Consider the following 137,648-nt stretch of genomic DNA (forward strand, 5'->3'; position numbering starts at 1 on the left):
AGGAGGCTTTTTCTCTTTCACAGCACAAACATGGTGGGGATTAGTTTGGCACATAAGAAAGTGACATCACTAGCATTTGCTTACCGACTTGCCTTGCCAATTGCCACCTAAGCAGGCACTTAACAATTTCTCTCTCTATCCAAATATCGAGGGCTCATATACTTAAGGGGTTTTTATGATTCAACCCACCCCTAGGAAATCCTAGCTCCACCTAGGGGTGGATTGAATCCTGCCTGTCGATTGATGCCAAATTCATGAGTAGGATGTGGTTTATAGGGGGGGGGGGTATTAATAGACTAGGAGGGGGCTGCAAAAAAATATTTTTTAAGGGGAATGCAGTCCAAAAATCCCTTAATAATATGCAAACTATAGGGTAGGTTGTACATTTTAATACATACGTGAGACTACCAAGGGGAATTTAAAATTATATTTGGTTTGATGGAAAAAGTAGTGAAAAGAAAAGTTAGGAAATCCAAAAACAGCTTTAAGCATAGGGATTTTTGGACCGCACTCCCCCTTGAAAATCTTTTTTGCAGCCCCCTCTTAGTCTACTCCCGTGAATTTGGTATCAATCCACGGGCTGGATTCAGTCCACCCCTAGGTGGAGCTAGGATTTCCTAGGGGTGGATTGAATCATAAAAAACCCTATTTATTAAAAAATATCCTAATTTACTAAGACCTGTATAGTTTGCGATTGCTTTACTTATCACTAATTTTCTTATATGAGATTGGGAAATGCCATTTTTTATCATAATGCCCATTTTACTGAAATTAAGTGTATTCATTAATTTGGTGTCAAAAAGTGTAAAAAATATCCTAAGACCTGTATAGTTTGCAATTGCTTTACTTATCACTAATTTTTTTATATGAGATTGGAAAATGACATTTTTTATCATAATGCCCAGTTTACTGAAATTAGGTGTATTCATTAATTTGGTGTCAAAAAGTGTAAAAAATATCCTAAGACCTGTATAGTTTGCAATTGCTTATCACTACTTTTCTTATATGAGATTGGGAAATGATATTTTTTTATCATAATGCCCATTTTACCAAAATTAGGTTTATTCATTAATTTAGTGTCAAAAAGTGTGATGTGTTACAGACTATTTGGCCCCCACTATGATACACTTGAAATGGTAAGTTTTGAAACATATCACAACCCTTGTAATATTTAAGGTGTTTGGTTCCATGGCATTTATTCAATAAATGCTTCCACATATGTGTCACTTCAGCAGTTCCCCTCTCTTGCTCTTTCATATGTATCGAGAATGACAAAAGTGGACTTCAGTTTTTGTGCACACCTACCGTTTGGGGAAGTTAATTTTTAAAGCTTCCACAAATGGTTAAGTGCTTTTTCACTGTTACGTTGATGTGGAGCCTAATGGCACTTAGTTATCATAAACAGTTGTAATTATTACTTTTGTTGGTTTTACAAGCAAATAAAGTACAAATGTTGAATGAAAAAATGTAAATGAAACCAAACACATACATTATGTGTTGTGCTCCAAAAAATTTATTCACAGGTTACTTCAAAAAACTGTTCATGGGCTGGGTTCGGGCCTGACTTTCCATTATGTTAGGGCCTATTTAAATTTTGACAAAAGCTAAGTCCAATCCTAGCCCATGAACAGATCTCGTTCTAAAATTTTATGCTTTGAAAAATAAGAGACGATATGTTGATTTTTCCCTTGGGTTTTATTTCTAAAAGGTTTGTAGGAAAACTATTAAAGGTATTTTTGGAATAAAAAATTTAAGCCCGTATCCTTTCACATTTCCTACTCATTTTAATATATACCGTGACCATTCCCAAACAAAAATATATGCAATTGATGAAAATCTAATTAAATAAATGAAGGGATGAGAGATCCATTGTATGGACGCCCAAAATTTGCGGAGTAAAGGGGTGAATATAAAATTTTTCTCTCCCTTTCAACTGGGAATCACATTCCCTATTTAGAAAATCATATTTTCAAGGATCAATCTTGAACCATAAACTGAACCGGATTTGAACCAAAAGTAGTAGGAGAAGATTATATACGGAGAAAAAATATCTCCCAACGAAGGTGTTCACACCTAAGGAAGGATCCAAAGACTGCTCCCACTGAAGATGGCGCAGTGCAGGATGGAGCAGAATCAACAGTATTCTTCTTCAAGAATTTTGTCTTTCGCAAGAAACAACAGGATGGCACGTGAGTACAACTTCCTATCAATTCTTTCTCAAAGAACTGATGTCAAGATCGAATCTTGACTTCTCTCACAACTGGAGATCGAACAGGATGTCTGGCGGCTACAGGAAGGAGGCGGCAAGAAAGATCTTTTGCAGGGATTGCAGAAATTTTTCTTCTCTGATTTCAGCTCTCAAGAGAATGTGATTATCTTATCTCTAAAGGCTGCCACCCCCTCCTTCTTTTGTAAACCCAAAGGATCAGTTGCTTATCCAAATCGTATTTGGATCAGACCTCTCTTTAGGTGATAAGGATAAACCCTTATCTTATCTGTAGATTAGATCAGCTTTCTCCTAATCTCATTAGGAGGTTTCTAGATCTGAATCATATTCAGATCTGGACTCTCTGAGTGGATAGGGTTAAGACCCTATCCTATCTGCTGATCCATCTCAAAATTCGCCCATATTTAACTTATTAAATAAGTTCAGTTCGAAATGGGTTTTAGGCCCATTAAGCTTATGTCGTCACTTACCCTCCCTAACTGTTGCCCAGTTGGGCTTCCTTGTATGGCGTGGGACCCAAGCATTGATCTACACATCAGCCACATGGGTTCGGCCCAGCCTTTGTTACAAGGCCTGGCCGAATACACTATTATGGACAGTGCACCCCCTGAAACCCATCAAATGGGCTCTATGGGCCCAACACTTACCCTAAGTTGTCCCTGGGCCAAGCCACTATGTAACACCCAGGGACTGTGGGCAGATGCAAGATTAGCCCATCAGGTATTATCCTCAATGGTCTTACACTTAACCTCTCGGCCCATAATGATCATACACTGCCCGACAAGAAAGGATCTCTCTCTCGGCTGCAAGGAACAGTGTTGCACTCTCTACTTATATGGATCACGGGAATTAAAAACTTTTTGCAAACCTTTTAGAAACCATAATATATATACTTTTATATCTCATATAAAATATACTTTGCAAAACAAATCTCAACGATTGAAGTCGGCTGCCGGTAGTCTTGGTTTCCATCAGTGAGAGTGCATCCCCAATCATTACCTTTGTCCGACAAAGGGGCTGATCCTGTCACTATGATCACCCACTCAGATGAATTCTCAGACTGTCCCAACATACCCAGGTTTTGACCCCCGCTAAGGATCTCACTGATTGATACATCAAAGACAGCCCAATCCGACACATAGTGTAGTATCGTAATCGAGTCTAGGGGTCGGGTGTAACTTTCCAGTTTTGCCCATCGATCTCCAAGGTCCAGGGCAATACTGGAAATCTGGTCCAGTTCAAAGATTCAATTAATCCTACACTGTATGTGCCTAGGGTCTCACCCTGACAGCTGAGACAGGCCACCCCAATTGACTTGGTGGCACAACAGTGTCAGTCTTATCAAGATGGGTCTCCCCAGACCGATCCACTGGCTATGAACATTCTAAATTAACACGAGTCTCATTAAGTGTTCAGTTTAAGGGTATTACATAAAAACATAAAAGGGAACATGAATCAAATATGCACTCTTATTCATTTACAATAAACTAATAAAGTACATTATTCTGATCGAAGGTAAGGGCATACAAAACTATCCAACAATAAAATGGCTGAAATCTTACGGGGGTGTTTAATAGACTAGGAGGGGGCTGCAAAAAAGATTTCTAAAGGGGAATGCAGTCCAGATATCCCTAATAAATATTGGTGAAACTACAGGGGTATCTATGTAAATGACCCAATGATATTTTCTTCTCTTTTCTTACTTCCATTTTCTGCTCTATTCGATTTTTGGAAAGAAGGAAAGACGAAAGAGTAAAAGAAAAGGAAGGGAAAAGTGGAAAAGGGGCACTTTCTCACGATTCTTCTCATAGAAAAGGAAAGACATGATAGTATATGGCGATGAATGAACAAAGAAAAAGAGAGAATTTTGAAATTATCGTGAGAAGAAGTAGACCGGAAAACAACAAACAAGGGAATGTGACCCCACTGGCTTTTTAGCTTTGGAATCAAACGGGGAAGATCAATAAAAAAAATATAGGCAATAGGCAAAGGCAGGCGTTGCGCACTTTTTATCGTTCACTTGTTTTATTAGTTTTGGAAGCTGAGATGGATTTCAGAACGCCCGGGCGAACTGTCGGAATATTTTTTCGTGTTCTTATTGCTTCGCTGCCTGTGCCCCGTAAGGCGCCCCCACTCCTCCCTGTTTCCATCCAACTTCGGCCTTCTTAGCCTCCAATTCTGTCTTTTTTCTGCTCTACCTGAGAATTACAAGTACGTTTCGATTTTTTTTTATCTGGTTTGTTTTGACTCTGTGGAATCATTGGATATAGAGCTTTTTTTGTTTGATATGATTCGGCTTCTTCTTTAAGAATTCGATTTACCGATTTTGATTTTGTTATGTTGGGTTCTTCATGTTTTTCAATCCTTATCAGTTCGAGTTCGAATTGGGTTCCTTTTCTTTTTGATGGAGTCTGCGACTATGTGCTGGTGTCTCTGTTATTCTACTTGTTTTTTTTTTCTTTGTATTTTTTGGTTCAAAAATTTATTTTTAATCGATGGGGGTAAAAGGGAAAGGATAGTGTTGTTTACGTTTCTTTATTATCTTTGGAAGCTCGAAAAAATGCGAAATTGTTAGATGGGTAATGTTCAGGGTTGACTGATATTGCCCCGCTCCCCCTTGTGTTGTGGAATTTTGTGTTTTATATGAATATGCATGCTGATTATATGCTGAGCTTTGTCGTTATTATCTTTTTTGGTTTCTAGTTTTATTGTTCTATGCGTGCTTGATAATTATTTATCAAGCTATGATTTGGTGACTTTGAATTCTTAAATTCGGTTCTTCTACATTTCTGGAAGATGAAATGAGATCATTGATCTCAAGAAAGAATTTTTACTTATTTCAAGATAGAGGCAAAATAGTTGGTAGAATATTCGAGGTTTGGATGATTATAGGAAGGGGATGCAAATCCCAAATTTGTCCTTGGGATACTGTTTCTTTGTTTCAACGGTGGCTATACTAAATAGGCAACTGATTTCTAATTTGAGAGTTAAAACCCGGTTCATGGATTTTTTCGAAAATAAAATACAGAGGTTTTATTTCCACGTGAATTGTAATCTTGTTGATTACATGTGAACACGAATTGGTGTTGGAATTTGAATCTGTTTTAATGCTTGAAACATGGGTTTCTGCTGGCTTCTCTGGAAGAACAAGAGAATTGAATAGTGTTTATTTCTCCTACTTCCTCCCCCCCACCCCCACAAGAAAAAAAAAGAATAATGTTTATTTTGAAAGGGTTACACCTTCTTGACGTGTTCAGTAGGTGCAGCCTTGAGCAAACCTTCTGTGTTTTTGTTCTTTATTTCTGTATATCTCATGATCCTTAGATTACATTTGTTTCACTGTAAAATAGGCAGCAATGTTTTCACCCTGTAAAATTTCAGTTGCATGTCTGTCTCTTTCATGGCCAAAGCTTTGTCTTCCACCTCTTTTACATGGAAAGAAGCACAGCCATAAAACACCATAAAAGAGAATGTGGAAGATTTCTATAACTGGCCATGACTAGGGATCTATGGTTACTGCTTAATCCATTTGTTCTTTTATATCCAAAACTCTTTTTGTCTGAGTATCTCCAATCTTTTGACCTTCTATTCAATATTATAAGGACATTTAAATGGTTTTGTAGAAGTCCAAATGATATTGAGAGTCCACTATGGTTAACTATTATCATTGTAACTTGTGAATTTTGAAAATGAGATGCATCACCTAGGTTAGGGGCCATTTGCTTGGTGTAGTGGTAAAAACATGCCAAAGGTTAAATCTGGATGCAGTCCACCCTTCCCAAGACCCTAGATAGCTGGGTAATGGCCTTTTACAGGCAACACCTAAGGTTAAGGCCTCCAAGTATACATACGTTTTGTAGGTCTTATTCTATTCCCAGTTTCCATAGCCTCCCCAATCATGGAACTCTGTTGGATTGGTAGTGGCAGAATTGCATTTTATACTAATTAACAGCCTTCCAAAGATTCTTTTAGCAGGGGAACATATGCCATTGCAGCCTTCCAAAGGTTCTATTTCATAAATCAAAGTTTTACTTAAGCCTTTTAGCAGGGGAACATATGCCATTGCAGCTAATTATATCTAAGATTCTTCATGAGTTGCAATTAGATTTAAGATCCTAGTATTTTTGATGTGCACACCGGTCACCAAGGAGACTGAGACGTGTCAGAATTGTCAGATAGATATACATTTTTAAAGCATTGTGGATGTCTATGAAATCAAGCATCAATGTATTGTCTTCTTGCTGACACCCTGACACCCTGCGCCTGGTACCCCCCCCCCCCCCCCAAAGAAAAAGGAAAAAGAAAAAATAATAAAAAACAAATCCAGCTCTGCCAAACACTTGTTTGGGCTTGGCACTGGCAGTGCAAAACAAGGCCATTTCTGGTGGAATTATCATTTTGTATATAAAATATCTATAACTAGTTCATGATTCACGTATGAAGCTTCTCCTTTATGTTGCTCTAAATTCATTTATAAAGTTGAATGTTTCTTGCGTTGAGATTTGAGAATATCATTAACTCATAGGTGCTGTCAATGTTATCATTTGTATAGGGTTGTTTGTTATGCCATTCAAACTTGAGAGTATATTTCAGTTTATTCAATATCTTCTCCAAGGCAAATATCTTACATTCTAGGGTGATTCTTGCTTATTGATATTCTGCATTCATGCATTCTTTTAACAGATGCCAAAACTGATGAGAGCTCTGTAGTACTACATTTTGGATTCTGCAATGAAGCCGCTAATAGGGGCTTAATTTGGTGAGTATTATTAAAACAGAGTTGTTGAGCCATAGCAAACCAATATTAGGTGGATGAATCTCAGATATTGTGTGTATTTCTTGATATGCGGAAAATAATGGAGGAATACACTACTTTATCCTTTCAGAGATTGGGTGCAAGGCAGCTCAGTAACTTGGTAGCATCTGGTGCCATGTCTTCATCTTTACCAGTTCTTCCCACCCCTCTGGAAGAGAAGTATCCCAAATTACCAGATTCCCAACAAGTTTCATTGGAAAGGGAAATAATGGCAAATTCTGTGCCTCCACATGCAACTCAATTGGCCTCCAACAGTGGGGTGGTTGGGCACATGTTTTCATCAGCTTCAGGGTTCACAACAGATCTCCATTTCTCTTCAGCACCCCATGAGAGGCATTTTACAAATGCTCCATTCATTTCTCAGTCATCGAGTGATGGGATATCTTTGCCACTAACACGTTCTTCTCATTCAGGAGTATTTCAATCTAGGCCAATGAGTCATTACCCTAGAGAGAACAACAATATTTCCTGGTCTGCAGATCAGTTGCAGAGTTTCCTTGATTTTCCTGAAAATGTTCCTACCCAGAACAATCAAGTAGAGAGTAGTAACAGTGGTATCATGCCGTCTGATGATAATACAAAACGAAGTGATTGGCAGGAATGGGCAGACCAATTAATCAGGGATGATGACCCTTCGACCCCAAATTGGAATGAGCTTCTTGCTGACACCAATGTTGCAGATACTGAACTAGAGGTTAGTTTTTTAATTATTTATCCAAAGGTATTGCAATATGTAGGGTAAAGGTTATAAATCTTCTTTTTCTATCAATTTTTAAAAAGAAAAAGGGATACTTGTGGAACTCATGTTTGTCCTTTATTTTCTTCTGATTTTATTTAGACAGCATATCAGGCACCGAAACCCCCTCAAAATTTCTTGGTGCAGCAGCCTCAAGTTCATCAGCAGATTCCTGTTCTTTCTGGAGATCTTTCGTCTGTGGCTAGCCCTTCTTCATCAGTCACTGGTGTTCCAAACAAGCCACGTATGCGTTGGACCCCAGAGCTCCATGAGTGCTTTGTAGAAGCTGTCAACCAACTGGGTGGCAGTGAAAGTGCGTAATATACTGGATCATATTTATTTTTGGATTTAATTGGAGCAAGAGGACTAATGGGGCTTCTTCTTTTATTGTGATTTTTTGACTTGCAGGAGCTACACCGAAGGGTGTACTGAAACTTATGAAAGTTGAAGGCTTGACCATCTACCATGTAAAAAGCCACCTGCAGGTCTATTGCCTTCCCCAAGATGAAGATTGATTTTCTTTTGGAGTTGACTATCTATTCTCTTTGTATTAACTGGAGCTTCCTGTTTCTTGAATTGCAGAAATATAGAACAGCTAGGTATAGACCAGACTCATCAGAAGGTAAATAACAGTTGACTTGTACTCTTTTATCCATTTTTGATTGGATTGGATGTTTTACCATATTGTTATAACTATATTATTTTTTTGATAATAAGGAATATTGTATTACTCAAAAGGAGGGAGTCCCTCAAACTAATTACTAAGGGAAGCATCCAAGCCACATAAGCCAGAACAACTATTACAAACAGTGTTTTGAAAGGCATGGGAGGCATATGCTTGGAGGCGCACCTCCAGGTGAGGCACCCCCAAAACACCCTGAGGCATTGATGCCTCTGCTGTGTATGCCTCATACACCTTTTGCATGAAGTGCTAGAGGTTTATGCCTCATGTCCCTCATGCACTCCTCATACTAAAAGACAGAAAGAAATAAAAAAAAAGAAAAGAAAGGATGGGGAAGGAAAAGAAAGTGAAAGGGAAAAGAAAGAAAGAAAGAAAGAGAAGAAAAAAAGAGATAAGAAAGAAAGGAAAAGGGAAGGAGGCTTATGCCTTTCAGCTAGTATTATACATTTTCATTCTTCTTAATATAAAAGATATTTATTGAAAAGAAAAGAGAAAGATGAGACCCCTCCTTCTTCTTCCTCCTCATCCCCCTCCTCTTAAGGAGGCTTTTGCCCCCTTGTGTTTGGGAGGATTATGCCTCTTACGTTTTGAATTACGCCTCATGCCTCCTAGTAATGGGATGTCTTGCGTCATGCCTCTGCATTTTAAAACATTGATTACAAAAAGTATACTGACTGTATAAAATGCATCCACTATTCATTTTTTTTGATCAGTGAATTGTAAGATTTATTAATTCATAGCCAATGATGGTACATTTTAGGGAGAGGCACGAGATGCTATCTCCCCTTTAAGGAGGGGAGATGGAGGAAACCATCAACCCTTTAGTTACTAAACATAACAATGGACAAAGAAAATTACAGAGAAGCCCAATACAAGGAGACCCGAGTAGCCCCTTGTTTAGCAAGATAATCAGCCAAGGCATTAGCCTATCTACCCAACCACTGAAATCTAACTGTCATGTCCCTCAATAGCCATTTGACCTTTTTTAAGATATCCTTAAACTCCCAAGTGACAGTACCCGGGTCAGCCAAGCATCCTGCTACCACCTTGGAATCTCCTTCAATTATTAAGTTCTGCACTCCAAGTTGATAAGCAATCTGTATCCCTTGTGCTGCAGCTAGGAGTTCAGCTCTCACAGAGTCTCCTATTCCCATCGGTCCCGAAAAAAGGGCAATGATGTTGCTGTTCTCATTTCTCAGTACACCACCAATCCCAGACGGTCCTGGGTTACCCTGACTACTTCCGTCAAAGTTCAGCTTAACAAAACCCTCCATCGGTGGAGTCCAAGTTACTTGAACTCTAGGCTTCCTAGAGGAGGTGAGGGAAACTGTAGACCAATTCCTCATTAAATCATCAAAGGAGTAAAAAGAGCTTTAAAGATTTCAGCCACAAAATAGTCCTTGTAAGAATATACTCCTTGACCTCAAGAATGCTTCTTTCCTTCTCTTGAAAATTTATAGAACTTCTCTCTTCCCAAATAGTCCAAAGGAGAGCTGCTCTTATATACTTCAACATAATTCTCCCTCTTCTTGTGGTCCATACAAAGGTAGATGGGGAAAACAACAAATTTACCTCAGTTGGCAAGTTCCACCTGCACTCAAACAAATCAAAAACCCAGTTCCAAATGGCTGCAGCAAAAGGACAAGAAATCAATAAGTGGTAACAGTCTTCAAACTGCGCTTTGCACAAAATACACCAGTTAGGGGATAAACACAAGAAGGGTCTTTTCTTCTGCATGTTATTCATCGTATTGATTTTATGTAGAAAACTTCCCAGCAAAACACAACTATTTTTGGGGGAGTAGGCCTAGACCAAACTTCCTTAATTGGGAAAGCCCAAGGAGAGGAACTAGAGCAAAGGGAATTAAAGAAAGATGCACAAGTAAACGGCCCTTTTGTAGTCAAAGTCCAAATCCTCCTATCAGAATGGAGTGGGTCCAAACAAACAAAATCAAGTAACAATAAAAGCTTAGAAGCTGATAAGGATTCCTCATCCTTCAACCCTCTACGGAAGTCAAGGTCCCAATTTGTAGACAAAGGGGTATACGGGGACAAAATAAAGGAAGACACATGTTCTTTTTTATAAAGGGAAATGAAGAAGAGAGGGGAACAAATCCTTAAGAGGCAAATTTCCCACCCAAGTGTCTTCCCAGAAAAGAACTTGAGTCCCAGAGCAAGCATCATACCTTTCAAAGTGGAGGAACTGGGGGAGGATGCCATAAATAGCCTTCCAAGGTGTTGCAAGAGTTGCCCACCTTGATACCCCTTCATCCCAACCATTTCCGGAACAGCCATGGGTACTCACCACCACTGCATGCCATAACCTCTCCCTCTCTAAAGGCCATCTCCACAACCACTTACCTAGAAGTGCTACATTCTTAATGCATCCACTATTAATTCATTTACAGAATAATAAAAAAAAGAATCCTCTCCCATTGATTTGTGAATTGCTTCTTTTTCATGCATGTGAACTCCTGCATAACATTAGTACACTCAATCATGCACCTCTCAATCTTCCCAATCAGGCTTTCAATCTTTGATTGGATCTGTATGCACATGATTGGTTAGAAGTCCTCCATAGGCTACATTGTTTAAACTGTAGGTACAACCTACAAAATGGTAAATTATGTATAACATCAAATTCAAGGTTAACATATCAAAGCATAACAACAGCCGGGCTGGTCACCAAGGTACACCCTTCAAAATGATCATTACCTGTGACATTAGGGCATGCCAGATATGCTTTTTGTAGCATTGTACATGTCAGTCCTACATACTAAATTCTTTAAAACACTGCTTTTTATTGGTAATTTTCTCCCCACCAATATTAGTTATTCAAAGTTATTTTGAACTCGTGGGAAGATCTTTTGGGCCAAATTGTTGCACATGGGTAAGGAAAGGAATATGGGGAATCCTTTTGGGCTCCAATCCTTTTGCCATGTGGAAGATTCTTGGGTTAATTAGGGAATCTCACTAGGTGACCTAAGTGGCAAACTTGTCCTATATATATATATATATGTTTGAGCAATGTTTGTTAATATACTATATCTAGAAATAAAAAAGTCTCAAAGCTGCCTGCACATGGACCCAATTTTGATTGGTATTTTGTAATATCATTGGTGATTGGTGAAAAAATATCATTTATGATTCGTTTCTTAATGGAAGAATCATAGGACTGTTGTTCACTGGTAATGGATGTGCTGTTGAACTTGGAGGATTATTGGTTGCTTTTTATTTATTTTTCATTTTTGATGAATCATTTGTCTCTTGAATTTGATGTTTCTGCTGATATACCAGTCTTTTTCTGCTAAGTTCGGTGATGAATTGACATGTTTATTTGTTCATAAGCGTTTGCATATGAAAAGATTGACATTTACAGAAATATTTCTGAAGTCTTTGTTATCCTTCTCTTCTTCATGCAGGATCTTCGGAAAAAAAGATGTCTGCTATTGAAGAGATGACCTCGTTAGACCTGAAAACGTAAGTTAGAATTTCCCATAATTTTTTATTAAACTGTTAATTATATTCAGTAATGAAATTTATGATCATGTACAAAAGCATGTGCCATGCACCCCATGTACAGTAGCCTCGGCTAGCCTTCTTACATATTTTAATACATAAAGAATTCCTTCACTCTTGGGGTATAAATTTCAATCCATTTCTTGTCAGCTTATGTACATGAATGCAAGGTTCAAAGTATTGGAAAAACAATTTTAAGAGATGTATCGGGATATGCTTTGGATATGCATAGATCCGGACGAAAAACCAAGATATGCATGGATACACTATGAAACTCAAATAAATCCTAAAAACTATATTAATAACAATACGAGGTTTATATGACCATACATAAGTTATTTAAACATAAAAAACCTACTTTAATGGTTTGTATGAAGTGTGAGACATCAGGACACAATTGGTAATTGTTGAAAAATGATAGAAAAACTAAACTGTGTACATATGCACCTTGATTTTCAGAAAATCAATATAATTTTTCTTAATATGTAAATTTTAATAATCAATTTTAGCATTTATTTACAAACATCTAGGGGTGATCACATTGGCCCAATCCATATATTTAAATACATGTATTATATATATAATATTATAATATTTATATATTATAACATGACACTTATAATATATATTATATATAATATTTTATATTATATGATGTATCAAAAAAATTATATGCATATTTTATGCCATTTAATATAAAATATTATATATGTAATATTTTATATATAAAAGACTTAGAACTGATCTGACCCATAATTACCCTACAAACATCCACTAAAAATAAAAAGTTTGTTTAAGGATCAAAATGCTTAAAATTTAGACAACAAAATAGATTTCGGCGGAGTGGTGGACTCATAGTCATTACAAACTAGTGACCTGGGTTCAAACCTTCTTATAGCCTACTTAAACTTTTACACCCAAAATTATGTACAATAGGCGTTAAAATGGCATGCCAAATTTGGAATTCAAATTCAAAACTTGCCTTAAAGATTAGACAGAGAGAGAGAGAGAGAGAGAGAGGGGATTAGCGATAAAAGAAACATTAATGAGAGAGGGAGTGATTAAAGTAATTAATGAGAGGGGGACTAATTAATTAGAAAGATTAGCAATAAAAGAAAGGGGAGTTAGTAATTAGTAATGTATCGATTGATACATTAGAGTATTGGCTTGTATTTGGTCTGTATCGGCCTGATATAGATAAAAGAAATGGAACACCTGCTTTCTATATGCTCCGTGTACAAAGGTCTTTATTTGAACGATACATACTGGCTGATGCGTTGCGAAATTTTGAACCTTGCATGAATGTGATATGTTGAATTCCAGAGTTTAACACTAGTTCTCCACATAGCATGTTAAACTGACAAGGTGAGTAGGTTCTGTTTGTTACTTCACATGATCCTTGATCACATAGTGCTTTGGTTTGGGAGAAAAAGGAGCGGTTACCTGTTCAGGCTAGTCATCGTCATACTTCATGCAGTAAATCTGTATGTTTTTATTTGAAAAAATGTAAGCTAATTGTATTTATTTATGTAATTCTGGCCATAAAAGTTTCTCTTTGTAGTGCGTGACTGTAGGGGAGAAACATAAACAAGAAGATGGGTTTCTAAATTACTTTCTTTATTAGTAAGGTTTAGTTGTATTAAGTACCAAGATAAGGGGCTGAAAACACCCTATACAAAATAATGGTGTCTGTACTTTGCCACATACAGCATATACAACCATATGCCCAGGGGAGATAGAAATGATATTGTTCTAATCATTTCGAAAAATGATCAAAGACCAAGACCAATCCCCATAAATCTTATAGAATAGAAGCCCAAAAGTATATCAGGTGTCCTACTTTGTTCATGACAGCATTGATCAATCATCTCTCCTGGTTGAAGATTCTTTTGTTTTTTCTCTGCTGATATGAACCAGCACAGTGTTAAAGGAATGGGGTTCCACAGGACATTGCCATTCTTGAACCCCATAACAGCCCAACCTCAATTAATGGTGATAATGAGTCTAGTATGGCCCATTGCATCCCAAACAACCTTGTGACAAGCTGCTATATAGTGTTCTCTGGCATTCACTTTACCTTTCCTGCCAAAATGGTTCCCCCCCCCCTCCACACACACATACACAAAAAAAAAAAAAAAAAAAACAGAAGAGGAGAATGTAACATTAAATAAGTGTAAGACTGCTTTGTATGGGAACTGGGAGTGGCACACTGCATATGGAAAAGTAAGTACCTTGAGTTTTGATGTTCTTTGAAGGACAAGACTTGGCTAAACTCACCATATGAATCCCTTAATGATTTATGGAGGCCTCCCCCCACCCCCAAAAAAAAAACAGTGAAAAAAAGTTCAACAAAGTTGTTAGAAGATTGAATTCAATTTCTAGGCTTAAAGGGTATATGTTTTTCTTTTTGGAGTGGGGAAGCCCACATTGTGATGCAGGAATTTGGGAGGAAAGAAACAAAAGGAGCTTTCAGAACATATCTATAGCAAAAATAATCCTTAGAAAGAAGTTGTTTGGTTCTTGCAACCAGTGTTTTTAATATTGCCCCAGAAAGAGAACCGATTTTCCATCTGGGTGGCAGGTCAGTGGTTCAACCATCCAGGTCAAATGGGTCAATACATGATGTCATAAATTAAATAATAAAAATATAGAAAAATGTAGAAAATTGTCAAAAAAGGAATTCCTCTATTTTTATATGTTCATCATATTAAATAAAATAAGTGTGATACATGAGAATTATTGTTATTAAGGATGGAAATGGCTACAAATACAAAAAATAGAAAAATGAATAAATGTTTAACCTGTGACCCACTGACCAGGGTCAAATGGTTCAGCGGTTCAACTGGCTGGGTCACTGGATCGTTGACAAAGTCAATGGGTTTTTTTTGCAGGTGAACAATTCGGAGTGAAATGGACTGGAAATATGGCTGGGTGAGGGGTAGACTGGTCCAACCGCGGTTTGAAAACACTACTTGCAACCTTACGTGCATCCATCCTCAAAGAAATCTGTGGAATCAGCATTGGGGATCTTTTCAGAAATCTACTGCTGATTCTACAATCTTTCCCCCATTCATCTTAACACAGTTTGAAGTATTTGTTTCATTAATCATCATTTTTCAATGAACAAATAGGAAAGTTTTGGAAACTTGTGTAATTAGAAATCTGGAAAATTTGAGGAAATTGGGAAAAGATTAGAAAACATTAGGAAAACATAGAAATTATTTATTTTTGATCAGCGACAAGAAACATAGAGTTTGTTTATGAAACTTCAGTAAATGTTAAAAGAAGTATAATTAGACATTAAAGGCCTAAAAGGGTAAAAATCCACTATATACAACAAATTGCATACTGATAGAAGTTTGAAAATACTAAATAGAGATCAATGGAACATCTAATTTGTTATCATGAATGGTAGGTATCCTTATAAACCAAATCTAACTCTATCATGATTCATTTCCTTTGAGGTATTTTATAATACTGTGTAGTCATAGTATTACATAATGATATTAATTATTGCTATGATTATTCTAAATAGTTACAGTATTTTATATTAATTATTTAATTAATATTTTAAAAACTCAGAGTTGTTGATTCAAGTGTTTACAATCAACAAAACACTACATACCTTTTCTTAGTTTTATTCAGAATATGTGGTTTGAGTATTTTATACTTCACAACTATTTCCAATTAGTTGTGGCAAAACAGGTGAAATTTCCTTGATGTTTCATCTGAACGTGGAATATTTGCACCTAACAGATAGAAGATTTTGCCTATAATCTGTTTGTATATTTGAAACACTGAGAAGATAATTGGATTTTATTTTTCGGTTATAGGAGATTTTTCCCCTCTGGGGAGATTGGGAAATTTTGGGAAAATTTGCTATATTTTGAGGATATTGCAAATCATGCTTGTTAATGATAAGAGGAGAAAAGTGCTTCAGTTGATACATCATTCTTTTTGGTCCTATGGGCTGAGGAGAAAAGGCCTGTATTTAGAAACCCCTCATTATTCTTGTTAAGGTGATTCTGCCTTTATGTCATCAAATAGGCTGAAGGGTCTTGGGAAGTTCTTGGAAATTGTCCATGTTGAATGAGATATGTCTACATTTGAGATCTTGGAATCATATTTCTAGATGGATTTGTACAGATCAATATTGAATTCAAAAGTAAAGTGAGTCTTCATTATCATAGAGCTTTTTGTATAGCTGCAATGCTTCTACAACTTTGGTTGGGCTTGCTTCTTTTTGTTTTAATGTCCCGTGCCATAATTTCTTTAGCTGTTTTTTCCCTCCTTTTATTAATGGAAATTCAATTTTGTTTCCACTCAACACATACACACATGTCATGTAGCATCAAATGAGTTCTATAGAGGGTTTCATCAATCATTCTGTGTGGACATTTGCAAGTGAGCTTTTGCATCAGATATTGACTTTTTTTTTTTGGTTTAGATTGCCAATGCAGAAGGAGTTGGTTAAAATTGTAACAGTCCGAAGCCTATGGGTTCAATTCAGTTCTCTTGCTTAAAATGAGTTCTGCATTAAATACTGGGTGAATTACTATTGTTTTTTCTTTGTCTTAGATTCTGTTTCATTGACTTATAGCTTTAACTTTTAACGTCTAATATCTGTATTCTGGTTTTATCAAATGGTTTGCATCTGATTTCATTTTATCCCAGTTAATTGTGAACTAGCACATTGAATTCACTTTGGAGTTTTTGACACCATCTCTTTCCAATAGCAGGGGCATTGAAATCACTGAAGCATTGCGACTGCAAATGGAAGTTCAGAAGCGCTTACATGAACAACTTGAGGTATGGACCTATGACTGAGAGAAGTGTGCCTTCTTTTAATTCACAGGTGGATACATAATGGAGAAGCACTTTTAGTTAGGGATCTCATTTTTTCTGTTAGAGTCGGGCTGAGAACTGTATATTTGGCTCTTGGGCAGGCCCAAGAATATAGGTTGGATCACAACCAGAACTAACAAAGAGGTTTTTCAATTTAAAAAGTTCTGATGGTATGTAGTGCACTAGTTTGAACCAAAACCTCAATAAACAATACATCACCAAGGTCTTAACCACTAAGTGCATTGAGAATTTTGTATTTTAATCTATAAGTAATAAGCAGTGTTTTAAAAGGTGTGGGAGGCGTATGCCTGGAGAGGTGCTTCCAAAATGCCCTGAGGCATATGCCAGAGGCGCTGACACCTCTGAGGCGTACACCTCAGGTGCAAGAGGTGTACGCCACTTGTGCTTTTTTCATGAGGCGTGTTAGAGGCATACGCCTCATGCACATCTGATATAAAAAGACAAAAAAAAAAAAGAAAAAAGAAAAAAAAGGGAAGCGAAATAAAAAGAAAGAGAAGAAAAAAAGAGAAAAGGAAAGAAAAGGAAAGGGAAGGGAAGAAAAGATAAGGGAAAGAAAGTGGTTTGCCCCCTGCCCCTTTGACAATACCTCCTTTCAACTAATGTTATGCATCTTTATTCTTCTTAATATAAAATATTTTTATTAAAAATAAAGAAAAAATGAGATCCCCCCTTCCTCTTCATCCTCCTCCGAGAACCCCCAATTTGGTAATGTTGTTCATTCATTCATCCTAATAAAATGTCTTCTTAAAAAGCAAATAAAACTATAAAATCATTATTTTTTGTGTGAAAACTAAGAATTTAAGACCTAATGTGGGATTGTTTGGGCTTGCCTCAAGGGGCGTGGCACAAAGCCGGCTCGTAGAATCAGGAATGTAATATGTTTTACATTACATTAGCTATGTGAAATACTGCAATTGAGTGAAAAAAGAAATTAGAGGTTTTACATGCTTGAAAATGTTTTATATGTTTGATTTTATTTTTAAATTCTCATTTGAATATGCTTTACATCTTATGTTTATGTATTTTAATTTTAGATAATAGGTTTTTTAAAACATTATTTTAAAATTTTAGTTTATATTTTTTATTAATATTATGTTTAATATTTTTTTTTGATTTTTTTAGCATATTTTTTTGAATATTTTGACTTTTTTTTGATTTTTTAGCATTTTTTTTTATTTTTGCGCCTTGCATCAAAAGGCGCATGCCTCGCCTTGCGCCTTAGGCGCAAATGGACCCCTGCGCCTTGCGCTTTTAAAACACTGCTTTAGTGTAAATGATCCGCCAAAGTGCCTTGACAACTATGTTATTTGCTATTTCTACTTAAAGACATGTAAACATGTAAATACATAATTGTCATGTTGTGTGCAGTCAATTGGTCCCACACCATGAAAAGTTAAGGGCATTTGAGAAGTTCTGTACTAGAAATTTGATACTTATAAATTCTCTAACACAAAAGTCAAATCTGACACCTATCACCTCCAATGTTTTGAAAATCATAATGGTATCATAAATTGTAAAGAAAACCTCGAATTGAATTGTGAATCGTATCTTGAATCATATGATTATTTCTATTTTTTACAAATTTATCAAAAAGTTAAATATAGATATATTAAAAGGCTAAGTATATATAGGAAAGTGATTTTGCACTATTTTTAATCCATATCTACCATATATCTGGCTAAAAACAATAGAATTTACAACTTGAAAGTCAAATAAATCTACATGCAATGACCATTTAACCTACATATGATGCAAAATAAACTCAATGTCTAATCTTGAATAATGCAAATAAACCATTTTCTAGTAGGGGTTTAAAACAAATCTCCCTTGACAGAACTAAATATAAACAAACAAATGCCAAGTACAAAGCTAATTCTTAATTAATAATTAAGTTTATTTGAATTGCAGTGAATTGTAGGAATTGTAAGATTTATGAATCAAATCATGGATTCAAATAAAAATTGTAATTTTTTTGCAGAAAATGATTCAAACATAAGATTCAAATTGAAACACTTGGGATTCATGATTCAAATTGTGAATCGTACCATAAATCATAAAATTTTAACAACATTGATCACCTCATATGCATTCTGTGTATGGAAAGCAGCAAGAGTGCTCATTACTTGTCCCTACATTGGGAAATGGTGATTATTCTTGTCATTATTTGACACTTAGTGGTAACTACCTTCTGATATTCACCGTTTATTTTGGTTTGGTTTTTTCTCCCCTCCCATCCTATGGTCCTTCTGTGGGGAACAGTAGAGTGCTTTTTTTTTTTTTTATTGAAGGTACACCTAACGGATATTCTCATTGACCTTTTTTTTCGTTTAATTCTTTTGATCAGTAATAATGATTAAGAGAGTTAATAGTATAATAGGAAAAATGCCCACAACCTATCAGCTTGACATATTAAATGTTAGCCTTGAGATTGATATACCCCTAATACAGCATGTTTCTTTGGTTCCTGAAACACATGATGCACCACCCAAAACCAGATCCCTTTTGGTTTCTCTCCAACCTCCATAGACTGACTCTTCATATGTAAGTTGTAGCCCATAGGAAGTCCAGTTGTAGCAGTATTGATCCACTTGGCTGGCTAGGGTACTCATTCTAAATCTCTGATGTCCTGCATGCTAGAGCATCAATATCTGTTCTGACAGTAGTTAGTGTTTTTAACCTCAACTTTTCCACTAGAAGTTGTATTGGATGGCTACCCGACCTATGTTAGGCTCCATTTGGTATTGTCCTATCCTTAATCCTTGGCTGGACTTGATTTCAACTTTCTCTTCTCTTTTCTGCTTATTTCTCAGACTTAGTGTTCCTGTACCCTTATTTATACTGCTACATATTTGCTTGATCTATTCATGGATTTTGTAGGGTGGAAAGACTAAATCTTGGTATGTTCTGGTCTTTTTGCTTCCATCCTCCAGATTCAGAGAAACTTACAATTGCGAATAGAAGAACAAGGGAGATATCTCCAGATGATGTTTGAGAAGCAATGCAAAAGTCATAATGACAGGCTCAAGACCTTGTCTTCCAATTTAGAAGAATCCTCTGCTCCATTATTGGATGTGATGCAGCACTCTGCCAAAAATGAAGTGGAACCCACGAAAAGCTGTGCTGAAACAGGAAATGACATTATGGATGCCAGTGCAATACCAGAAGAAAGCTCCAGGAAGATGAGCAGGAAGCAGAAGGAACCTGAATCCCACAGTGAGGATCTCAATCTAGAAGGTGTCAGTGGCTCCGATTCACCACCCATAAAGCGTGTAAAAGCAGATGATAGATCTGTAGCATCTGCTAAATTAGCATCCGATTGACATGTCTTTACTGCTGACATTCCAGCTCCTTAAGTACATGCTAAGCATGGGCAATGAGGATTCCTTTATGATAGGAAAAACCTTTCTGCAGATTTTTTTTTTATGATAGGAAAAACTTTTCTGCTTCGTAGGAGTTTTGGAACATTAGACCTCTCTCTGTCTAATTCTGGGTAAATATTCCTGATACTCAATAAAGAAAAAGTCATTTAAGTTTTGATTAATATGTTTAACTTCCTTATTTGTGCCCCCTCACCAGGAGGGTGAAGGTAGATTGAAACTGGAAATGGGAGACAGCTTCACCGTGTATGCCCAAGATAGGTATTTATTGTAAGGAATTTCTATCGACTTTATTGCTAAAAAGCTTTTGGTCAAATGGAGTAGAGTAACAATATTCTTGCTCAACCCAATGATGCCTAATGCTATTAAGTTGCTTCATTTTTGTACTACAATCTACATTCTTTCTTATTGAAATATATGTTTTATGGACTATGAATTTCATCTGCATATTCAGATGCTGTTCGTATCAGGATGTCTAGGGTGTAAATCCATGTTTTTTGTGTTCAAGGATAGAACTAGAAGTTGCAGTTTGTCTATCCACAGGAATTCCCAGAGTTTATTTATTTATTTATTTTTTTTGTGTTGGGCCAAGCTCTATTTGCTTCAGCCAGAAAAGCACAACAGGTGGGAGAGATTCGGATCCAGAATTCTGAAAAAAGATGAAAAAGAGAAATGGCGACAAGGGTTATGAGTTCTATACAGTAGAAGGAACAACAACCGCATTTGATAGGAAATACTACGAGAGAGGTGACGTTCTCACATTTGATGCAGCAAGCCCCCTTGGGTTACAAAGTTCCAAGAGAAGCCAGAAGGCCGGAACAACAAATCGAACCTCAAAATGATAAAAACATTTTACGTTAGAGTTGAAATAGAATCTAGGAAATTCATCACTAAGAAGGTTTCACCCCAATGCAAGTCATCCCAAAATCTAATTTATTAGATTTAGCATTTTTTAATTGACAATTGGTTAAGAAAACATGGGAAATTTAGAGCTCAGTCCACTTCATGATCGCTCGATTTGAAATTTACAGCACAGTCATCCCATCATTCGACTATTAGAAGTTCTACGCTTGGTTAAAACCTAATTTGAATAGAAGACCCTGTAATGCTGCAACGTCGATAGGCTGACAGCCATGGATAGTGGTGACGAACAATCCAGTCGACATGCATGAGTGAACTGAATTTCGAGGTACCCAATTGGTTCTATCACGTTGGGTCCAATGTGATTCGATCCTGCAGGCTGCAGATGAGCAAATGATTAACAGCAATCCATTTTTAACCCCTGATTAATCCACTGATCTTATATATATATATATATATATATATATATAGCTTTTTAGAGTTGTTAGCAACTTGGCAGGTCTCTAAATAAATCGAATATCAAATAAAATCCTGGTATGGGTCCTCTTGAGTTTTCACCATAAAATTTGGGGGAATCGGGGTTCTCTGACTTCACTACAGCTGAAGTCGACTATCGATCATGGCACACCTGATTCAGAACCTATGAGATCATGTAACATTGAGAAGAAAACTTGATAACTGGGATGGCTTTCTCGAGCGGGGAATACCTATTTATAGTTGGGTGTCCGTGTCCCAGATGGATAGGGATTCCAAGGTTATCGAGATGAGGGGTCCGTTGAGGTATTTGGGAAGTTTCCTCTTCCCTTGTAGAGTTTGCTTTCTTGTTCGTGCAGGATACTCCTTAGTCGTGCGTGGTGTCGACATGGCTTGAGAGAGGGGACAGCCGTAGAGATTGCCACGTGGCATCCTTGGCCAACTCAACCATCACCCGAAGATCACTCCCCCAATTCCAAAGTCAAGGAGTGTAGTGCTCGGTTGCGACTAGGTGTGGAAGAGTTCTGCGTTTCTTGGCTAAGGAACTTTAATTTCTTTGAGTTGACTGACCCAGAGTAAGGCCGGTTTGCTAGGTAGACTGACCAGTTCAACACTCATGCCATTTCGATACGGGTCAGCATATGTGTCATTTCATCTTCCCGAGGTCACGTGCGTGTAAAGGGCAGCGTCGAATCCATGCCGTTGATTTGGACCGTTGGTCTCCCTTATAAAAGGGGAGGTGGCGAGCCATTTTACTTTGTCATTTTGAGTGAGTGATCTTAGGAGCTCGGAATGAAATAGTCCTCGGCTGGTGCTTTAGGTGTTCTGTGGTGTAATCTCTTTGGTAAGATGTATTCATCTTCCTTGTCTTCTTGTTCCTCTTCTTCGTCTAGCTCTTATACATCGAGTAGTGAGTTCGAGCCAGGGTTTCATCCCGAGGCTATTGTGCTCCTGGTCCGTGAGACTGATGCCCACGGAGTTGAGATCGATGGGCCTGAGGGTGAGGGTGCCACGATGGAGGAGGTTGTGGTCATTCGGGAGGCCGAGGTCAGGGAAACCGACGAGGCTGAAGTAGACGTTGTGTTAGAAGAGGGGCTCAGCACCCCGCGCAGTTCGGCAATCACTTTGCATCTTTGCCTTGCAGATTGACTCTCGGGGACTTGGCCTGAATTAGGGCCCTCTACTATATTCTTGAGGAGTACGAGATGAGGTGCCCAGGTATCGGTGAGAGGGCTACCTCAGCTCGGCCAGGGGAGCTTTGTATCTATGAGCACAGTTTGATAGCGGGGCTGAGGTTTCCTTTGAGTGAGGGTATTGCAGCGGAACACTAGAAGGAGGGGTTCTTCTTTGTGCACTACCCATGGGGCTAGTCATTCCCCGCCGAGCTTTCAACCCTGATGACCAAAGTGAAGGCGCCGGTCGAGGTTGAGCTGTCTAGGGAGGAGTTAGAGGCCATCAGGCGGATAGAGAGGGTCGACATGTAGGAATACACGTCGTTCTCAATGTTGGTTCGTGTCGGGCTGATGGAGCCCTCGACTGGTCTTTCTTTGCTTTTGTAAGTGTTTTTTCTTGCTTTATTTCTTCGGCTTTGACTGACTTTTTTTTTTGGAAGGTATGGCATTCGCGGACGAGGAGGAGAGAACCAGACGCATGTAGGCTGCTGCATAGAGGAGGGCGGTGGCCTAGGTTGGGGTGTCTCAACTGTTAGACAGTGTATGCCCTTAGCTCCAATCATATTGATGTACAGATACATTTATTGTAAATGAATAAAAGTACATTATTGTTTCATGTTGATATTGGTGTGTTTCTATAAAATTACCCCTTAAACTGGACACCTATGAGACATGTGTTAGTTTAGATTGTTCCCAGCAATTGGATAGACTTGGGGAATTTATCCTATAAAGGTTGACACTGATGTGCTGTCAAAGAAGTTGGGGCAGTTTGTTTCAATTGCTAGGGTTAGACCCAAAGCACATGTAGTGTATGCTTGGTTGAAACATTAAACCTATACCATTTTTCCAATTACGCCCTAGACCTTGGAGATTAATGGGCAAAATTGGAAAGTTACACATAACCCTTGGACTTGATTATGGTACTGCACTGGGTGTTGTATTGGACTGTCTTTGATATGCCAATCAATGAGATCCATTGAGGGTCAAAACTTGGGTATGTTGGGGTAGTCTGAGAATTCACTTAAGTGGGTGATTATAGTGATAGGATCGACCCCTTTGTCAGATAAAATGAATGATAGGATTTACACTCTCTCTGATGGAAACCTAAATTGCCGGCAGTGGCTTTCAAGTGTGTTTGAGATTTGGTTTTGCAAAATTTATATGTATATATATATATATATATATATTATGTTTTATGAAAAATGTTTGCAAAATGTTTTAATTCCCGGGATCCATCTGAGTAGAGAGTGTGAGACCGCACCTTGCAGCTAGGGGAGAGGTCCTTCCCTGTCGGGCAATGCTTTATCATTATGGGCCGAGAGGTTAAGTGTAAGAAACCATTAAGGGCTGATTACTTGATGTGCTGTATCTTACTTTAGTCCATTATCCTTGGGTCTTCATAGGATGGCTGAATTCAAGGATCATTTAAGTGTAAATGTTGGGCCCGTTTTGAACCCATAATGATGTGCTCAGGGGTTCATTGTGTTTAGCATTGAATTCGACCAGGCCTTAATGCAATTTTTCAAAACATAGGGGATTTGATTCCTAAAAGGATTAGGAAATTTTTGAAATTTCACCCAACCATCTAGCATGGTTCGACCATCCATATGATGGATCCTAACCCTTTCTTCATCAGTAGCAGCACTATCTTGAGGTCACGAACCCTTGATCGAGCAAGAGACCAAGGCTGGTTGAGGGAGACATGGTGGACATTGGCTGCGACGGGTCCCCACCGGGGTCTGTGCCGTAGAGAGGTTTTGAGATCCCATCTCCATGTCTGGTAGAGCCGGCTGTTGAGGTGTATAGACCGAGTTGGAGTGTTCGGTCGGAGGACACTTTGAAGATTGAGGGCGTGCCTAAGCATTTGGCTAGGGGCATTCTGCTACATGGCATCCGAAGAGAGACCAGCGATTGCACGATCAGGTGCTGGAGAGTGCGGCCATCCAGGAGTCCGTTGTAAGATTTCTGTACTGTCTTCTCTATTCTTCGGTTTATTTGGTCGTGCTCATTGACTTCATGTTTCTCATGCTGTCTACGCGGTAATGATGTTGGTCGATAGGATGTGCGCCCTTTATCAAATGGCCAAGGCTCAGGAGGGTGAGTTCTCCCGTCTGCAGGCAGAGATGGCTGAGCTGAGACAAGCGGCGGCAGCCAAGGACAAAGAGATGCAGTGCCTGGAGAGCCATGTTCGTGAGCTCAAGGGGGACTACGACAAGGCGATGAAGGCGGTTGAGTAGGTTGAGGCGAAATTTAAACACGCCGAGGAGGCGGTCACCAGGTACAAGGAGTCTGAGGAGTTCTAGATTGCCCTCGACGATTACGCTATGGATTCCTAGAAGATTGGCTTTGTTTGCTATCAGAGGAAGGTCATGCATGAGCATCTTGAGATCACCGCAGTTGTGGAGTAGTACAGTCCCTTTGATGCTAGGTGCCGCCAGCCGAGCAATCTGCCCTGAACGACAACACTGCCACCCTCGAGGAGGTGAACCTTGCAGATGGCACGATTGACCTAGATTGATTCCTTTTTTTTGTTGTTCACAGCTCAGTATGCCAAGCTTATAATCATTGTATGAACCTTTTCATTAATTGAAGTTTGGTCTTTCTATAGAACACTTTCTGTGTTGTATTTCCCTTCTTTTTATAAGTTGTTGCACTTCGGAATTAGGTTGGTCGGTAGGGACCATTAGCCGTGCTTTTGTACTTGGCTCTTAGGTTAGTCGGAGTTTCGGACTTGATGTTGTGGCTGGGGTCTTTGGCCCTATGGTCTCGATCTCACATTGGCCAAGGTCTTCGATCTTCACTAGCTAAGGTCTCTGGCTTAGTGTCCTCAGTCTTATGCTAGTTGAGGTTTTCGGTCTTCGGTGGTTGAGGTCTTGGACTTGACGCCAGATGGTTGGATTTTTGACTTCATGGCCTAGGTCTCATACTGGTCGAGTTCTTTGATCTTCATTGGTTGAGATCTCCGGCTTAATGGCCTCGGTCTCGTACTGGTCGAGGTCTTCAACTTAGTGTTCTCGATCTTATGTCAGCCAAGTTGCTTCCAAGCTCTCAACGTTGCCACAGAGCTCAGTGGCACCTAGTCTTGGAGAGCTTCACACTCTTTGACTGGGCTAGCCATGGTCCTTGGTTAGCTTTGCTCCAATCTCGTGAGGTCATTGCATTGCAATCGTTGGTCAGCGCGGAGTTCGACTGTAGGACTTCGACCGAGCTATGTACAGGTGTTTGGTTGTTTGTGCTTGAAGAAATTCTTTATTTATTAAATTTGTACAACCCGGTCGCCGTTAGTGCTTGATGTCAATAGTCATCGGTACATTTTAATCCTGGTACTCTAGCTCCTCGGGGTAGATCTTTTGGGTCTAGTTTTCCCTTTTAAGGGCCGTCCAGCCCGATGGCGATGACCCCGACTGGGGGAGCTTGGGCTAGGGGCTCGTCGGCGCGATGCAGTTCTTCTCTAGGTTTATGCTCATTGATGTCGATGAATCCACAAAAGTATCCGCATTGGACGAGGTCTTCTAGGTGGTGGCGAAGGTCATGATAGCTTTTGGTGTCGTGGCTGTGGTCTCGGTCGAAGTTGCAAAACTTGTCTCGATTTCTATTGTTGCCCTGGGTTTTCATCTTCTCAGGCCACTTGACGACGCTATGTTTGAGGAGCGTAGTCCACTCATGATGGTTGTCACAGCAACTAACTGTCTTAGAGCTCGGGCCTGGAGGGTCTCGGCGTTGAACCTCGCCAAGTATTCCCTCGAGGTTTCTCCTTTCCTTTGTCACACTTGCATGAGGCTGGCCGACGTCTTCTAGTGCCTTTGGTTAGCGGTAAACTATGTCAGGAACTGCATCTCCAACTGCTCCCAAGAGGATATGGACCATGAAGGAAGGGAGGCGTACTAGGTTCTGGCGACTTCATGGAGGGTGGCAATGAAGGCCTTGCACATGAGCCCTCCGGAGGAGTTGTGCAACATCATTATTACCTTGTACCCTTCAATGTGATTGTTGGGGTCCGATGCTCCATCGTACTTTTCAAACTGAGGGGGTTGCTAGCCGCCTGGGGAAAGCTCATCAATGATCTCTTGGATGAAGATAACTCTTTTGCGGGCTGGCTACAATGTTGTTTTAAGGGCCGGGCTGTCGTAGGAGCTGCACTTCTATCTTCTTGGCTGTGCTCCAGTTCGGCCAACCACTCTCTTAGTTCTCTGATCTTGCGTCTCTGTTGGCCGAGGACCACGTTTGCGGAAATTTCCCCTTTCGGGATTGTAGGCTGGTCTTGGACCGAGATAGATTCAGCTATCTAGATCGGCGGTTTCTGTAGACGTTGGCTAAGCCGTTATTTCGCCGACACTTGAACGGAGTGATGGGATCTACTACGGGCGTCGTGCGCATGAGGCTGGGTGGGGAGTCAGATCTTCTGGGTGGCTGCGATTGCTCGCGGTTGAATTGGGCCCTGTGCCAATCTGCATGGTCCTCGGTGTGAGGGTTGACCATAGTAGGTGCCTGTGTGGTAGGGCGAGTTGCTTGGGGGGGCGTGAGTTGGTTGCTCAAGTGTCTCCATCATGGCTAGGATACGGTCGACTTTCTGCTGCATGGCTTGGAATTGCATGGGGTTGGCCGCAATTTGATGTTGGGGCTCTCGAGGTGGAGAGTTGTAAAGTGAACGGGATCCTCGGGATAGGGAACGGGCTACATAGCGGTCGGATGTGTTTTTCGGCATGGTTGCTTTAAGTGCATAGAAAGGTGTTTTGGAAATGGATTTTTGTATGTTTCGCATTTACGACGCCAATCTGATGCTGTCCGATCCAAGGTGTTCTGAACCGAGGACAGAATCAGTTAATCCTACCAACTAGACAAGGCCAAGGTGGAAGGACGAAGCCGTTCATCGATATCTACAACTAGGAGAAACGGTCGGAGGCCCGAGGAGTTGTTCCCCGGGTAGGTACTCCGACACTCAAGTTAGTTGGGTAGAGAAAGAAGCGGCTGGGCCAAGTAGGTTGAAATAATGTTGGTCCGGGCCGAAGAGATAGTGTAGAGAGGTATTCAAGGGTATTCTTCCAAAAGTCTCTTACCTCGAGCGAAGAATACCTATTTATACATGGGTGTCTGTCTCCCAGATGGATAGGGCTTCCGGGGTTATCGAGATGAGGGCGTCCGTCGAGATCTTTGGGAGGTTTCCTCTTCCTCAACAGAATCCGCTTCCTTGTCCACGTAGGACACTCCTTCTTAATCATGCATGGTGTTGATGCAGCTTAAGAGAAGGGACGACTATGGAGATTGGCACGTGGCATCCTTGGCCAACTGAACCATCGCACGAAACAATGGAGATGAAAATTTGCTTGAATATAATCAGTCAACCTTCCAATGTAGTCGCCACCACAACCATAAGAATAAGACAAATCCGGCGAGAAAGCAGAACTAGTTTACTTTTCAACCCAACCCATCAACAACCACGTGGCTGATCAAACGAGCTCGACCTGGTAAATTACATTGATCTTCTTCCTGAAACAGTGCAAGTAAATATATAAGTTGTGTTACAGATCACACAGAGCCATGAAGACCCTGTACGTAGCACTAGCACAGCAACAAATTAAAGCAAGAAAATTAGAAGAAGCGGCCATGGAACTCCGCTCTTTCCTCACACTCACTCTGCTCACTTATCTCATCCTCCTGCTACTCATCCCAAACACTTCTGCTTCTCCTTCGTTTCACCGCCGCAAATCTCTCGGCCGAGTTTCTACATCTGACGTTGATTATCTAGAATTCCCCCTAAATTTAGAGTACCTGGAAGCTGAGTTCTTCTTATGGGGCGCTTTGGGCTACGGACTCGACAAAGTTGCTCCCAACTTAACCATGGGAGGCCCCCCACCCATCGGCGTGAGAAAGGCTTATCTCGATTCCCTTACCAAAAATATCATCACCCAGTTCGCCTACCAAGAAGTTGGCCATCTAAGGTTCTTTTCCATCTTCACTCAAATTAATTAATGACCTTTCGTCATTTTATCTTGTTCATGCCATAACTTTCTACTGTTCTCAGTCTGTAATTGGATGAGTTTGGTGATGAATGAACAATTGAAAAGGTAACTTAATCTTACGTACGCAGGGCGATAAAGAATGTCGTCCGTGGATTCCCAAGGCCATTGTTGGATTTAAGCGCTGGATCCTTTGCTAAAGTGATGGATAAGGCGTTTGGACGCAAGTTGCTTCCACCATTCGACCCCTACGCCAATTCACTCAACTTCCTTCTTGCCTCCTACGTCATTCCTTACGTTGGACTCACTGGTTATGTCGGAGCAAATCCTCTCCTCAGCAGTGCTACTTCCAGGAGGGTAAAACATATATCGCTAGTTACAGATTTTGATTGTTAAGCCACGTACTGCATGCAGCACACAGATTTTAATTGATTGTTAATCTACTACTTTTGCGATGCAGCTCGTTGCAGGCCTTTTGGGCGTAGAATCAGCCCAAGATGCCGTCATCCGAGCATACCTGTATGAGCATGCTTACGAGAAGGTGCATCCATACGGAATCACGGTTGCAGAGTTCACAATCCGGCTTTCAGTCTTAAGGAACCAACTAGGGAAAGCAGGCTGGAAGGATGAAGGGATCGTCGTTCCACTGGGAAAGGGTGCAGAGGGAAAAATCTCAGGCAACGTGATCGTGGGAGATGACTACTCAGTTTCATATGACAGGACGCCGGAGGAAATCTTGAGAATTGTATATGGGGGCGCAGACGAGCGTGTCCCCGGTGGTTTCTTTCCCAGGGGAGCTGATGGCCGGATTGCCAAATCTTATTTACACAGTGCTTAGTGCTTTAGAACCTTCCATTTTTGGTAGCTCATAGCTAGAACGCATTGTTTAATGAAAAATTAAAGAGAGCCAAAGTGGTCATTCAGCCACTTGAATGGCTCTAATCTGAAACTTCATTTTTAGCTTTGGATTAGCACAAATGTCCTTTGCTTTTCATTACATGTCACCATTATTATTATTATTATTTCTTATTAAGAAAAGTACCCAATTATTCATTGGCAATCTTTATCCCAACCCATTTGACAACCCATCCATTCTATTGGCTGGTCAATATGGGATGAATAACCCATTAAGGTATGTGGAAAAGGGTTAGGGTTAGGGTGGGTTAGGTTGTGCAGGTCAGGATGGGTTGGGTCTATATTCTCAAAATCTCAGAAATACAGTAGTTGAAGTGACTCAAACTCAGGTCTCTTAGCACACACACACATCTCGTTACAAATCAAAACCACCATGTCACACATTACATTTTTTTTTATTACAAATGAAATAAAATTGCTTTTATTAACCTTTGTGTTCAAATGCAATTTTATACGAAAATACTTTACAAAAGCAATTTTATGAAGTAATTTTATGAAAAGTACTTTTACGAAAACACTTTTACACGAAAACACTTTTACAAAATTACTTTTACACAAAAACACTTTTACAAACATACTTTTATACAAAAATGCTTTTATAGAAATACTTTTATAAAAGTACTTTTACGAAAACACTTTTATGAAAGCACAAAAGCATTTTTATAAAAGTACTTTTGTTAAAGCACAAAAGCACTTTTACACGAAAGCGCTTTTATAAAAGTACTTTTATGAAAGAATAAAGCATTTTTATGAAAGAATAAAAGCATTTTTATAAAAGTACTTTTATGAAAGCACTTTACGAAAGTACTTTTATGAAAGAACTTTTATGGAAGTACTTTTATGAAAGCACTTCTATAAAAGATGCATTTTTTTTGTAATGTTTGGGTAATTTCTGCATTTTTTGCTATTTTTTTGGTATTTTTCCGCATTTTCTACAATTTTTTGGTTCTTTTTTGCATAACTTCTGCATTTTTCTCATGTTTTCTTGCATTTCCTGCAATTTTGTAGTATTTCTTTTTGCATTTTTTCTAATTTTTTCTGCAAAAGTTCTACATTTTCTGCATTTTTTTTTTGTATTTTTCTACATTTTCTACCTTTTCTGGTATTTTCTGTATTTTTTCTGAAATTTCTATAATTTTTTGGTATTTTTGTATTTTCTGCGTTTGCCTACAATTTTTTTTTCTTTTTGCTTTTTTGCGTATACGGGTTGACCTTACCCATTTTTTGTCACATGGCAAATTTGAGAGAGATGATTCTCTCAAAAATGTTTTTTCAGATATACAGGTCAACTCAACCCGTTTCTGTCACGTGGCAATCTTATGAGAGATGATTTGTCAAAATGTTTTTTTTCCCATGTATAGTGTCAACCCACCCTGGTTCTTTCACGTGGCATCCTTGAGAGAGATTATTCTCTCAAAAATAGTTTTTTTCAAGTATATGAGTTGCCTCGACCCATTTCTACCACGTGGCAGTCTTGAGAGATGGTCCTCTCACAATTTATTATTTCGGTATATGGGTCAATCCGACCCATTTCTGCCACGTGACAACCTTGAGAGAGATGTTCCTCTTAAAAATTATTATTTCGGGTATACGAGCCGTCCTGACCCACTTTTGTATTTATGGGTGAAGATAGGTGGGTCAATATGGGTGAGGATGGTTAAGGATCAATATGGATGGATCAAGTGGATCAATACAAGGTTCAAAATATTGCAAAGTATTGGTCTGCCTTGGCCAATACATATCGTTTTGACAAAAATCCAATACACGAAACATGTATAAATCATTTGTTCCATTTCTTTTTGTACGTATCGACTGATACAAGCCTGTATCGAGCTTTTTCGGATCTATATCGACCAATATGGGCCTGAAACAATCTGAATATTTGCCAAGTACTCCAAGGCAAATATTAATTAGCCAATTACTCCAAGACAAATTTAAATATTAAATATTAAATTTGAATTTGAATTCCTAATTCAAATTTGAAACTTGGTCACTTGATTTTTACAACCACCAATAAGTAAATTTTCACAGTGACAAGTTTTTATTAATAAATATTAAAATTAATTATATTGGTTTTTGAAAATTCACATTCACATTTTAATTTTTTTGTGTTTTTTTTACATTTTAGTTATTCCATCATTTTTCAACGGTTACTAATTGTGTCCCGATACGTCACACTTTATAATATGTAAATATAATTAGTAATTTATTTTTTTAAGATTTATTTAAATTTTTTACCATACTTCTGTGTATCTTGATTTTTCGTCCATAACCATACATATTCAAAGTGTATTCCAATACATCTCTTAAAATTGTCATTCCGATACACTTTGCATTTCTGATACTTCGAACCTTGGGTCAATATGGGTGAGTCAAGGATTGATGATGAGTCATGATGGATTGATATTCAACCCTTACCCAACCCAACCCAACCCACCCATTTACCACCCCTAACCAAAACTACTATTTCAAGCTGTTAATCGTGAAGCATCTCAACCTAAGCTTAGCCCAACCAATTAGGGCGGAATCATCCGCTCACGATTATAAATCAATTTTCCAGGCTCACACTAATAATTAGGCAGAAACATTTTACGGGAATGAAACACCACAAAAAGGATAATGATAGAGTATTCAATTAGGGAGGGGTGGCCCAAGTCCCACTTATAAAAGTACATATCCAACATGGCTATTACAAATCTCATAGAAGTGAACCCTTACAAATTGCAACTAGAAGTGCTACATGTCATGAAAGAGTCTCCTAATCTGGTCAACAGTGGCCGGTATCAATGTGACAGGGCAGCGCTTATACTGTGGCAAGTAAGAAAGAGGAGAGGAAAAATTTAAGTAGGGATAAAATATTAACTGGATCTATTCTATCACTTGAAAAAAAAAGAAAAAAAACGTAACAAGTATGGAGATTTGCACCTGTGAAATATACTTGAATATGCAGGTGTAACAGAAGACAAACCCTGATACTACTACTACTGATGGATTTGCACGCTTCTGGGAGCACAGGGGGCAAATTGTTCGGTCGGGTGGCAAAGGAATCCCCTCTTTGGCAACCTGTTTCAAGCAAAAATAAAATAAAATAAACAACTTAACAGTGAAAGTTAAATTTCTCAGATTTTATATTCCAGCCATCTGTCAAGTAAATAGAAGTCAGAAATACTATTCTTTCTTTACAGAAATTGTCAGCCCTTGTAATGATGAAAATTTGCTACCTCCCCAGATCGACTAGTCTATTTAACAGACAACTAGGCGTTTCACATGTTTTAGTAATTTGATGTTAAGTCTTTGTACTTCAAAATCACACCAGAGCTAAAATAGACAAAAAATACCAAAATTGGATGCAGAAAAATGATGAGCTTACCTTAGGGGGTGGTGGAGGAGGGGGAGGGGGGTACACAGTTGGTGCTGACATTCTTTCCTCAGCAGATTGGTACCACCATTCCATCATCTGAACATTGCCAATTAAATATCATTACTTCCAAAATCAGATTGTCTCAAGTCTCTGACTTAGTCTACAGAAAGAAACAATGGCACGCTGTAATTTTCAAGGACTTTTTAATACTATGATATTTACCTATACCAAAATGACATCTTGGTTTTATCTATTAGTGGTGTCAAGAGAACATACCAGAAACCTGCAAACTCTAAAGTAAAATGCAGAGAGGTACCATAAGACCCATTGTCTTTGTATGAGTTATGGTAAATTAAGGTAATACATGCAAACTTAATTAATCATGGTACCTTATGGAAATCGGATTTGGTCCTCACAAGACCGTGCTCACACTGTTCGTGCAGTCCCTTGCAGACTTGCATTGGGAATATCTCCCCATGAAAAAAAGCATATAAGTATGGATATATTCCCAATGCATGGCTGTAAAAGGCTGTGCAAACGGTGTGAGCACTGAAACCAATCTCCTTGTGAGAGAAGGCATGGTTTGGGCTAAACCTGGGATACATGGTAGGCATCTCTAAGAATAATCCTGAGGTGGATAGTCCATGGAAATTCCTAGCTTTCATAGATCATCGTATGCTTATAAGTGCCAAAGACAATGAACAAAAAGTGTGCAGGTTAAAAAAATCTTTATATGGGTTGAAACAATCACCTTGGGCTTGGTTTAGTAAGTTCCACTTAGCAGTTCAACAGATGGGGTTCAAACAATGCCAGTCAGATCACACTCTATTTGTGAAAAAAGGTGAAGGGAAAATTGCAGATCTAATTGTGTATGTGGATGACATAGTGATCACAGGAGATTGGGAGGCTGAAATATGGGGACTAAAAAAATTCTTAGCCACTCAATTTGAGGTGAAAGATCTAGGCCCCTATGTCCACTCCTGTGTCTCATCCTCCTATGTCACCTATCTTACCACCTCCCTTGCATCCTACTTCTCAGTGTTACTCACAACAGCGACTTCACAGGGAGGTGGATTCCATTGCAGTAGAACCCACATCACTTCCTATCGGTTCCTTGGAGACTCCAGATTCGACTGACATGGACTCAGGTATTCCTCTTGATCCTTCAAATGGTAAAGTTTATATTAATTCTACTAATCCCATTACAGATGACCTGGACCTTCCTACTGCACTCAAAAAAGGGAAGAGAAAGTGTACTGCTCATTGTATCTCATAGTACCTATCCTACAATGGACTTTCTCCTTCTTATTGAGCTTTCCTTTCTTCTTTTGACTTTGTGTCTATACCCAAGGGAGATTGTGGATCTACCAGAGGGAGGCAAGGAGACTGTTGGATGCAGATGGGTTTATACAATTAAATACAAAGCAGATGGAAGTAAAGAAAGGTACAAGGCCAGATTGGTTGCAAAAGGGTACACTCAAACGTATGGCATTGATTACTTACTTAGAGACCTTTGCACTAGTTGCAAAGACGACTTCTGTTCGGATCCTTTCTCTCTTGCTGCTACATACTCTTGGCCCCTATTCCAACTTGATGTAAAAAATGCTTTTCTTAACGAGGATTTGCAAGAAGTGTATATGGATCTTCCTGTTGGTTTCTACAATGATGCTGAAAAGGGGAAGGTAATGCAGACTGAAAAAGTCACTTTATGGTTAAAACAGTCTCCTTGGTGTCAGTCTTGATTGTTTATGTGGATGATATTGTAGTCACAGGAAATGACCTGAGTGAGATTGACAGTCTGAAGAAGAATCTACACAGAGAATTTGAAATTAAGGATCTTGGGGAGCTAAGGTATTTCTTGGGCATTGAGGTTGCAAGATCAAAACATGGAATTTTTATTTCTTGAAGTATGTTTTGGACCTTTTACAAGAAACATGGAAACTTGGAACAAAGGCAGCCAATATTCCTATTGATCAGAATCGCAGAATTAATGTATCAGAAGGTGAGTTGGTGAAGGACATTGGGAGATATCAGAGACTTGTGGAGCGACTGCTATATTTGTATATGACAAGACTAGACATCTCCTATGCAGTGAGTGTGGTGAGTTAATACATGCATGCCCCACGAGTCCATCATTGGGAGGCTGTTGACAGGATTCTTGCTTATCTGAAGGGACACCCAGGCAGAGGCATACTATTTGCTGATCATGGACAGTTGAAGCTAGAGGCTTATACAAATGCTAATTGGGTAGGAAGCCTTGATGACAGGAGATCTACATTAGGAGTTTGCACTCTTGTTGGGGGTAATCTAGTCTCATGGAAAAGTAAGAAATAGATAGTTGTGGCAAGGTCAAGAGCAGAAGCTGAATACAAAGCCATGGCACATGGAGTTTCAGAGCTTTTCTGGATCCGCTCCTTGTTAGGAGAGATTGGTGTTGAGGCAGAAGTTTGTCTTTTGGGGAGAGATTGGTGACTTCAGGGGAAGTTTGTCTTCCATACATTGCTTCTGATTTGCAACTTGCTGATGTTCTCACAAAAGGTGTTGCAAGGAACAAGTTGGAGCATGATCTACGCAAGTTGGGAATGTGTGACATTTACTCCCAACTTGAGGAGGAGTGTTGAGTTGGGCCGATTTCAAGTTATTGGGCCCAATCTTTTATTTTTATTTTTAAGTTGTTAAGTTAGGAAGTTATTGGGCTTTAGGCCCATTAGTTTATGTTATTTAAGTTGTGACTGTTAAGCTACTTAAAGTATCCGCCCTACTAAGGGCATTCTTGTAGTCTGCCATTCTTTTATTTTTAAGTATATAAATCAAAGAGGGGTTGGCAGCCATATCATTCAATTCTGGCTTTATCCCATTCTCTTTTCTTCTTCTCTCTCTTTCTCTCTTGCTTGCTGAAATCTCTTAGTGTCTTCTACTTTTCTTCACAAAGTATACATCAGAATTAGTTATCAGCTATTTCTACTGTTACACTCGAGAAATCGGAAAAAGCTTGTGGTAGTTTTCTCAAATTTGATGATAGGAATAGGACTTGGAATAAGTTGGACTCTGCTAGACTGTTGGTAGAAGTGTGGAATGTCTCAGACTTTCTGAAAGAGATAGAGTTGCTTTTTGCTGGGGAGAAATACAATATGAGGTTAGTTATAGAGGGAGAGGATGGCACTTTTTTTTTTTTGCAACGATGCAGAGTAATAATCGGAAAGAGGGATGTTTCCTTGGGGCTAAGGAGAACAGTTCTAGGAAAGGAAGATGAACAATCCGTTGAAGGAGGAAGATGATTGTGAGGTGGATGATGGGAAGGGCAGTTGTGGAATTTCAGATGGAGAGAAAGGTTCAGATTTAAACAAGGAAGGACACATAGCGAGGGAGAAAGATAAGGAGGGGGAGCTCGGTTCACATGTGGTAGAAGGGGAAGTTAGAGGGACACAAGTGGCGGGAGGAATTAACTTCTAATCTCCTATAGGTGGGGCTCACAGGAGTGGGGAAGCTGTGAGGGAGGAAGAGTTGGCGAAGTTGGGGGTAAAGAACGGGAGGGGCGTTATTGGTAAAAGGCAGTTTAAGAGGGGTTTCTTGAAAAATATTTCAAAAGGTGAGGACCAAAAGGATGTTTGGGTTTGGATGGTTGCTAAATATGGAGAAGGCAAAAAGATGATGGAGTTTTAGCGAAGGAGAGGAAATAGGGACCTCGTAAGAGCTTCAGGTGCCACATGAGTTGCTTCATTGTCCAAAGAGAAGGAAGCTCGCCGTGGGGCTAGCAAGCAGGGTCTTAAGATGGGAGAGGAAGGAAGGCTAGGGACTGAGTTTTGTCGGGGGAAGTCAAAGACCGACTTTTCCTAGCAGGTGACCATAGTTTCCTTGGCTCTGACACTTTTCTTAGTAGGGGAAGAAGATAGGACCTTGGACCCACTGATTTGTTTAACAAAGGATAGGGAAGGAGCTACTGATGGTGCTTCTGAGTTTAGTGACAAGTGGATCGACCAAGAGGTAAGCTCCCCTATCTCGGATGTTGGTCGAAGGTCTGAACACAGGTCTAAAGAGGGATGGGGAAAGGAGCTTGGGGAAGACGCATAGTCTCTAGAGGGTCCAAAAAAAGGCCATTTGGGGAGTTAGGAGGGAATGAGAGAAAAGAAAAGGTATACAACAGAAAAAAGAGAGTTCTTGATTCTTCTTAGGGGGCGGAAGGAGTGGGAGTAAGGGAGGTAGGGCAAGAAGGTTGTTTGGAGGGGAAGAGACGGAAAAGACAGGAAGAGGGGGAGGTCAGAGGGGGTATAGTCCAGGATTCAACTCTGGTCCGAAATGGTGTTGTTGAAATTGACAAGTTGGTAGAGAGGGAGGTCATTGTAGGCAAATCCTTGGGTTTGTTTTTCTGGGAAGGGGAAGAATTTGCAAGGAAGGCCTTCGAACATAGTGAGAAAATTAGGAGGGAAGAAAAAATAAAGACAAAGAAAAGCGTGGGAAGGACAAGCAGTGGGATTCAATAGGGGGAAGAGGAGGAAGTGGGTGAAGAGTAAAGGTGAATCTTTTTCTCTTTCATTGTCCAGAAGGAAGAGCAAAATGCAGGTGATCAGCTGGAACGTAAGAGAGAGGGAAAGAAGGATGACATTGAGAAATTTAATAGGGAAAAATAGTTTTACAGTTGTGCAGCTGCAGGAGACGAAACAAGAATTTTTTAGTCTGGGCCTGAAGGAGGAAACTTGGGGAATGAACAGTGTTGGGGGATAATTTTTGGAATTTCTTGAGTTACAAACTTGTAATCTCGACCAGTTTGTATTTCTTGATTTTTCTGGTGTAGTGTAATTGGCATGTGTGCTAGGATGCAGCTGGGTCATGGGTGCTATCTTAACACCCCCAGGTTGTATGGCTCTTTTTATTTTAAAGAAATCTTTTATTCTAATTCTTCAAAAAAAAAAAAAATGCAGGGCCATGCCATTGCAATTTGTTAGTGAGGTCACTATTAGGGTTTTTTATAGTTTCAAATTCATTAGGTCAGTAAGTTAGAAGTTATAGTGTTTTCTGTTTTGGGTGTGCAGTGGAAATTTCATAATCATGGTGAACAAACAACGATATAAGCAACCCCAATTACTTGTATGTATAGTTATCTTTCCTCCTTAAGGCAGAAAGGAATAAGAAACTGAGTTTTGTGCCCTTGGAGCTTGTATTGGTGTTCTTTCCTTAAATCATAATTCCTTTTTTATCTTTTTGTTTTAAGAGGTAAACTGGTAAAGTATGGTATTGTACTATTTTTTTGAAGATAAATAAAGAAGAAAATTTATTAATGAAACAAAAAAAGGAGGATACAAACTGGTGATAATGTTAGACAGTTATGCACTTAGCTCCAATCAAATTGATGTACCTTTTTAACATTTATTGTAAATGAATAAGGTACATAATTGATTCATGTCATTGTGGTGTGTTTCTGTGTAATACCCTTAAACTGGACACTTAATGAGACTCGTGTTACTTTAGAATCTTCACAGCCGTTGGATAGATCTGGTGAGATTTATCCTGCCAAGGCTGACACTAATGTGCCACCAAGTTGGTTGGGGTGGCTTGTCTCAGCTGCCAGGGTGAGACCTGAGGTACATGCAGTGTGGGTTTTCTTGAAACCCTGAACCAGACCAAAATTCCAGTATTGCCCTGGACCTTGGAGATAGATGGGCAAAACTGGAATGTTACACCTGACCCCTAGACTCGATTATGATACTGCACTAGGTATCAGATTGGGCTGTCTTTGATATGCCAATTAGTGAGATCCTTAGAGAGGGTCAAAACCTGGGTATGTTGGGACAGTCCGAGAATTCATCTGAGTGGGTGATCATAGTGACAGGATCAGCCCCTTTGTCGGACAAAGTGAATGATCGGGGATGCACTCTCTCTGATGGAAACCTAAATTGCCGACAATTGATTTCAACCGTTGAAATTTGTTTTGCAAAATATATTTATATAAAGATATATATATATATATATATGTATGTATATCTATATATATGTATATATTATGGTTTCAAAATGTTTGCAAAAGGTTTTAATTCCCGGGATCCATGTGAGTAGAGAGTGCAACATTGTACCTTGCAGCCGAGGGAGAGGTCCTCTCTTGTCGGGCAGTGTTTGATCGTTATGGGCTGAGAGGTTAAGTGTAAGACCATTGAGGGTAATACCTGATGGGCTAATCTTGCATCTGCCCACAGTCCTTGGGTTTTCATAAGGTGGCTGGACCCAAGGACCATTTAGTGTAAATGTTGGGCCCATTAAGAGCCCATGGTGATGGACTCAGGGGTTCATTGTCTCCTACAGTTAATTCGGCCAGACCTTGTAACAAAGGATGGGCTGAATCCATGTGGCTGATGTGTAGATCAATGTTTGAGTCCCACACCATACAAGGATAGCCAACTGGGCAGCAGGTTAAGAGGGCTAGTGAGCACATAGACTTGATGGGCCTAGAGCCCATTCGAATTGGCTTAATAAGATTAATTAAATAAGGGGCGGTTCTGGGATTTGGATCAACTGATAGGATAAGGGATTATCCCTATCCACTCAAAGAGTCTAGATCCAAATAAAGATTTGGATCAGGAAACTCCAAATTTGATTAGGAAGGCTAATCTTCCTCTGTAGATAAGATAAGGGATTATCCTTATCTCTTAAAGAGAGTCCAGATCCAAATATAAGATTTGGATCGGGAAACTCCTAATAGGATTAGGAGAACCTCTCTTTAAGGCTATAAATAGGAGAGAAGGGCGGACCTCCAAACACACTCACAATCTGCTGAATTGAGAGAGAAGACAACTCACAGTTTGACTGCTCTTGTCTTCTGCTCTTTTCTTCCTGTTCTTGCCGCCCCTACCCAGTTCGATCTCCACCAGTGGGAGTGATCAATAACCGTTCTTGATAATGCTTCTTGCTAGAAGAGGCAATCTGAAGTTGTGCTCACCAGCCCTTTACTACATTCTTGCTGAAGAATTCAGTTCTTGCTGAAGAGCTGTCCTGCTGATTTTGCTTCACCTCACATTGTGTCATTTTTAGTGGGAGCAGATTTTGGTTTTCTCCTTGGGCGTGAACACATTCATTGGGAGTTACTGTTACTCCGTATCAGGTATATCCCTCTCCTCCCTTTTTGGTTTCAGATTTGGTCCTGTTTATTTCAAGATTGATCATTGAAAATGCAGTTTTCTAAAATAGGGAATGTGATTCCCAGATGGGAGAGAGAGAAATTTTTGAAATTTCGCCCAACCTTCCGGCAGGGTTCGGCCATCCATATGATGGATCTCTCATCCCTTCAGATAAGACATCACCCAACCCAGGAAAACAACATATCAGCTTAACCTCTTGTACCTAAAAACAACCCTGAAAATAAATTACATTTTGAGGTACCCTACCCCAACCAAAGCTGAAAACCCGAGAAAACATAACATCCCCTTCCATTGAAACTCATACAAGCAAGCAAAACTGATAACTCCTACCTAACCTTTTATCTCAACCTTATTTATCAAAAAATAACCTTTTATCTCAACCTTAAAACAAAAACACCTACCCTGAACCCAAAAACCCATTCGATGGGACTTAAACACCATGCTTTACCCAATTCCTCATTGCCTCTGATGTCTTAAACCAAACTTTCTTTTCTTATCTGAATGGTTTTCTTCGTCTTCTTCCCCTTCTTTGGAACCACCCCAAAAACTCCCAGCTTTATCTGGAAAAAACTTTTGAAACTTGCACTGTTTGATTTGTTTTCTTTCTTCTAAATCTCCTTACTGAGCATTAGGAGGTTTCTCCTTGGTTAAAAAAGCCTCCCTGTCCACATTGATCCTTTCTAATTCAAAGATCACATTCTTTTCATCAGTTTTCAGACTCTCGTTCACCTCGACCAATGAAGAACCAGAACCAGCCCCCTTATTGCTTGAAATTAAAGTCTCCTTCTCTTTCTCCTTTGAACTATCTCTTGACATTTCTTCCACCTCCCTAAAAGTTTCCTTAGTAATACTAAGGCGCAATACAATGGGAACATACAAGTATTTAGAAGTATCTTTAACTAAACCTTTTCACAAATGGAGTTTCAAAATAAAAAAAGGCAAAATATAGCTAATACCTCTAAAGTCCATGCATATCAGCAGCCATGAGTACATACATAATCCCCGTATCTTCCTTAGTACTATATCTTCATCACTTATCTGTTCAAAAACCATAACTCTCTTCTACCACTCATTTACTACTTTTTCTTCTTTCCCAGAGGTTTGATCTAAATCTGGATTTGAGCTGTGATTCTATCTTCTGGAACGCAACAAGTTTACTGATTTAATATATCTTCAACAATCACACAAGTTTCTACCATCCTTCAAGTTTTGTTGTGTTTCTACAAAACATTAGATTTTCTCTAGATATCATCAAACTTAGAAACCCTAGAAAACTCAATCAAAACCTCTCCATATACCTACTGTTCTCTACATTTCGCCCATTCAGACATTCCTTTCAGCTCATTTTATTTAATTCATTATGTTTTTCAAGATATCTAAGTCTTTCTTTTTTTTTTTTTTTTGATCAATAACGCATTCATTAGCAACTTCATTAAATCAGGAAAAAGATGATTACAAAGAAGAAGACAAGCACTCTTGTCTTCCACATACAGCTTGAGCACATAAGAAAAGAAAAGAAAAGGAAATGGAAACAGTAATTTACAAATTGGCCCAAAACATTGAGTCCCTTTCTACCTCTTGTTTAGCTAATCCATCAGCCAAGGAATTAGCCGATCTTTGAACCCACCTCATCTTCACTTCCATCTCCCTCACCAGCCACTTAAAACTTTTTCCTCTCATTACTGTAATTCTATAGGCTACTGTTATCTTTATTCAGCCACCCTATTACCACCTCTGAGTCCCCTTCAATTATGATTTTTCTGATATTCATCTCATTGGCTTTCTGGATCCCTTCCATAACTGCATAAATCTCAGCTCTAAGGGAGTCCCCCACTCCAATTGGGCCTGAGTATAATGCAGAAATGACCCCATTCTCATCCCTGAAAACACCTCCAATCCCTGACTGTCCAGGGTTCCCTCTACTACTGCCATCAAAATTCAGTTTTAAGAATCCAGCAGGTGGGGGGTGGGGGGTGGGGCAAGGCACACTCATTGCTGATTTGCTCTGAAAACACCTCCAATCAAAGTCTTTCTTTTTCCCAGTTTGATCCAACCTTGTCAAGTTGGGAAATTGTTGAACCAAAGCCAACGAAAATACTAGAAAACCGAATGGTCGGGTTGGTCGGTTTCATCAGTTTGATGAACAACCTTAGCTGAAATTAATTATTGTTATTTTTGTATTGTAAAATAATTATTAATAGTAATATATAAAATATAGGGGAAAATCTATGATGCAGGCAGGATATGGTATTGAAAATAGTTTTGACCAATCAAATTCCACCCATGAATTTTGATATATAACACCTGATTGGCTACCATGTTTATGATACCAATTGATTGGTCAAAAAATTTTCAGATATCATATCTTTCCTATATCATAGTCGAACCCTATATATAAATAGCTATTAATTATTTAAAATAAAAAATATAAAACAATTATATACTTTTATGTGTTTCTATTGCTTAGCTTTCGCTTAACAAATCTCATGCATCGCACGAGTCCCCACTGTACTATATTATAAAGTGATTAGGTCCCACATCAACAACCCTCTCCTTATCCCATTTCCCCTTCTCTCTTCTCTCCTTAAACTCTCCTTTCTCCCTTGCCCCTTCCTAGCCCTTCCATGTAGACATGTGGCAGCCCTCTCTTCTTCACTAGAGTCCCACTCCAAATCTCTCTCTCTCTCTCTCTCTCTCTCTCTAGAATCCTTTATTTGAAATCTAACTTTTGGTTTCAACCCTAAATCATTCCTTAAAGCTATTCCCATCTTATTAGCTCCAAATCATAACTCTAAACCTTTGCCCTATTTCTCTTCACCTTTTCCTTTCTCTCTTTACAACAGTCCTATATTTTTAAACACCTGCCAAGTGTTCATAGGAAGGTTGGCTATCCATCTTACACCATTGAATTGCATACATTTCGTTTTTTTTTTAATTTGAGAACTTTATATCCAAGAAGTGTAATGCCAATTTTGACCTCTGCCTTGTCATGAGTTGGCAATGCAAAAAGCTTACAAGAGGATTTCCCTGACATTTTACATTTTGAGGGATAGCCTGGTTGAAATGTTAATGTGATAAAAGAATCTCACTTCAACTAATGAAATGGTTTATTAACACAATGATCATTTGTTGTACACAAAATGGCATGATCAAGAAACCTATGTGCATTCAAACTGAAGAACCTCTTAATCCAGCAAAAAGAAAAAAGAACCAAGAGAAACCTCCAGCATTATTAGACATAAAGATAACATTGTCATATTCTAGATAATCTCTTGGCAAATAAAAATAACCAATAAGCAACTATTGATACTGGGAATACTCAATGTGGACATGCATTTTCCCTACATCCCTACTCGGGCTCTTTCGTCTACCAAAGCCGGTTTCTCATAAAGGAGCAGTTTAAACTCACTTTGAAAAAGAATACTGCTGCTATTAGACCAGTCTGTGCATAGTCTAGCGTTGTATATATACAGCTGAGTAAAACTCTTTGTAATGCCTGCAAATTTTGAACCATGGGTTAGATAAATTGGATATATTTGCAAAAGAAAAAACTTAAAAGCATTCCACTGGCTCATGAGTCATGACAGAATGTAACTAATTTTCAACTTCACGTATCTCTGGTTTTAAAGCCATAAATTATATCAGCTACTCATTGTGGCCACTCAATTTTCAAATGGAGTTTTGAAATTTCAAAGTTAAACTCTTGGAGATGTTTTCAGTTACCCGGTAACTGCTAAGCTTGAAATTTTGGAGTTCTCACTTCTGAGGTTTAAGCCTCACAGTTATACATATGCATGTCCTAACACCTCATCTCATGCCTCCACATCCCACATTTTAGTCAAGGACTAACACTATATTTTGTTCAGAACAATACCAAAAGAGATAATATTAAAGGGAAATAAAATCTAAGGATGTGGAAATGTCAAATGCACCTAATGGAGAAGGCATGGCCCAACAAGCTCGTGATAAGGAGGAAAAGAATATCTAATACAAGATCCAAAAATACAAGAGTATGTACTATCCTGCAAGGGAGCCTCCCAATATAGTTCAGATTTCCCCACTCCTTGATCCAAGCTATTGACCAAGAAGTTAGCTAATCCCTGGGTCCATCTGAAAGGATATATTCGTTCTGGGAGCCAGACCTCTTGCCTCTCTAATGAGATGACAGAAAGTCAAGGCTTCTCAGCACTATCATTGAACCCAATCAATAACCACCTGTGAGTGAGGCAGATCATCTCCACCCCACTCCCCTCCAGTAAAAGAAAGCTCGAACCAACAAAGGCACTGGCCTAAGAACCTGACTTTGTTTTAGGCACTTCATCTCAGTCCAAAGGGAATCTATGAACCAATTGCGCCAGAATAAAGACTGGTACAACACGTAAATTCAGGAATGCCTACTGATCCCATTTTTAGAAATCACATTCATTAATGGATATGTAATGTCAAATTCAGGGGTTGTGTATCCCAATAAGGCAATCTTTATCTAATTCTACTGGCTCACCTAAGTGGGACAAAAACTCCTAAAATTTCTTTTTTTTTTTTTTTTGAGAGTTAAAACTCATAAAATTTGTTATCAGAATGATCATGGTGTTTCAAATACCAAAGCATTCAGATCCTGTATGAGGAACTTATGTCTTCTTTAACTAGGGCTTTTCCTCCAAGTCTTATCCAACTGGTATTGTCATCATCATCATCATCATCATCCAAGCCTTATCCAACTATATGGGGTTGGCTACATGAATCCTGTTTTGTAAGTCTGTTCTATTTAGTGCCATATCCATAGTTAAATTATTGGCAAATCATTTCTTACTACTTCTACCCATGTCCTTTTTGATCTACCCCTTGCTCTTCCAAAAAGAACTGAATTTTGAAGAAAGCATGATAAGTTTATATATAGTTGCAACTTCATAATAAATAGCATAGGTTGCCAATTTGATTTGAAATGAAATTGCAATTTTGTATATTCAGTTTCAACAGTTCTGTTAAATGAGCCATTTCAAAAAGAAAACAGAGGTCATAAGCCATATATACCTTTAACCAAGGAGGGCCCCGAAGTCTCTCACGTTCACGACTTCTTATCCTTGCAATTCTAGAAGAAGTATCCATCTACCTTGATATCAATTTGCAAAGAGTTGCAAGGTAGTGAGAATAAGTAAGGATAAAAGTAAAAAAAAAAAACAATAAATAAGCAAGAAGTCCAAGATGGGAGTTTTTTCTCCCTGAAAATATGTATACCAGCTCCTGTTCTGTTGCACGACAGACGTGAATCCCAAGTGCATGTAGCCCAGGAGAATAAAAGCCGGTTGCATCCAACAGATATAACAACTGATAAGCAAATGTCATTCCTGCACAAGAAACACTAAAATTTATATTGAGTGGTTGGAAAATTCAAAGTGACATAGAAAAGCAGCTCTAAATCCAACAGGAGAGAAAATCTACTAATAGGTTCTGTTAGATAACCGATTCATACACAATTTCATCCATATGGTGGACATCTCATATGAACTCTAGATTATGAACTTAGACCCAAAAGAAAAATGTATTTCCCATAATTATTACAAGCAAAATGATCCTTAAAAACTTCAGGTTCCATCTTAACTTATTGAAAATATAGGTTCGAATTGCATATTACAACAGTGAAAAAAGGATGCACCTAAATATTTGGTGGTCAATTGGTTACTGGAATAAGACCATAATTAACTTGTCAAGAAGGAAAAAATGCAACTAAGTTGACTGTTACATATCTGATATGGCTAGGGGAAAACATAAGCAATAGAACTGCACAATGACAACAACAATAACAACAAAGACTTCATCTAAACATATGGTAATCAATTTTGCTGAAATAATTAATTTGTCAAAAAATGGCAACCAAAATGGCAATGGCAAGAAAGTACCAAACTGCACTTAGTGACAACTTATGCAACTGAGAAAAAAAAATCAAAAAATAAAATAAAGTAGAATGGGGGGGGGGGTGCAAAAGCTGAATAAGCAGGAAATAATGAATTCACATGACTTGTAGGGCTGTAAACAGTCCAATTAATGAAAACTGAAATCTGAATCTGACCTGAATTCCTTTTAGATTTGAAAATCTTGGATCGGATTTGGACTTAATCTGACTCCACTTTTTTTTTTTTTTTAAATAAAGAAAAATTTAAAAAGTTAAATTTTTAACTTATATATAATAAATTAATATAAATATGAAATATTGAGTTTACTGTATATATATATATATATAAATTTATATATAGTATAATAATAATATAACATTATATTTTAATATTTTATATGTAACTATATGAATCTATCTTTCAAAAAAATATAACCATATAAATTTTATATATTAAAATCAGTATAATATATTCAGATTCAGATTATAATCAGGTTGAATGTTGGATTGGATTTTGGACTTTTGAAGTCCATTGACAATCCTAATGACATGCACATCAAAAGCAAATAAGACAAGCAGCAATAAACCAAGATACCTAGATACAGAAATGTACATGCATATGGATACGGATGCTGTAAATGGGGTTACAACTGTCCATTTCCTAAGAGCCAAGAGACAGATTCAGTTATGAGATATCTAATTTAACATGCTGATACTCATTCTCTTATATCTGGATTTCAAAGACAACTACCACTAATGAAAATATGGAACTACCAGTTTCTCACTTACAAACTGACATGCATTGAAGTCAGTTTTAATTTCAAAACCTAAAGTTTTGGTAATTCAGAAAAATAAGATATGCCAGATCATAGTTTGGTACTTTCAGACAAAAATAAATAACATCCTCCAAGAGAACTAAGGGAAACAGTACCATTATTAAAAATGTTAAAAAATAAAATAAAATGAATCCCCAAAACGATTGAAGCCTTGGACAAACAACTAAAAGCTATGTATACCTTCATTGCCTGCATGTAGCCATGGGTAGCAAACACCTATAATTGCCTCAATTCTCTTTCTTATACGTGTCCAGTTTGATGCCTCGGGATCTAACAAGCCTCTCCGAGCAACAGAAGTTTCCCCTCCATCAAAATAGTCAACGTCACCAAAACTTGCATCATCATTTCCCCATAAAGTTGCTTGAAGTGCGGCTTCCCTTTGTTTATTATATATTGAATGCAATTTTGACTTAAAATATGGCAAAACAACCTACAAAAGAAATAATAGTCATATTTCGTTTCCCTTTCAACATTTTTTTTGTTTATCGAAAAAAAAGGAAAAAGAAAATTTATTAAGAAGAAGAAAGGAGAGTACAGCTTTTGATTTAAATAGAAAAAACTCTGAAGCAACAATCAAATATTCCAGCAAAACAAATATTAGAATCTATTAGCTAGTAGTGTTTTTTGGACAACTTTTGATTCAAAGAAATCATCAATTATGATTAATAAAGAGCTTGAAGAGGCAGGTATAAAGTTATCAATATTATTTAAATGGTTAGTCATTTCTAAAATTCCCCAGAGAAAGAAAAACTTCAGTAAGCTACAGAACTGCTAAAAGTATCCTTATTTTCGTATTGGGCCCCATGGAATAACTTTTAATCACCTTGTATATAACATTCAAATTAATTGGGTTAGAAGATAGGCCAACAGTTTGGAAGATAGTCTGGCCAAACAAGGGGGTACAAAAACAGTCAATGTTTTGGGCCTATATGTAATTTTTTGGGGGTTTGGACAACTGGTGTCCTCTTTGTTTCCCTCACAACTTCCGGTTGTACTGTTTCTCTAATTCTAATGAAATTGTTTTCCTGAGTTACTGATAAAAAAAAAAAGAGCAAAACAATAAAATAGAAAATACAACAAACAAGACAGTCAAACCATGGAACTATCATGGCTGGACTTAGCGCCTACTTGTGACCAGGGAAATTGGAAACTATGGAAACAAATCCAAAATCTAATTTAGACTAAGGCAATATAAGCTAAAATACTATTAACCATAAAGTATAAAAAAAGTTGTTGTATGACATAATATACATTGGGCTTAAAGCACATCCATGGAATCTTGGGATATTGAGCAAATATAGGAAATTGACAATGGAACTATGGAAGAGATGCTGCAGAAAAAAAAGCAATATAACAACTACATGCTGAAAGGTAGAGTAACTCCAACAATAACTATTACAAATGGTAAAATGGAACTTAATCGTCAATCTGATCAAAATATCTCCTATAGATAAATACAATCGTATAAAGAAAATGGACTGGTACAAAAACCTAAAAGAATCATACGGAATGGAGTGAGAAACATGCACACCGATAAACTACTAGAAGAATGTGCAATTAAAATGTCAACATGTTTCCTAATATTTCTGTTGAAATCAGTTAGCCGCTCTTAGTTTTTTATTTATTTTTCTGTTCTTTAGTGCCACAGGGGCACTCTTGTAATTTCCCTTATTTTTATTATTAGTTGGGTCGCCCTAATATAAAAGCTAATGGCTGGCACCACCAGCCATAAGTTTGAATCCAAATTTTTTCTTCTCTCCTCTTCTCCCTTCCTCCTCTCTTCCTCTCCTCTGATATCTCTAGCCTGGAAAACATGGTGTCAGAGCAGGCTTTCTGAGATTAGGAAGAGTGTGATAAGTCTTCCTTCTTCTGACTTCTCCTTGCTGTGGATCGAATCTGATCAAGAAGTAGATCAGACTGATCTGAAGGGGGTTCTACCAGTCTCCTTCCCTTCTTCTTTGGCCGTGTGCCAAGAAACCTTTAAAAGAAGGGAAATCTGATGCTGCGAAGACGGATCTTTCTTCTGTGGATCGTGTGATCCTTTCTTGTACCCAGGTAAGGTGTTTTTTTGGGGATCTAGATGACCTGAAACTGCTAGATCTCTTTGAACTGTGGATCGTGTGATCCTGATTTTTTTTACCCAGAAAACTGGGCGGTGTATGTCTAAATGACCTGTAACTGTAAGACGGTGGTCGGCTATATTTCTTGGAATCTTTTCCAGTAGATGTGTGGTATCCCTAAAATTTATACATGACTGAGATTGAATTCAAGATTGAACCGAACTGAACTGTGGCTGAACTGAATTGGGGATTGAACTGTGGCTGAACTGAGGACTGAACTGTGTCTGAACTGAATTGGGGACTGAACTGACTGAACTGAAATTGAACAGTGGCTGAACTGAACCAATCTGAACTGAACTGTTAATGAATTGTGACTGAACTGTGACTGATTTTGAACAGAACTGATCTGGGAACCTAAGTCCTATAACATGTCATCTGAGGATTCTATCCTGTCTAGTGGGTCCTCCAGTCAAGGTGGAGTGGGGGATTTGACATGAGTTTCCCCATGGCTGTAATACCTTTTGATGGTCTTAGCTTCCTAGAATGGTCAAGAGGAATCAAACTATACATAACAGCCAGGGAGAAGGAAGGCTATATTAATGGTAAAACTAAAGAACTGAAGTCTCAGGGGGTAGAGCATGATAGGTGGGATCAGGAAAAGTGGAAAACAGCATGGTGATGTCATGTCATGGCTGTTACTTTCTATGTTGCCTCCAGTCAGGAAGACTATCATGTGGGCTGAAACAACTATTGAGATTTGGGAGCAAGCAAAATCTACCTATTCAGAGCAACATCATTATGCCAAAATATACCAGTTGCAAGCTACCTCCAAAACTTGTAAGCAGAGGGAGAGGACCCCTCTCAGCCTACTATTCAGATTTGACCTCAATTTGTAAAGAACAAGATCACTATCAGAACATTGATTGGAAGTGTGATGCTGATGCTGAGGCCTACAAGTCTCTGGTTTCCCAACAACGGGTTTTTGCCTTCCTCTTGGGGCTGAACCCTGTATATGAGTCCCTTAGAGTTCAGATATTAGGAAGTAAAGATCTTCCTTCAGTACAAGAAGTGTATGCTTTAGTTCAATACGAAGAGAGCAGGCGAAGTGTGATGAATAGTTCCGAGGGGGAGCAGATTGCCTTAGTGGCTAAAGGGAGTATGGGTGTAGGAGGCAATGATTCTTTTAAGAAGGGTGACTTCCAGAAGAGAGTGGATGATAAGGATAAGTTATGGTGTACTCATTTCTAGAAGGCCAGACATACTCGAGATACTTGTTGGGACCTCCATGGAAAGCCAAAATGGGCCCAGGAGTTGAGTAAGAAATCAGATCAGAATAAAAAGTTGGGACAGCAGAGTCAGAAAAAGTTCAATACAGCAAAATTGGCCTCTCAGGAGCTCTAGTCATCTACTGCTATTAACCAGGATCGCCCATCCATTGCCAATCCCCGGGAAGATATCATTAATTCTTTCCGTGACCACTTGGATCTGTATGGGAGAGCAATCCGCCAGATGGATTCAGCTCCTCCTGCCTCGACTTCTTTTGCATCTACTTCAGGTAGTGGTAATCCTGCCATAGCCTTCCATGTGTCTTCCCATTCATCTAATTCCCCTTGGATAATTGACAATGGAGCCTCAAACCATATGGCAAGTCAAATTGTTTTCAATCCTATCAACTTTTATCTGGTAGGGACAAAGTGAGATTAGCTGATGATTCTTTTTCCACCATAGCTGGTCAAGGAGCCATAACCATTCCTTTTGGACTTACCCTTTCTAATGTATTACATGTTCCGAAATTACCTATAAATTTGTTTTCTGTCAGTACTATTACAAATTCATTAAACTGTTCAGCAACCTTTTTCCCTTCTTGTGTTCTACAGGATTTGGACTCGGGGAAGATGATTGGTAGAGGTCGTATGGTGGATGGTCCCTACATGCTGGAGAACAAAGATAATTTTGCGGTCATTGAGTCTATGAGTCAAGTTTACTTATGACATAGTTGTTTGGGTCGTTTATCGTTTGAGTCGCTAAAGGTCTTACTTCTGGATTTATTTAAATCAGTGTTAGTGTTTGAGTTCAAATGTCAAACTTGTCAGTTGAGCAAACATTGTAGAAATCATTTTTCTTCAAGAAATAATAAATCCAATTTTCCTTTCCATATTGTTTATTCTGATGTTTGGGGCCCTGTTACTTTACCATCTAAGATTGGCTATAAATATTTCATTACTTTTATTGATGACTATTCAAGACATAGATGGGTGTACCCCATGCAGTTCAGGGATGAAGTACCAAAGATTGTAAAAGATTTCCAACACATGATATTCACCCAATTTCAGACGGAGATCCAAATTTTCTAGTCTAACAATGCCAAAGAATACTTCCACAATGATCTCACAGAGTTCTTTGCTTCGTGTGAGTCTATCCATTGTAGTACCAAAACTCCTCAACAAAATGGTGTTGTAGAAAGAAAAAGCGCCATCTACTTGAAATGGCTCGTGGGTTACTCATCCATATGAGTTCCAAAATGTTTTTGGTTGGATGTTGTGTTATGTTCTACCTATCTCATCAACTGTATGCCATCTCGGGTGTTAGGGTACAAGGCCCCTCATCAGCTCCCATTCCCTAAAGCTCCCCTCTTTTCTATTCCCATTCGTGTGTTTGGTTGTCGTTGTTTTGTTCAAAACTTGTCTCCTACCCGTGGTAAACTTGACCTTCGTGCACTTCCTTGTGTATTCTTGGGCTATCCTTCTTCTCAAAAGGGTTATCGTTGTTTTTGTTGAAATATTTTTAATTATTTGTGTTAGGGTCTGTTTGGCTAGTTAAAGTGTTATTTATTTATTTATTTTATTTCTGTTATGTCTGTTATTGCACTCACTTACAGCAGGGGCACAAGGGTCTTTTCCCTTCTTATTTCTGCCGCCCTATATAATATAATAAAATCTGGAGCCGCCAGCACTGTTCCATTGCCAATCTCTTCTCTTCTCTTCTCTTCTCTTCTCCCTTCTCTCTTCTTCTTCTCTTCTCTTCTCTTCCTCTTATTTTTGGCCAGCCACACTGTCAAGATGGTATCAGAGCAGGAATATTGACCGAGAGAACATATCAAACAAGCTTCCTTCCTTTTCCAACTTGCTGAATCTGGGCTGAAGAAAACAGATCTACAACCGGTACAGTCCTTCCTTTTTTGTCTCTTCCTTACCCTCCTTGGTCGTGTACCAAGTGAAAAAACAAAATGAATCTGGGCTGCTGAATGCTGTCAGACCTTTGTGAGGTTTATACCTCTTGTTTTTTGGGATCATGTGATCTTGTTCCTGTGTCAAGGTGACTGTAGGTCACGGATGACCTGTTATCTCATTATTTTGGCTTGATTATAAGTGTTAAGGATCTCTCTTGCTGATTAATGTTCTTAGAAATTCTGGAAGGCTGGTAGGTTGGGACTGTTAAACCGTACAGGTCTGAAATCTACTGAATCTTGCCTTTTTTGTCCTAAAATTGGAACTGTTTGTGCTCAGACTGTTTTCAAACCCAAGTGTGTGGGTGTGGACTGAGTACGTGTGTGGAACAATTTTGTTTTGGAGTAAGGAGGGATCCTAAGTCCAGTGTTTGGGACTGATTGTCTGTTTTGACCATGTCGTCTAAGAATTTTGCTACTTCAAAGATTCCAGGGAGCCACAATGGAGTGAGTGGGGGAATGGATACGAGTTTCCCCATGGCTGTTATTCCATTTGATGGTCTGAACTACCTTGAGTGGTCTAGGGGAATAAAACTCTACATCACTACTAGGGGGAAAATAGGATACATCAATGGGAGAGTGAAGGAACCAAAGTACGGAAGTGCTGAATATGATAGGTGGAACCAAGAGAATAGTATGGTGATGTCATGGCTCTTAGTTTCCATGCTGCCACAAGTAAGGAAGACTTTTATGTGGGCTGAAACTGCTTGTGAGATATGGGAACAAGCAAAGTCCACCTATTCAGAGCAGAGACACTATGCCAAGATATACCAACTGCAAGCTGAATCCTCTACTTGCAAGAAGGGGGAGAGGAGTCTCTCGATGTACTATTCTGATTTGACATCGATATGGAAAGAACTTGATCACTACCAGAATGTGAATTGGAAGTGCGATGAAGATGCAAAGGCGTACAAGTCACTTGTATCTCAGCAACGGGTCTTTGCCTTTCTCCTAGGGCTGAATCCTTCATATGAGTCCATCAGGGTGCAGATCTTGGGTGGTAAAGACTTGCCATCAGTTCAGGAGGTGTATGCCTTAGTGCAGTCAGAAGAGAGTAGAAGTGTGATGAATTGTGTAGAGGGGGAGTCAGTTGCCCTACCTGTCCGGGGAAATTCAGATACAAATGTCAGAGGTACTTTTAAGAAAGGTGACTCTCAGAAAAGAACAAATGATAAGAGTAAACTTTGGTGCACTCACTGCCATAAGACACGACACACGAGGGATACATGTTGGGACCTCCATGGGAAACCTAAATGGGCATAGGATTTGGGTAAGAAGTCAACACTTGATCAGGGCAAGAAACCAAGCCAACAGAATCAGAAAAAGTATAACTCAGCTAATATGGCGTCGACAGAGACTAGTCCATTGGTAACTCAAGAGAGGCATCCCAGTTCTGACCCTAAGGAAGAATTATCAACTCCTTTCGTGACCATTTGGAATTGTATGGTAGGACTCTCCGCCAGATGAATTCTGGTCCTGCTCCCTCTACCTCTTTCGCGTCTACATCAGGTAACGTTGCCACTGCCTTTCATGTGTCATCTCATACCATTGATTCTCCTTGGGTTATTGACTCCGGAGCCTCAAACCACATGACCGATAAGTCAAATTTATTTCAGACATATAACCTTCTCTCTGGGAGAGATAAGGTGAGACTAGCTGATGGTTCTTTCTCTACCATAGCTGGCCAAGGTACCATACCTCTCCCACTCAGCCTTACCCTTTCTAATGTACTGCATGTTCCGAAATTACCTATTAATTTGCTGTCCATTAGTAGCATAACTCACTCTTTGAACTGTTCAGTCACTTTTTTTCCGTCTTCATGTGTGTTTCAGGATTTGGCCTCGAGGAAGACGATTGGTAGAGGAAGCATGGTGGACGGTCTCTACGTGTTGGAGAATAAGCCTGGTTTTGTGGCTACAGAGTCCATGAGTTTGTCAAGTGAGAGTCAAGCCTATTTATGGCATAATCGTCTAGGCCATCTTTCTTTTGAGTCATTAAAAGTTATGTTCCCAAAGTTGTTTGAGTCCTTGTAAGTTAGTCAGTTACAGTGTCAAACATGTCAATTGAGTAAACATTGTAGAAGTTCTTTGCCTTTGAGAAATAAAAGATCTGAATTTCCATTTCATATTGTTTATTCTGATGTTTGGGGCCCTGTTACTCTACCCACTGATGCTGGATATAAGTACTTCATTACCTTGATTGATGATTACTCTAGATACTTTGGGTTTACCCTATGCGATCTCGAGATGAAGTGCCAAAAATTGTGAAAGACTTCTAACGCATGGTGTTCACTCAATTCCAAACTGAAATCCATATCTTCCAATCAGACAATGCCAAGGAACACTTCCATAGTGATCTCACAGAGTTTTTTGCTTCGAGTGGGTCACCTCAGCGAAGCTCTTGTGCCAGGACACCCCAACAAAATGGTGTTGCTGAACGAAAGAACCGTCACCTTCTCGAAGTAGCTCGTGGCTTATTAATTCATATGAATGTGCCAAAACGTTTTGGATGGATGCAGTTTTTTGTGCTACATACATCATCAATCGTATGCCATCTCAGTTACTAGAGTATAAGGCCCCACATCAGCTTCTGTTTCCTACAACTCCGTTGTCCACCATTCCGATGCATGTTTTTGGGTGTCGTTGTTTTGTCCATAACTTGTCCCCTACTCGAGGTAAGCTTGATTCTCGGGCTATTCCTTGTGTTTTCCTTGGTTACCCTTTATCTCAAAAGCGGTATCGCTGCTATGATCCTACCTCTAGCAAGTACTATGTCTCCATTGATGTATCCTTTTTTGAGAATCAACCTTTCTTCTCGGTTTCTCCTCAGGGGGAGAGTAGGGTTGAGGAGAAACAAGCGGCTCAAACTCAACTACCTCCTTTACCCGATCCTCCTCCATTCCGGGTTTTTCATCGTCGCCATAAAAGCCAGCAGAGTTCAAGAGTCGTGGAACCTAACACTAGGCAACCAACATCATCGGATTCGCCAGAGGCAGATCCGTCTCATCAGCCAGGTACACTTGCTCCTATTGATATGCCTGTTCCTCTAAATGTTGATTCACCTATCATCAATGATCTTGATATTCCTATTGCTAAGAGAAAGGGTGTTAGATCTTGTACCACTAATAATCCTGTAGAGAACACTGATGTGGGCCCCACAGCAGTGGTCCCCACTGTGTTCGTAGGACAGCATGTGTAATTATTTGTTTCAGTCATAGTAGTGTTAGTTGGGATCAGTTTGTTATTTCAACTGTTGTTTATTTTAGTTTTTATTTACTTTATTTGTCATGTAAGTACTAAGGGCAGATCTATCATTTCCTCTATGTACTGAACATAACCTATAAATACTAAAGAGAGTGGCGGCGACAGATGAGTGAGCATCTGTCCCTCCTTTCAAACCCTTGTGTTCTCCTGTTTCTCTTCTCTTCCTTCTCCTTTCTCTCACTTTTCTTTTGCTTTTCTTAACCTAAAATCTATTAGGGTTCAAGACTGATTGCAGTCTTGATCTTCTACTTGGTATCAGAGCCTATCTAGGGCTTCTCATGTGTGTCTAGTCCAGCCGACCACATGAGGACTAGCTAGGGCTGGAAGCTTATGAAGAAGTATTCGTCGGCTGATTCTTGGAGATTACCAGGAGAGGTCCGCAGCTGTTGAGGACTTGTCGCGGCTTGCAGAGAGTTGGTAATCAGGAAGAAGCAACGAAGGAGAGGCCGAACCCCCTTCTCTCAACTGTTGAGGACTTGCCGCGGACTGCTTGGAGAGTGCGGCTGAGCACTTATTTCAGACCTACGATTGAAACCCTAATTCTGCTCCTGCATCTCAGATTGCTCTCTAACCTGGTTTCAGAAAATAGCATCTCACATTGCTCTTCTAGGGGATAAAAAACTTGATAGACTGCCTGGTACTGTGCTTGCCGATTGATTTCAGATTAGATTGGTATTGATTTCCTGCATATACTGTGATTGCTGATTGGTTTCAGATCAGGCCTGCACTAGTTCATGCATATACTGTGATTACAGATTGGTTTCAGATCAGACCTGCATTGATTTCATACTGTTTTCTGGTTGTGACCGATTGTCCAAGTGCTATTTTCTGGTGTAGTGGCTCTAACAGTTTGTAGCTACTGATTCTTGACCAAAGATGGGAGTTTAAAAATCAGGGAGAAAGTAGTTTTGGGAACAGCCTCAGCCCCCTTTCCCGGCCCTAACAGCTGTTAAACCTAAGTCAGGGGGTGATCCAGAAAGGGACCGGAAGAAGGAAGATAAACCGGACCTGATATGTGAACATTGCAAGAAACCCAAGCACACAAAAGATACTTGTTGGAAGCTACATCCTCACTTGGTCCCAGCAAAACTAAGAAATAAGAAGGGTAATGCTCATGTGGCCATGAACACTGATTCAACATCCTCATCAGGGACATCCCTAGAGACCTTAGCTGCTGTTCGGGCTGCCCTCATATAGTTGGAAAATGAAGTTGGAAGTTCAACTCAGACGTCTCAGTCATCATCAACTCCTGCCACATCTGCGTTTACACATTCAGGTACTCGAGTCTCAGCTTACCATGCCTCAGCTCCAGGTAATACTGACCACTGCTGGGTAATAGATTCAGGTGCATCCGACCATATGACTAGCTTGCCATCATTGTTCATTTCTTATCACTTGTCCTCTGGCCGAGATAGAGTATCCATTGCTGATGGCTCTATTGTTCCCATTTCAGGCAAGGGTGACATCAAGCTATCGAATACTATCTCTTTATCTTCTGTCTTGCATGTTCCTAAGCTTGATACTAACCTGCTTTCAGTTAGTAGTATTACCAAACACATGAACTGTTCAGTAACCTTTTTCCATGACCGATGTGTTTTTCAATACTTGGAGACGAGGAAGGTGATTGGGATTGGCCGTGAGACGAATGGGATCTATCTGCTTGGAGAGAGTTCTCGTCAGGAGTCAGTGGATAAGAAGTCTTTTGTTTCTCAGTCTGTGAGTCTGGTTATGCTTTGGCATAATCGATTAGGTCATTTGTCTTTCAGGTCTTTGAAGAGTCTGTTTCCTGCTTTATTTGAGTCTGTTGAGTTATCAAAGTTGATGTGTGAGAGTTGTGAGTTTGCCAAACATTGTAGAACTTCTTATTCTATGAGTAATAAAAGGAGTAATTCTTCTTTTGATATTGTGCATACTAATGTTTTGGGGCCATATCACATCTCTTCTATGGGTGGGTACAGATATTTTCTACTGTTTGTTGATGACCATACCCGCTTTTCTTGGGTCTATCTTATGCGTTCTCGGGATGAGGTTCCTACTACGACCAAAAACTTCCATCAGATGATTCTCACTCAGTTTGGGGCCAAAATCAAAGTCCTTAGATCTGATAATGCAAAGGAATACTTTGCTAAGCCATTGACCTCCTATCTTCTTAGCCATGGAGTTATTCACTAGAGCACTTGCCCTCGTATACCGCAGCAAAACGGCGTTGCCGAAAGGAAGAATAGGCACATCTTGGAGGTGGCTAGAAGCATTATGTTTACCTTCAATGTACCTATTCGCTTCTGGGGTGATGCTATCCTCACGGTAGTATATCTCATTAATCGGGTTCCTTCCCGGGTTCTTGATATGAAAACCCCTTTTTCCCTTCTATACCCAGACGAGGAGTTGTTCATTGTTCCCCTTAAAACCTTTGGTTGTACCTATTTCGTTCAGCTTCTCAGGCCTCATCATTCCAAGTTTGAACCTAAGGCCCCCAAATGCATTTTCCTCGGTTATGCACAAACTCAAAAGGGTTATTGCTGCTATGATCCGGTTTCAGGGAAAAGGTTTGTCTCCATGGATGTCACCTTCTTTGAGGAGACACCCTATTATCCTAGGGTTTCTCCTCAGGGGGAGAGCAGTGAGAGTGGGATTTTGAGTCTCTTTCCTCAGGGGGAGCGCAGTGGGAGTGGGGCTGTTCCTTTACCTATTCCACTGGGTGATGAAGGCTGTAGTGATGAGGGTGGTTAGAAGGATCAGGAGGGTGGTCAGAGGGATCAGGAGTTGAGAGTCTATCACAGGCGATGCAGGCAGGTTGATCCTAGTCATCGGCAGTCCCGGCCAGCTCCAGTTCCTTCTGCGACTCCAGATCCAGAGCCTACCGAGACACCTTCCACTGTTGCCACTTCCCCTCCTGTGGATGATCTTGATCTCCCTATTGCTGTCCGCAAAGGGAAACGACATTGCACCACATCTACAGCTCACAACATCTCATAGTTCTTATCCTAAGATCGCCTATCTCCCTCTTACCGGTCCTATCTCACTTCCATTGCCAATGTCCCTATTCCAAGAACAGTGCAAGAAGCTTTATCAGTTCCAGAATGGAAAGATGCAATGCAAGTCGAAATGGAATCCCTGTTGAAGAATAATACTTGGGCACTGGTTGACCTACCAAAAGGAAAGAAACCGGTTGGATGTAGATGGGTATTCACTGTGAAGCATAATACTGATGGCTCTATTGAAAGGTATAAAGCCCAGCTGGTCGCAAAGGGGTTCACCCAGACTTACGGTATAGACTACTTGGAGACCTTTGCCCCAGTAGCCAAGATGACCACCACCCGAGTTTTGTTATCCCTCGCAGCAAATCATTCTTGGCCCTTGTTCCAGATGGATGTTAAAAATGCCTTTCTGAATGGAGACTTATAAGAAGAGGTCTACATGCAGTTGCCTCTTGGATTCTATGATACAGAGACAGGTAAGAAGGTTTGCCGACTGAACAAGGCATTGTATGGTTTGAAGCAGTCACCTAGAGCCTGGTTTGATAGGTTCAGATTAGCCCTTGGAAAGTTCGGTTATGTACAGGCCCAGTCAGATCATACACTGTTCATCAAAAGGGTGGAGTCCTCTCTAACACTACTTGCAGTATATGTTGATGATATTGTGGTGACAGAAAATGATAGCCATGAGATTGACTCCCTCAAACAGCTCCTTCATCAAGAGTTTGAGGTGAAAGATCTTGGTGCACTATGGTATTTTTTGGGTATTGAGGTTGCTAGATCTAAACAGGGGATTTTTATCTCTCAGAGAAAATATGTTCTAGATCTGTTGGCGGAAACTGGAAAGTTGGGTGTTAAGCCTGCTGATACACCCATCGAACAGAATCACAAGATTAGTGCAGAGGGCGGGGAGCCTCTTGAAGACAAAGTTATGTTCCAACGGTTGGTTGGAAAGCTCCTATATCTCTGCCTCACTTAGCCAGATATCAGTTATGTAGTTAGTGTTGTTAGCCAGTACATGCATACCCCTAGAACTTCTCATCTCCTTGCGGCAGAGAGAATATTAGCATACTTGAAGAGATGTCCGGGTAGAGTTATACTGCTCAAGAACAATAATCACATGAAGGTGGAGGTCTATATAGATGCCGATTGGGCTGGGAGTGTTGATGACAGAAGGTCTACCTCTGGATATTGTGCCCTTGTGGGAAGTAACCTTGTCTCTTGGAGGAGTAAGAAGCAAAATGTTGTTTCCTGCTCTAGTGCTGAAGCGGAATATAGGTCAATGGCTAACAGAGTGGCTGAAATCTTATGGCTGAGATCACTACTTGAAGAGTTGGGTATTGACTATGAAGAGCCCTTAATGTTGTATTGTGATAATCAGGCAGATATTAATATAGCCCACAACCCAGCGCAGCATGACAAAACTAAACATATCGAAGTTGATCGACATTTTGTGCGAGAGAGGGTCACATTACAAGAAGTGTGTCTCCCGTATATCACATCTAATATGCAGCTCGCAGATATCCTCACCAAGGCTGTACCAAGGAAGAAGTTAGAGACAGACCTATCCAAGTTGGGAATGATAAATATCTACTCCCAACTTGAGGGGGAGTGTAGAGAACACTGATGTGGGCTCCACAGCAGTGGTCCCACTCTGTTCGTAGGACAGCATGTGTAATTATTTGTTTCAGTCATAGTAGTGTTAGTTGGGATCAGTTTGTATCAATTTGTTATTTCAGTTGTTGTTTATTTCAGTTTTTATTTACTTTATTTGTCATGTAAGTACTAAGGGCAGATCTGTCCTTTCCTCTATGTACTGAACATAACCTATAAATACTAAAGAGAGTGGCGGCGGCAGATGAGTGAGAATCTGTCCCTCCTTTCAAACCCTTGTGTTCTCCTGTTTCTCTTCTCTTCCTTCTCCTTTCTCTCAATTTTCTTCTGCTTTTCTTAACCTAAAATCTATTAGGGTTCAAGACTGATTGCAGTCTTGATCTTCTACTCATCCTATCTCTAATTTTGTGTCCTATGATCACGTTTCACCTTCATTCCGTGCATTCCTCTCTTTTGTGGACAGTGTTCCCGTTCCTAAGAATGTGGCAGAAGCTTTATCTAAACCTGAATGGACAGATGCAATGCAGGAAGAAATTGCTGCATTACACAAAAATAGCACTTGGGAATTGGTGGACCTTCCTGAAGGGAAGGAACCAGTGGGTTGCAAGTGGGTGTTCACAGTGAAACACGAGGCTGATGGAATTGTGGAAAGGTACAAGGCTAGACTGGTAGCAAGAGGTTTTACACAGGTATATGGAGTGGACTATGCAGAGACTTGCTCCAGTAGCCAAGATGAACTCTATCAGGATCCTTTTTTCATTGGCAACAAATCTTGACTAGGAACTTCACCAATTGGACATCAAAAATGCTTTCTCAAATGATGACTTGGAAGAGGAAGTGTACATGACCCAACCTCTAGGTTTCTGTGTCAAAGGCAGTGAACAAAAGGTGTGCAGGTTAAAAAAATCTTTATATGGGTTGAAACAATCACCTCGGGCTTGGTTTAGTAAGTTCCACTTAGCAGTTCAACAGATGGGGTTCAAACAATGCCAGTCAGATCACACTCTACTTGTGAAAAGAGGTGAAGGGAAAATTGCAACTCTTATTGTGTATGTGGATGACATAGTGATCACAGGAGATTGGGAGGCTGAAATACGAAGACTAAAAAAATTCTTAGCCACTCAATTTGAGGTGAAAGATCTAGGCCCCTTACGTTATTTCCTTGGAATTGAAATTGCCCGCTCTCACAAGGGCATCTTTATTTCCCAACGGAAATATGTACTAAATCTACTAGAAGATACAGACAAGTTGGGGGTAAAACCAATTGACTCACCAATTGAATCTAATCATCATCCAGAGACTCATAGGGAGACTCTTGTATTTGTCTATGACCAGGCCTGGTATTGCTTATGCAGTGGGTGTCCTTAGTCAGTTCATGCACAACCCTAAGACAACTCACTTTGAAGCTGCAGAGAGGATCCTTAGATACCTCAAGAAGTTTCCCGGAGCTGGTTTGTTGTTCCAGAAACATGGTCACTTAAAGGTGGAAGTATATACTGATGCTGATTGGGCAGGAGCAGTCGATGACCGAAAGTCTACCAGTAGGTATTGTGCCTTTGTAGGAGGAAACTTGGTCACATGGAGAAGTAAAAAACAAAGTGTGGTGGCTAGATCTAGTGCTGAGGCAAAATATAGAGCGATGTCTCATGGGGTTGCTGAAATCATGTGGATAAGAAATCTGTTAGGTGAACTGGGTTTTGCAGTGAGCAATCCTATGTCACTCTACTGTGACAATAAAGCAGCCATCAATATTGCTGTTAATCCAGTCCTGCATGATAGGATGAAACACATTGAAGTGGACAAGCATTTTATTAGAGAGAAACTTGTAAATGGAGAAGTATGCACTCCATATGTCAACTCAGAAGAACAACTTGCAGATATCTTCACCAAAGGTCTTCATCATGTGCGACACAATGATTTGTGTGACAAGTTGGGCATGATTGACATCTATGCTCCAACTTGAGGGGGAGTGTTGAAATATTTTTAGTTACTTGTGTTAGGGTCTGTTTGGCTAGTTAAAGCGTTTTTTATTTTTTATTTTTTATTTCTGTTATGTCTGTTATTATACTCACTTAGAGTAGGGGCACAAGAGTCTTTTCCCTTCTTATTTCTGACACCCTATATAATATAATAAAAGCTGGCGCCGCCAGCACTGTTCCATTGTCAATCTCTTCTCCCTTCTCTCTTCTTCTTCTCTTATCTTCTCTTCCTCTTATTTCTGGCCGGCCACACTGTCAAGAGTTTTGATCTCGTTTCTTGGAAATACTATGTTTCTACGGATGTGTCTTTCTTTGAGGGTGATCCTTTCTTCCCGGTTTCTCCTCAGGGGGAGAATAGGGTGGAGGAGAAACAATTTCAAGTGCTACCTCCCCTACTTGACCCTTCTCCGTTTCGTGTCTTTCTTCGTCGCTGCAAGGGGCAACCGGGTTCAATAGCTGTGGAGCAACTTGAAATTGTACCGCCAACATCATCAGATTCATCGGGGATAGATCACATTCCACCCGGTACTATTATTCCAATTGGCATTCCTGATCCTATTGCTATTGATTCTTCTTTTGCCAATGACATCCCTATTGCACAAAGGAAGGAAGTTAGGTCCTATACCACCAAACATCCTGTCTCCCACTTTTTTTTTTTGATTAGTGAATTGTAAGATTTATTAATTCATAGCCAAAGATAGTACATTTTAGGGAGAAGCACGAGATGCTACCTCCCCTTTAAAGAGGGGAGATGGAGGATACAATCAACCCTTTCGTTAATAAACATAACAAAGGACAAAGAAAATTACAATTATAGAGAAGCCCAATACAAGGAGACCCGAGTAGCTAATTGTTTAGCAAGATAATTAGCCAAGGCATTAGCCGATCTACCCATCCATTGAAATCTAAATGTCATGTCCCTCAATAGCCATTTAACCTTTTTTAAAATATCCTTAAAGTCCCAAGTGACAATACCCAGGTCAGCCAACCATCTTACTACCACCTTGGAATCTCCTTCAATTATTAAGTTCTGCACTCCAATTTGATAGGCAATTTGTATCCCTTGTGCCGCAGCTAGGAGTTCAACCCTCACAGAGTCTCCAATTCCCACCGGTCCCCAAAAAAGGGCAATGATGTTGTTCTCATTTCTCAGTACACCACCAATCCCAGACGGTCCTGGGTTACCCTGACTACTCCCGTCAAAGTTCAGCTTAACAAAACCCTCCATCAGCGGAGTCCAAGTTACTTAAACTCTAGGCTTCCTAGAGGAAGTGAGGGCAACTGTAGACCAATTCCTCATTAAATCATCAAAGGAGTAGTTTTCAAAGAGCTTTAAGGATTTCAGCCACAAAATAGTCCTTGTAAGAATACACTCTGTGACCTCAAGAATGGTTCTTTCCTTCTCCTGAAAAATTCTGGAATTTCTCTCTTCTCAAATAGTCCAAAGGAGAGTTGCTCTTAAACACTTCAACATAATTCTCCCTCTTCTTGTGGTCCACTGATAACCCTGCATTTTGATGCCTTAAGGGCATCAATTTAGGGATATTTCCGGCCTTAGAATAGTCAAAGCGCACCATTTTCCCAGTTAAAATCAATTATGTGACCTCTGAGGGTCTCTGTGCAAATTATGTAGAAAACTGGAAAGTTTTCATGGTTGAAATGCAATTTTTGGGAAGCTGGTGTGAAGTCCAGCTGAGAGAGGGGGTGTTTTTGTAAAGAACTGAGAACAGGAGGGCGCCTCCTATCTGCTAAACCCAGTTGGCGCCCATCCTACTGTATTACCATGCTCCCCTCTCATTAGCAAACCCTAGGGAGCCATTTTAACCTAATCTTTTCCTCCTTAGCTAACCCTAGCCACCCTAGATGTGAAATCTCCATCATCCATTCCTAATATCCACCATCCATTTTAGGGCTCTCCTTTGTAGCTTCTAAACCCTAGGGTGCCACCCATTCTGCTAATCCTCACATTCAACTCCTCACCATTAAATCTTAGCCACTCCCTCCATCTTATATCCCAACCATTCAATCTAGGGCGCCACCTATTATTTTAATCTTAACCCTTTAACCCTAGATGTTCTAATCTACACCCTCCAATTCTGGGCGCCCAAATCTCAGCCCTACATAATATTGGGCACCCTCTCCTTCAATTCTCAGCCATAGGATCACCCCAAAACCATCTTAGCCATCCATTAGAAACCCTAGGGCGTCCCTAACTTTGCTAAATCGTAGCTGCCGCCCCCAGGTAAGAAGGAAGAATGATCTTGAGAAGTTCAAGGGTAGAGGAAGAGGAGGACACCCAGGCAAGAGGAGGGGTTCCTACTTGTAGTTCGCCAACACCACTACTGCCACCTCTGGATTTGAATCCCAACCATTTTTTCTTGAGTTTTAGAATTACTTTTTGTTCTTTAATTTCTAGTTTATTCCCCTTCCTACAAATTTTACTTTTATTAGATTTAATTTGTACTTTATTTCTTTTCTACAGATCTGAAATTTGGCTAGGTAAAGACGGAAGGCCTAGCTCGATAAGTTCGAGGGTCAACGGCGAGATCTGGAGATTGCTACCTTTGATCGAATTGCGGATTTCTTCTTTTTAGTTTCTGTTGTTTATTTATTGCTGTTATTTATTTTATTTTCAGCAGTGTTCGAACTCCATTTTTATTTAATTCCAATTTAATTAATGAAAGTTTTGTGATTTTGCAATTTCCCTTTGCATTCTTTAATCCGGATGAAGGTTTGTTATAATTTTTCCCTCGCTTTCCTATGGATATGACCCATTCTCACTATTTACTACGTTTATAGTTGTTGTGAGAAACAAAAAAATTTTAAATGTTTAAACTGGTGTTCCACCTGCACTCAAACAAATCAAATACCCAATTCGAAATGGCTATAGCAAAAGGACAAGAAATCAATAAGTAGTAACAGTCCTCATTCTGCGCTTTGCACAAAGTACACCAGTTAGGGGATAAACATAAGAAAGGTCTTTTCCTCTGCAGGTTATTCATTGTATTGATTTTACCGTAGTAAACTTCCCAACAAAAAAACAACTATTTTTGGGGGAATAGGCCTAGACCAAACTTCCTTAACTGGGAAAGCCCAAGGAGAGGAACTAGAGCAAAGGGATTTAAAGAAAGATTCACAAGTAAACGACCCTTTCGGAGTCAAAGTCCAAATCCTCCTATCAAAATTGAGTGGGTCCAAGAAAACAAAATCAAGTAACAATAAGAGCTCAGAAGCTGATAAGGATTCTTCCCCTTAACCCTCTATGGAAGCCAAAGTCCCAATTTGTAGACAAAGGGGTATATGGGGACAAAAGAAATGAAGACACAAGTTCTTTTTTATAAAGGGAAATAGAGAAGAGAGAGGGGAACAAATCCTTAAGAGGCAAATTTCCCACCCAAGTGTCTTCCCAGAAAAGAACATGAGTCCCAGATCAAGCATCATACCTTACAAAGCGGAGGAACTGGGGGAGGATGCCATGAATTGCCTTCCAAGGTGTTGCAAGAGTTGCCCGTCTGGATACCCCTGCATCCCAATCATTTCCAGAACAGCTATGTATACTCGCCACCACTGCATGCCATAACCTCTCCTCTAAAAGGCCATCTCCACAACCACTTACCTAGAAGAGCTACATTCTTATGAGCAAGATTCCCTAATCCTAATCCTCCTCCTTCCTTACTTCGACTAACTATCTCCCACCTAGTCAAATGGTCCTTCTTCTCTTGTCTCGGCTCCCATAAGAAACCCCTCATCATCTTCTCTATCTTCTTAGCTTCCCTAGTGGGAATCTTAAAGATAGACAAAAAGTAAACCGACAAATTCGCAAGTGTAGATTTGATCAAAGTCACTCTACCACCCACAGAGATATAATTCTTTTCCCAACTTGCCAACTTCTTTCCAAACTTTTCCACAACGGGGTTCCAAAAGCGGCTCTCCTTTGGGCTAGCTCCTAGGGGAAGACCTAGATAAGTTAAGGGCCAAGACGAGGTGGAGCATTCTAAGCAATCTGCAATAGCCTTCAATTCTTGATCATCCATATTGACTCCAACCACAACTTTTTTCAAAGTTGATTTTCAGATTTGAGGCATTTTCATAAAAATTTATTAAGTTCTTAAGGTTCCTAACCTTCCTTAAATCACTTCCTCACAAAAGATTATAGTATCATCTGCAAATTGAAGGTGAGTAACATGCACACTATTTCTTCCTATTCTTCATCCACTCACTATCTTCTCCCTATCTGCTTTTGAAATCAGTCTACTTAACACATCAGCAACAAGAGTGAATAGAAAGGGGGAGAGTGGATCACCTTGTCTTAGGCCCCTACATGCTGGGAAGAAGTCCTTAACTACTCCATTGAAAGGATGGAATAATGGCAAGAAGTGAGACAACCCTTAATCCACTTGCACCATCTTTCCCCAAACCCACACTTACTTAGCACCTCTAAGAGGAAACTCCAGTCCACCAAATCGTAGACTTTTTTAAGATCCAATTTGCAGACAAAGCCTTTTTTACCTTATCTCTACATCTCCTCCACACATTCATTAGCTATCAAAAGTTGATTTACTATTTGTCAGCCTTGTACAAAAGCACCTTGAGCTTGACTAATTAGAGAGGGGAGTACCACTTTGATCCTTAAGGATAAGACCTTCACCAAGCTAATTGGTCTGAAATCCTTATGATGCTTAGCAACAACCTTCTTGGGAACAAGAGCTACAAAAGTAGCATTAACTCCAGGGCTAACAACAAAATTATCCTCAAACTCCCCGAAGACCTCAAATAAATCATTTTTAACCATGTCCCAACAATCTTGATAAAAGGCCATCGTAAATCCTTCTGGCCTAGGAGCCTTAGATCTATCCATTAAGAAAACTGCTTGTCTGATCTCCTCCTCTTCAAAGTTTCTTTCCAACCATCCCCTCTCCCTCTCAGAAAGACTTAGCCAGTCTAGACCACCCACTTCCACCCTACAATCAAGAGGTCTTCTCAGAATTGACATGAAATGATCTACAAAGCATCTGTCTATCTCTTCTTAAGAGGAGATTTCCTCTCCATCAATCTTAAGTTGTACTACAAAATTTTTCCTCCTCCCATTGGCCATCATATGAAAAAATTTCGTGTTCCCATCTCTTTCCTTGATCCATTTAACACTTGATTTTTGCCTCCATGATATCTCTTCTCGCAATAGGACCTCTTCTAATTCCTTCTTTAATCTCCATCTCAACTCTCGTTCCTGTGCATTCATTCATAGTCCTTTGGGATTCCTTCTTATCCAATTCTTCAATCTAAGTCAACAAGGAAGATTTTAAATCCTCTATTCTCCCAAAATGGTCCCTGTTCAAGGCTTTTAATTTTATCCTCAAACTTCTTAGTTTTTTATGAAATCTAACTCCTATCCACTTCACCCCCCTTAGCTCTTCACTCCACCAACTCTCAACAAAGTTTGGGTGAGACAACCACATATTCTCAAATCTAAAGGATCTAGGTCCAGAATCTAAGGGTTTCTCTCCTAACTGAATAGGGCAGTGATCCAAAGTAACTCTAGGTAACCCTTTAACCATCAAGCCCCTCCATTGATTCTCCCAAGGTTCATTGAACAAGAATCTATCTAACTTCAAACAGGTTGGGTTTTCCTAAAAGTTGGACTAGGTAAAATTGGCTTGCAAAAGAGGAATCTCCAGCTCACAAGAGTTGATAAATTCATTGAATTTCCTCATACTAGTCGTAATGGATTGATGAGAGTTATTCGACTCAGTTGTGAACCGAATTACATTAAAATTTCCACCTAAGCACTAAGGACCTTCCCATAAACCTTGAATACCATACAACTTCTCCCACAATTCATTCCTCTCTCTGTAATTATTGGGCCCATACACATTGGTTATCAGCCAAGTAAAATCACCCTCTACCATCTTAAATTTGAGAGACATAGAGAAGTTACCTACTAATTCCTCAACTGCTTCTACAACATCTGCTTTCCACAAGGTGATTATACCCCCTAAAGCTCCCCAAGAGGGAGTTGAAACCCAACTAATCCCTCTTGCCTTCCAAACACTTCTAGCCCATCTGTCCATCCCTTCTAGTTTAGTCTCTTGTAGCATTACAATGTTAGGCCTTTCTCTTCAAAGCATTTCCTTTATCAGTCTTCTCTTCCTTGCACTTCCTAAATCCCTCACACTCCGACTTATGAATTTCATTAGAGTAGAAATCTGCTGAAATAAAAAATATGAAAGAAAAGAGTGTTTTCTTGAAGAGAGGAGGAAGAGAGAAGAAGAGAAGAGATCTTGAGAAGAAAGAGAGCAATAATTTGGCCGTGCCCTTCACTTATTATTTATATTAAAAATATAAGAGGAGTACAAAGACTACTGTGCCCTTATAGGGCAGCAAAACATAAAACATGTAAAAGACTAAAAAAACTAATAAAATTTGGACTCACAAAACTGTTGTGGTCCCCACTTCCTATCTAACAACTAACATAACACAACTACTCTTAAAACAACACAAAACTAACTAATCTTCAACACTTCCCCTCAAGTTGGGAGTAAATATCACACTTTCCCAACTTGTGTAGATCATGTTCAAGTTTGTTCTTTGCAACCCCTTTAATGAGAACATCAGCCAACTACAACTCTGAAGAGACATAAGGCAAGCAAACTTCTCTAGTTGTTACCCTCTCTCTTATGAAGTGCCTATCAACTTCAATGTCTTTTGTCCTGTCATGCTGAATTGGATTGTGGGCAATATTGATTGTCGCCTGATTGTCACAGTACAACATCATAGGTTCCTCTGCTTTCATCCCAATTTCACTCAATAGGGATCTAACCCAAAGTAGTTCTGAGACACCATGAGCCATGGACCGATAGTCAACCTCTGCACTTGACCTAACCACAACTACTTGCTTCTTACTCTTCCATGAGATCAAGTTCCCACCTACAAAGGTACATACTCCTTATGTAGATCTCTTGTCATTTAAACACCCTACCCAGTCTACATCTGTATAGGATTCCAGCTTCAAATTTTCATGGTTTGAGAAAAGAATGCCTTTTCCAGGGTGCTTCTTTAGGTATGCAAGTATTCTCTCAATAGCTTCCCAGTACTGAAACCGAGGTGCATGCATGTACTGACTCACAACACTGACGGCATAGGAAATATCTGGTCATGTCATACACAAATATAACAGTCGACCCACTATTCTTTAATATCTCCCCACATCTTTTACCAACTCACCATCCACAACATTAATTCTATGATTTAGACCAATAGGAGTGTTGGCTGGTTTGGTTCCCAACTTCCCAGTCTCCCGTAGTAGGTCAAGTACATACTTTCTCTGAGAAATGAAGATCCCATGCTTGGATCTTGCAACCTCAATCCCTAGGAAGTATTTGAGCTCACCAAGATCTTTGATCTCAAATTCTTGCTGCAATAATTTTTGAGAGCATCAATCTCGTTTGGATCATTTCCTGTAATTACTATATCATCCACATATACAATCAGAATTGACACAAGAGCATCTCTCCTCTTCACAAAGAGGGTGTGATCAAACTGGGTTTGTGTGTACCCAAAACGGATAAGTGCCCCTCTAAACTTGTCAAACCAAGTCCTAGGTGACTATTTCAAGCCATACAATGATTTTCTGAGTTTGCACACCTTTCCTTTACCAACATTTTCATAAAAACTTGCTGGAATGAGCATATATACCTCCTCCTGCAAATCACCGTAGAGAAATGCATTTTTAACATCAAACTGAAACAGGGGCCATGAGTAGGTGGCTGCTAGAGACAAAAGAATACAAACTGAACTCATCTTAGCCACTAGAGCAAATGTTTCCAGATAATCAATGCCATAGGTACGAGTATACCCTTTTTCAACCAAACTAGCCTTGTACCTCTCTATCCTACCATCGACCCTGTACTTTACAATGAACACCCATCTACATCCAACTGTCTCCTTGTTTGGAGGAAGATCAACTATTTTCCAAGTTTAGTTTTTAACCAAGGCTTCCCATCTCTTCTTGCATGGCTATTTTCCACTCAGGTTTGGAGAGAGCCTCAATAACATTCATGGGTATAGACACAGAATCCAAGGAAGAAAGGAAAGCTCGGTAGGAGGGTGATAAGGCACTGTAGAAGTGTGGGAAAATAAAGAGGAAGAGAAGAAGAAATGAAGAGGGGGAGAGAAAAAGAAATACTTTTGTATTGATAGTGTGTTGATAAAACATGTTGAGCATACAACTTAAATAAGAAAAGATAGGAGAGACAAACTCCTAGGATCTCTCTCAATTACTCCTAGAATCTCTCTCAATTAGGGATTGATTAAATCTTTCCCTTAATCCTAGGATATGACTTTCCTAATTTTATTCAAATCTAATCTTTCCTAAATTTATTCAAATTTGTAATCAATCAAATCAAATCTTTCTAAATTTGTAGTAAATCATATCTTTCTTAATTTGCCGCAAATCATATCTTGTCGACACTCCCCCTCAAGTTGGTGCAAAGATATCTATCATGCCCAACTTGCTAACTTGAAGTTCAAATGGCTGTCTCAACAAGCCCTTAGTCAAAACATCTGCAACTTGCTGAGTGGTTGGTACAAACGGAGTGCAAATTATTCCTTCTTCAAGTTTCTCCTTTATAAAGTGTCTGTCAATCTCAACATGTTTAGTCCTATCATGTAGAATTGGATTATGAGCAATGCTGATAGCTGCCTTGTTATCACAATACAGTTTCATAGAAAAACTCACTGGTCTCTTAAGATCTGGTAGCACCCTCTTTAGCCAAAGAACCTCACACACTCCTTGAGCCATTTATCTGAATTCAGCCTCAGCACTGCTTCTAGCAACTACACTTTGTTTCTTGCTTCTCCAAGTAACTAAGTTGCCCCAAAGAAATGTGCAGTACCTCGAAATTGACCTTCTATCAGTGATTGAGCCTGCCCAATCCGCATCTGTATACACTTCAACTCCTCTCTTCTCATTTTTCTTGAAGAAGAGTCCTTTTCCTGGTGTGCCTTTTAGATACTTGAGAATTCGATACACAGCTTCAAGATGTTCTTTGTACAGGGAGTGCATAAATTGACTCACCATGCTCACAGCGAAGGCAATGTCAGGACGTGCATGTGACAAGTAAATCAATCTTCCTACCAGCCTTTGGTATCTACCTGCATTTACTGGAACCCCATCTTTAACTTCTCCGAGCCTAGCCTTAACTTCTATCGGAGTGTCTGAAGGTTTGCATCCACTCATTCCAGTTTCTTTCAAGAGGTCTAGAATATATTTTCATTGCGAAACCACAATGCCCTTCTTTGATCTAGCCACTTCCATTCCAAGAAAGTACCTTAGTTGGCCTAAGTCTTTAATCTCGAATTCCATGGCTAAGCTCTGCTTTAGTCTTCTCATCTCTTCAATATCATCTCCAGTCAAGATTATGTCATCAACATAGACAATCAGAACCGATACCTTGTCTTCGGTGGATCTTTTTGTGAAAAGAGTATGATCAGATTGTCCTTGACTATATCCTTGACTTTTAACAAACCTTGTGAATCTTTCAAACCATGCTCTGGGAGACTGGTTAAGTCCATATAGAGATTTTTTTACCTTGCATACCTTAGTTCCAAACTTCTTAGTGAAACCAGGTGGAGGCTCCATATATACTTCTTCCAAGTCTCCGTTCAAAAAGGCATGCTTCACATCCAACTGATTCAGTGGCCAGTCAAGGTTAGCTGCAACAGATAAGAGTACTCGAACTGTATTTAGTTTCGCCACTGGAGAAAAGGTCTCAGAATAGTCCACTCCATACGTCTGAGTAAAGCCTTTAGCTACTAGGCGAGCCTTATATCTCTCCAAGGATCCATTTGAGTTGTACTTCAGAGTGAATACCCATTTACAACCAACAATTGTCTTTCCATCCGGCAGATCCACTTTCTCCCAAGTAGCATTCTTTTCCAAAGCTCTCATCTCCTCAAAAACAGTTTCTTTCCACTCAGGAACATTTAGACCCTCCTGGATACTGTTAAGAATGGAAACACTAGACACTTGTGAAATAAAGGCACAATATGAAGGTGAAATATTTTTGTAAGATACAAAATTTGATAGAGGATGTTTTGTACAAGACCTAACACCTTTCCTAAGAGCAATGGGAAGATCAAGCTGACTGGAAGAATTAGAATTACTTGGAGGAATATTTTCAGGTATTTTTGGAGAATTATCATGAATTCCATGATCCACCCTCAGATCAGATTCTTGTTGATGCTGCAGAATAGTGCCTCTCCTTTTCAGTGCTAGATGTTCTCTTGAATATACAAGGCCTTTATACTGTTTCGCACACATCTCTATTGTTTCAGCTTTTTTATTTTGAGATGGCATCACCGAAGGTTGTTCATTTTCAATATTTAATTCATTTATTTCCACTAATTTTGTATTTTCTGCCTTACTTTCTTTCGGTGACTGGTTGTGAGGAACATCATTATGGACAAATTCAAACATTAAATCAGAACCAACTAAAAGACCATCTTCACTAGTGTTGCTCTCCCCCTGAAGATGGGAGTGTCTGTAGTAGGAGGTTCCTTCAAAGAATGTGACATCCATAGTCACAAACATCATTTTCAAAACTGGATCAAAGCATTTGTAACCTCTCTGATTAGTGGGATAGCCTACAAAAATACATTTATGTGCTTTTGGATCAAGTTTTGAACGTTTAGGATCATGGTTATGAACAAAGGTCACACTTCCAAAAATTTTTAAGGGAATGTTTGTCACTAGCCGAGAGTTTGGAAAACAGTCAATGAAAACCTATATGGGTGTTTTAAAATCCAAAATTCGTGTAGGCAGTCTGTTAATCAAATAAATGGCTGTTAAAATGGCTTCTCCCCAAAGATACTTAGGAACCTCAGTTTGAAAACTTAGGTCTCTAGCAACTTCAAGGAGATGTTTGTTTTTCCTTTCAGCCACCCCATTTTGTTGAGGTGTATTATTACACGAATTTTGGTGTACAATTCCTTTCTTAGCAAAAAAATTCCCTAACACATTGTTAAAAAAATCATTTCCATTACTTCGAAAAATTTTAATCTGAGTCTGAAATTGTGTTTGAACCATGTTATAGAAAGTTTTAAACACAATTTCAGCATCTGATTTATCTTTTAAAAGGAAAACCCAAGTGACCCTAGTATGATCATCGATAAAAGTAGTGAACCAACGCTTTCCAGAAAGAGTTGTTACTCTAGAAGGACTCCAAACATCACTGTGAATCATGGTAAATGGTTTTGATTTTTTATATGGTTGAGACAGAAAAACAACACGATGATGTTTTGCTAATTCACAAGATTCACACTTAAAACACGAATGATTTTTATTCATGAATAACTTGGGAAATAGATGCTTTAAATATTGAGAGCTAGGATGTCCTAACCGATAATGCCATAACAAAACTTCACTGTCACTAGAAACCGAGATAGAGCTGAAACAAGTCTGTCGGTCTTGCCTTCCAAAGGTTGATCCTTTATTAAAGAGGTAGAGGCCACCATCCAGTTTAGCACCCCCAATCATCTTCCTTGAGGTTAAATCCTGAAATTCACAAGAAGAAGACCAAAAATTAACCCGACAATTATGATCAAGGGTTAGTTTGCTGACAGGTAAAGATTGTATGATAGGTTAGGAACATGTAAAACATCTTTAAGATTTAGAGAAGGAGAAATAGACACAGTTCCTTTCCCAGCAACAGTAGCAAAGGAACCATCTGCAATTTTAACCTTTTGATTCCCTGCACAGGGTGTATATGAAGAGAAGAACTGTGAAGTGCCGGTCATATGATCAATGGCACCTGAATCTAATATCCAGGAGCCACTAGATTTGGTACAAGCAATGGCTGCAGTGAAAAAATTACCTGACTGGGCTAGAGAGCAAGATGGGTTAGAGTTTCTTAACGATTGAGATTGAAACATTTTATACAAGTGCTCTATTTGTTTTTTTTGAAAGGAAGAGACTCCGAGGATGATGGCTGCCTTGGATCCGAATTGCTTACTTGAAGTGCGTGGACATCTCCCCCTGACTTGTTGTCACTGTCTGGTTTTTTCTTCTAACTTGTTGGTTTCCCGTGCAGCTTCCAGCAGGTTTCCCGAGTATGCCATGGCTTTTTACAATGATCACACCAAGGCCTTTGCTTTCCTCCTCGTTTATCTCCGTCTACGTCTGCACCTCGGGCCACAAGAGCGGACCCTTCATTCTCAGTTTTTGTTTCATTAACATTCTTCAACATCACTTGCCGTCGTGCTTCTTCTCTACGCACTTCTGAAAAAACTTCTCTTATAGTAGGTAAGGGCTTTCGCCCTAAGATACGTCCCCGAACCTCATCGAGTTCTTTATTCAAACCAGCCAAGAAGACAAAGACCCGACCTCTTTCTATCTTCTTTTTGTACCGAGCACTGTCACTCGGACTTTCCCATTCTTCTTCAAATAAATCCAGCTCCTGCCAAACAGCCATCATCTCATTATAATAAGCAGTTACTTCACGCTTACCTTGCTGCATCTTCCACATTTGGGTATTCAGTTCGAACAATTGTGAATGATTGTCCAGATCTGAATAGGTTTCCCTAACAGCTTCCCACACATCACAAGCAGTCGGCAGGAACATGAATGGTTTTCCAACCACAGGATCCATAGAGTTGATCAGCCAGGCGGTAACCATAGAATTTTCAGAGCACCACTGCCTGTACTTTGGATCATCAGTGGCTGGCGGTTTTACTTCGCCATTCAAATAGCCGAGTTTCCCTTTGCCGTCGATCACCAACCGCACGGACTGAGACCACTCAAGATAATTCTTTCCATTCAATTTGTGAATGGTAATCTGAAGAGAATTCTCAGAGAGAGAGAGATGGCCGCTGACTGAATACCTCCCTCCAAAGATGTCACACCACTGGTAGCATCCGAAGAGGTTGAATCAGAGCTAACCATGGCGGCCTTAAAATTCATGATCGGACCCTAAAGCTCTGATACCATGTGGAAAAATAAAGAGGAAGAGAAGAAGAAATGAAGAGGGAGAGAAAAAGAAATACTTCTGTATTGATAAAACATGTTGAGCATACAACTTAAATAAGAAAAGATAGGAGAGACAAACTCCTAGGATCTCTCTCAATTACTCTTAGAATCTCTCTCAATTAGGGATTGATTAAATCTTTCCCTTAATCCTAGGATATGACTTTCCTAATTTTATTCAAATCTAATCTTTCTTAAATTTATTCAAATCTGTAATCAATCAAATCAAATCTTTCTAAATTTGTAGCAAATCATATCTTTTTAATTTGCCGCAAATCATATCTTGTCGACAAAGAGAGATGGAGTGAAATGCAGTCGGTTGTACACTTTCTTTTCCCTTTGCGAAGTGCAATGGGAAGATCAAGGTCAGTGGGATTAGCTACAACAACAGTGTTAGGTACAAGAACATTATCAATAGGAATAATAACAGGCATAAGCTCAAGGGGAATACTTCAAACTGTATCTGTTGAATCTGAAGCTTCGGAAGGACTGATGGAGAGTGGTGCGGGTTGAGCATGTGTGGAGTCAACCATCGTCTGCCGGCGTTGATATTTCTATGAGGTTGCCCGTAGTGGCTCAGGTAATGGAATTGATGGAAGTGCTGATGGAACTAATGGAATTGATGGAAGTGCTGATGGAACTAATGGAGGGACAAAGGAACCAGGAAGAGGAACAGACTGTGAGTTCTCCTCCCCAAGACTCTCCCCCTTAGGAGAACCACTCGAGAACAAGAAGGTGGGTTCAAAAAAAGTAACATCCATAGAAACAAATTTGCTCCTCGACATCGGGTCATAACAACAATACCCCTTTTGGTTCTGAGCATACCCAAAAGAAAACACATTTCTTAGCCTTAGGATTCAATTTCTTGCGATAGGGGCCAAGAATGTGAACAAATGAAACACAACCAAAAACCCTTAGAGGTATGTGAAACATCTCTCAATCTGGAAAAATGAGGCTGAATGGCACCTTAAACCCCAAAGTTCGTGAAGGAACATGGTTAATCAAGTGCACAGCTGTAAGAACTACATCTCCCTAAAAATGTACAAGAATTGAAGCACATACCATAAGACTTCTCACCACCTCTACAATGTGTTTATTTTTCCTCTATGCTACTCCATTCTGTTGCGGTGTATGTGCACAACTGCTTTGATGAATTACACCATGCTCCAAAAAATATGGGGTTAAGTCTTTCTCGAAATACTCTCTAGCATTATCTGATCTAAAAGCCTTAGCTTTCACTCCAAATTGTGTGAGAACCATCTGGTAAAACTGTCGTACAAAGTTAGGAACCTCATTACGGGATCTCATCAAATATATCTAAGAATACCATGTATAATCATCCACAAACAAGAGAAAAATAATGGTATCTACCCATGGAAGGAATATGATATGGCCCCATACATTAGTGTGAACAACATCAAAAGCAAAAGCACTTCTTTTATTACTTGGTTTAAAAGAATGTCTACAATGTTTTCCCAACTGACAACTCTCACACTCTAAGGTAGATAACTAGATAGACTCAAATAACTTTGGAAACAAAAATTTTAAAACACCAAAAGAAAGATGCCCCAACCGGTTATGCCAAAGCATAATCTGACTCATTGACTTTGATCCACTACTACTACTGCTACTAACATGGTGGCTCTGATGTCTCGGAATCTCATCCAGAAGGTAGACTCCATTCACCTCATGACCATTCCCCCAATCATCTTCTTTGACTCCAGATCCTACAAAACACAATTACTAGGAAGGAAAGTCATTGAACAATTCAATTTTTTTGTCAAAGAACTAACAGAAAGTAGGTTGGTATGAAGTCTAGGGACATGTAGGACAGAAGATAAGATAATATCATTGGTCACTCTAACTGTCCCCTCCCAGCAATTGGAATATGGGAACCATCTACTGTAGAGACTTTGTCTCTACTATAGCACAACTGATAAGAATTGAAAAGGGTAGGAACATTAGTCATGTGCTTAGATGCTCATGAGTCTATAATCTAGGGAGGTCCCTCCTTACTTGAGGTGGATGCAAGATTTGCAATTGCATATGAACTACCTGTATGAGCAAAAGACGTAGTGTAGTTGGCTCCTACACTCTATTGTCCATCTGAAAGGCTAGAACTAGTTGTATCTTTCTTAATCATAAGTTGTCCAAACCTTTCCAATTCTGTTCTCACTGCTGCTACTACAATGGATTCCCAATTAGTTTGGGAAAGAGGGGTCGAAGAGTCTCCTGTAGTGGTCACATTTGCATTTCCCTTCTTGTTCCTGATTTGAGCAGGCATAAGATGTGGATGGAGCTTCCAACAAGTATCCCTGGTATGCTTAGGCTTCTTACAGTAATCACACACCAAGTCCTTATCCTCTCTCCTAGTCTCACTGCTCCCCTTGTCTCCATTCAACTAAGGTTTGGTTGTACTAACCATAGCCGACTAGTCAATCCCAGGCTGTCTTAGCATGACATTCCTCTTGCTTTCCTCTCTAGAAACAAATAGGCTTGAGAGAGTGTCACACTCTCCCTAGAAAGGATATGCTGCCTAGCAATGTTGAATTCAGGGTTCAACCCTGCCAAGAACTCAAAAACCCTCTTTTCCTCTACCGGTTTTTGATAAGTTGCTACATCATTGACACTTTCCCACACCACAGTTTCTAAGTGATCTATCTCCTGCCAAAGGGTTTTCAACATGGAGAAATACATGGCAAGGGGTTTGTTTCCCTGTTTTATACTAATCACCTGATTCCTTAGCTAATAGGCTCTGGCTACATTTTGTTTATGAGAATAGGTTTCAGTTACTCCATCCGAAATCTCCTTTGCAGTATTAGCCCATAGAAAACTTTTGCCAATGTGAGGTAACATAGAATTACACAACCAAGACATCACCATGTAATTCTCCTGTACCCATCGAAAGGAATCTATATCTGGTTTCCTCTCCTCCCCAGTGATGTACCCTAATTTCCTGCGGGCACCAATGGCCATCTTGGCTGATTGTGCCTATTCTAAATAATTTGTACCATCAAGTTTTACCGTAGTAATGATTATAAACTAAAAAATATCACTACTACCTCCAACACCTAGTCCCATGGTACCAGTGGATTTCAGCTCGGTACTCCAACTCTCCATCTTGCTTCAAACAGTTCAATAGTCCGAAAGAAAAAGGTTGAGAGCCTCCAAGAACAATTTAAAACCACGCACACAGGAACAAACCTTTTTGGGAAAAGATAACCCTAATCAGAGATAAATCTCTCTCATCCCAGCATCTTCCAATAGAGAGAAGAGTGAATCGCCCACTCCAGGAGGCCCAGAAAGGCCTAGAAAGGTCCAACGTTACCTGTGCGCCCAAGATCAGATAAAAAACAAAGAGTCTAGCTTTTCTAGGACTCTTCTCCATACTCCAGTTCTTCCTGATTTTGATGCCAAAACGTAGATCACCTTCCTGATGACTAGATCTCACCAAAAAATCCAAGAACTGGGCAATCTATAGCAGATCGATCAGCCCTTTGTTAATTCATGCAGTCGACCGATCTAGGGCTGCATAAGAATGCTTCAAGAACCCTAGCCGAAGCTTTGATACCAAGTAGAAATCTGCTGAAATAAAAAATATGAAAGAAAAGAATGTTTTCTTGAAGAGAGGAGGAAGAGAGAAGAAGAAGAGAAGAAGAGATCTTGAGAAGAAAGAGAGCAATAATCTGGCCACCCCCTTCACTTATTATTTATATTAAAAATATAAGATGAGTACAAAGACTACTATGCTCTTATAGGGCAGCAAAACATAAAACAGCATGTAAAAGACTCAAAAAACTAATAAAATTTGAACTCACAAAACTGCTGTGGTCCCCACTTCCTATCTAACAACTAACATAACACAATTACTCTTAAAACAACACAAAACTAACTAATCTTCAAAAATTAGGAAAGAGTAGAAAAAACCCTCCCAAACACCCCCACCCACCATTACTTAGGGTCCTTCCTTCTTTCCCCTTGACTACTGAATCCAATATCACCCTCAATATCTGAGATTAGTCTCTCCACCTCTGATCTTTTCTTTTTTTTTCCTACTTTTATCTATCCCAGCACTTCTCAAACACTCTCTATTTTCCTTCTTCTGTTCCAATTTTGTAGGGGTAACCTCCATTTGCTCTTTTTCCTCTTTATAATCCTCTAAGAGAGCACAAGTCCACTCCTAAATTCTCTCTAATTCTTCTTCCTGCTTCCTTTTCAATAAAAACTCCCCCTCCTCTTCTCCACAACCCTTAACCCCAATACCACTTTCCCCTCCCTTGGCTATTCCTGCTGGTTCAGAAGCCGAAGTACCTATTTCAGGCATAGGACCCTTGTTAGTATCAGAAAACAAATCCACAGGCATACCTGAATCAAAGGGAACTAGAAGAGTGAGAACAAGAGCAAAAGGTGCTAGCGGAGGCATCGAATCTAGGCCTGGTCCCCCTGTCTGATTGATCTTTGGAAGTTGTCTAGGTTCAATCAAATCAGTGTTAACCAATGCAGCCGAAGCTACCATTAAAGGTTGCCCCGTAATCAGTGACTCTGCGTGGAACGACAGTAATGAGTTCTGACCCTTCAAATAGATATCCTGAGCATGTTGCAGTCCAAGGGTGGGTTTGTCTATTGGAGTAGATGTACCCTGTGCAACTTCTGTAAAAGCAGTTGAGCCCATCAAGACCTTGTGTGAAGTACAAACTAGGGGGGGGAGGGAATTGCCACTTGAATCCCTGTCATTGAACCACAAACGTCTTCCTCTAGGAACAACAATTCAGTGTTTAAACTGTCATCTTCGAATAAGTCCTTTGTTTGAGAAAGGTCGATACTGCCAAGGCTCAACATATCCTCAGTTTCAAAATCAGAGCACTCTTCATCAGACGAAAACTTCAAGTCAAGTTTCTCTAGATCGCTTCTTTTGACACAACGAGGATTGTGATGATCTGGAGATGAAACTGTCATCTTCGAATAAGTCCTTTGTTTGAGAAAGGTCGATACTGCCAAGGCTCAACATATCCTCAGTTTCAAAATCAGAGCACTCTTCATCAGACGAAAACTTCAAGTCAAGTTTCTCTAGATCGCTTCTTTTGACACAACGAGGATTGTGATGATCTGGAGATGATTACTGAGACTATTTCACCGGAAACAGGGGGGGGGGAGGGAATTGCCACTTGAATCCCTGTCATTGAACCACAAACGTCTTCCTCTAGGAACAACAATTCAGTGTTTAAACTGTCATCTTTGAATAAGTCCTTTGTTTGAGAAAGGTCGATACTGCCAAGGCTCAACATATCCTCAGTTTCAAAATCAGAGCACTCCTCATCAGACGAAAACTTCAAGTCAAGTTTCTCTAGAGGTTTTTGTCGTCTACCTTAGGCCTAACCCCAGTCATGTGATTCTTTAAAGGCTCATGCGCCTTTTGACTGGGTCGGGCTTGCTGACACTGGTCCATTTGGGCCTTTACCAACGCTTAGGTCCCTCAAAATAGAAGGTCCAATAGATGACACAGGCCCACATATTCTTCTTTGGGCCAAAACTGGGTTTAACCCTCTTCCAACTTGGTTCAACGGTTCACCCACCACTGCTATTTCCCTACTCGGTTTGTCTAAAGTGTGCTTACCCTGATCTTGAGGAGAAGAGCAATTTGAAAATTCCAAACAACAATCCTTGGCGCCAGAAGCAACCACCTGAGCAAACGATCTGGTGGATGTCAGCCCTGTTCCTTGACACTTGCCATTTTGACCTTCCAATCTGCCGAAATCTTTTGGAAATCCTAAAGGCTGCCTATCCATTTTTGTGAAAGTATTAACTTTCTCTGAGTACACCAACCCCAACCTGCCACGTAACTCTAGTAATTCTGTCCTCTCATCTTCAACCTGTTGAGCCTCCCTCCACAGATCAACTTCAATGGAGAAGGCCAGCCACACTGGAAAAAAAAAAAACCCATCAACATTAATAGTTATCTTTCTGGGTATCTTCAGGCTTAACTCCACTCAACAACAAGGCTGCTGATCGTAGGTCTCCCCAAAACTCTCCATCAAGATGGGCACCACATAACACTGCAATGGAGGCTGCTATCTCATGATTCCAAAGGTGGAAAGGCAACCCAATCACTCGGATAACCACACCATCTTCAACTGAAAAAAGCATTGAGTTTGAAGTAGACCACTTAAACAAAGTAAAAGAACCTAAAGCATCTTGAAAACTCAGAGCTTCAACTTCGATCGGATTTTCAACAAGATCAAGAAGAGCCTTATAATTGTCAAAGGGGGTTCTTAGGTTCAATTTTTGTATTAACAAATCAGCAACTTTCCTCCATTCCAAGATCGGACTATTGGCTTCTAACACCAGCATTGTCCTCCCAACGTTCTTTCCTTACATTAACAGTCATCGTGGGGATGTTCTCACAGTGTGCCATAACAAACAGATTCTTCTTTTGCTCCTCAGCTGCAGTCTTCCAGAGAACCCCTCCTTCTGCTTTATCTTCCCCTTTTCTCCTGAAGGTAAGAAAGGTCTTCAACACTGTGACAACCTCCTTCCATCCTTGACTATTTTTTCCTTGAGGAAAGCAGACCATTTGCTTCTTACCTTTAGAAAAGAATTCAGACAAAGTAATGTATGATCCTTTAGAGTTCCTTTTACATTCCATCAAGTATCTTCTTCTTGTCTCCAAGGACCTTTCCTGCCTGCTTAGTTTCTTACCTTTAGTTGCTGCCTTCGACACAAACTCCATGAGCCATTCAACCATCTCATGTCCTTGAACCAAGGTCATAGCCTTCTTCCTCGAATCTTTAGGCTAGGGTGTTCCTTAATCTTCAACTCCTCAAAGAGAAAATCTTTAGCTTCTATTCTCAAGGATTTCCTCCATCGTGCAATCTCCACAAAGCCTCTGCTCTCCATTCAGCTTACTTCGTCTAATGTTTAATGTTTTGATGCTCTATTGTTATGATTCCCTTGTTACATTGATTGACCTCATCTAAAAGAAGGATTCAATCTGGCACTTAAGGCCCTAGCCTCTCTGATCCGATACTGATAGCTAAGTCTTCATCACTGACTACATCTCTCACTTACCCAGTTGAACAGTAACAAGGAATCTCACTCAAATAACGAGTCCTAAGAATCAATGTCCCTATCCCCAAAAATGTGGTAGAAGCTCTTTTAATACCTGAATGGACAGATGCAATGAAAGAAGAGATGGATGCCTTACATAAAAATGGTACATTGGAATTAGTGGACCTTCTTGTGGGAAAGGAACCGGTAGGGTGCAAGTGGGTTTTTAAAGTAAAACACAGGGCTGATGGTACAATAGAAAGGTACAAAGATCGACTAGTGGCGAAAGGGTTTACTCAGGTGTATGGAGTAGACTATGTAGAGACATTTGCTCCGGTTGCTAAGATGAATTCTATCAGAGTTCTTTTTTCTCTTGTTGCTAACCTTGATTGGGATCTCCACTAGTTAAATATTAAAAATGCCTTCTTGAACGGTGATCTTGAAGAAGAAGTGTACATGGTGCAACCTCCTAGTTTCCATGCCCAAGACCAAGAAAATGTGTGTAGGTTAAAGAAGTCCTTGTACGGACTAAAACAATCACCGAGAGCTTGGTTTAGCAAGTTTCACCTAGTTGTACAATAGATTGGTTATAAATAGTGTCAGACTGATCATACATTATTTGTGAAAAAAGGAGAGGGAAAAATTGCAGCCTTGATAGTGTATGTTGATGACATAGTGATCACAGGCGACCAGGTGGAAATTCAAAGACTAAAGGAGTTCCTAGACACTCAATTTGAGGTGAAGGATCTAGGTCCCTTGAAGTATTTTCTTGGAATTGAAGTGTCCCGTTTGAAAAAGGGAATCTTCATTTCTCAAAGAAAATACATCCTAGATTTATTACAGAATACAAGAAAACTTGGAGTCAAGCCTGTTGACTCCCCCATTGATCCAACCCATAGATTAGGTGATTGTCAAGGTGAGATGATCAAGGATGTGAAACAATTCCAGAGACTTGTGGGCAGACTGTTATATTGTCTATGACACGGCCAGACATTGCTTATGCTGTGGGTGTTCTTAGCCAATTCATGCATGCTCCTATGACTACATACTTAGAGGCAGCCAATAGAATCCTCAAGTACCTAAAGAAATTCCCATGGGCTGGTTTACTTTTCTAGAAGAATGATCACTTGAAGAGTGAGGGAGGAAACCTGGTCACATGGAGAAGCAAGAAACTGAATGTTGTGGCGAGGTCTAGTGCTAAAGCTAAATATAGAACAATGTCCCATGGAGTGGCTGAAGTTATGTGAATAAAGAACTTGTTGAATGAGTTGGTATTTCTTGTTGATGGCCCCATATCCTTGTATTGTGATAACAAAGTTGCTATCAACATTGTTGCCAACCCAGTGCTTCATGATAGAACTAAACATATTGAGGTTGACAAGCATTTTATTAGGGAAAAATTATAAATGGGGAAGTGTGCACTCCGTATGTCAGTTCCACAAATCAACTTGTAGACATCTTTACCAAGGGATTACATCATCTGCGACACAATGATTTATGTGACAAGTTGGGCATGATTGATATCTATGTCCCAACTTGAGGGGGAGTGTTGAAATCAGTTATAGCCAGAAGCTCTTAGTTTTTTATTTATTTTTTTGTTCTTTAGTGTCATAGGGGAACTCTTGTAATTTCCCTTATTTTTATTATTAGTTGGGTCGCCCTAATATAAAAGCTAATAGCTGGCACCGCCAGCCATAAGTTTGAATACAAATTTTTTCTTCTCTCTTCTCTCTTCTCTCTTCCTCTTCTCCCTTCCTCTTCTCACTTCCTCCTCTCTTCCTCTCCTTTGATATCTCTAGCCTGGAAAACAATTTCCACAACATATCTCCATTTCCATTGGTACTGACATGAAATATTACTGGAATTGATATATTCCCCAGTAAAAATTAATGGCTCCATGTGGAGTATACGAGATGGTATTATAACATAATGAGTTGGAAATAATATTGCAACTCTATGGAGTACTAGTATGTATTATTGCCTGCCTAATGGACATCATGATCACTTTGAGCTAGCTTGAAATTCTCTTTGGACATGATGTTAAATCTTAGTTCTTATTTCTGTAATGGATTATGTGGTCAATTTGTTAGAATTGTTTGCACTTTCTATAAGGGCAGCCCAATGAATGAGGGTCCCGCCAATGCGGGGTTTGGGGAGGGACAGATGTATGATACCCCTGCACATACAGAGAGGCTGTTTCCAAGATTTGAAACCTGGTCACCCAAGTCACAATGGAGCAACCCGACCATTGTGCCAAGGCCCACCCTCAATCGTTTGCACTTTCTATAAGTTTATGGGACAACTTCGTAGTGTATTATTTTCTCTATTAGCCTTAGTTTAAAAGGCTTTGTTTGATCATTTGGAACAAGATAATAATCTAAAAGGGTGTAACTGTGCTTCTTTTATCATTTCATAAAACATCACCGTATATTTCCACATATTTCACAATGTTTCAACCATATCTATAATTTTAACAATATTTTTATATAACATTCCCAACATTTCCAACATGTTACATATATTTGGATGATCAATATTTCCACCAATACCGACATTTTAAACTTTGATCTGCATTTCCTGCTTGATTATTCATAAGAAACAGCAAAATAATGGGACAAAAGGAAATGCACTTCTTTTGGTTCAAGTTCTAGGCCATTAAATTCAAGTCAATCTGACCAATAAATAAATTCAAATTAATTTGTGCACAAATTTTTATACTGAAAAAGGAGGCTATATGTACTTTTCAAAATTGAGGCTTGAGCATGTGAAAAAGAAAGATGTGCTAAACATGCCAAAAAAAAAAAAGGAGGAAAAATTCAATTTTCGGTTGCTAATTGATTATTCATATTTCATTTAAGGCTGAATAGCTTTCCATGGAGACACACCAGCATCCCAAACAGTATGAATAGGCTATAGGAAGATCAACAAGATAGTATGAATAGATTTCAGCAGAGAAGCCAAAGTGGCTCAAGGAGATAAACCAGCATCCCAAACATTTATTATCATTCCATAATTACTTACCAATACCTTGTGCAGTTGTGCCATAAGTTCATGAGCCTTACATTTCCTACCCCCTATCCACCTCGATCCTTACTCTTGCAAACTATTCCTCACTTCACCAGGTTTATCCTTCTTCCAGTCTTCAACCCTCTTTTCTAGGTTCATTGATATTGAATCAATTGAACGCACTTCTAACACTTGTTCTACTTTTGGAAGACCCTGCGTTATATCACCAGATCTTGATTTTTCATATATAAATGTAACTAATGTATCTCATGGATCTCCTCTTGGGCCAAGTAAATTGTGACACAGAAGACTCTGGGGTTATTTAGACTCCACTAAACAATTGGCTTAGCAGTTAGCACAATTAATCTTCCAATTGATTAATCAGAAGCAAACTCTTCCAAATAACCAGAACCACCAACCCACACTTTTTCCTTTCCTTTTTTTTTTCTTTATCAATAACAGTCAGCATTTTAATAAGAGTTATGACAATATGTTTTACATGTATACACGTGCCAAGGCACCCCAAGTTTTGGTAGCAGTAGTCAGCTTAATTTAAGGGTCAGCTACTGTTACCCACACTTTTCTTCTTTCCTTCTTGTTGTGTTAATTAAACTGGAATATTGAACAAATGACTAAGAAGATGCCGGACAAGAGTTGCAACAGCATTAACCTATCTGTAATGCATTATCCATAAAAGAAAATGGAAATGAAAGGAAAATGCATGAACTTCCAAGGATTATAAGAACAAAAATATGGTTTGTCCAAGGATTCAAGAGTATGTCACACCACAAATAAATGAAATGAATTTAGATTCCCTTTCAATAAGGGCCAAAAATTAAGTTGATAAAAGCAGAAGGTACCAGAAATGCAACTGAGAGAACTTTTTGGTGCTTTTCTAATCCAGAGAGGCGGAGTCTATCACCAGAGTCCATTTGAGTATTGTCCTTGTTTACCGCAATCTTTACTGCCCTCCTTCGTAATCCATAGAGAGATTCTGAAAAGGATGCATCTGATAACAAATAGAATATGGAGAACTTATTAATAAAAAAAAGTGAAACATCTTCCAACTTATAAAAGACATGTGCAGCTTTCATCTTGAGTCTTGCCTCAAAGCTAGGCCCATGGGAAAGAACTCAAGGTGCAGCTACAGAGGCTCATGCCTAGTGTTACAAAAACATTATTAGATCGAAGGCCTGCCCTAACATCAAGTGAAAATGAAATTCATGTCATACTACAGAGATTGAAAAGATCAATATTTTATTCATTTTTTATACTTTGCTTAATTTACCTCCACATTAACTATGCCTAATGTATAGTTATCTTAAGCTAACTAAGAAAAACCTACTAGAGATATATCTAATGTTAAGAGCTTCTCTAGTAGACATCAACCACTTTGGATCCATCAAGCTGGTAGACATCCATTCAACCATTTTGGAATTAAAATAAATGATATACACAACATGTGATTTATAATTTAGCAATCAAAGAAAAAAAACATGACAGTTTTATTATTTATGTATACACAAATGATTTATTATAAATCAAAAAGGGGTATGGAAAAAAGAATCACAAGGACACATGACCCTCAAGCAAGGAAGTGGGCTTAAACAGCCTCCTAAAGGACAAGGCAAAAGAATAAGAATTTACAATCAAGCTGCCCTGGTACATTGAACCCAAAAATAAGTATATAACTAACTTATCAGGATCCCTCCCTTGGCAAGACTAACAACCATCAAGTTAGGGTTTGGGGGGGGGGGGGTTGAAGCCAATCTAAATTAGATGTTCATTCTAGAAGCCAATGATTTGTGCCCTCTCTAATGAAGTGTCTCCAACAACATGGACCTTCCACACTATTACACAACTGGAAAGTGACTAAATAAGGGTCCCTCCACCTCAACAGAATTGAAGCTAAGCAAATACGTCAACCTGGGGCCTTGTAGACTGTAGCAAGCTATATTCTCCACTCTAAAAGAATTAAAAAAAAAAAACAACAATAAAAACAGAGTAACCATGATGATTTTTCCACCATGACCCTTGTAAGTTCCAGCAAGTGCACTATGTTGTCTACAGGTTAGAGAACTTGAAATTATCTGTCATGCTCTCTCTCTCTCTCTCTCTCTCTCTCTCTCTCTCTGAGCAGGTACAGCATACAAGAACCACTCAAAACAAGAATAGAACCAACCACTTAAAGAGATGGTACGAGGATTAAATTTTGGTTTGATACTTGGTGTGGAGACCAACCACTTAAAGAGATTGCACAAAATAAAGAATGTTTGGTAGCTGAGGCATGGGAAGGAGATAAAGCAATTTGGTGCCCTGTTTTCAGAAGGAACTTGAATGATTGGGAGGTTGGGCCGTGGTTGGATCTGATGCAGCAAATCTGTGCCATTGTACTTGATATTATGACTAGGGACAAGCCAATTTGGAAATGGGATAAAGTAGGAAGCTTCACAGTCAGATCATTCTACAACAAACTCACTTATGTGGAGATGGAGGGCTACACAGAAGCTAAAGTGTGGAACACTGTAACCCCTCCAAAAGCTGCTTATTTATTATGGGTGGCAGTATTGGACAAATGTTTAAGAGTAGATGCCTTGGCAAGGAGAGGGCTGAGAGTGTTGCCCAGTAGGTGTATAATGTGTGGAGAAGCTTCAGAAGATTCAGACCATTTGTTTATTCACTGTAGAGTTGCAAGGAGGCTATGTGCAAAGTTTTTAGAGCTGTTTGAAGTAGAGCCTTTCCATCCAGAAAATTTAATTGCACTGTTATGGGGTTGGCAGCTGAATGGTTTATCAAAAGAAGGCAAGGTGGTTTGGGGGTAGGGTGTGCTACAGTGGTTTGGACAATTTGGGCAGAAAGAACCAAGAGACTTCGAAAATAAATATAACACAGAAGAAAATTTACTGAAAGGTTTTTGGGGTAGGAACACAAATTTTTAGGAAATAGGCCATATAGTTCTTTTTTTTTAGACTCTGGCTCTTTTTGTATCTATGCGCATACTCAGAATATAAGATGTACAGAATTATCTTTTGCAGATTTGACTTTTTGCTGCTTTGTGAGTAATACGATACTTTACCTTCTTTCTAAAAAAAAAAAAACAAGAACAGAAGTTCCCCTGGGCATAAAGCCCCTACTGAAGAATCAGCAGTCTACCTACTTTGGCTAGAAGCCAGCTAGTGCATTAGCTGAGTGTTGTATCTACCTCAACTACCTACTCAAGAGGATAGCTAAGGTCTAACCACCCAAATGAAGAATCTAAAGGACCAAGGACTCTCCTTGGTCAAAGTCATCCACCTTATTGTCACTTAGTAGTAACCTTCGACCAGCCAGCTCATTACCGTGGTGCTTATCTCTCTTCAAAAGCTATTGGACAAAAAAAAAATTGACTTCCTTTCCTCCCCAGAAAATAGCTGCAAGAGTGCACACCTCCCCATAACCTTCACTTTACTAATGACCTCCGTCAAGGTTACTGTAAGAACAGAATTTCTCTAAGAGCCAATAGGACTCAAAGATAGACCATCTAAACTAGAAAAATGTCTGCAAACAAAGATGGGAACAGACCGGACATAGAGATTCCTCAAGGATCCATTTGTTTCACTTAAAAAGGGGTGGAAATTTTTTAATCTGGAATTATTTACTTATATTTTCATCCATTTTAAGAAACAAAAATTTTGTTTTCCACCACTTTTACATAGAAACAAAAGCTGCCTAGGGAACAAAACATTCTACATATTCACTTATGCAGAGCAAATATGGCCTTCAACCAAATGGGTTGAATGCTTGCACAGTCAGAGTTGAGCTACCAACATGTGCCCCTTGTTAATCTGTTTATTGCACCTTTCTATATTACATTAATATGGGTTTACCATAGTTGTCAAGGTGTCGCCTAGGTGCCTGCCTAAGCCACTAGACGCCCTTGTCTGGGAGCCTCACCCAAACACCTTGACTTTTAGCAGCTAGGCACCCTTCTAGGCAACTAGGCACCCACCTAGGCGACAAAAATGACAAGGCGGGCGCCTTTTATAATATTATCTATATTGCTGTATCTTATTAATGTATGTGTTAAAAGTTTTTTTTTTATTGGAAGCAGTAACTTCATTAAAAATTTTAAACTATGACAAAGTACATCTGTAACTCCTAAACTGAAGTTGACCCAAGTTACATACACATTACAGCACTGCCCAAAACATGTTCTCCCTTACAGTCCCTTGTTTTGCTAAGGTATCAGCTAACCCGTTAGCTGACCTTCTTGTCCACTTAAAGCACACACCAATCTCCCTTGTTATATTGATTATTTCCCTTGTCATCTGTCTATATTTCCATGCTTCCAAACAACCTGACTGCATCCACCGTCCATCCCATTAACAGCTTAGAGTCCCCTTCAATCTCCATTCGATGTAGCCCCAAGTGTTTGGCATATCTTATGCCTTGAAGTAACTCTGCTCTTTTTTTTTAAGAGTAAATGAAAATTTATTAAATAAAAAAGAAGAATACAATCCAAATGGTGACAAGGTGTCACCATTGCTCACACAACAAACTAACTGTTAATAAGAGCAGACAAAAATCCAAATTACAACCACTGAATTTCTAGAATATTCCAAAAGTTCCTCCCTATTTCAGATCTGCTGATTTGATCAAATTCTGCTAGCACCCAAACCCAATCTGCTACTAGCTTCCCAACCAGAGCAACTAGTGTTTCAGTGTTCTTTGATCTGTCTTCATAAAGTCTTCTATTTTTTTCATTCCAAAGAACCCAGAACACTTCTCTTAATGAATCTCCTTCTCCCATTGGCCCCGAAAACATGGCAATAATTCTGCCTTCCCCATCTCTAAATACTCCCCTTATACCCGACGGGCCCGGATTACTTGTAGAGCTTCCATCAAAGTTCAACTTTGTGCTTTGGGAAGTTGGCGGGGCCCACATTTCCTGTACCACAGGCTTTAGGGATGTAGTACCTGCCACCTCATCCCATCTTCTATAAATGTCATCAGCTGAAAAGTGAAAAGTCTTTAAACAGTTCACTTGTTTTCAACCAATGAATAACCTTAATAGTTATTCCTTATACAATTTCCTCCTTGGATCTTTTAGTATTCTTAAAGATACTATTATTTCCTTCTTCCCAAAATCGACCAAAGAACAGCTGCTCTTGTAGCTCTCCACATGATTTTATTATAATATATATATATATATATATATATCAATTATACTTTGTTTTAATGTTTTACTATTGAAATTTAAAAGATCAAAGGGTTTTGAAGAGAGAAAAAGAAAGAAAGAAAGAAAGAAAGAAAGAAAAAGAAAGAGGAAAGAAAGAACAGAATTATAAAGAGGTTATTTTTCTTTCTATTCTCTCTCTCTCTCTCTAATTAAATAAGACAGAAGCTCCATCCTTGTTTTTTTCTATTTTACTTTCCATCTTGAATATTTATCATATAAAGTTAATAACCTTCTTTAGCTGCTAATTGATATGAAATTGCTTTGTTAAATACTTATTATAGTATATTATTTTTGAAAATAATGAAATTAATATATGTAAAAGATTTTTATCTTTTAGATGTGATGATTTGCCACATTTTTGAGGAAATTTAATGTTCTTATTAAAGAGAACTGTTATTTTTTTCTATTAATATACATGCTGAATAGTATATAAAACTAGGGAACTATCCAAAAGTTTGTTTTTATATTATAAAATTTTTATCGCCTAGGCGCCCCAGTGTTGCACAGAATCACTTAGACACCTTGAAAACTATGGGGTTTACCAAGCATGTTGCAATATTTTAAAGGAAAAAAGTACATAGGGCATCAATAATGGCAACAAGATAAGCTAACAATAGAATAAATAATTCAAACAATAAAATATATGAACACTAAGAAAAAGTGCAGAAAAGTTAATAAATTGGAGCCGATTCTTTTCCAATTGTGCATTTTTATATGAAGAAACTTCAGATGATTGGACTATATGTTTATCATATCTTAGAAAACACCTATCAGTTAGCAGTACAAATGTTTTTCATGTTCAAACTTGTCAACTAGACAATGACATCGGCATACTTTTGTTTATCTTAGGAGAAGGGGGGAGCAACAATCCAAATATTAGACAGGAAATTGACAAAGAACTGAGGAAATACCTGTAGTTCGTAAACTATGACCTTCAAGGATCATCATTAGCAGTGCAAAGAACTCATCCTCATAGTCTAACACCTTGTGGAGAAATGGTCTTCTTAGAGCCAGGACCTGCATGATCACGCATTAGCCTTAAACCCAAACATATACAAGAAACAATAAAGATATGGAGCAGTTACCAATTACTAAAATCTGAAACAAGCCAGTGCCCGAGAACATAGATAGTTGAAATGAAAGAACACACATATTGGTTTAACAACTAGTGGCCTCAAAGGAGAAGAAAAAAAGCTCCTAAAACAAAAGTATATATTCAAGCAGCAGCAATATCAGTTAATCTTTTCTAGTTATATATGAAACTCAACAGTCCAAATGCATATCATGTGGCAACAACATGCCAACAACCACATTTCTCTTTTTTTCTATTACATAGTTAAGAAGACTGTTTCACCAGTTTTTTCTTTTTTAATTTCATAATGAATTCCAAATAGTGGTTGAATAAAAAAAATATAACTCCAAAACAATTTATACCACAGAAGTCAGCCTTCAAGAAAAAATAGACAAACAAGTAAACGTCTCTAGGGATACTCTATTTTTCTCAAGTGTGAAATGTGCATATCAGCTTTACATATAGTCTATCTCTAGCAAACATGATCTTCCAGATTTTTGTTGAGAAATGGTGATTTTTTTTTTTTTTGATTGGCAACACAGAAAAGATTTCATTAATTAGGTGAAGATTTCATTCATACTCACAGGAGAAGTTTCCTCCACATCCAAATACAAAAGCTTATAACTCATTCAAGCTCATAGGAATTACACAACAAAACCATTATCTCACAGAATAATGCTCTAGTAATCTAGAAAGTGTCTAAACTGAACACCCCAGAACAGGCTACTAACAGATGCCCATTTCAGCAAAGTTTTTTCCAAATTGACACACATCTTCTCAATAGGTAATGACTAGTCTTCAAACAACCGACCATTCCTCGGCATGAGACCAGAGACCATAAGAGAAACTGCAATGAACTAGAAGGTGCTGAATGGTTTCCTTCTCGGCACATCAATGATGGGAACTCCTTTGCCTATGGTAGTTATCCACAGAAAGAAAATAACCTTTGATGGCGCTCTTTGTTTCTATATCCATACCCGGGTGGGGGGGGAGTGAATCAACTTTCATCCTGGTCAAGAGATGAATCGTTAACTGTAAACATACCAGATTTATCATTGGACCACCAAAGTTTATCTCGGTTTCATAGACAAGAACCTTTTCTTTTTGTTTTTTGATCTTTTGAGAATATAAATCACAACTTATATCGCGACTATGAATTTGATTGTACAGCAAACAATTAAGGTTCCCTCCGATCAAAACTAACAAGAGCGCATTCTTATGAACGAATAGTCGTCCCAATTTTTTCTTTCAAATAAATTTAAGAAAAGTTGAAAATTAAAAACAGTAGCAGCAGAACAACACTGCCATTGAGTTCCAATTCTTTCATACTTCCCTTTCAACAACAAACAGATAAACTACAAGTCAAGAATTGAAGAAGAAGTAATTACACCGATAGAGTAAGTTAGGGCAGCCCTGAGACTGGCCGGGAGCTGCTGAGCCGCGGCCATTTCGAAGAACGTCGGACGCGTCCCTTGCCCTCCTACCTGAAACAACATCTTTTCCCACCACCTCTCTCTCTCTCTCTCTCTCTCTCTCAAGAGTCAAGGCGTCTCTGCCTGTCTGGTGACTGGTGAGAGACCAAGAGGTCTGAAACTTGAAGCAGCCCCGCCCTGTCCATTCAGCCCAGTCATATGTTATACGTAAGGTCCAATCCCCCAAAGCCCATAGGACCACTAGGGGGTTAGCTAGGGTTGGACCCAATATGGGACAGTTTTGACCTAATCAATTGGGTAGCCAGGTAAGGCATAAGTTGGGCTTGACAAAACCATGGGCCCTGGGTTGGACTGGATCTACTATTCCCAGCCCAGAATATGTACAGATCAAACGGTTAAAAAAGCATCTCATCACATAGCCACTTTCTAGGCCCATGGCCCATCACATTTCCATATGGGTTTTGATACATTGTGCGTCTTGTACATGCTAATATTATGCATTAAATACTCGGGTTTTGTATTTCTGTCTGAAGATTAATACAGGGAGGCTCGATAAGTTGTTCCCCTGTTCCCCAAGACAGTAGGCAGCCGAAAAGGAAATTTTTTGTTTCTCTTTATTCGTCAAGGGAAAAAGGGGAAGGAAGAAAGAACAGGAAAAAGGATGGCGAACGAGGGAGGGCAGGAACCGACAGGGGCAGGTTCGAAGCAGAAGCATCGGCTGGAGAGGAAATGGACGTTTTGGTTTGATAACCAGTCGAAGCCCAAGCAAGGTGCCGCTTGGGGGACCTCTCTTCGCAAAATCTACACCTTCGACACCGTTGAAGAGTTCTGGTGGTGCGTACTAGATCCAACTTTAGCTCGAGGACATCGCGATTTTCTCTTATGAATTTATCTATTTTTTAGGTCTAGAAAGTTAAAATTTTTCGCATCTTATACTGCTTGATTTCTATGCTTTTTTGTCATTCTTTTGGTTTAGTCCTTTTGGTGACATGGGTATTGGAGTTTATAATCTTTAGAATTAATTTTTTTTTTTTTGTATTTTCTTTACTAATTCAGTAATCAGTATTAAATATTGCTTATATTCCTCTTTTGTTCTCTCCCTGCCCTCCCCCCCACCCTATTGTTCTTTTACTTTTGGGTTTATGATTTTGCAGCAATTACGTATATAGTACATGATTCTTTCCTTACTACAGATCAATTTTATGAGAACAATGCCAAGTTTCCGCTTTGGTACTTATACATTCTCCCTGCAGTTTGTATGATCAGATATTTCGACCTAGCAAATTTCCTGCGAATGCCGATTTCCACTTGTTCAAATCTGGGATCGAGCCCAAATGGGAAGACCCAGAATGTGCCAATGGAGGCAAGTGGAGTGTTACCAGCAGCAGGAAGGCTAATCTTGATAACATGTGGCTTGAAACAGTAAAGTTCTGAGCTTTTCTTGTTTTTGATCGGAAGTTTGGGCTCTTCTTGGTATTTATTCATTTTTTGTTGTTCTTACTATTTATGATTTATTGAAGTGATTTTGTTAAATAATCACTTTATTGACATGTATTGCGACTATTGCTTTCATTGACTAGTTGATGGCTCTGATTGGGGAGCAATTTGATGAAAGTGATGATATCTGTGGTGTTGTTGCAAGTGTGCGCCAGAGGCAGGACAAACTTGCATTATGGACTAAGACAGCAACCAATGAAGCTCTTCAGGTTAAATTCATACTACTCTTGACATTTTGATGTTTATATCAATTTAATATAGATGGACATCTTTTTGTTGATGCCATTATTAATTACTACATCTCTCTAGCTGTTTGGCATGTGTTTTAGAGTTAGGACCTATGTTGCATGGACACTTCAAAATGGAAGCTGTACCTGTGTTGTACACTTCAATGTTTTAGACTTTTAGTGTAAATTCCGTGTCAGACACCTTACCCAATCTGTTACCATGTAAAATAGGTTAGAATTTAAGATTTAACAGAATGCAACCTTCTTTTGGTATTTGACTTCATGGCTTTATTAGCAGTTGTAATTATTTCTTAACCTAGATAAACCCAATGCTTTGTTCCACTTTCTTTCTTGGGTTCAATGATCTTGTCCATGATGAGGTGCCTATATCTGATCATCTATGGAATTGGTTTAATTTCGCCATCAGGATAAATGTGCATCACCTGCTGAAGTTTGAAAATTCTTCGAGATAAAAAAGCTCAAGCAAAGTTCCCTTTGTAGATAATGTTTTGTGCTCATCAGCTGTGACTAGAGAATCTGTTTCCATTACTTCTTTGATATAAGAGATCCTTTCTTGTTTATTTACTTGTTCGTAAATACATCTTATTTATAGAAAAAGCACTTTGAGTGGCATGTGAAGCTAATGCAATAAATTACAAAGTTGCCATGTTCTTATTGAAAAAGTCATGAAACCAACAAATGAAGTTGGGAAAGAACCAGGAGAGGGGGAGGAGGGCAGTGGAGATGTGTATAAATTTCCTGACCTTTATGCTTCTTAACTTAAGAGGCTCCATGAAGACATGAAGAAGGGGTGGGTGGTTGGGGAGGTTGGCAGTTGGCATAATGCACTCAAAAGGTGACTGGCTCTCAGATGCCTTGAAAATCCTAGAACCCAAAGAACATGTTTTTTCTTCGTGTATCTTAATTCGTTGTACTGATCTCCTCAAGGGGATTTAGCACCATTAGTCATATAAAGAGATCTGGGGGCATAGGGAATGGTTTCAATATTTGGATGTTTTGAGTTGTAGTATCTTGATTTAATGGTGTAGATGTAGGTTGTTTTTTCCTCTCTCTTGCTGGTCTATTCTTCCTGTTGCAGACCATATCAAGGTTATATTGTTTCAATATTTGAATACACTCACACTGATAAAAAAAAATGAATACACTCACTGCTATTATTTTTAGACCAACAGCTTTTTTCACTAAACTATGGTGCCTGTAAACTGTCAATGAATCAATACCAGCTTCTTGTTGTACTGATACAAAAAAGTACCTCCTTTTTGAAAAGGTAAGGCAAAAGTATTAATAGTATATCAAAATATCAGGGTCTGTACAATGATTGACAAGTCATCAAGTATCCTCAAAAAAGTCGACAGGCAAAAAATAAGGGGAAAACTCATTCTCCCTGAAAAGACCAGATGCTGATAGCATTGCCTTAAAACCTCAACTGTGCCATTAACCACTCTCTCCACTAGGTTGCTCTTCTGATAAAAAACTCTTGAGTTCCTTTCCAGCTAGATAAATATATAATACAGGTAAACAAAAATAGATAATGATACAAAAAAGTACCATTGTTCAACCAGCAAGATAAAATATATAATGCAGGTAGGATGCATTGATAAAACTTTGAGCTTTGATATCGATCACATGTATTTGTTAAAGGATTCAAATAGAATATTAACCCCTTACTTTGAGCTTTGATATCGATGTAATTAGTAGCAAAAGGGCTTTATATTGGTAACAGAGAAAAATTATGAGGGGAAAAACTTTGAGATGAAAGGCTTTGGCTTCTCAATGCATCTTCACCATGTTTACCCTTTTACAGTGAAACAAATGGAGGTTTTTCTGTTTAAATGAAATATGGTAAATGCTCCTCCATCTACTACATAGATAAAGACATCAGGGTAGACTGAGTTGATCATTCTCAAGGATCACACTAAATGATGTAGAACCATGTTTGGAGTGGCTCAATATTGACTAAGATAAAACTGACTTTTTCTATTAAGTTGTGCTAGTTCATGCATGTTGTCTTAAACCATCTGATTGGAACAAATGAACATGTGATTTTGTAGTACAGTATTGAGGATTGGTGATGGTTTGAAATACAAGGTTGCAAAAAAAATGTAAGTTTCTTGTCATCAGGATAACTGCTGAATTGAAGACTGAAATAGTAGAAGAGCCAGTTTTAAAAGAAGAGTAGCTGTATGAAGCACTTGACGTCTTGACCACGATCAGATGCAGAGTGAACTACCTGTCTATCTTTGTTATAATAAGCCCTTGCAGCTGATGTACATCTTTGCAACACAATAATTTGGACATTGTGTCCCTTGTAACTATAAAGATAGAACTTTCTTAATATTTTTTTTCTTTTTCTTTTTCTTTTTTGAGTTTTAGGAATATGAAGGTGGTCTTGGAAACGGCCTCTCTGTATGTACAGGGGTAAGGCTGTGGACATCTGTCCCTCCCCAGACCCTGCATTGGTGGGAGCTTCATGCACTGGGCTGCCCTTAGGACTATGAAGGTGATGATGGTCAGGTAGATGATGGCTGGGATATTGGGACTTCGGCAAGGTCTGTTGGTGCTTCTCCTTTTTGCATGTCATTCTTCCTTCCTTTTTGCAGCACATCAGGTATGACCTTTGCTTTGGGAAACAGGTAAAGTTTTGGGAGCACATTTGGGAGGGTGAGATACCTTTGAAAGACCAATTCCCTTCCTTGTTTTCACTCTCCTGGTTTAAGGGCAAGGTTGTGTCCAGTTTTCTAGTTCCTTCTGAGTCTGAATTTGGGTTTGATTGGGATCTGGGGCTTAGAAGAGGCTTAAGGGATGTAGAGGTTGAAAATGTTATGAGTCTGGTTCAGATCTTAGACCAGGTGGTGTTGGATCCCTTTGAGAGGGATAAGAGACTGTGGACCCTAACTCTCTCTGGAACCTTCTCTTGTGCTTCTTTCTTCAAGTCCATACTGCCTTCATCCAGTCCATTTGCACAAAACTTTTCAGTTAAGGATGTTTGGGGTGAGCCAATTCGTCCAAGGATTGGAGCCTTTTGTTGGGAAGCCTTCCTCGGAAGATGTAATACTTGTGACGTACTCCAAAGAAAAATGCCTTTTTGGTGCTTGTCTCCAAATTGGTGCATTCTTTGCAAGGCTAATGGTGAAGCTCCTACTGCTTATTAGTTTCTTGCCCCTTTGCTACTGATCTTTGGGAATTGTTTCTTTCCTCTTTTGGTTGCAGGTGGACCCCACCTCTAAACATTCAAAGCTTGTTTAGCCCCTCATTCTTTGGTTGGTCAAACAAAAGGGGAAGGATAATGTAGAGATGTGTGAGGGTTGCTATTTGCTGGACTCTTTGGGAGGAAAGGAAATCAGAATTTTCTCTGAAGTTGAAAGAAGTAAAGATTGCCTTATTGAAGTAGTAATAGTGAGGGTGGTACATTGGCTGAAATCCTTGGACCTGTTTGTTGATATTTCTACGGATATGTTATTGAATAGCTGGATGGAGGTGGCAAATTCTGCTCCTGCTCGCTCTTTAGTTTGTCCTGTGTGGTCACCACCAGGAAGTGGACTTATAAAGCTAAACTTTGATGGAAGTAGTGAGGGAAACCTAGGTCCATCAGGTGTAGGAAGGGTTTTCAGAGATGAGGATGGGAAGGTGCTCGCTTTGTATTCAGGTTCCATTGGGTTTGGAGACTCTCTCAAAGCTGAGGTCTATGCAGTACTGGAGGGTATAACGAAATCTAAGGAATTGAATATACAAAAGTTAGCCATTGAAGGGGACTCAAAGCTGGTCTTAAGTTGGTTACAAGAAGGTAGTGGACTTTGGAAATATGCTAATGAGAGGAGGGAGATTAAGTGGCTAACTAGAGGATTGGAAATCAAGATTCAGTGGGTCAAGAGAACAGCAAATGCATTTGCTTATGCTTTGGGAAGGGATCAAATGTTTTGGGCTGTTCTGTAACTTTTTCTTTTTTGTTATCTTCCTGGAGAGAGTTAAGCCTGTTTATCTCTCTCTGGAGCGTTGTAACTAAATTCTTTTAATCTAATGAATATAAGTTATTGATAAAAAAAAAAAGTCAATAGGGTGGTGCAATTAGGCTTAGAAAGGTTTTGTGTGAATTCTCTGATGAATTGCAGGAATATTTCATGGTTTGGAAAACAGGGAAACTCCCCTTAGTGAGAGGCCTAAGAATTATGGAATCTAAGGTTTGGGAAAGAATTATTGAAGCTATTTAAGGGGATGGTTATGATGTGGTACTTTAGAAAATAAGGTGGATTGGGAAAAAGAAGGGAAAGGAAGTAGAATCATCTGATATTTGGTTGCTAAAAATTAAATGGAGAGAAGGCCCATACGAAAACCTACTAGACACAGTAAAAATAGGCGTCAAACCCATTTCCCCCCCAAGTGTTTTAGCAAATAAACAGAGTTTAAAGAAAAAAAAACATAACTGCATGGATAGAGGGTGAGGAGGTGGATGCAATTTCAAATCTGGGATTATTTGGCTCCTTAGTTCCATTTCTCATGCGGAGTTGCATGTTACAGCTGGGGCGTGGAGTTAGGGCCTCTTAGTTGAAAGTCTGAAACATTCTAGCACTATCAGATTGAATCATTGAATGGCTTCTGATAAATCCCATTTCAATTTAGTCTTCACTTTCTCCGACTTAAGACCAACCAGTGATTTTTATCTTAAGTTCAATGGAAGTTACAGAGGCATTGATGGTCATAGAGGGCCTGCTGGAGTTGGTGGGGGGGATCATCACTGATGCTAGATGTAATCCTCTTTTGGCTTTCAGTAGCCCTGTTGGCACTGCTGATGCAGCTGAAGCTGAAACTAGAGCTCTTGATTGCCCTTTCTGGTAAATCTTTAAATGCTTGCCCTTTCTGGTAAATGTGATTGGATGTGCTAGTACCCTTGATTGGGGCCCTTGTAAAGTTGCTCATTTGTTAAATGAGTTTAGGGCGTTTTCTTCTGACCTTGGCTCCTCTTTTAGATGGATTCTGAAGGAGATGAACTCCTTGGCTGATTCCCTTCTAAACCGGGGGTGGACAAAACCGATTTTTATAGTGCTAATTGAGGGATCTGGGAAATCCTTTTGGGCTCCAAATTCACTTGCCACGTGAAAGTTTTCTTCTGTGTTTAGACTCCATTAATTTTCTATTTGGTTCCCCTTTAGGTGAGGGAAGAAAGAGATATTCAAATGTTCCCTATTTTCTTTGGTTTGGTTAGATAAAAGTGTAAGTTAAGAGAGAAATTTGGAAGATTTTATTTCTGAAAAATGTGGAGGTGGGTCACAGTGAATGGCTGCAAACACAATGGGAAGAGAACGTTAAGAGTAAATTTGTAGAAAAAGTTATTGGGGGCTTTTACAATGCTTAACCATTACAGAACTTCACATTAGGGGCCATAACTCCAACTGCAAAGGTTGACTCCTTTAGATCAGAAATTGCCTCAATGGCTCAACCTAGTTTTGTCCATGCATTTTTTTTTTCAAAACTCTGTGTTTGCTATGACATTTGGTTTTGGATGAGATGGGTTTGATGACTATTGTGATCACATCCAGCAAGGGTTTTTGGAGGGTCCTCAATTTTTTAGGCGCAACCAGACACCAAAACAAGAAAATGGTTCTCTCTTTTTCTTTTCTCCATGTATGTGTGTGTGTGTGTGTGTGTGAGAGAGAGAGAGAGAGAGAGAGAGAGACTAGGGGCAAGGTTCAAAATATTGGAATGCATGATAATAGATATATTCAACCTAATAATTGAGAGACTGACTGCTGAGGATGTCTTCTGCTCTGAATCATCCAAAACCCCCCAACTTTCATTATTTTTGCATTTTGGTGACCTTCGATGCTAGTATGATATGCATGATACAATGTGATACATATTGATTATACCGTAAACCTTGCTCTAGGTGTTGATCTAGGGCTAAGGCTGCATTCGGCATTCCTTATTTTAGGGACTTTTCTCTCTTCTCTTTTTTTTTTTTTTTTGTGGTTAAAATGCCCCTATGAACACTAAGTTTTTAACCCCAAAAAAGAGACAAGTTCTTAAAATAAGGAATGCCAAATGCAGACAGGGCCTATACATTTCCTCTTAACTCTTATCTCTTAAGAGGAATCTTTATGATCATCATCATCATCATTTTTTTTATCAATAACAAAAATTCGTTGAATTCATCATTATCATCATCATCATCGAAGCCTTATCCCAATTATGTGTTTGGGGTTGGATACACGAATCCTGTTTCGCCATTTGCTACATAAATCCTGTTTCTCCATTTTGTTCTGTTGGATGCCTTATCCATTGTTAAGTTATGAGAAAATATAATATTCAGTCGTTCAAATTCTTCATCTTATGCAGCTTTAACATCTTCACTCATGTTCTTTTTGGTCATGAACCATTGACAAGATATGATAAATGTCTATCTAAAAAATACTAATTTTTTTCAAAAGCACAGTTTTCCTCTAATTATGGTTCTTGGCAGAAATTAAAATATTGAAAGTGGAGGACTTCTCCAACTGTCCCATGTTTTGACCTCTAGTTTGATTCATTGAAATCAATCACGAAAGTGGAGGACTTCAGTTATCTTTCTCTTAACTCTTGCATGTTTGTTCCTTTGTATTATGCAGATGAGCATTGGAAGGAAGTGGAAGGAGATCATTGATGTTACCGATAAGATAACATACTCCTTCCATGTGAGTGCCACTTCTAATAATTCCAACCATTTGATCCTGCTCAATTCCTTTCCCCCTCTCACTCTCTCACCCCCTTGACCATTGCAGGATGATTCCAGGAGGGACAAATCAATCAGAGGCCGGTACAATGTCTGAGAACTCTTGGATCACCTCAATTTTGAGCCACTCTCCCTGTTTTTTGTGAAACGATGATGAGAACCTTGCAAGTTTGTTATCTTCTTTGTTTATTGATTATAGTAAAAACCATTGAATCCTTGAAATGTTATATTACTTGGATTACCTATTTTTAATGCCTGTAATTGTTCTATTCAATATTTGACAATTGGCGGTTGTTGTTTCAATTCCTGGCATTTATTATGTGCTTTTATTTGACGTCATATAGAATACTGATTCGTATAGTTGCAGACTTGGTTGGCTTCTCTAAATTACTCTATGCTTAAGCAGTGATGAGTAGTTAATGTCTTAAGGTGTTTTGTGCTTGCCCACCGGCCACTAGGTTGTTAATGGATGTATGAGCAGTTAGTTTGAATGATGATGTAATTTGTTTGACAATACTGCCATGACATAAATTCTGGCGTTTACTACTATGATTGATATATGACATGTGCTACCAACTATGTAATAGGCAAGGCAACGGCCGGTCTGACCGTTCAACCAGTCACCCATTCATGATGCCGTTGGGTTAATTTCTAACCCAGTTAAGGTTCAAACTATGTGCCAAAAAAAAGTTAAAAAGTATGTGAAACGCGAAAAGTATCAAAAAGAAGGCAATTATAAGAGTTTATGTGAAGTATGATATGGAGTATAATAATAAAGTATAGAATATATACTTTATTATTATTAGGGTAAATTACAAGGACCCTCCTGTACTGCGACAAAACTCCCCCTTCCATTAGCCTTTTGTTGAAATCTGCCGTTGTAATATTTTTTAATCCTCATATTATCTTAATAATAACTATTCAGAGAAAAATACTGTTCATCTTCTCCGACCTCATGATACACAAACATCAGTGGCGACGGACTTCTGAAGTCATCCCTCTCTCTCCCCAGATCTCTCTTCTTCCCCTTCCCCTTCCCCTTTTTCCGTTCCTTGCAGATGGAGAGAGAAACTGTTTTCTGTTCCTCTCCAACATTCTTTCTGCTCTTGGGATAATTTTGTCTGAAACCTCTTCTTTGATAGAGACAATGACTGGTACGCATTGAGGTTTTTGCTTGACGACTTAGTTGCTCCGCCACCAATTCCATTACTGCCTCTGAAGGCCATCATTACGGGAGGAATTGATCCTAGTGACAGACTGGTAGGTAACCCCAGTTGGATTTTTGGTGTTGTTGAAGAGGTGGAGGAGGTAGTTGGGGTTGGGGAGGTGGGATCCTACTTCTGCTGCCATCGTGGTTCTTGTTATGGTAGTAATAACAATTTGCCCCCGATTGGGGCTCCCCCTCTATCTCTTTTCGGTGGAAGTTCCTGTAACAGTCGCATGCGACGCATTTTAGGGCCTCGGGTCCCTTCCTCACCGCTCGGCATGAATTTGCCACAGCCATCGTCAACATGTCCACCAATTCTTGCCGCATGGTTCTTGAAACATTCTCGATATCGAACAGCAGTAGCAGTACTCTTGGTAGTTGTTGATATAGTGGCCGTTGTTGGAGGAGGAAGAGGAGGGGCGGTGGTGTTGTCCTTGCTGAGTTGGATCCACCTGCAACTGGTGCACTTGTTGCACCACTAACTACAATTGCGACTGGAACTAGATATGATTCTGGGTCTGGATTCCTTCCATGCCCTTGTGGTTGATGGGACGGTGGTGATGATGTCGTTGAAGATGATCTAGGGTTTGAATTTGAGACGAGTTGAGGATCGCTGTCCCGTTCCTAGTCCCATCTCTTCTTCTTTCTCCTCCTACCAGTCCTGTTGAAATAACTGGATGAGAGGAGAACTTTGAGGATGATTGTCGAATGGGAGGATTATAATCCAAAGAACTTGGCATTCCTCTCTCTTTGTCCTGCCCTCTCAAATCCATTAAATCTACAGTAAACCCAATTTCTTGCTCCCTTAATTTTCTTTTATAAAAAGATCTTTGCTTCTTTTTTGCTCTTTCTACCATCGTCTTCATGCATCCGGCTCAACCCATTGATCCTTTATCTTCCGCACGCAAGCTCATCTTATCTCACACAGAACCTAATCAAACAGATAATCAACCAAATAAACTAGTTATATTTCTTCTCTTCCTAAACTTTTGGGTTAATTTTGGCCTTGTGGATGCTAAATCCACCAACCCACAACCCCTTTCCCAAGACGTAAGCAAGTAATCGAGAAGTTGGTAGCTAGAGATGGGGAGAGATGCCTTCAATAAAAAAAAATGAAACACCTTAACTCAAACTGGCTGTCTGAAGCTGCAAGGGGAAGGGGAAGAAGAGAGAGGGGACTTTGGAAGCCCGCTGCTGTTGCAATAGCTACCGCCATTGCTGTTCGTGTATCGTGAAGTCAGGAAAGATGAACAGTGTTTTTCTCCAAATAGTTATTAAAAGGGTAATATGGAGATTAAAAATATTGCAATGGCAGATTTCAACGAAGGGGTAACAGAAGGGGGTTTTTGTCTTACGGTCATAGTACAGGGGGTCTCTGTCGCAAAACAAAATACAGGGGGGTCTTTGTCACAAATCCCATAGTACAAGGGGATCCTTTGTAATTTACCCTTATTATTATTATTATTATTATTATTATTATTATTATTATTATTATTATGAAACTTAATAATCAATTGCTTTTTAAAATTTATTGAAAAGCATGAATTAAAGAGAAATGAAAGTTAAGAGGCCAAATCAGCCCCCCACAAAAATTGCGCCCCACAACGTCCCACAGCACATCTCTGCCATGCATTGAAAACATCTCCTGATGATAATCCCAGAAACGATGATGTCATCATCAGGAGATGTTTCCAATACACGACGGAGATGTGTTGTAGGACGTTGTGGGGAGCTGATTTCGAGTTAAAATCTAGAATTCACATGATTATGACAAGTGATTGAAGAATGGTTTAGTGGTTATTCATGTTAATGATGGGAGAGAGTGTGTGAGAGAGTTAAATATGGGAATGAGAGAAAAATATGAGTTAATATAGGAGAAAGAGAACGGTGTGGGAATATGAATTCAAATTCAAAATGCCAAAAAAAAAAGGAATTATTGGTTAATATAGGCCCTACAGATCGATACCAGATTGTACCAGGTAATATGATCGATATGGGTGAAATATATATATATATATATATATATATAGGCCAGGCTTGAGTTGGCCAATGAATTCATTTTAAAGTTTAACATATATGAATGCATTTATACAAATACATAAATATGCATATGTGTATGAATGTGTAATTGTGTATAGTTGGGTTGGATTTGGATTGCTTAATGTTAGGTCCAAACCTAGCCTACAAAATAAAAAGGTCCGAAGTCTTAGGCCTAGGCCTAACTTGAGTATCAAAAGTTTAAGCCCAGCTTGTGTAAAAATTGCGGACTTAATTGGTATGGGCTAAGGTTGAGCCTGCCCGAGTTGCTCACCAAACTTAATTGGTATGGTCTAGACCACCAAATCCCATCGGATGGTAGGTTGATTTGGTTTGGCCTTAAAATGGTTTGGTTTGATTTGATAGTTTTTCATACTTTTTAAACTTGGTCTGGCTTTTTAAATTTTAAAATGCAGACCAAACTTAAATTGAATTGAACCAAATTATTAATAATACATTTTATTGATATATATATATATAATATATTTGACATTTTATACATTTTTGTTGTTTGTTTCAATTTTTAACTTGTTATTTGACCCAAGAATCTGTTTATTTTTTAGAAAGTGTGAGTGTAATTTATATAATGGTATTAGGTGGCACTTGTTAACATTTCAATTCCATATTTGTTATTTAAGTAGATATACATGTTATTTGAGCTTTTGAACTGGGTTAAACCCAATATAGCCAAACCATATTAAAAATCGGACTAAACCATAATAGAATGATTTGGTTTGATTGGAGAAGTTCTCAAATTATAATATACTGATTTGATTTGAAATCTTCTCTAAATCGGACCATGAACACCCTACGTTGATACTTTGAACTTTGTAAACACCCAGCATCCCCAGGAGTTAACCATTGACCCGACAATGGATACAATGTTTCTTTTATTTTTAGGTTTAAATTTTTCAATAGCACCTATATCTATAGACATGTATCTACATATCTATATTGGGCATGAAATTATGCATTTATAAATGTATTACTTTTTACACACGGGTTGATTCGTTCAACCAAGACAGTTGAACCACTAACCCACCACACCACCCGAATGAAAAGCGGGTCAGCCCTCCGGCTCAATTTTTAAAACACTAAAATTGTTAAATGGTTTTTGATTGGTTGCTTGTATGCAATATGAGCTATGTGGTGCTTGGGTTGGACACGAACGTCCAGATAAGATATTTTTGGTTCCAGAGAAGCTGTTTGCCACAAATTTAGAGGGAACAAAATCTTTCATTCCCAAAATAAAAGTTTTGGGAAAGAAATGAAAATAATAGAAAATAATAGAGCCAACTACATAAGTTCCTTGTAATTTTCTAAATTTAACAGAAAATAGAAGATTGTTTGGGGGGGGAGGGGGAGGGATAAGAAGGGAAATGAAGTTCAGATGAGACAGGAGGTGTCTCTAGTTTACATTCTGATCCAAGAGAAACCCAGACGAGAGAAATGTATATACATCTGGAATTCCTTGTACAACATCTATCAAAACAATTTCCTCCATGAATAAATAAATAAAACGTTTCTCAAGCAAGGAAACCGAGCCATTCTCCATTCTTCTTTGCCAATCGAATCAGCCCTTGTCTTTGTTTCGAATCCGCTCCTATCGATTTGCAGAATTCTGTGATCACCTGAATATGATTGTTCTAATTTCAAGTCAGAAGAACTCTCTTTTTTTTAGAACAAATTAAATCCCGGCCAGAGTGAAAAGATGGAATAAATCAATGAACTAGACAGATTTCCCTGGTCTGAAAAACGCAGAATACCTCAAAACAGGAAAATCAATACTGAAAAAAAATGAAGGGACGGAAAAAGGAACGGTACCTGTGAGTGAAGGGCGATGGCTTTGCCTCTGAGCTGATTGAAGCGCTTCTTTCCGATGATGTTTCGGGTGGCGACGACGACGGGTGCAAAGATACCCTTTCCTTCATTGACGTTCTTCATCATGGGTTGCAACCGTATGGGCTTAGCAACTCGAATCCCTGTTGGAACTGACTTAGCCAGAATGCTGTATTCTTCACCCATCAAAGAGGTACCCCAGCTTCCATGAAAGGAAGAACGTGGACCTCCTCTGAGCCCAGTTGCCGAAATCGATGTAGCCATTGAAGTACACAGAAAGGAGTCGTTCTTCAGCTACTGAGAGAGAGAGAGAGAGAGAGTTGTAGCAACTGTAGCTCTAGTTCTGAGAGATCTTTTTCTTCTCCTTCAGTTGTTTAGAGCTGTTTTGGTGTAATTCGTAGAGCCCCTGGTTTGCATTGGCTGGAAATATAAAGGAGAGGGTAGAGAGAGGCAACGGAAGCCACACGTTGGGGAGGTTCGGATTTGGCTTTGGTCTCCGAACCTAGCATTTGCGTGGACGGAGCTTCTTTGTGGTCCCCACTCCCTCTGCTTGAGGATCTAAATCTGGCTTCTCCGTTCATACACGTGGCACAACATGCCAATGTAAAACTGTAGACCAAGCAATCTAAAGGAGAAAGAAATTATTCCGATCGGACGACTGATGACTGTCGATTTATTTGAGTTTGATTTGGATTGCCTGCCTTGTTTGACTAGAGAAAGATGCAATATGGACGGCTAGGAAGGGCGCGTTTTGTTTGACTTGCAACGTTTTATTTGCACCACAACTGGGAAGTAGCTATCGTGGATTACTGGACTGCGTATTCTGGTTACTTCTGGACGAGGAAATTTCTGAGTTCGCAAGTAGGGGAGTAAGGAACAGAGGATACATGTTACTCATGTCTTGAGCACAGCTGGCAGAAATATATGACGTGCCTAGTGTTGTTTGTTAGTAGCAGATCCAGGTTCGAAGTCTCCAAACCATGGTTTTGAAAACCAGACCGGACCGGTTGACCCAGGAACGGTAAGACAATTGGTTCCGTTTTATGCTAAAACTGTCCCTGTGCCAAAAACCGTTGACTTGGTCAGCGACCCACTGATCCAGGTGGTCGAACCGTCAACCTGAAAAATGGTTTTGGCCATTTTTATTTTAACTATTTTTTGTTTTTTTTCTTAAATCAAAATGGGCCATTTATTTAGACCGTTCAAACTGGGAACTGGTGGTCAAAACGGTTTCATGTCTGGTCTGATTAAAACCTTGCTTCAAACACAGTAGGTGAGATCGAGAATCGGGTGAGTTAGGTATCTTTTCTGACAGCTTAAAAAAAAAGGGAAAAGTATGGACAAGTCCATTGTAGATTTAGGAATTTCAGCCCCCTAAACCATATCTTATCTATGAATTTGGCATCAATCCATGGTCAAGATTTAACTGTACAAGCTAAAAAATTCTGAGCAGGGCTAATCAGTCATTCTCCCAAAAAAACAGGGTATTTGTACAGGTGAAATCTAGAATCTGATGAATTAGCATCTTCTCATTGTATTGATTATTTAGGCTCCATTTGCTTGTAGGGACAGGCTGGGCCAGGTTAGGTCGGTTGAGGTCAATGCTAGCCCAATCAAGGTTTTGAACCCCAACCCTGATTTTAATTTCTAATATAATCCAACCTTCAACCTGACGTACTCAATCCTAACTTTAACTCAACCTAAAATTCCATGACCCTAAGGTGGACTTTAAAATCACGTAAAACCACTCAAATTCTTTTAATCTTTGACTAAGAGATTTAAATAGGGCCCATTTGGTCTGTAAGAATGGGTTTAGAATCGGATTCATTCCGATTTCAACAATTTGGTTGGATGGAATTAGAATTTGATTCCCATTCTTGATGAAATGGCATTCCCTCAAATGAGGGGTCCCATTCCAACTTATTTCAAAGATATTTTGATTCCAATTCCAACCGTTAACCAAATGGATCCTAAATTTAATTTTTATGACTATATATTAATGTTTTTATTGATTCTTTTAATACAAAAGTGAAAAAAAGTAACGTTTTAACTTTTAAATGGTTGAAATCTATTATGATTAATGATAGATCACTTATTAAATCTCTATTTGTTTGCGACGTAATTTCGTTTGTACGTAGTAGTAGAAATAGGAAATCTATGGGAGTGCAAATGAGAGATGCCTCAAAAACAAAGACAAAAGTAAAACTTTTTTTTTTTTTTTTTGTGATAGAAACAAAATGTGCTACACAACACGAGGGGTAGCACGCCCCACAAAACATGAAATTGAAGTGTAAACCCAAGTTTTCCACAGTACAAGTGAAATTGCAGTCCAAACAAACAAGGTCTAGGGCCTAATGGAATTGCAAATTATCTTGGATTTGAAATTTTGGATCCATGCAATACGTGCAAAGTAGTAGTATAAGCATACGACTTCACAAAAGCTTTGGGATTTCGGTTGCTTTGGTTCAGAATTTCAAAAGTTTTACATGAAACTTGGGTAAAATTGATATTTTTCTTATTTTTATTATGATGAAAAATATTTCTAAAAATAAAAAATATGTTTAAAAATTCCAAAGTTCACAACATTCCATGTATAGGTTATTTTGTGAAAAGGACTTCTAGGTGTTTTTCTAATTTATTGTGTGCCTTTGAACAAGTAGACACTTTTCTTTAGTTTTTTATTATTTAATTGTGACATCAAGGGTTGGTTTTAAATTTTGTATTTCATTTCTATTATCAATTAAAACAATTTTTATTTATCACACATATTTTTCTCTTTAATATGATTAACATAAAATATTAGAGATGTGCTTATAAATTTTTGTAATTTTATTATTTAATTATGACATCATGTAATGACTAAAACATGAATGGTTAAATTGCTTACTTGCCACATGGACAAAACAGTTTTAATTTTGGATTTGTTTTAAAAATATGGGTTGACTGAATTACTTAATGAGAGGGAATTGGATAAGATGCAAAATATAAGTTCAAATTAAAATTCTTGCCCTTAAAATTAAAAATATCCAAATTCAAAAACAAAAATATTTTAGTTAAAAAGAATAGTTCTACAAATTCATAAGACAGATAAATATTTAAAACTTATAGTCTTTGATCATATTTCATGTATTCCACGTACAATTAGAGTTCTTATTTTTGATGATTTATTGTACTTATAGTCAGCTAATGGGGTTGTAGGGTTGAGGGTTAGGGTGCGCTTTGTATCCTGGGTTTTGGGGGCAAGGCGGGCAAGTCCTCCCCAAGGTGGCTTCCCCTCCACCTAGGTAGCTTGGGGTTAAAAATGAATAAATATTTAAAACTTATAATCATTATTTTCTAATTGACCAAAGATATCAAAATATTGCAACTTCACCACACAATGCCAAACATTGAATCCCGGTAGTAATTAAATGTTGTTCTTTGCACGTATTTTTGAACTTGTATGCTTCTTGTTGTGAGGTGCCCTCAGTGAGACTGGTTGTCATTTATCCATCGGTTAATGTTGATACCCTGTTACACCGATAGAGGCCTATCGGGCAGAATTGATAGTTATTTTTTTGTTTTTTTTTATTTTTTTTTTAAATCCGATTCAGAGGGGCTGATTTAAGGTTCGTCGACCCCCTGAACCGATTAAAACCCCGATACATCTTCCGTAGGGACGTATCGAAAAACTTCCAATATGATATATATTGAACAATATGTATATTAATACTTTGAACCTCATGTCATCATGACGTTTTTCCCTATTTTATTCCGCTTCAGATGACTTTATTTTATGAAATCACATTTCCTGCGACTCTCGTCACAGGACAAACCCGAGACCCCGGTGAAGAGTTCAAATCAACCCCTACAAAATTGTCCTCTACAATGTCTTACAGTACATTCCCGTTGTATATTAGAAACGTCTTCCAATAATAATATTGAAAATAATGATGTCATCATCTTCCAATGCATAGTAGAGATGTACTATCGGATGTCCTGGGATTAATTTGATGTCCCTGATAAATAATGTACAGTTGAACACGCTAGTGTTTTAATCAAACACGAGATTGTCAGGTTGATGTAATATTTTGTCTTTTTCACTTTAATAACCACTCGGGATCTCGAGTATATACTGCAACGAGGGTCGCAGGAAATCTGATCTCTTAATTTATAGTCCAGATAAAATATCATGGGAGAGAGTCTAAATTGGCTGAATTTGTTTACGGATTTTTCATTTTACGTGTTGGTATTGTATGTATGTATCTATATATGTTTGTAGATTTGTCATCTTATATCTATATATATAATGGGTGATTTTTCTGCAATGGAATTTATTCGTGCGAGTAGATTAGGAGTTTCACGTGCAAATGTTTCGCATGTATATCCATTGCATGGTAGATGCGTGTCTCAACTTCTTTCTCATTTCTTCTGTTCGAGATTGTTCGAGATTCTTCTTCCAAGTTCCATTCGAGTCTCCCTCTTCGAGAGAACTCCTTGGCTTTTCGATTTTCCTTGTCGTTGCGAAGGGAGAACGAAGGAGGCCTTCCCAAAGGCTTCACAAATTGCTTGTCCCTCTTGAGCTATTGAGTTCTTGAAGCAACAGGGACAAGCAGCGGCGGTGCAACGGTTTGGCCTTCTCCACTCATTTTTAGGGAGCCGAATACTATCCATCTTCTAGTTTGAAAACTTGAGGATTCATGGAAGCCGAGGCGCCTGCCATCAGAGCCTTGGGTTCTCTCTTCAAGCTCACTGAAGTCTTTTTGTGGTATAGTGTTTTTTGTTCGTCTATGGTCTATTTGTTCTTTTGCTTTTTGTTTATGTAGTTCCAGATTTAGGCAAAAAGCATATTTTTCTAGCTAGATTTTGTGTGGTTTAGAGTTCGAGCAGTAAGTTGTTTCCAAAAGACTCGCTTTGTCCACCTTCCCCTCAAGTTCTAGAGTTTCATGTCTCTACTTTCTCATTCCCGGTTTTGCTGTTAAAATTTCTCTTATTTAACAGGACCGATGACGCTCTTGTATACGAAACAGAGGTGTCCACTTCATTTGTTCGTCAAGGTAATTTGGCAGAAACTACTGTAAGTTTAATTTAGTTTAGTTTGTTTCTGAATGGATCTGTTGTTCTCTTATGAGTTATGATACTATTTTTGGGTTTCCTTATGATTTAGTAGCTATAGTGATTGATGTATGCATGCGCTTATTTTTAGACCCTTTGAAACCCTTATTCTTACATGCAGTTTTCGTCTTGCCAAGTTGCTTGTATTTCGAAGGTTGAATCTACTGTTAATGGCAAGTGTTCTTTGTTGAATTCTCCTTCACCTCATTTATTTATTTTTTTCTTGCGTCACACTTTTTGCTAATAAATCATGTACTGAGACCACATGATTTGTTTTTCGGGTCTTACTTTTCACCATTGCGAAGAATTTGTTAATGATCAATGCCATAGATCAATTAGTTACACTTTAGTGGTTCTGTTGTCTTTGTGATCTGCTCAGATTACACTCCGTCAGAGGATATGGAACTCATCAGACAAATGAATGATTTGGGGCTTTCTGTTTCCTTCAGCACAAACAAGGAGGCAAGTAAATATTTTTCTTTTTCTTTTTTAACTTTTTTTGTTTCTATAGTGACAATGGTGTTGCAGTGTATTTAGTATGTTACCAATGTTGTATTGCTCTGCAACGCAATGTTGCATTGTTGCAAAATGAAAGTAATCATCTGGCATTTGAATATAATTTCTCTTATGGGCCATTGCATTCACAAAGAAACATGATTTCTTGTTTATGAATTGATGCAGAAAGGATCTCTTGAAACACAATTGCATGGTATCACTTTATTTCTTATCCAAGGCCAATGGAAAGGATGTTAAAAGATAGTGAAAGAGTAATAGTTTAAATTTCTGTCACCTTGCCCTGGAGGCAGCAAGGTGAGTTTATCAGTTTGTTAAGCAACACTCATTTTTTATTTTTTATTTTTAAAGTTCTTCTCATTTACCTGATTCTGTAGTTTCATGTAATCCATTCTAATTTTCTGTCATCCATTGACTTCAATTTTGTAAAGTAGAGGCTTAGAATATCTACATGAACACTGTAATCCTCCAGTGATCCATAGAGATCTTAAGTCATCAAATATTCTTTTGGAATCCAACTTTAATGCAAAGGTAAAAAAAAAAAAAAAACAACTTTGAATCAGGGAGATTGTCCTATTTTTTCACCAATAATGTTTTATTGTTAAAATTGAGACCATTTGGTCTCTTATTGAGACTCTTTATAATCAATAATATGTTATATATTGTTGATTTACAATTTTTCATTATTGATCTCTTGTATAACTCTTTAATTCCTTATTTCATACATATTTTGACATTTTGTCTTGATTCAGCTCTTTGATTTTGGTCTTGTTGTAACTGTTGGGGCCCAAAACAAGAACAACATTAAGCTTTCTGGCACTTTGGGTTATGTAGCCCTGGAATACCTTTTAGATGGTATGCCAATTGAGCTTATTTATTACATGTTGATTTCTGTTGCTCTCTGATCTATTCATTTAATGTCTTTTGTGAATCCTGTTGAACTTTATAATGTCATATTCTGGTAGCTATAAACTTTTGTGTAAAACTTTTCTTCCATTCTTTCTTTTCCTCTGAATTTATCTAGTGGACTTTTAAGGGATACTATACCAAATCTATGGATTTATGCTTGCTGTAAATGATGGGGCTTGGTTACTTTGCTTCAGGTTGTAGACCTATCATAAGTGATATTTATGTCAACTTATACTAGTACACCACATTCTTTTGGACAATCAGAATAACACTAGAAATATCCTTTGGTACCTCAGGGTTTCACCACCTTGAATAATTCGTGGTTTCACCACTTTGGCGGGTTGGCAGGCTACTGTCCAGCTTCCCAAGAATAATTCGTGGTTTGGCTAGGGTTGAGGAGGTACAACCATTCTATAAGATTGCAAAGATGTTCTTACAATTTCCATGTAGAAGCATCATAGTTGGCTTCACCAAGGGATTTTTACCTATCGGATTCAGAGAGTTCTGATTAATGTCCCATAAAAATGCCTCTGCTTGGGTACCTAATAGTTTCAGCTCATGTTACATGGACACAAAGCCAAGGCTCACTGATATGACTATTATGGTTTATAGATTTTTGGGAAGTACAAGTTTCACATGCATGTATCTCATTCATGGGGATGTCAAAATACATATCTATTTATGCATGTCCAAGGGAAACATTGAAAATCTTTCATCCATATCCATATTTATTGGACATGTCCAAAGTTCAATAAAGGCATTGCACTTGCAATTAAAGTGTCTAAGGAACATGGTTGGAAGTTATCACCACCTATCCATGGTCATGTAGTTGGTTGTTGTGGCAGCCTAGTCGACTCAGACAAGCTTATTCCTTCAATGGAACTAGATGGTGGTTCTGGTCCTTACCCCTGCAGGTCAAAGGTGGGTACATTTACTTGTTGAATGTGTAATCTCATATATGATCTGGAGCTAGGGGGTGCAGGGATAAGGGGGCAGTAGCAATTTTGTCCTTTTTTTGGAAATTTGCTTCAGAAGGTATATGTTGCTCTTTGTGAACTAACATTATCTCTAATCCCTGCAGATGTAAAAGATATAAAATGTGTGATCAATTACGATTTCCTGTCAAGCCTTGAAGATTATGTTCATAGGATCGGGGCGAACTTACTCATGCAAATGCAAAGTTTGCCAGAGATCTTATTAAGATCCTACAAGATGGTTGACAAGCTGTTAGTCCAGCATTGGTTGCAATGGCCTGGTCAAGTGGTTCACATGGTGGAGGTATGTTTCTAACCATTTTCTCTATTACATGTTTAAGAGATGGGTGGGTATTCAGTTGACTTGAAATGATTTTCATGTATAATTTATTCCTGTGTTTTGACAGGTTCAGGTTCACGGGGGAACTTCCACTCAAGGGGATGGGGAGGTGGTGGTTTTGGAAATTGAGCTTTGATTTCTAGATCCAACACCGTACCACTTGGTACAAGGAATCCATGGTAGCGCCTATTCTTCGGTGGGACGGTGAACTACGCCGACAACACAGGTGTGAAGAACCTATACATCATCTCTGTGAAAGGGATCATGGGTTGTCTCAACAGATTTCCGTTGGCCTGTGTTGGTGACATGGTGATGGCCACCATGAAGAAAGGGAAGCCTGATCTCAAGAAAAAAGGCCATGCCTGCTGTCATTGTTCGACAATAGAAGCCATGGTGCTGAAAGGACGGTGTCTACATGTACTTCGAAGGTCAATTATTTTTCATTTTGTTCTGTTGTTTTCTTTCTTTGTTATGTTTTCTGTTATATATTTTTTGTCCCCTTTCAAATGCACCGGTAGATCTAATCAAAGTTCTTTCATTTTTTCTCCTCTTTATTGCTTTTTTTCCATGAGATTTTAAAGCTTCCTGTCTTTAATCTGAATATGATGGCTCTTTTATTGTATTCGTCGGTAACTTGTATTCTGTTAGCATTGAATGTTAAGATCATATAATTCTTTAAAGATTGTTCTTTTGTGCTATTGTAGGCAGTAATTTTATTTCTATATTGTGCTCAAAGTATTGCCTAACTCATAGCACTTTGACAGTTAACAGTTAATTGTTAAGTTAATGGCTTTGAAATGGTGGGTCCCAACAAAATTCATAGGTATAGTTACTCTATACTACAGTTTGGTCATTAACTAATAATTAGTATGAAGAGATGTCTATGCTTTTGGAGTTGTACTTATGGAGCTCCTAATGGGAAGAATGCTTGTGGAAAAGATGGCACCAACTCAATGCCACTATTCTCACATGGGTATGTTTTGTTCTTAATCCCCATCTAGGCTGGAAAGTTTATAGGAAATCGGTAATCAGATTCCTATCGTATAGGTGGAATGAATCCTAACCATGGATTGATGCCAAATCTACTTATCCCTTTTATAATCTACTCTCTCTACCTTAATTTTCAAAAAAAAAAATAACTTACCTTAATTTCCAGAAATACACTTATTTTTTTATATCCTACTCTCTCTTTCTACCTTAATTTCATAAATAATTTACCCAAAAAATAATTAAAAACTTGTTTCTGCAACCACTATTATAAAATATAAATTTTAATTTATTTTAAGTATTTTTTTTCTATGATACTTTCACTAAAAAATACCTTCTCAACTTCTTTTTTTCTATACAATAATTTAATTTCTCCAAGTCCCTGCAACGTAGGGCCCCCTCTGCTAGTATATACTTATTACGAAATGGATGATCTCTGCATCCAGGAAATGGAATCTACTCGTGCAAGTAGATCCCACGTGCGAGTACCCATTTCCTATTAATAATTACTGATTATTACAGTAATTATTGATTATTACATTAATTAACTATTGTAATTTAATAATTACTATAACTTAAGAAAATAGTAATTACTGATTATTACATTAATTAATTACTATAATTTAATAATTACCGATTATTATAGTAATTTAATAAATATAAAATTAGTGATTATAATTTATAATTATTGTTATTATAAATATTGTTAATAATTAGATATATATTTTAATTTTACTTTAAATTAAAATTATAAATATTGTTATTAAAAATACGGTTAATGAATTTAGTAACCCAGTTTTAATAATTACTGATTATTACAGTAATTTAATAAATATATAATTAGTGATTATAATTAATAATTATTGTTATTATAAATGTTGTTAATAAATAGATATTTACTTTAATTTTACTTTAAATTAAAATTATAAATGCTATTATTAATAAATAATGTTAATAAATTTAGTAATTATTGTTATATTAAAAATAATTAAAAATATTATTAAAAGTATTGTTATTGATTATTTAATAAAATATTATAATTACTGACTATTACTGATAAATACTATTAATTAAATTTAATTTTGGTAATTATTAATTTAATGAATATTGTTAATAAATCCTATTCATAAATTTAATAATTATCGTTATATTAAAAATAACTAAATAATATTATTAAAACTATCATTAATGATTATTTAATAAATAGTATAATTACTTACTATTATTGATAAATGTTGTTAATAACACTCTAACAACCGACAGTTTGATCATCCGGTTTGAACGGACAATCCGTTCTGACAACAAAAATTATAGGCAAAAAATTGAGTTTGTGAGGTCAATTAAGTAGTATCATATATGTTATGTCATTCGAGTGTGTGACTTGTACGACCCGAAAACGGAACCGTTCTGGCCACCGGTTTTTGGATCGACGGTTTGACCATTCGGTTTGAACGGACGACCCATTCTGACAACAAAAAATTACAAGTAAAAAATTACAAAACCATTCTGGCCATTGGTTTTCAGGTCGACGGTTCAATCATCCAATTCGAATGAATGACCCATTCTGACAAAAAAAATTATAGGCAAAAAGTTGAGTGTGAGGTCCATTAAGCAGTATCATACATGTTATGTCATTCGAGCGTGTGACTTATACGACTTGTTAGCACCCAATTTTTGCTCGGTTCCTTCACCCTACCTTTTTATATTCCTCTTTTGCACTCCAAAAACTTGAAACACAACCAGATCAACTTAAGACTTTCCAAACCTGAAAAAAAAAAAAACCTCATTTGACACAGTCCATAGGATAAACAAGAACCTTGATCAGACATCACCCCTAGACTTGAAAAACTCTAGCTTAGTTACACATTAATTTTTATGACTAAACTCTAAACATCCACCGTTCATCACACCAACTTCCATTCTAACGGCCTTGATCTATGTGATATCTAAATTCCAACTCCTCCAAAATCAAATCCAACATGTCCATCATCCCAAGATCATTAGGAAATAATCAACTAGTGAATCCCACCACGAATCTTCAACAACCAACCGCAAAAACATCAAGATCCCATTCAGATGACCCTGAACGATTACCAAGATCGACCATATATTTCTCAGGCCAAAACCATCCACTTGACTCCTCACCCAAATCCATGCCTACCTACCAAATTGTAGCTCGAAATTCCCTCGTTTAACTCCCCATCAAGCTTACATCCTATTCCAACAAATCTCATTAAATAGATCTTATCATCCATCATCCCAACTTCACATGACAAATCAGACCATACCACTGTGTTCGGAGACCCAAAAAAAGCCTAGCATGTCAAATCTCACGGCAAAACACCTCCGTTTGACCATTGAAAAAGTAAGATTCCATTTCGAACCCTCTCGTTGATTGGAGAGCCATAAGCTAAGACTATGATCTGAACTAAATCAATCAATCTACACCTCTGATCAAAGATCCATCACTTCCATTAGATTCAAGATAATCAAAAGTGCTAACCCACCAAATTTCATCCCAAAATTCCCATGTTTGACCCTTCATCAAACAAAGATTATGTTTCAGTAAATCTCGTTGATTCTAACTTGTCAGCCATAGATTTTAATCATCCCTACCCTATTTGACCAATCAAACATCACCACTATGTTCAGAAACCCAAGAAACCCCAGCATGCCAAATTTCACATCCAAATTCACCCATTTGACCGTTAAACTATAAATGTACCATTTTGACGTACCAGATTAAATTACCATGTCATCTGGCCCAACCCGAAGCCTTAAAAGGGTGATGGCTGATGTCAGACCCATTCTTGACCCATTTAAAAGCTCATCAAATTTACATTTTCTGCCACTAACAGCCCCAAATACGAGACTGCAACGTTTGGCACGCCCCAAGCTTCGATTGGACACACAAAACCCATGAAAACCACCCCCAAATCAAAGAAAATGTTTCACCAAACAGGAAAGCTTGACTGGGCATCTATTTCTTTGAAAAATCTCTACCTATTTTTGTGAAAAACATCTGTTGAATCCTAGGCATTGTAGTTGGGCGAATTTCAAACTCATCTCCCTCCATTTTCTCTATAAATAGAGGCCCAGCTCGAGCTTGAAGAGAGAGGCAACCTGAGGAGGAGAGGGAGGAAAGGAAACCTAAGAGAGGCCCCAAAAAAAGAGAAGAGAGGGGAAGATGGCAGTTTTCCAACTTCTATAACCCCCCCATTCTACTTAAAATCCCGAAATCCCTAAAGTCAAGCTCAAGCCTCATTCCTTGCTTTCCAAACTTAACACCAAAAGCGTTCAGACCAGCCCTTGCCTTGCTCAAGTTCCATTTGAAGTCCTTTTAGTTGTTGGAAAGTTGGTTTCAAGGTTGTACATGAGAGGTAAGCCTCTCACCCGCCATCTCTCTGCTTTAGCTTAGTTTCAAATTGCTTAAAATCCTTAAATTCTAGGAAACTTGCATTCTCAACTTCCTCCAGATTGAGAAAAAGAAGTAGGAAAACCAGTACTTGGGATCTGATAACATCATCTTAAATCAATTCTGGGCAAAGTTGGGAACGTTTTTGCTAGGTTTTAGGAGTTTTGAGCAATCCCGTTAATTAATGTTTTGTCGGAATCAGAGCTTGAATAACTCCCTCTTTGGGCTTCTACAACAGCTTGGAGAGAGGGGTGCCTAATACCTTCCCTCTCCCAATTCTTAGAACCTGAAATTTCTTGGTTGTGTGCCTTTCCCGTGGAAAACGGAGTCACTATCAAAGACCTAAATCGAGTTTTCAAACTCAAAATGGGGCCCATTTCCTCTAAAAAATGGGTGGTGACTCCAACTCTTTGAGTTGGCTAGGAGCTTCTCGGAGCTCACATGACCCGAAACTAGAACCGTTCTAGTCACCAATTTTCAAGTCGACAAAAATTTATAAAAAAAAAAAACAGCCAAAAACCATTGAACGAGTCAACGGGTTGACAGTTTGACCACTTGGGTCAATGGGTCGTTGATTGATTCAACGGTTTTTGGCTAGGGACTGGGATTAGGGTAAAACGGAATTTGATGCCTGGATGGTTCTTAATTAAAAAAATAAAAAACAGATAACCCATTCTAACAACAAAAATTATAGGCAAAAAATTGTGTGAGAGGTCCATTAAGTAGTACCATACATGTTGTGTCATTTGAGCGTGTGACTCATACGACCTGAAAACGAAACCGTTCTGGCCACCAGTTTTTGGGTTAACGGTTCGATTATTCATTTTGCACGGATGGCCCGTTCTGACAATAAAAATAAAAAAAAATAACCAAAAATCAATAAATGGGTTAATGATTTGACCTTCTGGGTCAATGGGTCATTGACCGATTTAACGATTTTTGGCTAGGGACCAAGATTAGGATAAAACGGAATTGATTGCCTGGATGGTTTCTGATTAAAAAAATAAAAGAAAACGGCCAAAAACCATTAAACGGGTCAACGGGTCGATGGTTTAACTACTCGAGTCAATGGGTCATTGACCGATTCAATGATTTTTGGCTAGGGGCTAGTTCAACAGGTCGACTGTTTCATCCCATCCCCTGCGAAGTAGGGCCCCTCCGCTAGTATATATATTAATAGAAAACGGATGCTCTCTCCGTGTAGCAAATGGAATCTATTTGTGTGAGTAGATCCCCACGTGAAAGCATCCATTTTCTATTAATTACTGTTATTATATAATTACTGATTATTTCAGTAATTACAATAATTAATGGAATCTACTGATTATTATAGGAATTAATTACTGATTATTGCAGTAATTTAATAAATATATAATTAGTGATTATAATTAATAATTATAGTTATTTTAAATATTGTTAATAACTAGATACTTACTTTAAAATTATAAATATTGTTATTAAAAAATACTATTAATAAATTACTAATTATTACAGTAATTTAACAAATATATAATTAGTGATTATAATTAATAATTACTGTTATTATAAATATTGTTAGTAAATAGATATTTACTTTAGTTTTACTTTAAATTACAATTATAAATATTGTTATTAATAAATACTGTTAATAAATTTAGTAATTATTGTTGTATTAAAAATAATAATAAATGTTATTAAAATTATTGTTATTGATTATTTAATAAAATACTATAATTATTTACTATTACTGATGAATACTGTTAATTTAATTTGATTTTGGTAATTATTAATTTAATGAATATTGTTAATAAATCCTACTCACAAATTTAATATACTGTTATATTAAAAATAACTAAATAATATTATTAAAACTATCATTAATGATTATTTAATTAAATAGTATAATTACTTACTATTATTGATAAATGTTGTTAATAACGTTCTGACAATCGACAGCTCGACCGTCCGGTTCGAACGGATGGCCTGTTCTAACAACAAAAATTACAAGCAAAAAATTGAGTGTGTGAGGTCCATTAAACAATATCATACATGTTATGTCATTCGAGCGTGTGACTCATATGACCCAAAAATGAAACCGTTCTAGCCATCGGTTTTTGGGTTGACAGTTCGACCATTCGGTTCAAATGGATGGCCTGTTCTGACAACAAAAATTAAAATAAATAAAAAAAGGCCAAAAACCATCGAATAGGTCAACGACTTAACAATTCGACCACTCAAGTCAATGGGTCGTTGATTGATTCAACGGTTTTTAGCCAGGGACTGGGATTGGGGTAAAACAAAACTAGTTGCCTAGACAGTTCTCAATTAAAAAATAAAAACACGGATGACCCGTTTTGACAAAAAAAAAAATACAGGCAAAAAATTGAGTGTGTGAGGTCCATTAAACAGTACCATACGTGTAATGTCATTCGAGCTTATGATTCATACGACTTGAAAATGGAACCGTTCTGGCCACCAGTTTTTAGGTTGACGGTTCAACTGATCGGTTTGAACGGATGGCCTGTTCTGACAACAAAAATTAAAAAATAAAAAAATAACCAAAAATCATTGAACGGGTCAACGGTTTGACCGCTTGGGTCAATGGGTCGTTGATCGATTCAATGATTTTTGGCCAATGATCGAGATTAGGATAAAATGGAACAGGTTGCCTGGATGGTTCCCAATTAAAAAAACGACCAAAAACCATTAAACAGGTCAACAATTCGACGATTCAACCGTTCAAATCAATGAATCATTGACCGATTCAACGATTTTTTGTTAGAAATCAAGTCAATGGATCAACGGTTGACGATTCTATTTCGTAGGCCCCTCCGCTAGTTTGATATTAATATATCTAAAAATCGTTAGGTATTGTTGTTCTATGCAGAAAAATGGTAAAATGTTCTTTTTTTTTTTTTGCGATGATGACAGCATATATGGTTTTTGCCTTTTCACAATAATAGTATTTTTAAATAAAAAGTAAAATTTATTAAAAAAGATTAATTACAAAAAATGGTCGATCCAAAAAAAACGCCCAAGAAACTTTATACAAGCACAAAACAAAAGATCTTAAATCAAAAAGAGCCCCCAAACTTAACAGAAAATCTATGATAAGGTCATAGTCGAACCCAAAACACAATTGAGAGTCTCTCTTCAAACAAAAAATTCAAGGTTTTTGAACTGCCATTGACCCGAATGGTCGGACTGTTCGGCCTGGGAAATCGTCTAGGCAATCGATTCTGTTTTACCCCAAATCCGACCTCTGACAAAAAATCGTTGAATCAGTCAACGATTTGTTGACTCAAGTGATCGAACCATCAACCTGTTCAACGATTATTTTGCCATTTTTTATTTTTATTTTTTTGTTAGAACAGACTATCCGTTAGAATCAAACGGTTAAACCGTCAACCCAAAAACTGACCAATAACTTTAAAATGGTTCGATTAAAGTGTCAAAAGACATAATATCAAAAAAACTTATAATCAATCTAAAATATATCATAAAAGAAGTAACTAAATAGATGATATTCTCTATTAAAAAAAATCAGGTATCATCAAAATTCATGAGGGTGGTTTGATTGATAAAGCTCTTTTTGGATATCATGTCTACCATGTGTTTCTGGTGTTATAGATTTTCCATTGCAATTAATACAGGTTGTAACCTTATTTGCTCTCTACTTCTTGGATTCAGAAAATCAATAAAAATTTACTGATAATAACAAACTATAAATTTTCATTTAATATTTTCCCCATATAACTTAGCCTGGTTGTCCCGGGTATTCCTGTGCTGGACCTTGTGGCGGCCGTGGGGCTTGTAACAACGTCCTTGTGTTATATCGGCGAGAAATCTGCTGTGCGACAGCCTCCTCACCACCTTTCAGACACAACAGTCACCAAAAGTCAAGACATAAAAACTGGTAAATAAATGCTTTGTTAATTTCACAAATGAGAAGTGATCGCTTTTCTTAAGTTGCCAATTAGTAGCTAGCGTAGAAAGTTTAGCTCAGAGAAACGATCTCACAAACATCCGGCTCGCACAATGAATTATGAATATGCTTACAGTAGTTACAGGAAGTATATAAATCAATCAAAATTTAGAGAAAAAAAAATACCAAGTAAAGTTGAACTCCCCACACAAGCAAGGAAGAGGAGAAGCCCAGCCAAAGATGGAACAACAACCAATTTAACCGCCGGAAACTGCACATTCTGAATTGATGAATGACAGACAACTGAAGATGGATGTTCGGGGAAGTACTGGTGGGCAAGGGAGACATGAATTGCGCCTCCACGCTTACATTTTTATACGCAAAACTACTTTTACTATCACGCGGATTCACTTTCAGCTCCAAGACCGCTGAATCAAAATAAGCCTGCGATGCGACTCCTATTTTTAATTAGATGGGGTGACATCGTAATAGGTCACAATAATCAGGGGTAGCCACGAATCGACTTTTTCATGAATTATTCGAGTTTGGTTGGTGAAAATTGAACTGAGACAAGCTTAACTCCAATAGGTTCGTTTGTTAATTAAGTCAATCTCCAACTTAATAAAGTTCGACTCGTGCTTAAATCTAAAAAAAATGTTATAATTTTTAATTTTTTAAATATTAAATAAAAATTATTTTTTTATTTTTATAAAACATTTGACTCAGTCAAACTCGAACTTACAAACTTTTGACTCGAGTTCAAGTCTCTAACTCTAACTGATGAGGGCGGATTTGGCCCTCCAATGACATTATGACGCCTGGCGGTGAGCTACCTGGTGACGAAACCCCTGGTGGTGAGCTACCTAGTGACAAGCCCCCTGGTGGTGAGCTACTTGGTGACGAGCTCCCTAGTGGTGAGCTACTTCGTGATGAGCTACTTCGTGATGAGCTCCCTGGTGGTGAGCTACCTGGTGACGAGCTCCCTGGTGGTGAGATACCTGGTGACGAGCTCCCTAGTGGTGAGCTACCTGGTGACGAGCCCCCTGGTGGTGAGTTGCCTGTAGGTGATGAGCTACCTGTAGCTAGCTCGAGCTATCGAGTTGTCAAGAGGCTGCATTTAATTGGCATGAGGTGTCAGGTGTCACAATTTCACTGGAGGGCCAAATCCGCCCTCATCATTTGCCCCCCACTCCCGAGCTGAGAGTAACTCGACGAAGGGAGTAGATTTCTCCTTTTGGCCCGTAAGTCGACGAGCTAGTAAGCGCTGATCCAATTTCTTAGGCTCTGGGAGCTGCCTGTAAGTGGCAAGCTGCCTGTAAGGTGAGGAGGTCTCCGCTAGTTCAGTACTGTAGCCCTTAAGCTATGGGGGCAACTTATAGTCCACTTTTGCTGATTTTGCCCATGCTGAAAAAGCGACTAGGTCTTAAGCAGTAATGTGGCTCGTAGGCTTTGAGAGCGACTCGTAATCCACTCTTCTTGACTTTGCCCATGTCGAAGAGGCGACTGGGTCTTAAGCAGTTGTGTTACCCATGTCGTAGAGGTGACTGGGTTTTTCAGCAGTAATGTTGCCCGTAGGCTTTGGGAGCGACTTGTAGTCCACTCTTCTTGACTTTGCCCATGTTAAAGAGGCGACTGGGACTTGTGGTGTCGGGCTGCCTATGAGGTGCCGAGCTGACCAGGTGTCGAGCTGACCAGGTGCCAAGCTACCTATGAGGTGTCAGGCTGACCGGGTGCCGAGCTGCCTATGAGGTGCCGAGCTGCCTATAAGGCGCCGAGCTGACCAGGTGTTGAGATACCTGTGAGGTACCGAACTGACCAGGTGTCGTGCTGCCTATGAGGTGCCGAGCTGACCAGGTGTCGAGCTGCATGTAAGGCGCCGAGCGGACCAGGTGCCGAGCTACCTGTGAGGTGTCGGGCTGACCAGGTGGGTGCCTTAGAGTTATGATTGCGCTGCGTCAGCCTCGTAATGCCGGTCACCTACTCCTACAAGAAGCTACTCCCACGTGGACTTGCGATGAGTTTAAAGTCATTACAGAATCGTGATGAGCGCAGACTCACCACAAATTAGAAACACGTGTGTCATTAAGTAACGCACGTGATGGAACACTCGTGAGCTTAACAAGGGTGCATAAGCTAAATAGTGACATCACCCATGCCACATCTTTTTAAAAGGGTCATGAAAGGAAGTAGCCCACGTGTATTATGAGAATCTTCAAATGAAAGGAAAGTTCGTCTTGAGATATCTCATAAGACACGTGGCGAACCCCTAGCAGTGTTCCCTAACAACAAACACCAAATTCAATATTCCCTTTCCTAATGGGAACCAAACACTTTTGGCTCCTTCCTTTCGGGACATCAGGATCCCTCCTTATAAATAGGGGTCCAATTCATAACGAGATAATCATTCTATCACCTCATTTGACCTAGCCTTTAACCAACCTCCTCCACTCGATTTTCCTTTGCCCTTCAAGGAGACTCCCGTGCATAGCCTAACCACCTCACTCACAACAATTATTAAAAAATAAATTTAAAAATTAGATTTATAAAATGAAACATTTTAGACTAAGAAATATAGGAAATTTCCCACTTTTTCATATTAAAAATTACATTTAAAATATAAAATATTAATATATATCCATGGTTAGGTCGTTTGATTTTGGCCGGTTTATAAATGGCCAAAGTGAAACTGATCCAACTTGGTTGAATTGGGAATCTTTTGAACCAAAGCCAACATAAAATACTAGAAAACCAACCAACTCGGGTTGAGTTGATCGGGTTGGTCAATTTCATAAGTTTGACGAATAAACCTAACTGAAATTAATTATTGTTATTTTTGTATTATAAAAAATTTATTAAAAGTAGCATAAAAAACATGAATAAATATTAATTGAGTTGAAAGTATAAAAGAATTATATACTCTTATGTGTTTCTATTAGGGTCATTTACTAGAACACACCTTATACTTTTACATATTTACTTAAACCTACCTTATAGTTTTCATTTTACTAAAATATCCCATATATTTTACAATTTGTTTACTTAATCAACCTTTCATTAAGGAGTGTTTGTTTTGTCATTACACCCATGATTTTTTATTCCTAAAAAAAAAACCTTAACACTTTTTTATACAAAAAACAAAATTGGCCAAATATAGCCAATAGAGTGGTTGCTCATGTCTTATTAAGGGCAAAATGGTATTTTTATTTCTATTTTATTTTGATTAAATTTATTTAAATGAACATTAGGGTCAATACTGTCATTTTCCACTATCATCTAATGGAAGATTGATTAAATCCGTTGCAAATTATAAGTGGTATTTTAATAAAATGCTAACTATAGGGTAGATTTTTAGTAAATGACCCTTTCTATTATTTATCTTTTGCTTAATAAATCCCATGCATCACACGGGTCCCCGCTAGTATATATAGTAAGACGGTCCATGTTACTATGCCTCTCGCTGCTCCAAACCCATTTTCTAATTTCCTATTTTTTTATTTTTTTTTAATTTCACATAATTATCCATTAAACCAATCTATATATATATACATTAAAACTGGTCCTAGCATAGCTCTCCTGTGAGAGAAGCTATTTATCTATTTTCTCCTTTTTTTGAATTTTTCATTTTTTTAATTTCATGTCATTATTGAAACAACCAATGAGATTCGCTTTCCCAATAACCTAAATAATCTCTTCTCCTACAATTTCTCCTAAACTACCTCCCCCACTATCCCTCACTTTCTCCAAAATTATCTCTAATTCCTATTTATCTTCTAAATTATCTCTAATTCCTATTTATCATCTCCCCAACTTTTTATATGTATCTATCTAAGAAAGTTTGGATTAAAAATTTAAGAATTATTTAAATATTCTAACAAAATTATATAATAACTTTAAAAATATTTATTAAAAACATCAAAAATTTATATTTTTACAAAATATATCACAAAATTATGTACTAACAATTTAAATTATGTTTTTTTTACTGATTATCAATTTAAATGTTTTTCAAATAGTTAATAATATGCAATAGCTTTAAATAAATAAAATTAAAATTATGTAAATATTTTATAGGTTATTTAAATAACTAAATATTTATCATAACTAGATTTAAATAGTTAAAAATAACGAAATTATATAATAAATTTAAAAAATTTCTTCAAAGTAGAAAAGTAATCATAACATAATATTCAAATTATTAATAATTTAATATGTTATAAAATTAATAATGAAATTATGTTAATCTAGAAATTTTCCCTTTTTTTTAATTTTTTATTCTTTTAATTCCATGTCATTTTTTAAACAACAATGAGATGCACTTTTCCAATAACCTACATAATCTATTCTCCTAAATTTACTCCTAAACTACCTCCCCCACTATCCCCCACTTTCTCCAAAATTATCTCTAATTTAGTAGAGAGTTTCTCTCCTAAATTATCTCTAATTCCTATTTATCCTCTCCCCTATTTTTTACCTATATCTATCTAAATAAAGTTTGGATTAAAAAATTTAAAAATTATTTAAATATTCTAACAAAATTATAAATTAGCTTAAAAATATTTTTTTAAAATACAAAAATTGATTTTATATTTTTACAAAATATATCACGAAATTATATACAAACAATTAATTTTTTTTCTGTATTATCAATTTAATTTTCTTAACATATTTAATAATATATAATAACTTTAAATAAAAAAAATTTAAATATTTTATAGATTATCTAAATATTTAAATAACTAAATATTTATCATAACTAGATTTTAAATAGTTAAACTAACGAAATTATGTAATAAATTTAAAAAAATTCTTCAATGTAGAAAAATAATTACAAAATAATATTTAAATTAATGATAATTTAATATATTACAAATCTAATAATGAAATTATGTTATAATAGTATAAATTATGATTTTATGGATAATTAAATTCAATAGATAATTAATATTTTAAAATTTAAATATTTTACATATTATTTAAGTTTTTAAATAACAAAATATTTAACATAACTAGATTTTAAATAGTTAAAATAAAGAAATTATGTAATAAATTTAAAAAAAAATTCTAAAAGATAGAAAAATAATTATAATATTGAAATTAATAGTAATTTAATATTTTTACATAATATTGTAAATAATTAACTTCACTTATATCAAGTAATAATTCGAGAAAATAACTTTCAAAAAATAATATTTATTAATTATAATTTTAAACTCTAAATTTGTATTTATTATGTAATTATATATACTAAAATTAATATTTATTGTCTTTTGTGATAAATGTATTTTCAATGATTATGTTTAAATTTGTTTTGTTTTGTTATTTAATAGAAAACTTTCAATAATTATTGGAGATTAAATTACTATTATTGAAATTTTTAAATTTAGTTTATTTTACTTGTTGTATTTATTGTATTTTTGTTACAAGTTATTGATTAATATTAAATAGAGAGTAAACTATTATTTGAGATTATACTATTTATTGACTAAGTTAATATATTTTTAGTACTTATTGTATTTTTGTAATTTCTATAATTATTGTATATTTCCTTATCAATATATTTTAAATAATTGTGTATTTTTGCTATAAATTTTCAATAATTATTGGAGATTAAACTATTGTTATTTACGAGAGATAAGACTTTTAATTTATCTGAAATTATGAGTGTTCATGAGTTGGTTCGGTTTGGTCGTAGACTATTTGGCCAACCAAATTGACCTGGTCAGGTTGGGTTGATGTTTTGGTTTGGTTATTATGTTCAAAATATTTAAAATTGAAAATTTAATTTAATTTTAAAAATTATAGTGCAATTATTAAATAATAAATTTAAAAATTAGATTTATGATCTAAAACATTTTAGACTAAAAAATATGGGAAAATTCCCACTTTTCCATATTAAAAATTATATTTAAAATATAAAATATTAATATATATCCATGGTTAGGTCATTCGATTTTGGTCGATTTACAAATGGCCAAAGTGAAACTAATCCAACTTGGTCAAATTGGGAAATTTTTGAACCAAAGCTAACCTAAAATACTAGAAAACTGACCAACTCGGGTCAAGTTAATCAGATTGGTCGGTTTCATCAGTTTGATTAATAAACCTAATTGAAATTAATTATTTTTATTTTTGTGTTATAAAAATTTTATTAAAAGTAGTATATAAAATATGAATAATTATTAATTATTTAAAAGTTAAAAATATAAAATAATTGTATACTCTTATGTGTTTCTATTAGGGTCATTTATTAGAACACACTTTTAGGGATGGCAATTTTCCCCATCCCTGATGGGGACTCGACTTCCCTGACCCAATGAGGCTCGGGATGGGGATTGTTTTGGCAGGGCAGAGGCAGGGATGGGGATTAATAGGAATCCCTTATTGAGGTCGGGGTTGGGGTCAGGGATGGGGATTGAGGTCCCCGCCCCACCCCGACCTCGACCCCGATTTTATATATATATATTAAATGTTATTTATATTAATTATACTATTATATTATTTATATTATATATATATATCAAAACATATTTAAAACATTATTTTTAATTTAAATTTTTTATTTCTTTTAAATAAATAAATAAACTACTATATTATTTATTTAAAAGAAGTAAAAATTTTAAATTATAAATAATTTTATATATTAAATGTTATTTATATTAAATATACTATTATATTATTTATATTCTATATATATATATCAAAACATATTTAAAATATTATTTATAATTTAAAATTTATATTTCTTTCAAATAAATTTATTTAAAAAAGAATACTATTATCTAAAAACATTTTGAGGTTTCGGGTCCCTACGGGGAACCCATCCCCGTCGAGGATCAGGGATGGGGGTTATTTCAGAATCGGGGTCGGGGACAAGGAATATGATCCCCACCATGTTGACATTCCTACACACCTTATAGTTTTCATTTTACTAAAACATCCCATATGTTTTACAACTTATTTACTTAATCAACATTTCATTAAGGAGTGTTTGTCTTGCCATTTGGACCATGATTTTTTATTCCAAAAATACCCCTAACAATTTTTTTTTTGTATAAAAAACAAAATTGACCAAATATAGCCAATAGAGTGGTTGCCCGTGTCTTATTAAGGGAAAATGGTATTTTTATTTTCTTTTGATTAAATTTCTTAAAATGAACATTAGGGTCAACATTGTTATTTTCCACTATAATTTAGTGGAAGATTGATTAAATCCATTGCAAATTATAAATTGGTGTTTTAGTAAAATGCTAACTATAGGGTAGATTTTAGTAAATTCATGAAATCATAAGGGGTATTTTAGTATATGACCCTTTCTATTATTTAACTTTCTCTTAACAAAACTCATGCGTTGCATGGGTCCCCGCTGGTAAGGAAATAACATAGGCTTAAATATTTCTAACAATCACAAAGAAAGAGGGATTTGTGTTTTTAATGTTTAGCCAAGTGGCACCACTTTCTCCTAAATTGCCTCTAATTCCTATTTATCTCTTATTTATCTCTTAAGTTATCTCTAATTTAGTAGATAGATTCTCTCCTACAATATCTCTAATTCCTATTTATCCTCTCCCCCATTTTCTCCTAAATTGTCTTTAATTCCTATTTATCTCCTAAATTATCTTTAACTCCTATTTATCTCTAATTTAGGGTTGTAGCTTGATTAGGCCTAATCCAAACCTGACCCAACTCAATCGAAGATTTTGTATAGGCTGGTCTTGAGTTTTCAATTTCAAGTTGGGCTTAGGCCAAAAAACTCAAGCCTAATCTAAATTCAGGTTGGGCTTGGGTTGAGGCCTTGGGTAGCCCAAGCCCAATTCGACCAATTTGAGTATGCTCAACATTTTGTGATATACATATCTACATATTATCAACATATTCCACCTGGAAATTGGGTTACAAAGTTCAATACATCCAATCCCAAGTCCAACTCAAGATGTTGGGTTGGGATTAGGTTGGTAAGAGAAAAATTACTGATAATTTTTAATACCAAAACTCGTGCATCCCAGGGTCCCCCCGATCCAATAAACCACATCATTTTAGTTTGAAATATTGATGCAACAACTGAATATTTCACGACCGATCAGGTAGCGATGGTTCCTTCACTATTTTATTCAAGAGTCTAATATGTTTTTTGGAACTTTGGACCAACAATCATGACTAAAATGTTTGAAATTAGTGGAAATAATCCTCAGAACTAGTTTTATTGGGTCCTAGTCAATTAAAGTGGGGTTATCCATCCGAAAAGGAAACATCTATCGGGTCCTAGTAGGGGTGGCAAATGGGTGGGTTGGGTTGAGTAAGGGTTGAATACCAACTCACATGGCCCATCATCAATGCTTCTTAAAGGGTCATAATCCACCCTAACCCTAGGTCACCCTAACCCACCCATATTGACCCACTTAACCCACCCATGTTGACCCTTGCCCACCCTCACCCATACTAACCCACTTTCCTTCACCTATAAATACAGAAACAGGTCGGGTTAACCCATATACCCAAAAAACAACTTTTTAGAGAACAAACTCTCTCGAGTCTACCATGTGCTATAAATGGGTCAGGTCGATCCGTATACCCAAAAATAACATTTTTGAGAGAATAATCTCTACCAAGGCTACCACGTCACAAAAGCGGGTTGAGTAAACCTGTATACCCAAAAATGCAAAAATTATGCAGAAAAATATAAAAAACTTTAGAGATGCAAAAAAAAATTGCAAAAAATGCAAAAACGATAGAAATATTGTAGAAAATTTAGAAAAAATACAGAAAATACCAGAAAATTTGCAAAAATATAGAAAAAATACCAGAAATTGCAAAAATATTGTAAAAAAAATAAGAAAATGTAGAAAAATTGTAGGAAATTCAGAAAATATAGAAAATAACAGAAAATTGCAAAAAATGCAGAATATACCAGAAATTGCAGAAAGTGCAAAAAATGCATAACTTTTGTAGAAAATGCAAAAAATACCAGAAAATGTATGAAATCACCAGAAAATATGCATAAATTATGTAGAACAATACCAGAAAATTACAAAAAATGTAGAAAAATACAAGAAAATACAGAAATTTGTAGGAAATACAAAAAAAAACCAGCAAATTACAAAAAGCAATGCAGAAAATACAATAAAGTTTCAGAAAAATACCATAAAATTGTAGAAAATAACATAACATAGAAAAAGTTGCAAAAACTAAGCAGAAATACTAGAAAACTTCAGAAAATGCAGAAAATAGTAAAAAATTTCAGAAATGAAAAAAATGCATAACTTTTATAGAAAAATCAGAAAAATGAAAAAAAAAATTGTAGAAAATGCATGAACACACCAGAAAACATGAAAACATACCATAAAAACATGGAGAAAAATGTTAGGAGGAAGGCTCAACCTTTACTCAGAAACCTTCAACCTTAACAGAGACTTTTGAATTACTAAAGCCAAGGATTAAAGTATCGAGTATCGGGTATTATATCGGGTAACATGAATATGGATACAATTTGAAAATGCATGGATACGGATAAAAAAATAGGGGTAATAGCATATAAGGGCAACTTTTGGGGTTTAATGTCAATAAAAGTAATATATTTAAAAAAATTTCAAAAATAGGTTAACTTTTTAAAAATAATATCAATAAAGGGCAAAAACACTATTCATCTTCTTCTTCTTGCCATTTGTTCACCAGAGCTGTCGTTCGCCGCTGCCTGCCATTACCTGCCACCGCCGTCCGCTGTCGCCCACCGCCGCCTCCGCCTACGGCATTGTTGCCAAAGGTGGCCGAAGGCAGAGGTGGCGGCGACGACACTGGTGGTTTCTCTGTCCAACACCGCCACCACCAGCGTCGTTGCCGCCACCTCTATCTCCGGCAATGTTGCTGGAGGCGGAGGTGGGCGGAGGTGGCGGCGGTGGCGGCGGTGGCAGGTGGCAGATGGCGGCGGCGGACGACGACTCTGGTGAACAAATGGCAAGAAGAAGAAGATGAACAGTGTTTTTCCCTTTATTGATATTATTTTTAAAAAGTTAACCTATTTTTGAATTTTTTTTAAATATATTACTTTTATTGATATTAAACCCCAAAAGTTGCCCTTATATGCTAGAAACCCTAAAAAATATGGAAACATATGGATACGCTAAGGAAATACATACAAATTTTATAAATACATTAAGAACACTAAATTTAAGATCAAAGTGATCACAAGATAGTATATAATACATGGAAAAAATAAATTTTAATGGTATATAAGAAGAAATATATTACAATTAGTATACTGGGATGCATAGCTATCATATAATTTTATTTACAATGGATTAATCAAGAGTCCAAGGAACTAAATATATGCACCTATTATATTTTAATTATTATATCAATTATTATTTTATTTTACTATTTTAAATTTTTAAAGTTTACAAAAAATTAACTCAAATTACAATATGAATTAAAAAATTATAAAAAGATAATCTTAACTTAGAGTGTGTCAATTTTGTTAAAATTTCTACGATACATATCATATACAAATTCATAGTTTTTAATTACTAAAATATTTATTCCATTATTAATATTTTTATTTCTATAATTTTTATTAAATAAAAATCATTTTTTGAAATAAACGTAGATTAGTAGATATGATAGATTTAATTTAATATTATATTCTTCAATACTTTTGTTTATAATATTTTTATTTTTGTAAATAATAAATATTTTTTTATTACTTATTAATGTAAATTAAAATATTAGTTAATTTTTATAAAAATATATAAAAATTTTAAGATTTATATCCTATACAAATTTATAAATTTTAAGTATTAAAATAATTATTCTATTATTAATATTCTATTTGTATAAATTTTTTCATAATAAAAATCATCTTTTTATATAAATGTAGAATTGATAGATTATTTATTCTATTAGTTTATAAAATAATATTTTTTAATTTTTAGTTAGAGTTGATAAATATAAATATTTGTTTTTGGTTTAAATTGCATGTGAACACAAAAGCTAATAAAATCATTTGTATATAACTTTTAATCACAAAATTGCATTTGGTTTAGTGGTGTGAAAATGAAGTTGAATGTTAATGTGCTAGGTGGACTTGAGTTCAAGTCTTCTTTTAAACACATTTTTTAACCCCTCGACCCAATCCATCCTGACCCTAATGGGTACCTCAACCCAACCCACCCTTACCCTTTTTCACTGACCCTAATGGGTTGTTCGACCCATATTGACCCACCAATAGAATGAGTGGATGGGTTGGGGTCAAGATTGTCGGCCCTAGGTGCTAGTTCATTTGTGTTGGAGATCATATCAGCTTTCTGAGTCATAATACATAATTAGAAGGAAGCTGCAATAGTCACTCTTAGCGGGCAGCTTCTCTTATATATTTATAACGAGAAGGAACCAAGTCTGTAACATGAATAAACTGTATACTTCATGTTAAAAGATTAGACATGTTTTTCATCATTGTTGATGAAGGGTGATTCGGCTCGACCTCGTAGTCCCGGGACACGTGTGCGTGACCTGGCCCAATGAACAGCTCAGCTTGACAGCACGACCGTGACTCAACGGGAGAGATGCGCCGAGTCCAACGCTGGCTACTCGGGGAGTTAAGCGACTCGTCGGGGACTGAACCTGGCCAATTTTCGACTCCCACCAAGTGTGGAAGGTCCCGAGCTGTCCCAAGGGCCCGAACTCCCCCTAAGGGGCTTGGAGCTCTTCTGTCCCGAGGAAGAAGCACCCCGGTTCTCAGCTAAGTACCGCGGGCACCTCGGGGCAGCCCCCCCTGATGCCGGCACCTCGGTACCGGGACAGGCCTGCCCTAGACAGTCTGGTGCTCGGCAGCCCAATAAGCTGTGGGGAGCCCTGCCTGATATCCGTACCCACCGGACCAGGTGGCAGGGCTCTGATCCCTTGCCATGCAGCTTTATGCCTGCCAGCCGGCGTTCTGTTTGCCGCCTCTAGGAAGCATGACACGTCTGTCAAGCCCGTACCTGGCGATGGCAGTGTGTGGCAGCCACCTGCTCCTGCCACGCCTGTCCTGGTAGTAACGGCTAGGGCGGTGGCGGTTATGCCAGCTATGACCGAGCTCCAACATAAAAGAACTCCAACTCCCACAAGGAAAAGGTATTGAAGCTTATGCACTTCAACACTCTCACACTCTACTCTCTCATTGAGATTTTCTCCAGTTCTAACTTAGCCGTCGGAGTGTTCCCACTGAGATATATCCCCGGGAACCCTTCACTTTCTCCTTCCTCCCAGGTGTCGTTCGCCCTAGCCAGAAGCCAGGTCGCAGCCAGCTAAGAGTGCCCAGATCGTGCAGCATCATTTGGCGCCATCTGTGGGAAACGCTTCGAAAAGCCTCCCTTTAATCTCTGCAAAACTTCCTTCTTTCACTCACCAGCACCACCGACACCCATGGCTTCTTTTAGCAACTCCGAACGCCAGAACACCCCAGAGGAGCAACTCCAGCTACCTACCATTTGCATCGGACAGTTCACCGTCCCCCTCTCTGCGGACGGGGTTCCTAGCCTGAATGTGCCTACAATGGTGGCACCTGTAACTATCCCACTGCCCCTACAGTCGGGACGACCTCCGCCGAACCCATCATTCTCCCTCCAGTGGCCGGCCAAGGCCAACTTTAAGACTTGATGCAGTGCATTCGGGCCATGCAGGCCCAGATGCAGCAGTTTCAACAACTCTAGTTCCACTAGCAGCAAGTGCTGCACCAAGTATCCAAATACCAATACCAACAACAGTTCCCTTCACTCTCCCCCTGGCATCCGGCGGCGCAACCAACTAAGCCTCAGTGCCGCAGTGAACTCCCTTCCCGCCGGGGAGAGACTTCAGCATCGTCTCACGGAAGGAAGGGAAGACTCCCTACCCCCGTTGTACTACCTGCGGTCAGGTCGGGGGTTTCCTAGCCGGTTAGGCCGGCGTCGCCCCAGCACTCGCAATTCGAGCCTCTGCTCGTAGAGAACAAGTCCAAGGTGCTAGCCAACGACCTGGAACAAGGTCCTTCTGTCCGCAGCTACCGGCAGTCGTCCCTGCCTCCCCCTGGGCCCATTGAGCTCAGCAATATAGAAGCCAACAACACCAACGCCGAGCCAGCCAAGAAGCAGCGAAGACATCGCCGGTCTCGCCGAACTACCACCGCCCACAACCTGCCCGAGCTCAAGGGCAAAATAGAAATAAACTCGGGAGAGGTAAGAGCTGCACCACTTCTCTCGGTCCCCTCTCCTTTGTCCCCGGAGCTCCTCACGGTCCCCATGTCCAAGGACTTCAAGCTCCCTCCGTTGGACAAATACGATGGGTCCTTCGACCCCAATGACCACGTCGACGCCTTTCAGTCTCAGATGCATCTGGCCAGGGCAAGTGAATCTTGCATGTGTGTGGCCTTCTCTACTACGTTCAAATGAGTGGCCCATACTTGGTACCGAAACCTATCGCCGGGCTCGATAAGGAGTTGGGCGCAGTTCGTAAAGGTCTTCACATCCCACTTCGTCACTAGCAAGAGATGCCCGAGGACCCAAGAAAGCCTCCTCAGCATAATCCAGAGAGATGGGGAGTCCATTCGGAACTATATCAAGCGGTTTAATGACGCTTGCCTACAGATACCCGACCTAGACCCTACAGTCAGACTTACGACGGCCAAACGAGGTATCACCCACAAAGAGTTCAGATGGCACGTGGTTGTCAACCAGCCCAAAACCGTGACCGAGTTACTCAAGCTCGCCGATCGGTTCATAGAAATAGAGGAGGAGATCAACCAGAAGGGCGAGCACGCCCCCGAAAAAAGAAAAAGGGAACCGGAACCCCCGGCTCCTAATGACTACAAGAAGAAGAAGGATCAAGCTCGGGGGGCAAACCCAGTTCAGCCTTTCCGAGCTCCAGCAGCAGAAAGGGTGTTTACACCCCTCAACACGGAGCGGGCCGAGATCCTCATGGTAATCAAGGATGCCCCGTATGTAAAGTGACCACCTCGGCTCAAAGCCGACCCTAATGTTAGGAACAAGAACTTGTACTGTAGTTTCAATAGAGATCACGATCATAGTATCGAAAATTGTAATAACCTTTGCGATGAGATAGAAGAGCTCATCCGTCGTGGGTATTTGAGAAATTTTGTACATCACGGCAATAATAGCAATAAGGCAGGTCAGCACGGGGAACAGAATAAAGAAAACCCCAAGCCCAACAGACAGGTGGAGCAACCGTAGAGACAGCCTCCAGACGAGAGACCAGTCTGAGGGACCATCCACGTAATCGTCGAAGGATCAATTGCCGCGGGTTGCACCTCGACAGCAGCTCGGTCATCAGCTCACAAAGCTGCCAGAGAAGAGCTAAACCCCTCGAAGCGGCCAAGGATGGAGGAGCCGATCTTCTTCACTGAAGACAACGTGCGAGGAGTCCACTACCCTCACGATGACGCGCTCGTCATCAAGATCAAGATCAACGACTTCGAAGTCAAGCGTGTCCTGGTAGACTCGGGCAGTTCGACAGACATCCTTTTCAAGGCAGCCTTTGATCAGCTTCAGATCCTAGAGGGTGATCTGAAGCCCGCAAGTACTCCACTGGTGGGGTTCAGCGGTGAGGAGGTCAGGCCTCTAGGGAAGGTCACTTTGTCGGTGGAGGTCGGTACCTGGCCTAGTGTGGTGAGGCTCAGTCATGAGTTCCTAGTGGTCGCGACCCTCTCTCCATACAACGCGATAGTAGGTCGGCCCATCACCCATGTCCTGTGAGCGGTAGTCTCCACCTACCATCTAGCAATGAAGTTCCCTACAGACTTCGGAGTCGGAGTGGCGCGAGGCAATCAGCTTGAGTCCCGCTGATGGTAGCCGCCCTCAAAGGAAAGGCCAAGGCAGCCGACGACCTCGAGCTAGGATGACCCGCAGAGAAGTTCGCAGAGTGGGCCACACCTACGGAGGAGACCATCCCCGTCCCGACCTCGGTGAACGATCCAGCGCGGGTCCTTCAGATCAGTGCTTCTATCGAGGAGCCCCTGCGGTCTCAACTGGTAAGCTTCTTACTTGAAAACCTAGATGTTTTTGCATGGTCGGCGGCAGAAATGCTCGGCATAGACCCCAACATCATCACTCACAGACTTAATACTGATCCTTCAGTTAGGCCCGTTAGACAAAAGAAGCGCAACCTAGACCCGGAACGATGGAGGGCAGTCGACGAGGAGGTCGGGAAACTCCTTGCAGCCGATTTTATCAGGGAAGTCCATTACTCGAGCTGGGTGGCCGACCCTGTTCTGGTGAAAAAGGAAAACGGTAAATGGCG

At 38.5% G+C, this 137,648-nt stretch overlaps 6 protein-coding genes and 1 pseudogene across 14 annotated transcripts; 4 read left to right on the forward strand and 3 right to left on the reverse strand.

Moving 5' to 3' along the window:
• Positions 1-4,073: 4,073 nt before the first annotated feature.
• LOC104602792 (protein PHOSPHATE STARVATION RESPONSE 1) lies at positions 4,074-20,567 on the forward strand. Of its 6 annotated transcripts, none has more exons than XM_088894882.1 (9): positions 4,074-4,346; positions 6,911-6,986; positions 7,114-7,737; positions 7,882-8,092; positions 8,188-8,264; positions 8,362-8,401; positions 11,883-11,940; positions 16,716-16,788; positions 19,776-20,567. In XM_088894882.1, exons 3-9 carry the CDS (start codon positions 7,159-7,161, stop codon positions 20,163-20,165), a joined length of 1,428 nt encoding a protein of 475 aa, XP_088751008.1. In that variant the 5' UTR covers positions 4,074-4,346; positions 6,911-6,986; positions 7,114-7,158; the 3' UTR covers positions 20,166-20,567. The 6 variants fall into 6 exon arrangements, with proteins under 6 accessions (XP_088751008.1, XP_010264913.1, XP_088751009.1 ...); XM_010266611.3 differs by having other exon boundaries at positions 4,075-4,438; XM_088894883.1 differs by having other exon boundaries at positions 4,079-4,438; positions 16,719-16,788.
• A 5,013-nt stretch (positions 20,568-25,580) lies between these two features.
• LOC104602878 (ferritin-like catalase Nec2) lies at positions 25,581-29,739 on the forward strand. Its single transcript, XM_010266737.2, has 3 exons — positions 25,581-28,668; positions 28,818-29,043; positions 29,147-29,739. Exons 1-3 carry the CDS (start codon positions 28,268-28,270, stop codon positions 29,522-29,524), a joined length of 1,005 nt encoding a protein of 334 aa, XP_010265039.2. The 5' UTR covers positions 25,581-28,267; the 3' UTR covers positions 29,525-29,739.
• A 2,381-nt stretch (positions 29,740-32,120) lies between these two features.
• On the reverse strand, positions 32,121-92,903 carry PEX12 (peroxin-12). The gene is made up of 10 exons (XM_010266612.3): positions 92,679-92,903; positions 91,130-91,235; positions 85,861-86,009; positions 46,996-47,245; positions 45,325-45,434; positions 45,121-45,195; positions 43,499-43,585; positions 32,972-33,058; positions 32,527-32,664; positions 32,121-32,409 (listed from the first exon to the last, which is right to left on the reverse strand). The coding sequence occupies exons 1-10, from the start codon at positions 92,784-92,786 to the stop codon at positions 32,338-32,340; spliced, it is 1,182 nt and encodes a 393-aa protein (XP_010264914.1). The 5' UTR covers positions 92,787-92,903; the 3' UTR covers positions 32,121-32,337.
• A 364-nt stretch (positions 92,904-93,267) lies between these two features.
• LOC104602795 (eukaryotic translation initiation factor-like) lies at positions 93,268-101,531 on the forward strand. Its single transcript, XM_010266613.3, has 5 exons — positions 93,268-93,557; positions 93,977-94,145; positions 94,304-94,429; positions 101,068-101,133; positions 101,221-101,531. Exons 1-5 carry the CDS (start codon positions 93,385-93,387, stop codon positions 101,266-101,268), a joined length of 582 nt encoding a protein of 193 aa, XP_010264915.1. The 5' UTR covers positions 93,268-93,384; the 3' UTR covers positions 101,269-101,531.
• A 613-nt stretch (positions 101,532-102,144) lies between these two features.
• Positions 102,145-103,596, reverse strand: LOC148804036 (uncharacterized; annotated as a pseudogene).
• A 2,106-nt stretch (positions 103,597-105,702) lies between these two features.
• LOC104602796 (protein PROTON GRADIENT REGULATION 5, chloroplastic-like) lies at positions 105,703-106,659 on the reverse strand. Its single transcript, XM_010266614.3, has 2 exons — positions 106,240-106,659; positions 105,703-106,046 (listed from the first exon to the last, which is right to left on the reverse strand). The coding sequence occupies exons 1-2, from the start codon at positions 106,516-106,518 to the stop codon at positions 105,942-105,944; spliced, it is 384 nt and encodes a 127-aa protein (XP_010264916.1). The 5' UTR covers positions 106,519-106,659; the 3' UTR covers positions 105,703-105,941.
• A 4,001-nt stretch (positions 106,660-110,660) lies between these two features.
• Positions 110,661-114,764, forward strand: LOC104602797 (uncharacterized). 4 transcript variants are annotated; one of them, XM_010266615.3, is made up of 7 exons: positions 110,664-111,001; positions 111,235-111,290; positions 111,470-111,521; positions 111,728-111,810; positions 112,614-112,716; positions 113,852-114,048; positions 114,152-114,764. In XM_010266615.3, exons 2-7 carry the CDS (start codon positions 111,240-111,242, stop codon positions 114,218-114,220), a joined length of 555 nt encoding a protein of 184 aa, XP_010264917.1. In that variant the 5' UTR covers positions 110,664-111,001; positions 111,235-111,239; the 3' UTR covers positions 114,221-114,764. The 4 variants fall into 4 exon arrangements, with proteins under 4 accessions (XP_088751011.1, XP_088751012.1, XP_010264917.1 ...); XM_010266616.3 differs by lacking the exon at positions 112,614-112,716 and adding an exon at positions 113,616-113,691; XM_088894885.1 differs by lacking the exon at positions 111,470-111,521 and having other exon boundaries at positions 110,661-111,001.
• Positions 114,765-137,648: the final 22,884 nt, after the last annotated feature.

Source organism: Nelumbo nucifera, chromosome 1, assembly GCF_055504915.1.
Source record: "Nelumbo nucifera cultivar China Antique chromosome 1, China Antique-T2T, whole genome shotgun sequence".
Taxonomy (NCBI): domain Eukaryota; kingdom Viridiplantae; phylum Streptophyta; class Magnoliopsida; order Proteales; family Nelumbonaceae; genus Nelumbo; species Nelumbo nucifera.

What these genes read in the sequence shown, in the direction of transcription:
- LOC104602792 (XM_088894880.1), top strand. Translation starts at nt 7,072, where the DNA reads ATGCGGAAAATAATGGAGGAATACACTACTTTATCCTTTCAGAGATTG. An exon ending in ATGTAAAAAGCCACCTGCAG is followed by an intron (nt 8,265 to 8,361) that starts GTCTATTGCCTT and finishes CTTGAATTGCAG; the next exon opens with AAATATAGAACAGCTAGGTA. An exon ending in ACCTCGTTAGACCTGAAAAC is followed by an intron (nt 11,941 to 16,715) that starts GTAAGTTAGAAT and finishes TCTTTCCAATAG; the next exon opens with CAGGGGCATTGAAATCACTG.
- LOC104602796 (XM_010266614.3), bottom strand. Translation starts at nt 106,518, where the DNA reads ATGGCTACATCGATTTCGGCAACTGGGCTCAGAGGAGGTCCACGTTCT. An exon ending in CCATCGCCCTTCACTCACAG is followed by an intron (nt 106,047 to 106,239) that starts GTACCGTTCCTT and finishes AATCATATTCAG; the next exon opens with GTGATCACAGAATTCTGCAA.
- PEX12 (XM_010266612.3), bottom strand. Translation starts at nt 92,786, where the DNA reads ATGTTGTTTCAGGTAGGAGGGCAAGGGACGCGTCCGACGTTCTTCGAA. An exon ending in TTCTCTCAGTTGCATTTCTG is followed by an intron (nt 47,246 to 85,860) that starts GTACCTTCTGCT and finishes TTTCTTTTGTAG; the next exon opens with GTTGTTTTGCCATATTTTAA. An exon ending in GGGGCCCTCCTTGGTTAAAG is followed by an intron (nt 43,586 to 45,120) that starts GTATATATGGCT and finishes CAAAATTTGCAG; the next exon opens with GCATTACAAAGAGTTTTACT.
- LOC104602878 (XM_010266737.2), top strand. Translation starts at nt 28,268, where the DNA reads ATGAAGACCCTGTACGTAGCACTAGCACAGCAACAAATTAAAGCAAGA. An exon ending in CAAGAAGTTGGCCATCTAAG is followed by an intron (nt 28,669 to 28,817) that starts GTTCTTTTCCAT and finishes TTACGTACGCAG; the next exon opens with GGCGATAAAGAATGTCGTCC. An exon ending in GCAGTGCTACTTCCAGGAGG is followed by an intron (nt 29,044 to 29,146) that starts GTAAAACATATA and finishes TTTGCGATGCAG; the next exon opens with CTCGTTGCAGGCCTTTTGGG.
- LOC104602795 (XM_010266613.3), top strand. Translation starts at nt 93,385, where the DNA reads ATGGCGAACGAGGGAGGGCAGGAACCGACAGGGGCAGGTTCGAAGCAG. An exon ending in ACCGTTGAAGAGTTCTGGTG is followed by an intron (nt 93,558 to 93,976) that starts GTGCGTACTAGA and finishes TTCTCCCTGCAG; the next exon opens with TTTGTATGATCAGATATTTC. An exon ending in ATAACATGTGGCTTGAAACA is followed by an intron (nt 94,146 to 94,303) that starts GTAAAGTTCTGA and finishes TTCATTGACTAG; the next exon opens with TTGATGGCTCTGATTGGGGA.
- LOC104602797 (XM_088894885.1), top strand. Translation starts at nt 110,934, where the DNA reads ATGGAAGCCGAGGCGCCTGCCATCAGAGCCTTGGGTTCTCTCTTCAAG. An exon ending in CTCACTGAAGTCTTTTTGTG is followed by an intron (nt 111,002 to 111,234) that starts GTATAGTGTTTT and finishes CTTATTTAACAG; the next exon opens with GACCGATGACGCTCTTGTAT. An exon ending in CCTGGAATACCTTTTAGATG is followed by an intron (nt 112,717 to 113,851) that starts GTATGCCAATTG and finishes TAATCCCTGCAG; the next exon opens with ATGTAAAAGATATAAAATGT.